At 47.0% G+C, this 144,179-nt stretch overlaps 1 long non-coding RNA gene across 1 annotated transcript; it reads right to left on the bottom strand.

Moving 5' to 3' along the window:
- Positions 1-23,258: 23,258 nt before the first annotated feature.
- Positions 23,259-143,028, bottom strand: LOC135323337 (uncharacterized). Its single transcript, XR_010384799.1, has 5 exons — positions 142,582-143,028; positions 141,963-142,047; positions 58,595-58,780; positions 29,979-30,059; positions 23,259-23,697 (listed from the first exon to the last, which is right to left on the bottom strand). It is a non-coding gene; the product is annotated as an uncharacterized LOC135323337 (long non-coding RNA).
- Between the last annotated feature and the right edge of the window lie 1,151 nt (positions 143,029-144,179).

Here is a 144,179-nt window from a genome sequence, read left to right as displayed (position 1 = left end):
CCACATCTGACTATTTATATTCAAAATTAAATGAGTTTTAAAACATAAATTGAAAAATCAGTTCATCAGCTACAAAACAGAAACAGACTCACAGACACAGGAAACAATCTTATGGTTACCGGGGAAAGGCGGTGGGAAGGGATAAATTTGGGAGTTTGAGATTTATAAATGTTAGCCACTAAATATAAAATAGATTAAAAAAAAGTTTCTGCTGTATAGCACAGGGAACTATGTTCAATATCTTGCAAAAACCTTGAATGAAAAAGAATATGAAAACAAATATATGTATGTATATGCATGACTGGGACATTGTACTGTACACGAGAGATTCACACATTGTAACAGATGGTACTTCAGTATGAAAAAAAAAAAGAACTCATGATATTATATAAATAAATAATGAATAAATCAGAAAAAAATAAATAAAATCAGTTCTTCCACTGCAATGGCCACATTCCAAACTCTGGTGTAGCTAGCGGCTACCGTAACAGGTAGCTCAGAGAAAGGATTATGGCCATCATCCCAGAAAGTTCTATTAGACAGTGCTATTCTGGAACATTCTTGTGCAACTTTTTCTTTTAGTCCTGCAATTAAAATTGTGTTTGCAGTGCTTCCACTTTATTTCCAAGTTAAAAACTGTTTGAATTGCCTAGATTCTGTTTTCTAAATACCATTTACCACTAAGAGAAATCAGGTGCTTTAGGGAAATTACTGATTCCAGGTCTAGGGCAAGAAATGTATAAGATAAGCCTGACCATCTAGTCATACGAGAAAGCAAGGAAGCTATCAGAGACTGCCGGGGTCATGTCAACAGGATTCCGGAGTCAACTTACAGACGCTCTCACTGGCCAACAATAGGGTGTCTAGAGCTTTATCAGTAAGAAGAAGCACAGAGGACTGGATCACATCGTATATGTAAAAATTCATGAGTTCATAAACAGAAAAAGAAAAACAAATGAAAACTCTCACTCCTTTTGGAAGATGATGAGGAAATAATGCATTACTCTGAAAACTGGCCAATAAAGGGGAAAAGTCAAGCATTTATCCTGTGCTTCCAGTAGAACTCTTCCTCAGGGTAATAATCATAGAGCTGAGGAGGGAACACTGCCGTCTACAGAATGATTCCAGCTAGTAAATAAAGAATAAAAGAATTCGGAGAGCACGTTTTCAAGCTCCTATTGAAATCATGGATGGAGCAAATGATATGGTCCACGTCTGCTAATGTCACAGACAGACAATCAGGCATGATGTACCCCTGCTGTAAAAATGTACACTGGTGAAGCCAAATCTAACCTGAATGAGCCATGAGACCAAGCCTCAGGATCTAGCCCCGAGTCATCAGGAAATTCAGGGACCGAGGAACATGTGAAATGATACTACTGGGATGAAGCCAGTGAATCCAGACTTTGGGAAACTTTACAGTTTAAATGGGGGAAAAAGAGACGAAGTGGGAACCTGCAGATTAAAGGAAACTTAGAGACATCTAGACATATAGCAACCAATGCAGCAAGCAGCCCTTGTTTGGGTCCCGATGCAAACAAATCAATTGTAAACAGGGACGGAGAGGGGAGGAATTAAAGTTAACCACTGATGGCATATTTGCTTATGAAGGAATTATTGATTTTAAAGTGTGATTATGTATATGGTTATGTCTTTTGTAAAAGAGTTCTTATCTTTGAGAGATATGCACTGAAATATATAGATGAAATGATACAGTGCTGGGATTTACTCAGAATTATCCAGGGCTAAGTCAGGGAGTGGGTGAGATGTGCAGGTAAGATCGGCCAGGCATTGGTGATCGCTGCAGCTTGGTCTCTTGTTTACGTGTTAAAATGTTCATAGTAAGAAAGTTCATTTCTCTGATTCAGTCTCTGTCGTCCCCAGCTCCATCCTATGATCTTTTAAAATAAATTCTCCACTTCGGCAGTTTTCTGGTCTAATTTTGACAAGTAGAGGGGCTTAGGCATGAATGTTTTGAGGGGAAAACCAGGCTTTGAAAATATCCCAGGGCTGTTTCGTTAGAAATCTTAGCAGCAAGCTTTCCCCAAATGGCAACAGTTTAATAAAGCTTTACTATCTGCTGAGGTTTTTCTCCTTCTCAGGGTATTCTAATCCACTAGCCAGATTGTCATTCAAGTAATATGCAAATTGCATTACTCCAGAAATCTGCAGATCAGCCTAGAGGGGTTTTGAAGTGCAGGCAGAAGTGTCTCCCAGTCTCCCCCTTTTCCTCCCCCATTTCCTCCCCCTGCTCCCCGCTCCCCCCACCCTGCCCCTCTTCCTTCTTTTGCAAAAAATAGACAAACTCCTCTTTCAGTGAATGAACAACTGAAGCTACCCTCTGGGACAGTTACTTCTGGCCTCCCCCTCCTTCACCTTCGATGATAAGTCAGGAGCAGGAGCTGGAAGCTCAAACCTCCAGCAGGAAAGAAGCTGCTCAAATTGGTCAAACTCCCGGGTACAAGTGAGCACTGCTTTCTAAGGACGAATCTTTCAAAGGGGTTAAAAGTTCTCCGTGGAGCGGGGCGAGTTTCTATCTCCACGTTTTCTTCCAGGGAGCCTGAGCACCTCTTTTGATTCCTACTCAGTAAATTATCCTCACATCCCACACCTGCTCTGATTGCTCCCAGTGAGCCGGCTGGGGTTTCGGACATTCTGGCCCTCTCCAATTTCACATTTGCGGCCGGTCTCGTGATCTCTCTCAAAAATGGGGTGGTAGACGGCTTGCTGTCCCCTCCTAATCTAGCCTCTCCTCCTCTCAGTGTAAAGACTGCCCAGGGAAAGGCTACCCTTCCCAGCCTCCCTTGTAATTATTCTCTGTGGCCATGAGACTATGCAATGGGCTGCAAAGTGATGCTAGTACCCATTCTGAATCTTTAGAAAACAACAGGGGTGTGTTTCCGGTCCCTTTCCCTCTTCCTACTGGTTGGGAAGATGAGAAGTAGACTCACAAGCAGAAGCCATGTGGTGGGAACAGAGTGATCCAACTGGGCCCTGAATTGCCACCTCAGGACTGTGACAGGAGAGAGCCACCACGACTTGGGATCTCTGTTCAGTCGCTTACCCTGTTTCTTAACTAATGTAGACGGCTAACTATAACCACTGGGGACAAGTTTTACTTGGGCAACTCTAAGCACAGCTTCATTTCTAAGAACCTGAGGCAGCCTCTCCCCATCACTTTCTTGTCCCTACTTGATGTCCATAAATCCATGCAATGCAGTCACTCTGAGGATGTGTCTGTCCACAGCTATAGACGCAAGAATCAGGTTGTTGGGCAGAAACGTCTCAGTTGAGAAAAATCCTTTCTTAAAAGTCAAATGACATGAAGGGTTTGGAAACACCTAAGAGCATTGGGCTCTATTCCTGTTTTCCCAGGTCCCTAGAGTTTGCATCTTTATTCTTCCTTGGAAAGAGCATTTCCCACCAAGAGCCAACAGCTCGGCCCACAGCGGCAGACGTATTCCATTACCGCTAATGACAGGACTCAAGCACTTCAGAAGCTTTTACTAATTGAGCTGCTAAATATCCCTATGAAGTAGATAACTATTATCAGCCCCAATTACTGTCAAGGATCTGAGCTGCAGAGACATTAAGCGGCTTGCCAGAACTGTGCAGTGGAGTCACAGGCAGAGTAAGTCCTCCAGCGGAGGCTGGAATTTCAGTCCCAAACGAGGAAACAAAAATTGGCCTGGAAGTCAGGAGACCTGTGTTCTGTCATTAACCACCAAGCAGAAGTCATTTCCTCTTTCTGTGCTGTGTGTGTGTGTGTGTGTGTGTGTGTGTGTGTGTGTGTGTGTGTGTGTGTGTGTGTGTGTGTGTGTGTTCTGAATAATCCGCCCACTCTCTGGGGTTTTTCCCACTGAGGGCGGAAGTGGAGTTTCCCCTGACAGAGTAAACATCCCACTGCTGATTCTCCCAGGAAGAAGTTCATCCTGAGACTAGCAATGAAGACTTAAGAGAAAATATTCTCTTTTCAGGGCCAAGACTTGTGTTAGGATAAAGTATGGTCCCCAGGGTGTCCAGGGGAATGGGAGATGGTCTGGGACACAGGTTGCGGTGGGCAGGGAATTCAGGGCTCCTCCCCCGGCCTGAAAAAGGTGACAATTGGAAGACCGCCCAGCCTGGCAGTGACTGCCTGATGCCAAGTTTATGGAGTGACAGGGCAAGGCCAGCAGCCTGGAGAGGGAAAGGTGGGGGACTGTGCCCAGGGAGGGGCAAAGCAGCGCCATGGGAAATGCTCACAGTCCACAGGAAACCGGGAGGAACAAATTTCCCTCCATGAACCCAGTGTGGGCTGTGCTGTAATAATTTGGGAACAAACAGAAGCTGCAGGCTGTGTGGCCTGGGACATACAGGTGCCTGTGAAAGGAGACAGTTTCAGGTGGCTCCCCTCTTAGATGCCTCCTCGCTGAGATGCATGAGCCAGGGTCCAGGGAATCCAGCCCCAAGAACCCTGGGCAAGTGTGACTGAGGATTTCATCCCCTACCATCCTGGGCATTGTCTACACTGGCCCCAGGTTGCAGGCGATTGACTAAGGTTGGGCTTAGGGCAGAGGGCCATCGTTGTGGAGGGTCTGGCTAATTTCCAGATAGAGAAAATGAGGTGGGGGGGGTGGTCCTGTGATCTCTCCCTTCTATTCCCCATTTCTGTTTTAAATGAATTAAAATGAATTAAATTTTAGCTAATTCATTGCAAGGTATATGTCGATGCATATTTGACAGCTATCACCGCCATGCCAGTTGAGATCTAGAACGTTGCCATTCCCCTGGAAAGTTCCCTCAAGCCCCTTTCCAGTCAATCCCCCCCACCCTCCCACAAGCAAGCAATATTCTGATTTGTATCACCTCCGTTTAGTTTTGTCTGTTGTAGAACTTGCTATAAATAGAACCATACTGTATGTACTCTGTCTAGATCCATTTCTAACACGCAAATGATGTTTTCAACTACTCGCCATGAGTAAACATGTCACACCAAGTAGATCCAGTGCATTGATCTACTGCCCATGCCTGGCCCCCAGCACAGAAAAGCGCACAGGCGTGAGTTTGCAGAGCTGAAACATGAACATCTGTCATTTGCTTAGCAGCGACCAGGCTCACCTCTCCCTTCCCCAGCTCTGAAGTCCTGAAACCTCAGGGCTTACATCCCCTTCTTTCCCCTCCACCAGCCCTAGCACAAGTGATCACTGTACCCTGAGGGTCCTGGCATCCTGAGAGGTTCTATTTTGGGCTAGAATAACAATCCCTCATGCAGGAATAGAGCTGTTACAGCTTAATAGCTAATAATATTAGCTACCATTTATTGAAGGCTCTCCAAGGCAGGCTTATGTTTGCATACATTATCTCATGTAATTTTTACAGCCCCCTCCCTACCCCAGGCATTATCTGTATTTTACAAACCAGGAAGTTGAGGCTCAGAGATCTTAGAATGGGGCTTCCAAGATGGCAATGTGCAAACAATTCACCTAGAGTTCTGAGTAAAATGCAGATCCTTATTCAGGATGTTTGGGGCTGGCCTGAGAGTCTGCATCTTATAGTAAGCTCCCAGTTGATGCTGACAGCCCTGGTTCATGGACCACATCTGGAGTAGCAAGAGGTGAGATTATCCTTCTAAGGTCAACCACCAGCAAAGGGAAAATCCAAGGTAAGAACTCAGAACACCTACTTCCAAAGCTGGTGCTCTTAACCGTTCAGCCTCTGTAGTAGGGAGAAGGGAAGAACTGGCTGAATTCCTTTTCCAGGAGACAAGTGTTTTTGTTCAGCAAAACTTCCTGATGAAACATTTAGATTGTAGAAAGCTATCCCTCTGGGCAAGGCAAGGTTGGGATAGGAATGAAACCAAGAGACCGCTAAAGAACACTGCAGGTGAATGAACAAGTGAGGCTGGAGGCTGGAAGCTGGGGAGGGGAGGGGAGGGATGGTGTAGTGAGAGGGTGGGCAGCCGGAGCCCAAATGGAGAAGAAAAACAGCGACCAGCCCCTGGAGGTAGGAATGATGTAAAGACTCTTACTAACGGTTTAAAGGTGTTTGCTCTGGCGTCCTGTAAGCCCTGATGTTGTCCTGATCCTACAGCAGAGTCTGTCCTACACAGAGCCTTAAGCCTGAGTTGGTGGAAGTTTGGGGAGAGGAGGATTGGGGTGCGGCAGAGAGGGACAGGAGACAAAGATGATGTAAATCTAAACTGAAAGTCACAGCCAGAGGTGGTTACGGGAAAGAGTCCCCACCTCCGACACTGCCCCCAAATCTCCTGAGAGAAATGCTGTCTATGGTATTTTGTTAGGACAGCCTGAACAGACTAATACACATGTGTGTACAGATGACATAAAACAATGTCCCCAGGGATTTTCTCTGTGAGGAGGGTTACGGATGACTTCAATTTCTTCATATTATTTTTCTATGCTTTCCAGACTTTGTTATAACGAAAAAGTATTATTTTTATAAGCACATGAAGTCAATGCCATTTATATATGTCAATAATGATAACTGACAGATATTATGAAACTAATACATGTTCAGTGAAAAACTTGGTGGCTTAATATTCTTTTTGCTAAACTGTACTTTCTAAAATTTCTATAATGAATATATATTAACTTCATTTTTAAAAATTTATTTTCAAAAAGATTTTTTCCCTTTCCACATTAAGTCATCCATAAGGGGTACCTGAGGCTTATTTGTGTGTGTGTGTGTGTGTGTGTGAGAGAGAGAGAGAGAGAGGAAAATCTCATATCTTAGGGTTCTTTCAACAAACTTCAGCTGACAACCCACTGCAGATCTGGTGCTGGACTGCATTTTTTTTTTCCTTTGGTGCCATAATATTTTTCTATTATTGTGCACCAATATTACCACAAATTTAGCAGCTTAAAACAACCCACATTTATTTGCTCCCAGTTATCTCGTGTCAGGAGTACTGGTGGGACTTAGCTGGGTCCTCCATCTAGGTCTCACCAGGGTGCAATCAAGATGTCAGCCAAGGCTACAGTCTCTTTAGAGGCTTGACTGGGGAAGGATCTGCTTTCAAGCTCCTTCAGGTTCTTGGCAGAAATCAGTTTCTTGTGGCTTAAGATTGAAGGTTTCAGTTTCTTGCTAACTGTTGGCCAGAGGCCACTGGCAGCCCCTAGAGGACACCACATGGGGTGTCGTGGGATGTCATTCCCACACTTGGTTCCCCAACCTGGATTCTTGCTTCCTCCAAGCCAATAAAGGATGCAGAGTCTGCAGCAACGTACATCTACATACTGGAATCATGTACCTGTCATCATGTGCATCCAGTCACCCTTCTGTGTTCTCCTGGTTCGAAGCCAGTCACAAGTTCTGCCCCCACTCAAGGGAGGGCATCACATAGGACAAAACCACAGGTGGATCACAGGGCATCTTAAGTGTCTGTCACAAATGCTGTATTTAATTTTGTCACATGTGCCATATTTAAAAAATGAAACAATGGACGATTGTTTTCATAGTCAATCCTAGAGACTCATCTCCACAGGGCTTTCATTCTCTCTCCTTTTTGTACTTTTTGAGAATCTCACGCATATCCTATTTGTCTTACTATGTAAAATTTTTAATAAAATAGAAGCATACCTACAGAAAAGGGAACAAATCATAAATGTACACTGTTTGATGACTTTTCATAGAGTGATGGTACCCACATAACCAGCACCCAGATCAAGAATCAGCAGATTCCCAGCTGGGAAGCCCCTCCTGCTTCCTGGCAGCCACTGAGCTCCCCACTCCCTGAAGGTGCCCCCTCTCCCAGGAGGGTTGCAGTCACTTCCTCCTCTAACTGTTTCATGCCTGTCGACCCCACTTATGAAGTCATCCCAGAATAGGGCTTTTCAGGCTTAGGAACAAGACCCACTCGGCCAACCAGAACTAAAAAGAACCTCTGCTACAGACCCGATGCAGACAGGAATGACGCTCTGGCTCAAGCAGGACTGAGCTGCTGGAATTGGCAGGTTGATGGCATCCTCCCCACCAGAGAAAATGGAAGGGAAAAAACCCGTGTTGAAGGGACTCAAAGGCCGAGAGAGGAAAAGCTCCTGTCAGGTGCTCCTGTGCTCCTTGAAATGAATCTCTGCTTCCGGACTCAAGTGAATTACTCCCCAGGGAAGTGAAGACAACTTGCAGATGTGATTGGGAAGCTAAGAACCCTCCAAGGCAGCACTGTCCAACAGTAATACAATGCAGGCCACATCGTGTAATTTAAAATTTTCTGGTAGCTGCCTTATCCAAAGTAGGAGGAGATAAGCTTTAATCATTTTAATAATTAAATATTAAACAATAATTTAATTTAAATAATATTCTTCTTAAATATCATTATAACCTATAATCAATATAAAATTATGAATGAGATATGAATGAGATATTTAAATACAATGAGATAGCTTACACTTTTTCTTCATGCTAAGTCTCTGAAGTCTAGTGCTTGAAGTCTAGTGTTTTACATGTCAGTTCCGAGTAGCCACAGTCCCACTGCTCAGTAGCATGTGTGGCTGGTGGCTACCACGTTGGAAAGTGCAGTTCTAAGGAATCAGAAAGAGATGCCAAACAACAAGAATGTACTGTGTGGCACAGGGAACTATTTTCAATATCTTGTCATAAACTATAATGGAAAAGAATTGAAAAAAGGAATATAGATATATATGTATATATGTATAAATGAATCACTTCGCTGTATACCTGAAATATACAATATTGTAAATCAACTATAAAAAACAAAGAAAGAGAGCAAGAAGGAAAAAGAGAAAGACAGCAAGACAGCAAGCAAGCAAGCAAGCAAGCAAGAAATGCCAGTAAATAAGAAAAAAAAAAAAAAAGCCGACTTAAAAAAATGCTCCAAGAGTGAGTTGCAGTGAGACGCAGGAAACAAACATGCATTCATTCATTAAACCTTTTTGCATGCAGAGGAAAGAAAGAAGACCTCAAAGCTTCTGCCCTCAAGGACCTCATCATCCAGCAAAGGAGACAGAGCTGAATAGACTATTATAACATCAGGTGGCAGGTGCAGTGCCAGAGACAAGCATGAGGGAGCAGAGAGACGGGCCGTCCATGGAGGAGGGTGGCTGGAGGACGGCGCCCTAATAATACCATCCATTACAACTGGTTAAGGTCCCTGAAGTCCTCTTCATTCACGAAATTCTCATCCTTTCAGGAGTTCTGCATCATGCAAACAACCTGGTCAAAATGCAAATACCTGCTCAGGCAGGGAGAACTCCTAAACTCATGCATGCCCATTTACATGCATTATTTTTTGAAACCAGATTTATTTGTGTTATTTAGCAGAAAACAAAAATGAGGGTAGGAGAGAAAGATCAAAGGCTTGACTGTGGAGCCCTCGGGCCCTAGAAGGATTCTAAGATGAAATAGCAAAAGAAGACAGGGAACAGCGCAAGTGAAGATATAGGGGTCAGGCAGAGAGGCAAGGAAACTGCCCAACTCTGCACACTGAGAAACTAGTCCAGACCAATGTCTTTATCATAACATGTGACAGCCCTCAAAGTGTGGCCCTCAAACCTCCTGCAACAGATTCACCTGCATGTACTATTAAAAATGCATAGTCCTGGGCCCCAGCCAAGACGACGTGTGGTAGAAAGTATTACTGTTCCCAGTCATTTGCTCTTCTTTCCTGTAAGATGATTATTCACCTTTGATACAAGAGTGGCATGTCCCCTCTAGAGACTGTTCCTTCAGTCTATGTCCTTAAGTGAAGAAAGTATGGCAGACTGACTGATACAATAAAAATCTTATTGTTTCACATCACAGTCAATATGTAATGTGAGTGAGAAACAAACCTTTTCTTGTTATGAGCCACTGAGATGTGGGGAGTTATTTGTTACTGCAGCATAAACAAGCAAATGCTGACTGATACACCTACTGAATCAAAATTCCCAGAGGAGAGGGTGGGAATCTCACGAATCTGCACTTTAACTCACCCCCTGGGTGACCCTCATTCTCACTAATAACACCAGAGCAAAGAATCCTCTTTGAGAAATGAGCCTCCATCAGCCAGAGAGTTGAATGTTGGCCACAAATCACAAAGACACTTAGAGCTTTAAGTGTCAGTTGTGTAGTGTATGTACGAGTCTGACTTTCTCGGTCCATTGCAGACCTAGAGATTAAGGAAAAGTAAAGCAAGGTGGGGGCAGCCTCAGAAGCTCAACAAGCATTGTTTGAGTTCCTGCCTCATGCAAGGCACCCGGCCAGGTGCTGTAGGGGAGCTCCTGGCAGCAATCCTGAGAGTCCCCGACCCTCTGAGACTTGGAATCCATGGTGCCCTGACTGTGGGAGCTCTGCCTTTCAGAGCTGGGCAGAAATGGGCTTCCGTGATCCTTTGACCAAACGAGAGGCCTTGCTAGGAGGGTGAGGGCAATTCTACTGAGAAGGTCAGCTCCTGTTCCAGAGTGGGAGGCTGGCTTTGCCTGCCCAGAGCAACCGTCTACTTATAGACATGACAGCCCCCACGCTTCTTCTGAAATGCAAACCTGACGATGAAACCCCCTCAGCTCGACACCCTCCAGACTCCTCACTAGGGCAGAGAAGGCCCTTTGTGAAGTAAGCTTGGTTGACCTTTCTGGTCTCCTCCCCTCCATAACAGTGCCCAACCCTACCAAAGGTACTCCAGCCACTCAAACATTTTCACAGTGTCTCCCAGGCAGCCCCCTCTCTTTCACACCTCTGGGATTTTGCATATTGTTTCCCTGGCCTGCAATATGCTAGACCAGGTAGCTCTAGGGCTCAGCTTATGGGTCACGTCTTTCAGGAAGACTTCTCTACGACCCCCTGCCCCCCAAATGAAAACAAAACACAAAAAACTAGGCGAGGTGACCCTCTTACAGGCTCAGCCAGCATTCTGTACTCCCTCCCCCCTCCACTCGTCACAATGGGTGGAATCTGCCCACGTAAATGCACATCTCTGCTAGTCTGGAAGCACCAAGAGGAGGGCTTCTCTCTTGTCCATGACAGCGTCCCCTTCAGTGGTCACCTGGCCTGTCACATGGCAGGTACTCAGGAAATATGTGTAGAACAAACTAACGGGGAATATGAAACACAACTTAACAGCTCCTTTTTGAAACTGCTTCGGGTTGGGATGCAGATGATCCTTAAGAAATTTCTCACCATCTTATGAATTTGTTGGTAACTTATCTCTTCTTTGCCCCACCCCTACCCCCTTTTCTCTTTCGTGGGCTCCTCAGGGTTCTGGGCCTGACCACCTGCTGAGCTCTCCCTCGGCTGAATGATGACCAGGGAAAGTCACTGGACTCATCCCCTGCTCACTGGGCACCTACTGTGTGCCAGGGCACCATACGCACATCTCAAAGAGTGCTCCCACGATCCTGGGAGGCCAATTTCATTACTTTTTAATCCTTTAATTTAATTTCTTAAGTTTTAAAAATTTTTATTTTTTCACCTTCATGGAGCCACTAGGGCTGCCATAACAAATCACTACAAACTTGGTGGCTTAAAATGACATTTATGCTCTCACGGTTTTGGAGGCTGGAAGTCTGAAATCAAGGTGTTCCCAGGGTTGGTTCCTTCTGGAGATTCTGAAGGAGAATTAGTTCCTGCTTTTCTCTCACTTTCTGGTGGCCATTGGCCATCCTGGGTGTTCTTTTAGAATGTGTTTTGGCTGCTAAACACATCTCTCCAATCCCTGCCCTGTCTTCACATGGCCTTTCCCTCTGGGTGCCAAATCTCCCTCCCCTTTCATTTATAAGGACACCAGCCATTGGACTGAGAGCCCACCCTAATCCCAGGATCATCTCATCTTTAGATCCTTAACTTAAATATGTCTGCAAAAATCATTTTTCCAAAAAAGATCCCATTTTGAGGTTCTGGGTGAGTATATATCTTTAACCCATTAAACTCTGTCTCCTTTTTCTACTTGCTTGTTTTCTTATTTCTACCCCCCTTTCCCCTCCCCCTCCTTCCTTGGCTATCCCCCTCCTCTCTCTCTCCTCTGTACTGACCATAATCTCATGTGAATTTACAGAGCTGGCACCCAGCAACAGCTAGTCTAGAATTTTTAATTAAAAATTCTGGGAAGAAAGGATTTGACAGGGTCCAATCAGCTGTGGGCTGAGGGGCAAGGTTCCTTCCCCGGTGCCTAGTTACCAACTTAGTTACCAGGTGCGGGTGGGATGGCCTGGTCCCGTGGGAGGTTGTGATGCCCTGAGCGGACCCACCTCTAAATGGATCCACTGTGTGTGTAATCAGGATTTGCTGCCCAGCGCCTGCAGGTCACGGGGAACCAGCAGAACTTCAGGGTCTCTTTCTCTTGCTTAGATTTAGTAAATCTGCTCTGCCTGGAAATCCACTCTTTCTGGGCCCGTATTCAGTGCCAGGAGGTAGTGCTTTTCTAACTTGCTTGATTGTGAGACTCATACGGGGGAGGAAGATGTTTTGCTAAAACTGTTGATTATCAGGCCCCTTCTGCAGAATCTGCATCTTAACACACACTCTAGAAGATTCTTACAGTCAGAAAAATGTGGAAAATATCACCATAGGTTACATTGTTTCTCCAACGTCAGAAATTCTATCTCTTGTTCCCGGTCTGTCCCCCAATCACAAATTTCTTTGAAGTTCAACCAACCTAGAGAGAAAACCCAGTGACATCGTGCAAAACCAGACCTAGGGGTGCAGCATCAGTGTGGCTAAGAACGTAGGCTCTCCGCACAGACCTCAGCCTTCTGGCCAGTGACCCGGGGCTCCGTGATTCTCTAAGCCTTGCAATCATCATAAAGTGGGGATGCTAATATTCTCATTGGCTTGTTGTAAAAATGAAAGACAGAGAGAGTGAACATAAGAGAGATTTTATGAGCCTTTCCTCTGTTGAATGTCCTCCCCGGGCCATCCCATGAAGCAGCCACTGAAGAAAATGAAGGGCTTCTTTCCCTCCTGGGACTGGAGCCGCTGCCACACCTGGCCAGGTAGCCCGGTGAGCTCTGCTTGCACAGAACTGAGATTCTTTGAGGAAAGAGAGAGTCACAGGGGACGAATCCTGGGTTAGAAACAACCATGTCTGCCACATCTTCTTAGGGGCATTCTCAGCAATATTTTTGTTTAATTTTTATTATGGAACTTCTTTGAGGGGAAAACACAGAGATTTCTCTATAACTCCTACTCCTGCATACACAGCCTCCCCACCATCAACATGCCCCACCAACGTGGGGTACAATCAATGTGGGTACATGTGTACAATCGATGAAGCTACCTGAACACACCTTTATGACCCAGAGGCCAAAGTTCACATTAGGGTTCACTCTTTTGGGAGGAGGTAGTAATTAGGTTTATTTATGTATTTATTTAATTTTTTTAATGGAGGTACTGGGGATTGAACCCAGGACCTCGTACATGCTAAGCACATGCCCTACCACTGAGCTATACCCTCCCTGCAGGGTTCACTCTTGGCGTTGTACACTCTGTGGGTTTGAACAAATGTCTAATGACATATAACTAGTCCCCTTTTAAATGGCACAGGGTGTATTTCTGATGGATACCACCCACCATTACATTACGAGCCTCCTGACAGGGTGCAGGGGAAAGGACTGGGCATCGCCTACAAAGGAGTGTAGCCACAGATGACGGATAGGAACTGAGTCAAGTTCTGGAGTTTACAGGAACTCCAGGGAACGGCGGGGCATGTTCAAAATCACCGCGTGGAAACAATCAGTTAAATCTGTAAGGTGGCACGTTCTACAGGCCAGATAACCCAAGTTTTCTTTTTTAAACTAATGACTAGCATAAAAAAGGGAAGAAAAACTGTTAGAGATGAAAACAGACTAAAGAGACCTATTAACTGAATGCAGCGTGGGGATCGGGAGAGAAGTTTAGTTCTCGCCTGGAACAGTCCAACCATAAAAAGAGAGGGATGGGCGTTCAATGGGAATAGAGGATTACTGTCAGTTTGGTGGGTATTATAATGGCCTTATTGTCATTTAAGTTCTCATCAGCATTTCTTCTGACATCAACACGCAAGGGGGAGACTTGGGAGTGACTGCTCCGAGACCTTGAGCCCAGTATGGGGTCCATCAGTAAATCACTGGTTGTTGGGTGACTCACTCAGCATTGCTGGGCCTCAGTGTTCTCATCTGCAGAATGTGCATGTTGGAAGGGATTTCATCTGGAGCCCCCCACCTCCCATCCCCCCCACCATGATAATTTCCATTCCAGGGACATCTCTACCCTTCTCTATGCTGACACCCTCCTCAGATCCGAGAGGTCCAGTCCGATGATCTCACTGTTTTAGACAGACCAGGCTTCTATTTGTGTATCAGACTAACTTCATTGTTTCCAGAGACAACATTATTGATTCCCATTTAGCTTGTGGGCCACTCTGAGATTCTTATCTTTCCTCGCCTTAAGAGCCTGCCTCGGCTCAGCTTTGATCCAGGGAACGACACTTCTATTAAATGCCTTTCTGGTTCCCGTCTCCTTACTTTTCTGCTTTGTCAAGGTTATTGTAACTAATAAGCCCCATTTATTATTTATTATTCAAATAGCTGTGGACACTCTAACTCGAGAAGCATAGATCCCAGACTGGCTCCGGTAACCACAGACTCACAATGATAAAAATGCCTTCCAAGTTCATAGACTGCTCAACCTTTTACAGCACATTTGGGTGGATTATGGTCTCCTATACTCACAGTCACCCTAGATTAGAGTTGACAAAAGAAGCATTCTTATTCCCATTTCACAGACTGAGTAATTGAGATTATGAGGAAGTGATATGAGAACTCAGTTAAGAGCCTGGCAACATCGCTAATTGTTAGAGAAATGCAAGTTAAAACTACAGTGAGGTATCACCTCACACCAGTCAGAACGGCCATCATCAAAAAGTCTACAAATAATAAATGCTGGAGAGGATGTGGAGAAAAGGGAGCCCTCCTACACTGTTGGTGGGAATGTAAATTGGTGCAGCCACTATGGAGAACAGCATGTTGGTTCCTTAAAAAGCTAAAATTAGAGTTACCATCTGATCCAGCAATCCCACTCCTGAGCATACATCTTGAAAAGATAAGAACTCTAATTTGAAAAGATACACACACCCCAATGTTCATAGCAGCGCTATTTACAATAGTAAAGAATGGAAGCAATCTAAATGTCCATCAGTAGGAAAAAGAATGAAATAATGCCATTTGCAGCAACATGGATGGACCTAGAGTATATCATACTAAGTGAAGTAAGTCAAAGACAAATATCATAAGATGCCACTTGTAAGTGGAATCTACAGAAATGATACAAATGAACTTATTTACAAAACAGAAATAGACTCACAGTCATAGAAAACAAACTTATGGCTACCAAAGGGGAAAAGGGGTCAGGCGGAGAGCTAAATTAGGAGTTTGGGATTAGCAGATACACATTACTATATATAAAATAGATAACCAACAAGGATCTACTGTACAGCACAGGGAAGTATATTCAATATCTTGCAATAAGCTATAATGGAAAAGAATCTGAAAAAGAATATATGTAGGTATGTATATACACGTACAAATGAATCACTTTGCTGTACACTTGGAACTAACACAACATAAATCAACTATACTTCGATTTTAAAAAAGAGTCAGGAACCCGGATTCCAAGCCCACGATCTATCACTAATCACCTATGTGACCTTGGGCAGGGCTGGGTCCCACCACGCTACAGCTAAATTGACTACACATCGGATTTCCTTAGGATAACCCAAGTTTACATCTGCTGAACCTGTGTCATTATCATCTGTGACCCTTTTCACTCTAAAATGTGTTCCAGCTTGGATGATAAATTATATAGTTCCCTGCCGAAAGCCCTAGAAGGTGAGGAGCATGGACTAAACCATTGGTTTTCAATTCTGGTTGTATAACCGAATCACTGGGGAAGATTATTTAAACTTGAAACCTCAGCTCCTGCCAGAACCAATTCAATCAGAATATTTGTGGGGAAGGGGATGGTGGGGGGACCAGACACTGTATTTGGTGGGAGCGTCTCGGTGATTCTAACATGCAGCCAGGCTGAGACCAACCATGGACGCTCTCATCTCTCCACAGCGTCAGCATCGCCTGGGAGCTCGTTCCAGCGAAGATGCTCTGGTCCCATCTGAGACCTACCGACTTAATCAGAACCTGCATTTGGCCAAGATCCCCTGCAGATCCACCTGAACATTCGAGTTTGAGAAGCTGACTGTTTCTAAATAACTTGGCCAGTGAGAGCCTCAGCAGGGCAACTGGCTCTCAGCCTTGTGTCACCTCAGTAGGTCCCCATGGTGGATGTCTTAGCTAACAGTGAGGGCTAAAGCCTGGAGATACCATAATGGGGGTTGGAAGGGGGACCCAAGTGAAAAGGCTGTTTAACTCACTCTCCAGAAGGCACATGAAAAGAAGAGCAACGATGATCAACTTAACTGGTCTGACCATCTCTGGCAGCGTAGGGTGCAAATAATGTCACATCCATTCTTAATATTCACGTCATTGGTTCCAAGCTCCAACCTCTCTAACTAGCAGCATGCCCATGGCTTCTTTATCTCTTTTGCCCTCCCTGTTCCCTGTTTTCCAAATCCCCAGGACCTTACCTCTTCAAAGAGATCAAGTCTGTGCCCAAGGATGGAGAAACTGATGGGTCTATGCAGCGTCCAGTCTGGGGTTGTTTTCTCTCGTAGGATTGATGTAGAAAGTCGGTCCTGCCCCATATGCTGCATCTCTGGCTGCTGCCATGGAGCTCTTGGCGAACCAGGTGCCCAGTCCAGCCTTCCAGACTCTTGAGCGGGATATCGCAGCCGCTAAGCAGGCACCCTTGGCCAGAGTGCCCCAAGCGGGGGTTCTGTGTTTACAGAGATGAACCTTAAACTCAGAGTGGCTGAAAAGAGAGCTCTTATCCCAAGGTGAGCTCCCCTTGAGGGTCTTTGGTGTCTGTCCTGGTAGCTGACCTCAGGTGACACTGCTGCCATCGCATAGCAATCACTACTGCTCAGCCTCCAGAGGGTTCTCTGGTTCTGCCAAGAGGCTCCGTGGTCCTCATGCAAATTTGCCTACCCTGTCCCGGAGCTGAGTACACCGGGAAGCACTGAGGGGGGACACATGGACGTACTAGCCACACAAAGGCCTGGCACCTCTGGCGCGGCCAGGGGGCCCACACCTTCCATTTCTCAGAGGGCCCTTATTGTCTCCTTCTAGAATGATGCATTGCTGGCAACTTGAAAAATCACCCCCCGCTCCAAAACTAACTACGGAGCACTGATTCCACACGCCAGCATCCTGCTGGTCCAACTGTGGGCTTTCTCTCTCTTCCCACAGCCTCCTGGACTGCTCATTTCATTCATAGGCCTATGGGTCCCCAAGCAAGCTATGGCCCCTTCCTCTCTACCTGCCTCTCCTGGGGCTCTCCCCCCAATGCCTGGCCCCACTCCACACCAGACACATGAGCTCCTCCAACACACCACACACATTCCAGTCTCAGGGTCTTTGCCCTGCCTGTTCCCCTGCCTGGGTGTTTTTCCCCCAGATACTTGCAAGGCTAACTCCCCACTGTGTAAAGGCTACCTCAAGTATCTTCTTCTCCTTAAGACCTATGGTAACAATTCTGTTTAAAATTGCAACCAGGACCCATGCTGTTATTATCCTGTTCTAATTTTTGCAACTGAATTTGCCTTCTACCACACCACGTACTTTTCCTCTTTATTCTCTCTGTTCTTTATGGTCTGTCTCCCTTTGGTAGAATGTCAGCTTCGTCATAAAACAGAGAATTTCCCCTGCATTGGCTCGCAGAGAGATCCCCAGTGCCTAGAACAACGCCTGGCCCACGGAGGCCCTCAGTAAATATGCACAAAATGAATGAATTTTCAAGATCCCTGGAGGTAGGTAGAATTATAATGCCCATTCTACCGACAAGAAAATTGATACACAGAGAGGTCAAGTGACTTGTAGGAGGTCATGGAGGAGCCAGTTACTAGCACCAGACCACACAGACTCCAGAGCCAGTCACTGGGCTTGTTCAAAGGATCCCCGTGCAAGCAAAATGTGGGTCCAGGGTAGAATAATCAAACTTTGTTTTATTTTTAGGAGAAAAAGTTGGAAGGAGTAGAGATGAAAAGGATGTAAGAGGACTTTGGTCACCTAAAAATTTGGGTACACTTTGCAATTCTGTCCTTAAACACAGATTTGGAGTCTTCACCCTAAACCATTGGAGAAGAAGGCCAGACGGACCCTCACCCTCTGGAGACTTCAAAGTATTAACCTATGTGTTGGATGGAGATAGTGTCACTTGAGGTCAGCTACCAGGAAAAATTCCAAGATGTACTGTAAGAAACCACCTTAACACATGGGGGTTTAAAACAATAAGCCTTTGTTACTGTTCTCCAGGCTGTTTGTCAAACTAGGTGTGTCCTCTGATCCGGGCCAGGCTCAGCTGATCTCCACCAGGCTCACGCAGGCGGCCACCGTTCATGGTGTTGCCGGGGGCTGACTAGTCTATGGCGGCCTCACTCACGTACCTGTGGAAGGGGCTGGGGTGTTGTCTCTCTCATCGTCCAGCAGGCTAGCTCCGGCTTGTTCACACGGCTGCAGCACAATTCCAGGAGAGGAGCCGAAGCACGCTGGGCTGCCCGAACTGATGCAAAGCCAGCCGAACTGGATCAGCTGCAGATTATCAGTCAGGAGGCCAGCACAGATTCAAGGGGTGGAGAACAAGATCCCACTCCTCGAGAGGATTTACTGCAAGGCTGTAGCATGAGGAAAGGGAGATGGTGGTCATTTTTGGGAAACAATCTACTGCAGGTGAACTTAGGGTAACAGAGGCGCATGATATAAAGCAATAGAGTCAAGTAATAGATAAATAATGAGGCTTAGGGAGAGGGATTGGCAGAAGGAAGCATTTCTATGCAAGGAAACTAATTTATTTTTTCTTTTAACACATTGTCAGTGAGCATCTACTGCAGGCCAGGCGGTGTGCTGGTCCTGGGGATGGTATAAGTGATAGACCTGGAGACGATCCCCCTGGGGCTTGCATTTTGGAGCAGGAGACAGATAAGGACGCCTGCCTTTCCATTCACCGTGGTCAGTGCTGTGTCAGGGGACCTGTGGACTGCTGTGGAAACTCACAGGAGGGGCACCTAATCAGTCTGTAGGGGAGAATGAACCTGGGATGCCTCAGGGAATAAACTTAGAGGTGAGATGCATGGTACTAACTATGCCATGGAGGGGCAGGGAAGAGAGAAGAGCACCAGAGACAGGAGAATTGTATGTGCAGAATCCCGGAGACAAGAGAGGACAAGACTTGTGGATTCAGTACAGCTGGAGGGAAGGAAGATGGGCATTGAGAGGGGCAGACGGAGATGGATGCAAGGGAAGCTGAGCAGCTGAAACTTAACGTGGAAAGATTTCTAAGTAGATTTGCAAGTAACAAGATCCAACTGGCGTTTACAAAGACCACTTGCCCTACTAGCATGAAAAGGGGACCTTTGTTTTTTGGTTGGGGGTGCAGTGAAGCAATAGGGTAAGACCAGATTCAGGAAGTCCAGTTGGGCGATTTGAGAAATCCAAGCCCAAAATAAGAGATGGACAGAGAGAGAGATTTCAAAAGGAAAAACCTTCAGGATGGGTAATTGCCACAAGGAAACAGAAAATTGGAGAATGTTGTCTAGGCTTTCTGGCTTCAGCCAGATAGATGGATGGTGGTACTATTCAACAAGATAGAAAAACTTGGCTAAAGGAAGTCCCCTTAATTGAGCACAAAATTGGATTCTAAGCTTCCCAGCAGCAAAGGCAAAGAGAAACCAAGATAAATGAGCTCATCTCACCCTCCCCTGGTAGAAGCGAACCTGTGCAGAAGACCAAACTTCTTCATGAAGTGCACAAGGGGAATCTATTGAGGGAAACTCCATGGAAAGGACCATGAACCAAATACAGACAGTAGGTTTACGAGAGAGGCAGAAATGTTCTTTGCAGGCCTGTTTTGTATCTTGACCGCTGCTAAGAGCCGGGAGTAAGCTATTAAGTCAGAGCTGCGTAGAGCCATTTGTGCGGGGAAGTCCATACGGTGGCCCCTGAGTATCTCACTTGCCGAAGAGGAAGGATTGGATACAAACTTGCACTGATGAATACATTTTATTTTATAAACTTGAAATTAAGAGTTCATGACCTTACTGTGCAAATCAGGGCCTCAGGATAATTTTATAGGAGAAATACAATTTTATAGGAGAAAATTTGCCAGTTCCGGCAAATACCGTTAACAACACAATCATGTAACTTAGAGCTTCGTTTTTCAATGTTGAAGCAATTAGACTCCTTTGTGGGGTTTCTTTTAATTACATTCTCCTCCTGATTATTAAAGTAACTCAGGTTTATAATAGAAAATTGAAAAAATTCAGAGAAGTAGGAACAAAAAACCAAAAATCAGCTCTAACCCCAGCAAAGATGACCAACCACTATTAATATTGTGGTGTATTTTTCTTTTCAGCTGTTTTTCTAGACCTACATATAAGTAAATATTTTTCTCTTAAAAAAGTTGGAATGAGGCTGAATCAATTGTTTATTATCCTGCTTTTTTTTCCACTCACATTTGCCAATGACAAATAGAAGCCTTTGTTTGAGAGGAATTTAGTGTTCCGATGCCCTGTCTTAATTTCTCAAAATGTGTATGTCTTTTGTCACTTGTGCAGACTTTGTGTAGCTGCTCTGCTTGTACTCAGTAGCTTCCTGAAAAAGAGAAGAGAGGTGGGTGAACTTGACTTTCTCTTGCCAAGGACTTAATTGTGTCATTTATAATAGACATCTTGGGGCTTGGCATTTGCGCACAGGGAGAAAGAAATATGCTTAACGCACTGTGCTTCTCAGAGAGAATAATTAGCTACCCCAAGGCCACTCCCATACAGGTAGTGGCCTTGCTGCCTCCTTTCCTGGGGAACTTTCCAAGGGGAAATTCTCCTTCGGTAACTACTCCACAGCAACGCAGCCTCCAACCTGCCTTTCTCTTTCCTGCAGTGTCACGATGGTAGATGGTAAAAATGGCCACAATACTTCATCCCTTCTCCCATCAAGAGATAAAATCAACTTTCTGACCCCTGGAATCAGGGTTTGTGATTTACTTTGATCAATGGAAGTGACAGGTGTGACACTATACCAGTTCTGAGCCTAGGACTTAAGAGGCCTTGCAGCTTCTACTCTTCTGTTCCCTTCAGTCAACATGCACGCAAGCCCGAGCGAGCCTGCTGGAAGATGAAAAACCACGTGGAGAGAGGCCCCATGCATTCCAACCAAGACCATTATAAACCAGCAGCTCCAGTAGACCGCAGTGAGCCTGGCTGAAATCAGCCCAGTCCAGCCCAGACTGGAAGAACTGAAATTGATGATGTAAAATTGAGAGCTAAATAAATAGTTTTTTCGAGTTAGAAAGCTTTGGGTTTGTTACAAAGAAAAAGCCAACTGATAAAGTCACTGAGCGTATCTGAAATAGATTTCAGCCCATGATTGTGTATAAGAATCTGAGAGTTCAGATGCCGTACTGATGAAACTGGATAAGCCCCACAACGGCAGGTACCACATCTGTTTCGATCACCATGGCAATGCCACATCTAGCACATGCTGGGCACATGAAAGGTGGTGCCTACATGATAATAATGGCATTTACTGAATGCTCACTAGGTACCCAGCACTATGCAACATGCTTTTTATGTTGATGATTTTGTGATAAAAAAAAAGATGACATCCCCTCAACACCCTCACCAAAAAGATGTCTGCATCCTAAACTTCAGAACCCATGGCTGTGTTACCTTACATGGCAAAAGGGACTTTGAAGGTATGATTGAGTTAAGGGTCTAGAGATGGAGGGATTATCCTGGATTATCTGGGTGGGTCCAGTGTAATCACAAGGACCTTAAAGTAAGAAAGCAAGTGGGTCAAAATCCAAGAAAGGAGGCATAACTATGGAACTAGAAGTTGGAGTGAAGCCCTCTGAAGATGAAGGAAGGGGTATGAACCAAGGCATGCAGGCAGCTTTTAGCAACTGGAAAAGGTGAGTAAATAGATTCTCCCCTGAAGCGTCCAGAAGGGATGGCAGCCCTGCAGAGACCTTCATCTCAGACTTCAGACCTCTAGAACTCTTAAGAGAATGTGTGTTGTTTTAAGCCACTCATTTCGTGGTCATTTGTCCCAGCAGCAATAGGGAACTCATACAGATTTAATCCTTACAATGCCTTATAAAACAAGCGCTGTTGTCATCATTTTCATTTGACATGTGACAAAACTGAGGCTCAGATAGGTTAAGTAATTTGCCCAGCTACTAAGTGGCAGAACTGGATCAAACCTGGGCTCCCAAAATTGACCCCGTAGAGCCTCCCAGTGGGTCAGGGAAAGAGCACTGGATGTGGAGTCCGGATGGGAAACAGCTCTTTAAATGATGGGGATGAGTTGGATCAGATGACTTCAAACCACCCCCCGATTTTGTATGACTTTTAAATATTAAATTGTCATATTTCAGTGCCAGGTTCACAAATCACAAGGGGACAGGGCAGGTGGAACTTGGAGGGGCTCATTTGTGCCTAGAGAAGGAATCAGAAGGAATCTCTGGAAATACGAAGACTTTTGAGTATTTCTGACATTCTCAAATATAAGGTTGTCAGAATTCTATTAGTAGACAGCGCCATATAGCTCCCTTAAGTCCACAGAATGAGCACTGTGGCCTCCTCCCTCAACCACCATCCATCCACCCAGCCATGTGTTGTGGCAGCTTATGGATGTGATTGGCCCAACCCTTCAGGGTAATCTCATCTCCCCTGCCATGGTGATTGAGTGACTAAGGTATGGAAGAAGGATAACTGAGACTTTTGTTAAGTGACTGGAGAAAGAAAATCTCTTTCTTATACTTGAGACTATAGTACACAGGCATGAGGCCTGGGACTGCTGTAGCCAATTTGCTACAATGATGAAGCCAGTCTGAGGACAAAGGCAACACCCAAAGAAAGGCAGAGCTGAGAAAAATGACAGAGAAACTGAGCAATGCCCTTGATTAAACTGTTCCTGAAGCTTAACCTACCTCTGGACTTTTAAGTTATAAAAGCCTAATAAACTCTCTTTATGGTTTAAGATAATTTTGAATGTCTTCTTTGTATTTTTGTGTGTTTTAAAGCAAAACTCTCCTAATAGATACCAATCAGTCACTTCCAAGATCACTGTGCAAAAAAGCAGTAACATCCAACTTGTATATAATTTAGCTTCCTAAGAGAATTATTTGGCTCCTGGTCATCTCTTTCCTCAAGCCTCTCACTACCCTATACTAACCAGGCCCAGCTCCCTGTGTCCTTAATACCTGCTTTGAGTCTAGTAAGTTCATTCTGGAGACAATTTTCCTACTTTATAACAGCACAAATTTCTTTGCTCTCTGATCTACCACTGATGTCCATTTTGTCTTGAATTTGTTCACCATGAATCCCAGGTGGCCTACCATGCCAATCTCAGCTCAGCCTCAAGCCTCACCTGAAACTTACATTTGTGGTCAGAACCTCCAGGTCCAACCTTTTCCTTGAAGGAGGTCTGGGAAGGCCTGAGATTCCCGCTATTTGAAACTTCTGAGAGAGGAAATGCCCCTAGAATTGAGGATACTGCTCAACTGTCCAAATTTGGATGAAGTGTCAAGCAGGCCAGCGTTGTGAGGTGAGGATTCTGCTTCCCTGGACATCACCAAGCAGAGATGAGACTGGCACAGATTCAAGATGCTTACGGGAGGCAGTCTGACCTAGGGAGGGAAGCAGGGATAGAACAGTAAAGAGATCTGGGTCTTAATCCCAGCTCTTCCGCCAAGGGCTGTGAGATCTTGGCCAGTTTGCTTAATGTCTCTGTTCCTCATTTGCCTCATCTATAAAATGGGTTTAAATTAGGTTAGGGATTTTGAAACTGGAATTCACAAAGGAATTTCAGGGGGCCAAAGTTTTCTAATGAGGATATCCATAGTTTTCATTTTTTATCAAAGGAGTATGTAACATCAAAAAATGTAAGAACTACAGGCCTAAATATCTTGAAGGTTCTTTCTAGCATTTGGCAATCTGTGATTCTAGATGAGTTAATACAGTGTAATCCCTCTTAAAATCACATTCAAATGCAAGTGCATAATATGCAAATCGAGGAAGTCAAAATCATCCCAAGCTCTTCAATAGTATGTAAAATTGAGTTGTATGTAAATTCAGATTGCATATATTACCCCATACTAACATTGAGAACCACTGAGTTAGGCTTGAAAAGAAACAAAGAGAGATTCTATATGCAGGCACTGGGGTGCTCAAACTACTCTCCTTTAAAACAACTATTACCCAGACCCCCAAATCAAAACTTACACTGTAAAATAAAGTTTACATCACTTTTGGGGTGTACATACAAGATGCTGGTGGAGCAGAGGAGAAGCCCTGGGACCGTGTAGAAGGGACTCAGGGTAGCAGGGAAGGCTCCGGAGGAGGTGATATGAGGGCAAGGAAGGGTGTTCGAGGCGGAGGGGAGAGTGAGCAGAGACATACTGACATGGACGTTTGGGGTGCTGGAGGGACTGGGGAAGTCCACGTGGGAAGAGAGGCGACATGCTGGGGGTGAGAGTGGGGCTGAATGTTCAGGCTCTGTGAGCTTTGTTAAGGGCTTTGCACCCACAATGGGAGGCGGGACACACAGTGTATCTACACAGGTGGGATGTCAATCAAAGCTCCTCTGGGCAAACAGCACAGGCCTCCTGGAGGGACCACAGCCTGGCTTGGTCTTAGGTGGGCTGGGGACAACCTGACTGCAGAGTCCCTCTGACTCTGCCCAGAGGAATGGCCGGAGGGAAATAAAGGCTTCCTCTTGGAGAAGTGAAGTTCACTCAGCCAGGAGTGGCTTACTGGCCTAATGGTGCAGCTCTGTGAGAAATCAACGGAAACGGTCTTTTTACTTACGCATTGGTTATCTATTGCTGCATAACAAATAACCCCTCAATTTAGAAGTTTCCAACAACAAATACTTGTTATCTCACAGTTTCTGTGGGTCAGGAACTTGGGAGCTGCTTAGCAGAGAGCTTCTGGTTCGGGTCTCTCAGGAGGTGGCAGTCAAGATGCTAACTGGGGTTGCATCCTCTGAAGGCTGGACGGGAGCCCCCTGATGGCTCAGTCATGTGGCTGTTGACAGGAGGCCTCAGTTCCTCACCCCATGGGCCTCTCCATGTAGGGCCACTTGAGTGACCTCACAACACTGCTGGCTCCTCTCAGAGCAGAGAACCATGGCTCCTAAATCCTAATCTTGTATGTCACATACTTTCACATCTGCCACATTCTGTCCACTGTAAGTGAGTCTCTATATTCAGCTCACACTTAGGGGCGGGGAATTAGGCTCCATCTTTTGAAGGGAGGGATATTAAAGCTTATTAGACATACTTTAAAACCACCATAATCAGATCTAGAATAGTGATTTTAGGGATTTTTTAGGTGGGACAGTCTAGGTAGGAACTATATCTCTAGGTTAATGATTCTCAGGTTTTGCTGTGAATATCATCTGGGGATTCCTTGTTAAGAGTAAAGATCCCTGTGTCCACCTCCACGAGAGTCCACATTGGGAGCTGGGGACCAGAAATTGGCGTTTTTGAATAAGTCCCTCAGGATATTCTAATGCAGGTTATTGGGGTCCAGGAATCTGCATTTGACAAGTCCCCGAAGTTATTCTGATGCTGGTAATCTGTAAAAATAATGCCACTGGAATTGGCATAAATGCTAACTGGAACGGCAGTGTTGGAAATTTCAGGAACTGAGAGTAAACATGTGGACAGATGGGTCAGAGGCTGGAGGGGCACCTGGGCCCAACTCACCATGCATACACTCCCAACAGAGTGTCACAATCTGTTTCCCACTCTCCCAGACAGAGTCCCAGGAAGCTTCCCAACCCAGCACTCCAGACGGCCACCTCCAGTCATACAGAGTTGGCCTGAGACTTGAAATCTACTTGCCATCCCTGATTCAAAGCCACAGGTCCAGGAATCTGCCTTGTTGAGAAAATCCTGACAAGAAAGCGATTTGTCTAGCATGCCCAGAGAGGAGCAGAGCAGAGCTGTCACGTGTTGTGCAAATGAATGGGGACGATGGGTGGGAGGGGGATGGGACCTCCGTGGGCACTCAGCCCTGGGAACCTGTGGTCTGAGTCACACACTGGGCCACTCGGCACAGAGGCGATGCTCCCCTGATGAGGAGCAGGGTTCACGGGGTGGCCCAGGAGGTGGCCCTTTGTCTAACGCTGTCTGGTTCTTCATCCGTGCTGTCAGGAAACTTGCCGGGAGCCCCTGTGAGTTTCCAGCCATTGTCTGGGCCCCTCTTGCCCTCTTTTTATGGGATGGTTTATGTCTGCTCCTCGGCCCTGGGAGTTGCTAAGCAGCGGCTGGAGCTTTTCTGTTTTAAGCAGGGACACTATTGTCTCTCTCTTTCTCTCCCATAAGGAGCCATGACCCAGGTGGTTACAAAACTGCTGCCTGAGTCTGTAGCGTTATTGGTCCATAAAAGGGCAAAGAACACACAGAGCCACCATACAGCATGAGGGGCAGGTGAGGGTGTCAGAGCCCCATCATTTACACAGAGGCAAAGCCTCCTGCAAGTTCACCTCCGCCCCTCTGGGATCTGACCGCCCTCGGGGTGGGCGTGGCTTCCCGGGCAAGAAGCCTGGCCTCAGACACATTTGCCCACAGGGTTTTGTGGTTTTCACGTGCTGGGTTTTTACCCAAGCTTCAGAAGCAGGGAAACTGTTCCCAAAGAGGCCCAGCTTGACATGGCATTGGCTTGAACCCCTGGAAGGTCTTCTCTCCAAAACCTTCTTCCCTTCTGCCACTTTCCTTCAACCAAACAAACCATTTCTAAGACAACTGTAACTGTAATTTCCTCCACCTCTCACCCCACACTTAATCATGCTCTTTGTTTAAAAAAAAAAAGGTTAGAAAACAGAAGTATGGAGAAAAATTCACCCAAAGATAATGAATGTTACCATCTTGAAATATTCCTTCTCAACGCTTGCGTTCTCTGTGTGTGTGTGTGCGTGTGTGTGTGTACAGTTGACCCTTGAACAACACAGGGGTTAGGGACGCTGACCTCCTATGCAGGTGAAAATCCTCATACTGGTATCTCTGTCTCAGAAACAAAGGAATTGATAAATGACTCACCCAAGGGCAGACAGTTGAAACAGTTTGGACAGAATCAGAACTCAAACCCCAGTTCCTTTGATTCCACATATGGTGACCTCTAATCGAACATAAACTTTTCTCCACACTCAGTTCATTTAAAGATCTGAAAATGAAAGTACAGGTACTGTACTTATGACCCAAAAAATCCATGTATAGATGAACCCTCGTGTAAGTGGATTTTCGAAGTTCAAACATGTTATTCAAGGGTGAACTGCATATATTAAACTGTTGATACTTTGGGTAGGATGATTCTTTGTTGTGGGGCTGTCTTGTGCATTGTAAGATGTTTAGCAGCGTCCCTGGCCTCTACATTTGTGACAACCAAATATGTTTGTTGGCTTTGCCAAATGTCCCCTGAGGGGCAAAATCACCCTTAGTTTAAAATCACCCATTATACATACATGCACAAACACAACATTTACAAAATGGAATCCTATTGCAAATACAGTCTTATCTTTTTCTTTTTTTTTTAATTTACTGTGGCATGAACTCGTCCCACGTCAGCTGTTAGAAATCTACTGTATTATCTGCAATGGCCACAGAGCTGTCCATCATCTGGACTCACATGTGAAGTAACCTAAAGCACCAATCTGTCACTACTGGACCTTGTGTGTAAAACTGAAATTATGCTGCACACACTGCATTATAAGCTGCTTTTAAAATTTCAGATGTCATGAACGTCCTTCCACGTCCATGTCTCTAAACCTCGCTTCCTCATCTGTACAATGGGGGTGCACTGTGAGTGAACGAATGACCAGAATGGGGGCCCATGCCCAGCACAGAGAACGCCCTCAACAGAGGACGAGGGCTGTATAGCTCAGGTCCTCGCTGTGATCACCACGTCCTGGCTGTTCACTGGCTCTTAGTGGCCATCTCTCCCACGGAGGCACCATGCATTCATAAATTGCCCACAATGACGGACTTTTGGGTGGTTTCCGAATTTTCATGCTCATAAATGACCCTACCGTTAATATAATCATAGACAGTTTCTTCTGATGTTTTGAGAAACCGGTGAAAGAGAAGCAGCTAACCCACATGGGCTAACTCAGAACCAGTGAAGCAAAAGACTGATGGTTTATTTCACGGCCCAGTTCTAGAAGTGTCAGTCAATGTTAGGCCCCACCCACCCTGCCCCCTCAGGCCCTGCTAGTTCGTCTGGTCCTGAGTCAAGATGCTGACCCTGGGGCTCGGCTCCTGGGCTAAACGCTGGATTTTTTTTCTGCTTTAATGTCAAGCCCAAGCCCTCTTCGTCCTGCCTTGAGACCACCCCAGGGTGGTATTCAAACACTGCCAGATTCCCCCTCTATTCTTTTCTATTTGTTTTTAAGTTACAGGTGCGCAATATTTGATGTACACAAAGCTTGTGTGTGCGTGTGTGCGCGTGTGCGCGCGCGCGCGCAAGTGTACATGTGGGGGAAGTGAATTTGTACAGTTTAAAGAGCGATAACAAGATAAATATCCCTGTACCTACCACCCAGATCAAGAAACACAGACCCAGCCTCTCCTGCAGGGAGCTTGCCTAGGGGGTGTGGAGTGGATGGACAGGAGCCTCTGGGAACAGTGGAGTCAGCAAAACAGACCCCACCCGGGTTCTGGCCACTTGTCCCTGCGGCTCTGTGGCCCTGGGGGTTAGTTAACTCTGAGAGCTTCAGTCCCTCAACTTTGAAATGGAAGATTGTTTCATTGAATAAATGAGCTGCTCTTTCTGATAAACCCTGAGTCGTGTCTGGTGTCTGAGGAGGTGCCCAAGCACAGAAGCTGTTGTATTTACCATGGTGGAGCGTTTCTGGATGGGGAATTCAGAAATGCAGTGCTGGCCTGGCCCCGCCAGTCCTGACTGTGTGACTCCAGGCACGCCAAGTCCTGCACATCGGTTTCCCCAGGTCGGGGAGTCAGGGGAAAGAGGGCAGCCTCTCCAGGAAGTGTCAAACCTCCTTTCTCTCCAGCCCTGGCCCTTTTGGAATTATGCTAATTATTAAGCCAAGGGAAATGGGTTAGAATGAAGCAAGAACTTCCTACGAGGGTCAGTAGGCAGTGCCCTTAGCTACATCCTAGAAAAAGAGAATGCGACTGGCCCAAGGTTACTGATGATGGCATTTTCAGCCCTTATGCTGGGGGCTCTGTGCTTGAGAAGCACGCTGACCCTGATGAATGGGGCGAGGACACTTGTGGGAGTCCTCGAGCTAAAGCCTGGGCATTGGGTAACTTTGAGTGACATCCCTGCCTCCTGCTCTTCTGCCCCCTTCCCTTCTGCTCACACCCTGGTCCTTGGTACCCCCGGGTCTTCCCAGGGCTGTCTGGTCTCTCAGAGTCGGAATTCGATGGTGAGTGTGACTCTCCTTCCTTAGGAGGGACTAGCTTCCTGCCGGGGCTCTGAGCTTGTCAAGCCTCTCGTGTGGTCACCGTGCGCTCACTCACTCGTCAGCTCTGAACGTATCTGCTTCCTCGCTCCTCTGGGCCTAACTACCCACCTTTCCTACAGTGCACTGGCTTTCAGAGGCAAACAACTCCGCCAGTGGCCAGAAAACAACACTGGTAAGACAGAGGCTCCAAAGGAAAAGACTCTGGGCCTGATAAGGTCTTTCTGTGGATCCAGTGATAACATCTGTTTATCCCCAGGCCTCTTCTGCAAACCCCTGAAGGCCTCCTCTTCTCTGTTCCAGACACAAATTCCTTCCAGTCTTGGGGAGAAGGACAACACATCAAAAATCTCCTGGCAAGAGGCAACAACCACAACACATCCCTGCAAAATCCCAGCTTGGCCCTGATTGCTGCTCTGAATAGTGGTGCTAATGCAGAGAGGAGGAGTGATTTTACACCCGAAGAAGGGCTATTTTTATTACCTCCCATGAAAAGAAGAACGAGGGCTCCACTCGCTGCTTCTGACAGTGTCTGGATCCGACAGACCAAAAAGGAAATGTTTCCTGTTGACAAGAATTTTCGAGTTACTCCCATTGGCCATGTTTACTTTTTTCTGACTTTTGTTGAAATCTCTGCTCTGGATCTCTCCCTGAGGAGAACAGGAGCTACGTGAACTCATGGTTACACCTCCGTGAGGCCACCAACCCTCCACAGGTTTGCTGTCAGACTCCGATTTGGCCATCATGTTTATTTTGGCTACCACCAAGGGTCTCTGCTTCATCCTCTTAGTTACACCCATAAGCCTGGGGTAGGGGTGGGGTTAATAAAGGCTGTAACAAGAAAGGAAGTCTTACTTAGCTGTGTCCATGTAGAGTCAGAGGAAGAGCAAAATGTTATTTATTTTTCCCAGCAAGTCATCCTTTGGCACTGGGAACCTCCTAGTGCTCTGGTCTCCCTGGCTCCCCACCTCCCACCGCCCTCCGTTCCCAGTCCTGCCAAGGTCTCCACACCACCCCCCGCCCTGCTCTGCTCTTCTGGGAACTGTATCCGTGTGGAGAAGAAGAGAGTGGGGTGGGGGCAGAGAACCTTGTCTTCCCCCAATACTGCAGGTGCTGCTTCTGCGATGTTCCATGCAGCGTGCAGCTGAGAGTGGGGCATCACGGCAGGGGACAGGATGCAGCTTGCCCTGAAGACTGGGGAAGAGGAATGGTCTTACACCAAACCAGCACTAACAGCAGAGGCGGGTGACAATATCTAGGAGAGTTTTTGTCTGATAGGTATGAAAACGAGCAAGGTTAACGGTGGGAAATACGTGTCAGGCCTGTGTGTGCCATGAGGCGGCAGAGGGAGTGTGTGACAACGGCTGATGCTTTTATGAGAACTGTGGATGCTACGGGGACAGTCATGGCCGCCCAGCTGGGCGCTGAATTAAGCCATTTGGGTTTAATTCCACAAGATGTTCAAGCCTTTGGTCAATATTCACTACTTTTGGTGTAAACCTTCAAGCTCAAGAGTGCCTGCGCTTGGTTTAATGCTCTGTTGTTGCTGTCTGACATGCACAGTGATTTTTGAACAAGGGGCCTACATTTTCATTTTGTACTGGGCCCCGCAACTTCTGCAGCTGGTCCTGGACACCAGGGATAGTCACTGGATTTCCCAGACCTGGATTTGGGGTTACACTTTCTTTTCCTTCCAATTAAGACAAAACTTAAGAACTAGACTGACAGGGGCACACTTGGTGGACCCAGAGGGAGGAGTCCACCCTCCTGCTCCACTGCAGGGCTCTCAGGGAAAGGGGTCTGAAGGATAGGGGGCGCGGGGGGGGGGGCAGCTGTGCACCTTCAGCTGTTTTACCCGGGAGCCCTCCAGCGCCCCGTACTCTGGTCACAATACTTATCCCTCTGCTAGAAGCACATGATGGAAACTTCCTCACCTCCTAGTCCTAAGGAGTCTATTCCATTGTGTTCATTCGGCATGAATTTAATGGCTATTCACTGTGTCCACAGGGCACTGTGGGCAGGGACCAGCAGGAGGGTGCAAAGACACACTGTCCTACACCTATAGAGGACATTACTGGGGCAACTGGGGAAATGTGAGTCTAGACTGTAGAGTAGATAGCATTGTATCAGTGTTACTTCCCGGAGTGTGATCATGGAATTGCTGGTTACGTAGGAGAGGATCCCTTATTCTGGCAGACACGTGCTGAAGGATGTGAGGTGACATTTCATCAAGTCTGCAACTTACTTTCAGATGCGTCAGTAAAAAAATACATATGTAAATACATATTCACATAAAATGTATCAGAGCTTTCTAAGAGAAATGCATGTTTGCCTTATAAATGTCTCCTACTGAAGGGTCTAAATATACACCTATTTGTCCTGAATAGATTATAAAATATAATAAAGCAAAAAATATAGTTAAGTAATATACATTAGATTATATATATATTTTATAATTATAATATAAATAAAAATGCAAATGTATATATATTAAGAGAGATTTGAGAGAGAGGGAGAAGAAGAGATAAAGCAATTGTGGGAAAATGATATAGATTGGTGAAACTGGCTGAAAGGGTATATATTCTTTCAATGTCTCTTTGGTTTGAAATTTTTCTAAATAATACGTTGCAAGGGGAAGTACACTCTCTCTCCCAGTGAGGTTATCATCACGGGGAGGCAAGATATCCATCTGTCATAGTTTGGGTTTCCCCAGAAACAGACCCTGAGATAAAGATCAAGTGTAATCGTTTATTTGGGGTGTGATCCTGGGAAACACCACTGGGGAAGTGAGACCAGGGGACGATGCCAATACAGAGAACACTTCCTGGCCAGCTTAAAGGGAGCTTCATCCCACCAGGGAACTCTGGAGTCGTGTAGAACATCCCGGAAGAGAGCTGGGGGATTTCTACACCAGTGCAGTCACAGGCTGGGAGCTACTCCCATGGGTGTTGGCGGGGAGAGCTGGGGCCGCCCGAGAAAGGCTCCCAGAGGCTCGGCAGTGGACTGGGCTCGGCCATGGTCAGCCTGGCTCCCCCTCCTCCGTCATCCATCCATTCACTCATCCACCCAATTCCTACCTAGTGTCCACCAGGGGCCAGGTCCTGCGTTAGGCTCTGGGGAATTATTCACATGTATTAAGACACATACAACCCCTGCAACCACAAGGGAATGAAAACAAGTGGGGGAAACAGAAAGCCAGGATATAGGAATTGACAAGAGTAGGGGAATTACAACCATCCATTCAGCTACTCCTCAAATGTTTACTAAGCACCTACCACGTGTTGGTCACAATTCTCGACATGGGGCACCCGTAGAGGAAACAAGAATTGTAGGTTCTCCAGCAATTGATTTTTTTTTAAAGAAAAATCTAATCAAAATCCTACTGCTGCAGATGAGTGATGAAGCACTGAAGTCCAATGGCAGAGACGTGGAATGGCCCCATCACTCGCATGTAGTTAGAGAAGGCTCCCTTCTCCCCTCCCACTACCCCACTGTGCCCAGAGCACTAACCCTGCCTGTGAAATGACCCAGAGGAATGTCCTTCCAAGAACTGAATTTGCTCCTGAAGCAGCTGCTGCAGAAGGGAGCATTCTGCCTTGGTTCTCAGGACCCGGCTCTTCTGAGTGGTGTGACACCTGTAAGGGCCCTGATGCACCCCAGGGGGAGGACAGGGGCCCGGGGTCCACCTCTAGACATCACACCACCTCCTTGCCTGCCCGGCAACCTCTGGTACTCCCAAATGTTGCCCCCAATCACATGGAAATAGAGACAAAACCAAAGCTGGTTCCATTCCCTTCTAAACGCCAGTTGAAATATTAGTACAAGATTCGTCATTTAACTGATGTCAGCAGAATGTTGTGTGATTTCAGCATCAAACACATCGCTCTTTGGTCACAGTGTCCCTCCGTCCATCAGAAAACAAAGACAGAGATAAGTGTATGGCACGAGCTGCAGACATCAAACCTGAGGATTTGGGGATTTGGGAGTTGCAGCTGTTGTTACGGGGAAAAGAAAGAGACAGGAGATGCAGCTTTGAGGATTGCAAACCTATTGTTCTGAGTTGTTTTTTCCCAACGTGGTGTGGAATGAATCCTTTTCTTTCTGTCAAGCTTTTATTGCTTTGCTATAATTTGGATGAGGGGGGAAACCAGCACTTTTTAATAAGAAGCCTGAAAAAGCCATCCGTGTGGGCTCCATGCTGGTTTCTGAATGGTGCCTGGTGGGCTGGTGGTGGTGGGAAAGGCAGCAGTGGGAGGTGGGCTCCACCCCGCCCTTCACTGGCCCGGCTCTGGGCAGCCCAGCCCAACGGCTGTTCCAGGCTCAAAGGCCACCTCAAAGCTTCTCCTCTGTCTCATCTGCAAACATTCTGTCTCCGGGTCCTGTGGGCCTTGCATCTGTCTACCTAGGCCAGCACAGCCCCTAGCTGACCTTTGGCCTCAGGCCATCCCCCACCTCCAGCCTCTCCGCACAGCAGGCTCGGGGAGCCTCCAACAGCGCACATCTGTTCCTGGAGGCATCCCAGCCCAGACCTCCTGTGCCCCTCAGGATGAAGCCCTCACTACTTGGCACGGCCCCGAAGCCCCCACGATGCTCCACCTCCCAGCCTCGTCTCTCCCTTCCTCCTTGACACCCAGGCACACCTGCTGCCTGCTCTGTTGGGAAGACACCAAGCCATGTACAGATGCTGTTCCCTCTACCTGGAAAGGACTTCTTCCTTCCAGTCCCTCTCATGGTCTCAGACCCTCTTTTCACTGAACCAATTTTTCCTCCTCTTTCTAGACTTGGCCTAGATGCCACTTCCTCCAGCTGGGCATCTCTGAGCCTTTACACTTGGGTGAGCTGCTCCTCCCATGTGCCTCTGCTGCCCCTGTCACAACCTCGCCTCACCAGCAGGGCTTGCCTTCTCCCACGTCCACTCTGCAAATGAGTCGGCATTTGCAGGGAACACTTTTCCATTGGATGTCGTCAAAAAACTCTCAGAATCAAACAGTCCAGGCAATAAACAGCTCACCGAACAGTCTCCTGAACCCTGAGCCCCAAAAGGGAGAATAAATTGGAGTTATTAAGATCATCCTGTTCGCCTAACTGACCCAGACAGCCCCGTGTCACGGGGCCTACACCGTCACAAGAGGTGTCCCTCTTCCCCATGCTGGAGACATGATTTTTAAATTTGTTTCCTCACTTTCCCCAAATCTGGCTTCCATTAGAGAACTATTTCCCAAATTAACCTCTGTGCCCTCTCAAGTAAAGAATGCGAGAGATTTCCACCGACTATTTTCTCCTGTTTCCAACATGCCACATGTGTTTAAAAGGAGGCAGTGATTTCCAGGCGAGAAGTGGTTTGGGAAGGGATCTTCTCAGCAACTGGTCTTTGAAAATCTGCACAGAATTTTTTTTTTAACAAGAGACACCCCTTTGCTCCCCAAATGGTCTCTCATGTTGCCATCCTGAGGCCAATGCTTAATTGATGCTGAGGAATTTCACATTAAATTACCTTCCAGGTGCTGAGCAAGTGGAAAAATGATGTCCTCGGAGCCAAGAGGCTAGGTGGTGGGGGACCAGGGTAACGGTTGAACTTTATCTGTGTTCGTGAGGAGAGATCAAATAAGTCACTGGTGGCCCCAGCAATGGTGAGTTATCATTCTCCACACTTGTTAAGAAAAAGGTCAGAACACAGGGTGGTGATCATGCATTCAAAGCCCACATTCATTCTCCCCAGAAATGATTTTCTTAGCCGTGGCCTCTGGAATCAGACCTACCGGGTTATTTTTTTGAAGGCAGCACTAAGCACATGTTCGTGGAAAAGTTTCAAGTCCAAAGTGTCACTTCAGAAACCATGAACTCAGTTTCTAACCCAGGCATCTAGATAAATGGACACAGACTACGAGCTTAGAATCAGAAGCACATCTCTTCTGGAAAGGAAGTGCCGCCAAATTCCCACTCCTCTAGCCACACTCCTCTGTACTAACTCGGGACTTGGCCGTGAGATTCAATTTGAAAAGTGCTTGTGCCCTGGCACTTTGCCTCTCCTGCTGCTCTTTGAAACCCTGAGTCTTCCATCGGAACAAGCTGGGGCTCATCTATGGGAGGAGGAGAGGCCACACGGAGCAGAGAAGAACCAGTCCAGGTAAGTCCCTTCAGGACCAACTAGCCTGCTTACTGCTGGGTATGTGAGTGAGGCCATGCTAGATCAGGAAGCCCCCAATGAGCCCCCAGCTGATCACAGAGGTAAGCCAGCAAGATGATGCACCACCCAACTGACCCACAGAATTATAAAAAATGAGTTTGTTGTTTTAAGCCAGTAAGGTGGTTTGCAAAACACATTCATTCATCCCTTTGTTCATTTCACAAGTATCTGCTGAGTACTCCTACCGGGTGGCTGTGACAGGCATAAAGGCAAGTGAGACTTACCCATGAGGCCCATGAAGCCAAAGATGCAGCTTATAAGTCTCTGTGTCCCAGGCCTAATACAGCCTGGCAAATAGGAGATACTCAAAAACTTTGTCTTGTAAACACATGATTTGGGATAAATCCCAAGGGAAGAATTATAGACCTCAAGCTTTGAATGCACATATTGCTTGACTCAGCAATTCTACTTGAAGGAAATATTTTCAGGATGTGTGCAAAAATTTAATTACAAGAATGTCCTATCATAGCCTTGTTTACAGTGGCTTCATGTGCTTTGGTTGAAAATCCATTGGTTGCAATGGTGGTTTGGTCTCTATGAGAGTGTGGTTGCAAAAAATAGTACCAGCTGTGGGTATGGTTAATTGTGGTCCATGGTGGGGTAGCTTTATGTCCTTTTTGTATCTTTAGACACAAAACATTTAAATATCTTTCAGAAATTTGTATTTTTTTTCTACTTTTGAAATTTCAGATTCCCTTTGAGTCCATTAAGTATGCTCTGGGCTGCTAAAAAGAAGTAGCAGCAGCAGAAAATGTTTTTTATGTCTATCAACAGGGAGTTGGTTGAGCGGCAACAGAAGCATAAAATGATGCTCAGCATTATATGGAATATGGTCAAGATAAGGTAGGTGTATATGTCTCTGTTTAAATCAAAAGATGGTCAGGATTGTCCAGAGAAACAGAAGACACAGAAGACAGAAGAGAAGGAGAGACAGAGAGAGAGATTTTTAAGAAATTGGCTCACATGATTTGTGGGGACTGCCAAATCTTCATTTGTAGGATCGGCTGGCAGGCTAGAAACTCAGATAGAAGTTGCTATTATAGTCTTGAATCTGAAATATGTAGGGCAGGCTGGAAACTGAGGCAAGATTTCTATGCTACAGCCTCAAGGCTGAATTCCTTCTTCTGTAGACATTTCAGCTTTTGATCTTAAGGCCCACCCAAATTATTAAGGGAAATTGCCTTTACTTAAAATCAAAGCCTAGAAGATGTGAGCCACAGCTACGAAATAACTTCCCAGCAGTGTCTAGATCAGTGTGTGGCCAAACCCCCGGGCACCGCAGTGTAGCCAAGTCAACATATAAAATGTAACAGCATTGTTGAGGTGTAAGTTTTTTTTTAAAAACCCAGTCACAAAACAGAATAGTCCTATTTGTAAAGATAAAAAGTAATAACATATATGTACAGAAATGAGAAAAGGTATACACCAATATGTTAATAATGGTTGTCTTTGGGAGGGTCGGACAATTGTGGGTCTCACTCCTCTGTTTGTCTGGTTTTTCTGTTTTGCCTGCAAAGAGAAGGCTTTGCTACTGAAAGAAAACAAATAAATAAAAGGGAACATTGAATTAAGGAAAAGAATCTTGCCAGCACCTTTCAGCCAAAGACCACCAGGAACAGGCTTGCCATCTAACAAGTGGGGTTTATTACTGTTGTAATGAGGGAGAAGGCACACCATGGATGTTAGAAACAATCCACTGACAAATCTGGGCTTCAGCTGGGGAGTCTGGGGGAAGGTCTAAGGAAGAAGGCTCACTCCACACTGGGTGCTGTCAGAAAGCTGCAATTCTATGATTAGGTAGCACAGTGAGTATGACCTACATGGAAAGTAGACTAAAGCTATAAAACAGCAACCATCTCTTCTGTTAGCTGAGAGGCGGAGAGGTTTGGTCTTCCGTGGGATGCACCGTGACCTTGACTGCAGAATGACCTTGTCTGATACTGATGTTCTGTGAGATTGTGTCTGAACAACAGGACACCAACACGGCTGTGAGTGTCAGACCATTTCCTGGATGTCAGAGGTTGCTTTTTTTCCCTTCTCACTCTGGATAGGGATAAAAGTAGGAACTTTATTTGCACTTAAAAAAGAAAAATCAGTTTTATTTTTGGTGACTGATTCTTTTCCCATTTACTTAACCATGTACTCCTGAAAGTTTTTATTTAGCAAACTGAACGAAGATTAATTTTTCAGTCACTGGCGCACACATCATAAATTTTGAGTGCTCTGTATAAGGCAGGAAATGATCAACACTCAGGCTGTCTCCATCTTTTTAGGTGACGGTTGAATAGGCTGTTTCCTTCTTAATCCAATCACAAACAGAGCGTTGTTGATGGGAAATATGAAGACACTTAAAAGTAGAAAAGTAAAAAACAAAAGCTTTACATTAAAAAAAATAGATGATATTGCTGAAAGATGCATAAAAAGTTGCAAAATCATTTTAGGCAAAATTTCCCTTTTGCACACAAAAATCTCCTCTTTGAAAAAACATAGGGACTAAAAAATTTTCATTATCAATAAACTCAACATTGTAACCACACTGACAGGTTAATCAATTTGCTTTTGGCCAGACTGCTATTGACCAAATTGTCTGCTCTGATGTGTAACAGTAAAACATTGGAAATAACCTAAACGTCCGACAAGAAGGTTAATAAAGCATGCTAAATAAATCACGGCTTGTCAATACAATGAAAGCCATGCATTCATTTAAAGCAATGTAAATACGCATTTATTGCAAAGGGAGTAAATGAATTCTTCTGAACATTTAAGAAAAGAGTTACAATTGGGCATAAATAAGCCCAATTTAGTTGACCATGTGGCAAATTCTAGGAATTTAACCAACAGGGATGGACCCTCTTCTCTCTTTAAAAATCACCAGCGTTTCCACTGTTTATACAGTTTGTTAAACCTGGTATTTCCTAAATATTCTTTCCTTGCTATTTCATAACATAAGTACCAAGTGGTAAGCAAACCTACTCAGTTCCAAAATGGTAGGGGCGATTCCAAGGCTAAATCTCCCGGTCAAGACTCCAGGAAGAAGAGTCTGACGCGTCAGCTTGTGTCAATCCAGAAACAAAGTGCATTTCCCCTGAAAGAGATTTCAGTCTTTAACCAAGCCACGATGCCCTCCTTCTCCTTCACTTTGGCTTAAAAATTTTTTTCATTTGTAGGATGGGCTGGCAGGCTAGAAACTCAGAAGTTGCTAGAGGAGTGAGACCTACAATTATCCAACCCTCCCAAAGACAACCATTATTAACATACTGGTGTATACCTTTTCTCGTTTCTGTACATATATGATTGAGCTGTAACTGCACGTTGATGAGGTGGGATATATCTACACACCCATGGGACTAAAACCACAGTCAGGATAAGGAACACATCCATTCCCTCCAAAGCCTTCCTCCGGCCTCCCTCTTCCCAGCCTGTCCCAACCACCCCTTCAAACACCCACTGATCTGCTTTCTGTCACTGTAGATCTGTTGGCATTTTCTGGAGCTTTATATAGCTGCCATTGTTAGGAATCTATCCCTTTTGATTGTTGAATATTCTTCCATTGTATGGATGCAGTACATTTTTTTTTTTTACATATTCACCGGAGGATGGACACTTGGACTGTTTCCCATTTGGGTTTGTTAGAAATAACGCTGCTATGAACATCTGTGCACTGGTCTTTGTAGGGATGTAGGCTTTTGTTTTTCATGGATGGATATGGTCAGCCCTCCGTACCTGTGGGCTCCACACCCCTGGATTCAACCAACCACAGATCGAAAATATTCAGGAAAAAAATCCCAGAGAGTTCTAGAAATCAGCACTTGAATTTGCTACAAGGTGGCAACTATTTATACAGCATTTACTTCGTATATACAACTATTTACAAAGCATTCACGTTGTATATACAACTATTTACAGAGCATTTACACTGTATTAGGTATTGTAAGTAAGCTGGAGATGACTTAAAGTATATGGGAAGATGTGCATAGGTTATATGCAAATACTTTGCCATTTTATATAAGGGACTTGAGCATCCATGGATTTTAGATCTGCAGGGAGTCCTGGAATAAGTGCCCTTCGGATACGGAGGGATGACTGTACCTAGGAGTGGAACAGCCAGATCATATGGTACGTTTAACTTTTTAAGAAGCTGCCAAACTTCTTTTTAAAGTGGTTGTACCATTTTGCATTCCCACGAGCACTGTGTGATGGTCTTAGCTTTGTTTTAAACCCAGATAGAAGCCTGTAGAAGGATTGCCCTCTACACGAGCATGTTTAAGAGGAGACGTGGGTGGAAACTGGGGCAGAACGACAATGCGGGAACCAGCAGTGGCGCACGAGGAAGTGGGGAGGGCCAGTCCGACGGGAGGCTGGTGGGCTCTGCGTCTATTCCCTGCTCTCTTTGTCCCTGCCTGGGAGTGGGTGTGGGAGAGGAGGGGGAAAGAATTCCAGTGAGCTGCTGTGACCTGACACAGTTTTGTTGGTGTCAATAAATATTTGTTAAATTAATAAATGGGTGTCAAGGGAGGCCAAAAGGAAGAGGCGTAGGGCTCGGTTCTGAAAGGGAGACGAAAGAGCTTGCTGAAGGGGAGGACAGTGGGAGAGCGTTGGCTGGGCTGATGTAAGACTTTCATTTTACAAAATGCCTAGAACTGGGATTACAGAGCCTTTTCAGGCTTTAAGGCTTGCGTTCTCAGTCCTGCAAAAACGAATCACTGTTTTTAAATCTCATAGTTATTCGATGTCTCTCGAGCATGTGGCCAGGGGTTTTCTGATGAGAACCCCTGATGGCATAAAACACAAGATAAACCAAAGAAAGAGGCCACGTGACAGGCTAGCTTCCCACGGCCCACCTTCTTTCCTGGCCTACCTTCTAGACCCTTCTATGTCTGCAGTTTTATTTCACTCCATCCTCAGTTTCTCAGCCTCTCCCATTCACTGGAATCACTGGGATCACTCTGGGATCCCCACTGGCTTCCTAGCTGCCAAGTCCTTTCTCAGATTCATGCTCCTGGTCTCACGGCAGCATTTGGTGCTGCCGCCCACCTCCTCCTTCTGGATCTTTCCCAGGTCTGCAGGATACAATTCTCTTGCCTCGTTCTCCCCCTGCTGCAAGCTGACTTCCCTGCGAGGCTGACCCTGGGATGCAGACGACTGGGGATGCCCTCAACATCAACGCCCATGGAAGGCAGGGGAGCAGGAGGAGGACGAGGGAGAAGCTGGGCTGCGATTCAGTCTCCGCCAAGTCCTCAGCCAGCCCCATGGGGAGCTGCGGAGCCGGCCCAGCCATTCAGAGCCCTGAGTTGGAGCAGAAGGGCCAGATCCTTATGGCCCCTGCAGTTCAACCACAGAGGGCTGCCCCTGGGATGGGGTGAGGGTTGGGTGAAGCAGTATTCTTCAGCCAAAGGCCATCCCCCCGGCACTCCCAGCAGTTGGGGGCATCAATCCTTCCCTAAAAGGGGATGTTGGCAGCACATGACAGCAGGCACTCTACCTGCCTTCTCTCCAGCTGCTCCTTCCCATCACGGTTGGCCCCTTAGCCATGGCCTCAGGCTATGGCCTTCTGTTCTGATCTATTTACAACCTCCTTTTTGTAAAACCCTAGTAAAACAAAAAACCAAAAAGAGTAGCTAGCAGTCACTGGGTGCTTATTAAGACCATATGGTAGGCCCTGAGCTAAGCACTGCCAATGTATTATCTCACTTAATTTCACAGACTGCTATAAGTGGTATTAAAACTCCATTTTACAGCCAAGGAAAGTGCCAGAAGAATCTTCCTAAACAAAACAAAACAGATCAGGACAAAAAACTGTTTCTGCTGTGTCACCTCCTAGCTCAAATGCCTCCGAGGGCTCCCAGTTAGTCAGGATAAAAGCCCAGTCTCCTCAGTCAGCATCCAAAGCCTCCACAGTCTGCCCTGAGCCTGTTTTTATGGTTTTGCAGTATTTCCTTTCCATCCTGCCAAACTGGTCCCTGTGCCAGGGCCTTAGACTGGTCTGCTCCAACCTGCTTCCAGACTAGCTGGGGTTGGCCGACTGCATTTGTCCCTTCAGTCATCACTCATTCATGTCTTCGCTGGCATGCAAGGCCGTGCACCAGGCCTTGGGGACGTGGTGCTGACCAGACATGGCCTGTCCACTCCTTTGGAGTCTTATACTCTGACAAGAGATGTGAATGTTACTCAAATACTTGCCAAAACTTTGAGTAGTGCTAAGAGAGAGCCTCCAGGTGTGCTGAGACCTTGAGAGACATCTTATAAAGAAGTACTGGGGACCCACCACGAGCCAGCCACTCTATGACAGCCATGGATGTGGCCACATACTAATTGCCTCCTTCCTCCCATCTTCATATCCCACTTTCTTCCTGGGGCCCCATCTAAGCATTCCTGCCTTTGGGGCCCCCTACTTCCTCCTCTGAGCATCTAAACCACCCAGTCATATGCAGCCTTGCTTTCTTATTGTAAAGCACCATCTCTCTCAGAGATATTTTAAGAGTCTTCTTGATACTAGTTATCATTTATCTGAGGGCTCATCCTGTGCCAGGCATTCCACATGCACTGGCATGGCTCAGTCGTTACAGTAACCCCACGATAACCCTGCTTCTTCCCATCACTCCCATTGCTTTAGTTCCCCCAGAAGTCGACCCGGAGCAGGGACTCCAGTACAAGTAGTTCGTTCGGGAATTGAAAGTAATATGGGCAGGGTAGTGGGGAATGCAGTTAGTAAAAGGCATGGTGTCGACTGAGTTAGCCTCGTAGGGAACTGGAGCTTAATCCCGCTGGGGAAATTCTGGGAAATGATGTAGAAGGCACACACCTCAGTCACTGTACCCCATGAGGAGGGAGCTGGGGTATTTATTCACCAGTTCCATCAGACATGGGTGGAGAGCTGGGGTGGGGGCATTAATTCCTGGGCACTTCTGGCCCCTTCAAGGGCAGAGAAAATGGTCATGAGTAGCCAAAGTCTCTGGGTGAAGAAACACAGGGATTGGGGTGCACTGAAACGTTAAGGGCACAGAGCCCATTGCTCCCATATTACAGATAAGGAAACCAAGGCTTGGAGAAGCTGGCCTAAAGTCACAGGACCAGGAACTATCAGCACCAAGGGTATTCCTGGCTCTGAAACAACATAAAATGCGCCTGGAGAGGCATTATCTTGTATTACCCTTCAGTGACCCTTACAGATTTCTGCACAAGCTGAGAACCCAGTGGAGATTCTACAATGGCTTCCTGATTGACGAGCCTTAACAAGGAGTTTATTAGAACCACAGAATAACACACTCTTAAATGTTCCTCCTTCCTTCCTGAGAGCAGGTTTTATGTCCTGGTGTCCGAATAAGCTCCTGAGCAGCTCAGATCCCCTGTCACTACGTCACTTCTGGGACCGTGCCGTGTGATAACAGGGAAACTGAGGCAGCCAGTCCTGGATGACTTCCTCTCCTGAGACGGAGGCCAGAGCTGGAGTGGCTACTCCCAGGCCTCCAACGAAATCCAAATACCCAACCAATCCTTTTTTTCCCTTCCATGAAATTCCCCTAACTCAATTAAAGAAAAAATCAATCAATTTACATGGTAACAGGAAAAGACAGGGTCATGTATAAAATATTTCCCCATCTGGACTGGAGGGCATGGCCTACAGGCTTCAAGAGCAGAGCCAAAGGCCCTGGGGATTTGTTTTTCTTTCCCTGACCGGAGGACTCTGATCTCTCACTTAACCTCTGACCTCTTCAATTCAGATAACCAGGGAACTGGCAGCTGGGGCTGGATAGGGGGGCCCAGAATGCCACCCTGCTCTGCCTCAGGCTCCTTCTGGCCATGGAGACCGAACAAAAGGAGGCAGAGGCCCCCCACAAAACACTTCAGAGCCTGAGAAGCCAGCTCCCAGGACTGCGGCCAGTCCTGCAGGGACCCCTGCTCTGTGATCACTTCCCCACCAGGCCCCCCCAACCCCGGGCAGCACAGGGGGCTGTCTCATTACAGCTAATGCCATTTAGAGCCTGCTTTGTGCAGGGGAAAAAATAATCAAACAACACGAAGCCCTTGCTTTGACTCCATTTTAAAAAACTCAGACTGAAACAGGCTTCACCCGAGATCCATGACCTGCCCCCCACCCCCAATCCCAATAGGCCTTTTTTCCTTACCTCAGGCTTCATTTAAAACAGGGCCAGAGCCTGGATTTTTAACAGCAGCTACTTAGAGGTGGGTATGAGCCACTTGTTTGAAATTGAATCAGCCATTTTTATTAAACCATATATTTTCATTCTTGCCAGCAAAGCTGGGAGAGGGTTTTCGCCCTCTCTGGTGTCCTCCCCAGCACAGTTTCATAAGGAGAGTTGCAAATCCAGCCCTACAACCGCCAGCTGCCCCACTCCCATCCCACAGGGCGGGCGGGGCCTGCTGCATCTAACTCCTTGTTGAAACCCCAGAAACAATGCATCAATGCATTTCAAAGACCCCACCCACTAAAACTCATTTCTAAATGAGAGGCCCTTTGGCCCTTCTCCCCCACCCCCCACCTCACATCTAGTGCCCCCCCACCCCGGTTCCTAGCTCTGTGGCTGCTCCCTGAGGCGACTTGCTGGTGACTTGGCAGCTCAGCAGTGACCACTGAGGCTGGTCACCCCCCAGGGCTGGATGACGACTTAATCTCTGCTCTGGCAAGAGGCTGGGTGCCACCCAGCTAGACAGTTAGATGTCAGTGACAGACATTTCTTTGGAGCTTCCACTTCCCAGGTGCATGTGGGCAGGCCTTTCATTCATTCACTTGCACATTCTTACTCATTTATCCGTTTGTCCTCTTAGAACAGGGTCTGGCACCTAAGGACAGCCTGTCTGTAATTGTCATTCGTATTCACAGCCAACATTTACCAGGGGCCTCCAAGTATGTGCCAGGGACTGGAGACGAAATAAATAAGACACAGGCCCTACCTTCATGGAGATCACACCATCAGAACGTGGTTTTCCACCCAGCTGGCTGGCACACTGGCATCACCTAGCGAGCTTTTAAGACACACTGATGCTGGGCACCAGCCCAAGAGATTCTACTTTAATTGGTTGTGGCGGGCCCCAGGTCTGCATTGCAAAGGCCCCTCTTTGGTTCTAACGCACAGTTACAGCTGTGAACACCACTCTCAAGGACAGGGCAGGCAGCAAGCCGCTAAGGCCCAGGGTGAAGAGGGCGAGAGCACAGCTGGGCCAGAGTACTGGGAGAGGAGAAAGGGGAGAAGATTCTCGGAGTTGGGAACAGATTGAAGACAGGGACAGGCAGGGGCTGTCATCCACATAAGGGGTTTGAACTTTGCCCAAGAGCAATGGGGAGCAGAGGAAGGAAATAATTAAGTTTGCATTTTAGAGAGCTTTTTAGCTCTAGAGTGGATGAAGGGCATCCGGAAGGAACCCAGGTGAGAAATAACGGCGGCTAGAACCGGGGAGGTACCAGCTGACTTAGGTAACCACCCCCAGGAGCAGACCTTGAGAGAAAGCATAGGACAGACACCAGAGCTGTCCCACCTAAAGAAGTTGGGGGACACAGAGAACTGTATTCAATACCTTGTAATAGCCTATAATGCAAAAGAATATGAAAAGGAATGTGTATGTGTGTAACTGAACCATTGCTGTACACCAGAAATTAACACACTGTAAACTGCCTATACTTCAATTAAAAAAAAAAAAAGACAGGCATTGTGTTAACGACAAAATGACAAAGAAGTCGGGGTATTTGCCCACCAACTCCTGTCTGGTATTGGTCCAGGGTTGCTCCTGGGAGGGTTTAACCTCCCAGCATTCTGAAGCGCCTGCCCCCTGCCCCCAAGAATGCTCCTGGCCAAAGAAAGCTCCCAGGCACTAGTCTCAGGCCCAGGCAGTAGGAAGCCAGCCCTGTATGGGCGGGCAGTGAGTGCCAAGGCTGTGACTAGGTCTTTACCTGGTGATTGAGGGAATGAAGGATTGAGGCCAATTACTCCTGGGAGAGGCTGGTAAGTGTGGTGTGACTGATGGCTGGGGATGGGAATGAGGAGGCAAGGAGAGATGCCAGTGGGGAGAGGGCAACCTCGAGGATGCTACCTAGGGCACAGCCAATCAGAAGCAAAGATGGACACCCCAGGGTGAGATGAGCACAAACACAGGCAGGTGCCAACCAACAACACTGTGAGTGCCCACACAGGGCAGGACTGTGGGATTCTGGTTGTTTGGGCTTCTTGGGCTTTTGCTTTCAGGAGGGAGGAATCTACATTATTTGCAGCAGGTCAGGCAACAAGCTCAAGAGGAGGCTTAGCTGGCTATATGGAACCCAGCTTTAATTCTGGTTCACAATGGGGCCTCTTAGTTTAAGCCAATGTAAGTGAACTTCAGTTTTTTGTGTGTCTCAGTTGCTAATTCTCAGAGGAGAGTAAGCTGGCTGGTAAGTAACAGAAGACCCAACTCAAACTGGCTTCAGGAAAAAAGCAAGTCTATTGGCTCAAGTAACTTAAAGGTAAAGTAGGCTGCAGGCATAGCTGGATCCAGGTGATCAAGCTCTTTTATTGGGAACTCCAGCTCTCAGCACTGTTTTGCTCTGTGTTGGTTTCATTCTCAGGCAAGTTCCTTCTAGGTTTAGATCCTGCAGTTTAGTAGTCTCAGTAGAAAAAGGGCTTGTTTCTGCAGAAATTCCAATTGAATTCCTAGGGTTGACTCTCATTGAGCCAACCAGAATCACCACCTCATTACTGAACCAATCATTCTGTCCAGTGGCTGGAAATGCTGATTGGCCAAACCTGAGTAATATGCACACCCTGGCACCAAATGGACTAAGAATGGGAGGAGGATGTCTCCCCACGGGGAAATGAGAGGTGCTGGTATCAGGAGGAGGCGTGGGTATCAGCAGGCAGAAGTGTACCACTAACAGGGCCATGGAGTAACACCGCCCCTTCTGACTTCCCCTGAGGGCTCTGAACCAGGCAGTTTCCTTATGATGATGTGGGAACCAAAGCTCTCACCAAACCCTACTGCCACTTTACCTGAGCAATCTTTCTGAAATCTGTCTCAGTCTCTCCAAGGCCTAGGCACCTGCCAGGGCTGACCTGGTTGTACGTGCTCCTACAGCCATTAGCATTGTGAAAATATTGCAGAATTGCTGTATCTGCTGGTAAGTATCCACTAGCCTGAGTCTTCAGCTCCCCACACTCCACCCAACACAGGCTACCCAGAGCCCTCTCCTGGAACCCCCAGATTGCGAGTCTAGCAACTAAAGGGTTAACGCTGAGCACAGTAGGAGCACCAAGATCCTGCTCCAACATCTTCTGATTGGTTGATCTCAGGACCTACCAGGAATCCCATTGCACTGGAGCCAGGAGTTAAATATTTCAAATATCACCTGGTTCTACCAACAGCTTTCTGCCCGTTCTCTATCTCTCCATTCTGTCCCTCAACCCCGCAGTCCACCCTTCACACAGCCACCAAAGAGCTTCCTACACCCTGATCTAAGCGCCCCACTGGCCTCCTTAGCATTCTCCAGTGTGTCCAGTCCTAACCCCTTGGCAGGCCTCGGCCTGCCCCTGGGGTTCTGGTCCCAAAGCTTTCTTGAGCCTCATCTTCCCATCCATCCCCACTCAACTGCTGGCCTTTCCATACATGCATGCTTCCTCATGCCTCGCTCTCCTCACCTGAGCAGCTTCCTCCATCTGATAGTCTTTACTCAACTATTTATTGAGGGCCCAGACAGGTCAGGCACAAGGGGTGGGAGACAGCAGCAAGAAGCAAAGAGAAACAGGACAGAGAGATGCTGTGAAATATAGGTAGAGCAGCTCAGCCCTGGGAGCAGCCTGAGGAGCTACCCAGAGGAAGAATCTTGGAGGATGAGTAGGAGGCTCGAAGGTCTGGGGCACGGGGATGACCTCAAGGAAGCCACCCTGCCATACTGTGATTCCGTGGATTCCAGGGCTCCGGAAATCAGCCCGGAGCACACCTCCCATTTACCAAGTGCTTTCCCCGAGCCTGCGGCATGGCCTGCGCTGACCCCTTCCTTGCATGATCTCACTCAGGCCTCCCCTCCGCCCTGAGAAGTGAGGCTGTGCAGAAACCGAAGCTCAGAGAGAAGACTCACCCAGCTTGTGAGCAGCAAAACAGGCTCCCCTAGTGCTGCTCAGCACCCCGATCCCCTGCCCGCTGTTTTGAAAAGAGCACCTGCTCCACACCCATTGTTAGAAGAAAGAAGGATCTAAGAGGACGAAGAAGAGTAATCTGACTTCCCCATAAACCTGCAGGGCCAGCAGCATGGCCCATCCTAGGGAGCCAGTGGCCACGGGGTGGCTGCAGCTTATACACAGATAAATACGGTAATTCTTTTCCTCCACCTCCCAGCAGTAGCAGCAGCAGCAGGAGCAGGGATATGAATTGATTGTCAGAAGCTGTTTAAGGGCCTGTGATTGAGATGATCTGAGATAAGCTGCTCCAGTGAAATAAAGGCCAACAGCTGCCTGCTCCCACGTCAGCCGCTGCACTTTTCTAAACGCACCACCCACCCCCATCCTCACACAACCCAGCCCCCAGGAGGCAGGGAGCTCTCTCCACACTTTTGGGGAAGGGAAATCCTATTTAGTGACAGATGAGATGTCGAGGGCTAAACCTGAGGGTGTCAGAAAGTTCAATAACTGGGGATAAATATGTCAGCTTCCTGTTCTTTGTGGGCAGAGTCTCAATTATGAATAAGAATTTCATGGAAATCTTGAGACTGGAAGGAAGAAGGGATTGGGGGAGGCTCAGCCCCACCCCAAGTCAAAGCATGCGAATTTCTTAGCTTCATATGAAGCCCTCTGCACAGAATCAGTTCTTTCCTCTCAAATGCCCATTCATCCACTACCCATCCACCCACTGACTCACTCATTCAACAAATACAAAATGCAGAAGAGCTTGGGTTTTGGCAGTTGACAGGTGGGTTCATTGGGTTTGGCCACTTACTAGCTATGACCTCAGGCAATTTACCTCATCTTTCTGAGCTTCTGGGTGCTAAGCCCTACCTCACAAGACTAGTTGAGGATTATTGAGATAACACCCACGGGGGCCTGAGCCCAGGGCCTAGCACGTACAAGTAGACAATGGCTGCAGTGTGCCAGGGGGGCCCAAGAGGTGCTCCAAGGATTTCAAGACGAAATCACAGAGTGCCTTAAGGAGCCCACAGTCTAGGACACAAATAACTATGCTGTAAAGGAGAGGGCGTTAATGTCATTAGGGCACAGATAAACTGGCATGGCAAGAGATTTCTTCCCACTGAAAGAATGAGAAAGACTCAAGGGGATTGGGAGTGACATTTGAGCTGAAAACTTTAAAGGCTGGGTTAGAGGAAAGGGTCTTCTCGGAAGAGGGGACAGTGAAAACAAAGGTACATTCTTAGGACCTTGATAGGCTAAGTATGGCTCATGGGCGAGCAGCACCTGAGAGCTTGTTTGAGGTGCGGACTCTCAGGTCTATCCCAGACCCACCGGATCAGAATCAGCACTTGAACAGCCAGGAGGTTTGTGCAGATCCAAGTTTGAGGTGTTCAGGGCAGACATCTCTGACCTCTGTGAAATGCCCTTCTGGCAAAGAAAGAGAGGAAGGAGACGACCCCCTGTATGTTTGGGCTGATGACAAGGGTATACAAATGTACCCACCCTGGGCCCTTGGTTGAGGTGTGTTTCCCAGAACCCGGGGTCCCCAGGTGTGTGGGGAGCAGAGCCCCCAGGCAGGAACCTGGCAGGTAGATGCTTTAGGCCAGAATGTTCTCTGGAGCTGCATTTGAGCCTGTTGCCTCGGGGACAAGGGGCAGTCCTGGCTACTCACTCATTCATTTCTTTCACAAGCATTTTGGGAGCATTTTATGGGCAGGACGCTGTGCCAGGTTCTGCCCTAGCGAAGGTGTCCACCCTCCGTCCCTTGCCCTCTTGCTCCTCAGTTTCTCCACTTGTCAAGTCTGGTGTGATGGACACGGTGAACACTTGCGTGGCCCTCCCTGTCTTCCCCAGCGCTTCCTTCTCTCCTCTGTGCTCCTCCCTGACCCTTCTTCACACTGGGGCCCATCCCCATAGCCTGGAAACTTCCCAGGGCTCTGTCTTAGACTGGCTTCCCAGTCTTAAGATCTCCCTAAATGAGGGTTCAGGTGAAAATGACTTAGGAAGTGGGGGAGAGGGAAACGAGACTGGGATAAAAGGGCTCCATCCTGCAGGGGAATTTGGAGACAGTGTGGATGGCACCTCAGAGGTGTCCCCGACCAGGACCACCAGGGCGAGGGAGCCAGGGGGGCCACAGATTCCCGAGGACTTCCAGCTCTGCGCTGGCACAGGCTAAGCTGACTCCAGCAGCCTGAGGACAGCCCGTGAGTGAGTCAGTGAGGGTTCAGGTGTGGGCTGCGGGGTTGAGAGCACGTCGGGAGATGGTGTGCAGGAGGACTGCAGAGAGATTCAGGGGATGAGAGTGGAGCGCTGACGGCGTCCACTATGCTTTCTAAATAACTATAAACCAGGGTGAACTGAGGCTCTTCAGATGACATCATCATCACCATCATCACCATCATCACCATCACCATCATCATCACCATCATGTTAGACTAAACTCCTCCTTTATCTAGCACTTACTTTGTGCCAAGCACTGCCCTCCACATTGACTGCACAGCATCTCATTTCACCTAGGAAATGACTCTCTACAGGCTTTTCAACTTTCCTAAAGCCCACCCCACCCCCAGCCCACGCAAAGCCAGTACTGCTTTGATCTTTCCTATTATAAACAAAACGATTAACATGTATGGAGACTGGAGACGCAAACCACGAAACCGAATGGAGAAAAGTCTCATGCAAGCCAGAGCACTTGAGGAATCTTCACTCTCACCCCGCCTCCAGACCTCCACTCACTGCCAGGGTTTTGATAATTATCTGGAAGGCAGAATGATTTCACTTCCCAAACACTTGTACTCGGACTTTCCATTGGTCCTTTTGTGTGCCTGGAAAATTCTGTGCGGTGCTGTAGATACACAAAGGCGCACAGACTGAATTTTATGGTGATTTAAAGCATTTTTCAAGGGTATTTTGGACTATACATGACTTCCAGCTGACTTTAGAACCTAACCCTGTGTTAAAATGTAAGTTCCTGGTGCAGTCAGCATTTCATCACACAGATACGAGAACAGAGGCACAGAGAGGGGATATAACCTGCTCAGGGTCACACAGCTAATTGGGGAGGTGGTAGGATCATAAAGGGAGGCCATATAGGTACCAAGTGTGTGTTCCTGATCGCGGGGCCACATGGTGCCTGATGTGGAAGAAAGAGGAGCATGCAGTGCTTTCTGGAAACCATAAGGGGCCTGGTCACTGTGGACAGTGCTCTGAGCAGCCCTTGGCTCTGCCCCTCCTTGGCTCCGTAGAGAGGAGATAATCCCTCATCCATCTTTCACCCAGCCTCCTGTGGTCCCTATTGGCAGCAGCTGCCTGACACCACCTCTGAAAGATGCTTAAGACTCTGCCAACCCAGTATTTAATGCATGCAAAGCCTTTTCCAAAGAAGTCACTTAAAAAGATTACAGAGGACAGGATCACCCCTCCCGCCTCCAGCTTAGGGAGTCTTTGCAGCTGGCCTGGAGCTAAGCTAAGGAAGCAGAGTCTTTAGCAGCCTGAAAATAAAATGAGCCTTCATTTGAGAAATCACTCAGAGTACCAGCTGCAAGGGCTCCATTCATTGATTCATTCAGTAACTATTTGCTGCGCGTGTACGAAGTGTGGGCACTGCTCCGGGCACTGGGGATAGACTGGGGACACAGTCCCTGCCCTGCTGGAGTGTATGTTCTAAGAGAGAGTCCCCACTGGTAGAAAGCCCACCTTCCCCTATGCTTCCCCTTGGGGTGGGGGTTCTCTCTTCTGCTGTCCCCTGAGAACAGCTCAGATATCTCTTCTCTCCCACACCACTTGGGGGGAGCAGGTTAGGTTGAGTCAGACCCCAGGGAAGGAGCCATCTTGACTTCATTTTTTTTTCTCTTCAGCTTCTGCACCCTCCTCTTTCCTATCTGGATGGAGGAAGAGGGAAGAAGGGGAGAAGGAATAAACTGTTAGTGAGTAAACAGAAGAACGGAGGAAGAAAAACTGTTGAGGGGGGGAGGGGGGGAAGGGAACCGAGGAAGGTTCAAGGTGATGGCACTGTGGCCAACTCAGCGGTGGAGGGTGGGATGAATGTGGAGCCTCAAAGTGCCTGGCTGTCCCCTCCCTTCTGCCAAAGCACTTCAGGCACTGGAAGGACCAGGAAAGGAGGAGAGGACTGATGCACAGGAGGAGGCTGAGGAGAAACATGACCTCACCTTTCCAGCTGCATTCCCCCAAGGTCACCAGTCTGCTCAGATATTTTAAAAATATGAAACAATTAATCATCTTTCCACATTCGCCAGTGCCCTAAGGCAAGAGGCAGCAAACTCCAGCCTGTGGGACACATCTCACCTGCTGACTGATTTTGTAAATAAAGTTTTATTGGGACCCAGCCTTGCTCATCTGTGTTATCATCTCTGACGGCTTTCACGCTGCAACGGCAGGGCTGATTGGTCGTATTGGAGACTGAATGGTCCACAAAGCCTAAAATATTTACTAGCTGGCTGTTTGCAGAAAAAGTTTGCCAACCCCTGGGTGTTATTTCTAGGATCTCCAGCCTTCAGAGTTCTAAAATTGCTTATCAATTCTTCAGCACTTCCTTTAAATTCACTCATCAAGTATTTATTACAGACTACTGTATTAGAATATTCTCTTTTGGTGGCAAGCGATGGAAAATTCAGCTCAGGAGGGCTTCAGCTATAATAGGGAGAGAGGATTGTCTCTTGTAACTGAAAAGCCCAGGGATTGGGGCATGTCAAGTGTGGCTGAGCCCAGAAGCTCAAACTACATTGTGCCAGTGGCTAGAAACAACTTGCTTCTAATCAACGGAACATGCAAAGGTGATAGGATGCCACCTCCACAATTAGGTTACAAGAGTCTGTACCCTCTGTCTTGCTAGCAGACTCTCTCTGTTGCCTTCTCTGCTTGCACACCTTGACAATGCAGGTGCCATACTGAAGAGCATATTTCTTTTTTTTCACATCACAAGAAAGTGAGGGCAGCCTCCAGCCAAGAGTCAGCAAGAAACTGAGACCCTCAACTAAACAGTACTTCAAGAAACTGAATTCTGCCAACAGAATTGTGAGCGTGGAAGTATATCCTTCCCCAGTCAAACCTTCAGTTGAGACCCCAGCCTTGGCTGACACCTTGGTGGCAGTCTGGTTCCCTAGGCTGACCCTGTGGCAAAGGACCCGGCTAGCCTTTCTCCTTACAGAGCTTTCCTGCCCTGTGGACAGCAAGGCCAGCCAGGCTTTCTCTCTAGAGAAAAGCTCTTAGAGGAGGAAGCCATCAAGTTTATGGTAATTTGTTATGCAGCAGTCGATGGCTAATACACTCCCTAATCCCTGAGGGAGGCTGAGAAGGTAGTTTTTAGCTTGACATGTTGCCATCACCAGCTAGACTGGGGTTCTCTTTTTTAAAAAGAGGAGAATGTATATTATTGAGAAAATAGCAGTTAGCCATAGGAGCCACTGAGGTATTCCTGGGAGGGGAGGCTGGGGTCCTAGATTAGGGCCGTGGCAGCAGGAATGAGGGGAGTGACTGGATTCCCAGTTCCTTACTTCTTTTAGAACTGACTTCCTTTCACTCAGTAACAATCACCTATTACCAATTTGTAAGGTCCCCTTTGCCCCTATTATATAGGATCTGGTTCCCACACAAAGTTCCTGAACCAGAGCTCAGATCAGAAACACAGATGTAAACACAAGACTGGACACAAAACACAAGCCATTGGCTAATTCAAAAATCACACATTTCCTCTCCTTGCACGCGACTGATCTCGTTTCTTGTGGGATCTGGTGGCAAAGGAAAACCTATTTCCTGGGGAGTGTAGGATGTCTGTGATTCCAGATGCAGACATAAAACTCACCCTTGAAAGTGTCTGCAGAAATGAAAACAAACCCTGGGTCCTTTATAAGCGTCCTAAACATTAACAGTACAGATTTGGGGGTCTAGACATGAACTTCACGGTTAAAAATCCAGCTAGCCCAATCCTCCTAAGTCTTCACTTGGGGAGTTTGGAAAACGCATAATTTTAAGTGAGGCTGAATTTATGAGCATTGTAGTTATAGCAACAGACACTTCAGCTTCTGGGAGGCAGGTCTAGGAGGCTGTTACGTAACAGTCAACTTCGTGGTGAAAAAACGCAGGAACACCAAGGCTGCTAAAAATATGTATATAATAGGACCCGGAGAAAAGGGAGATGGCGGGCAAGAGGGAGAAGCGGGAAAGCTGGAAAGGCTTTTTCAAAGAAGAGCAAGATGAATCTTTTCCTGAAGGGGCAGGAGCTTCATTCTGCAGGCTCGCTGCTGCCAGCTCAGGCATGGAGGAAGAAACTCATCAGACAAAGGAGCAGACGAAAATATAGATGCAGCACTCGGGGACCTGCCAAGTGGAGGATTAGGAAATGACAGAAAACACATGGATTGTGGAGGGAAGATCTCCAGATCTAGAGAAGGCTGAGAGGAAGGCACGGGTCATCGTCAGGGTGCTTTCAACCCCATTTTCTTCTCTGATTTCCCTGATTCCGAGGCATTCCCCACAAGCCTGGTGAGCCTTTTCCTTGAAAGGAAAGAAAGGCAGGATTCAGAAATCACACTCCCTGCCATATGAGCCTGGTCTCCAAAATGGCATGAGATTGGAATTCCAGTGTTGTTAGCACAGACAGAACAGCCTTGAGAATCAAGTAAGAGAGTCTTGCCCCAACCGCTTACTTTAAAGAGCCCCTCTGGCTCTCCTGTGGCCTCGTGCCTCCCCACACAGAGACTAGGGGACCAAGGGGATGTGCCCATGTGGACTCCAGGCCCTGCTCCTCCTAGACTCCATGATTTCCTACCAAATGGCGTGATTCCGTCTCTGGGATGTGAGAGCACCCCTTCCCTTCTTTCTTCCCTGGGAGACCAAACCTCCCCACCAGTGTGCACACCCCAAACCTGAGAGGTGACTGTTTGCATGGAGGTGGGGACAGAGCATGGATATACAGCTGGGAGTGTCCACAGGCAAGAGAGCGAGCGAGGCCCCTTCACCACGCAGGATGGGGCCAGGCATGGAGTAGGAGACAAGTGGGCAGGGGGCTGGGGGCTGGCTCCTGCCAAATTCCATGTTCTGGCATGAAACACCGAGGCTCCTGAGAAATCTAAATTCAGTCCTGGCACTGTGGGGCATTAGGAAGGTATATTTGTCAAGGATGGAGGGAAGAATGTATTTTACATAACACTCTGCTAGTGAAATTTATCATTTTGAAATACTTAGACTCAATGTACACGGGCCCGCATCTGTACTGTTGGTCCAGGCTCTATAGTATTAGGGTTAGGGCAGGAGAAAGAAGAGAAATTGGGAGTGTCAAACCCTGTCCTACCATGAGGCTGGACACTAGAGGAGATTTCTGCAATATATAAAAACAAAAACAAAACAAAACTCCCACTGGACCCTTTGCTGGAGTAACCTCCAGTTCTCCAGCCAGCAGCCTTCATTGCACAAGAGACACGACGGCTGCAGAGTCATTATCCTGCTTCTGGCATGGCCCTCTGCCCCGTCGCCTTCAGTCAGGGGCCCCCCACACCCCCCTGCCCCTGGCCTTCCTCTGAGCTGGCTCACACAGCAGAGGCAGAAAGCAGTCTCTAGTCTCAGGGTCAGACCCTAGCAAGAAAATTCAATAGCAGTTTGGCCCCTGGCCAGCCTCACGTCACTCGGAAGAAGCCAGTCTTGTGTACGCCACCTACCAGATGAAGCCAGAGCCCTGGAGGCTTCGGAGGAAGCCCAAATCCTCTTCTTGAGGGATCCCGGCAGGGCCTGATTTCCCACCTCAGGGACCTGCTTTGGCCCTAGGTGCCCCAGCCAGGCTGAGTCTCCAGCCTGAAGTATGGACAACCCAGCCCTGCCTTCAGGTGTCAGTGGGTGTGGCTGTGACCCTGGCTTGAGCCCCAGGCTGGTCTGGGCATGCTTGGTAAATCAAGGGGAGGGGCCTCTGGAAGTCTGTTTGCACGTGGGCTCTGAGAGCCTCTGAGAGAGGACCCAACCTCAGGGACAACAGAGCTGGACCCCTAAGTTTGGCTCCTTAACAAAGCTTCGATTGTTCAGGAGAGCACATAGACCATGGGGTCTTTTCTTAAGTTTTATATTCCAGCCTGGCGTCCCATGGACTTGTGTTAGCACAAGGTTAGGAGGGAGGAGGGGGTGAAGACTGCAGAGAGAGAAACAAGGTTTTATGAAACCGCCTAAGGCCTTTCTGCGGGGGGATTATTTTTAAGCCTCCTTTCTCATACCTACTTCCCTCAGGAAGACAAATGAATAACCACTTTCAGTCAGGGTTTATGTTGCATCAGACTCTGAGCTAAGAATTTAGTTCCATTTTCCCATTTGCCTTTTATTACTACAACCTTATGAAATAGTACCTTTTCATCAACTACATTTTGTGGAGGAAGAAACCGAGGCACAGAGAGTGTCACCCAGAGAGGAGGTAAGGAGGCCAGACCAGGGCTGAAGCTGGACAGTCTGACCACAGCATCTAGCTCTTAATCTCTGAGCCATCCCACTCTGGTCTGTTCCAGAATCGGCTTGGATCAGGTCTGCAGTAGAGTGGGGCTAGGACGCATCAGAAGATCAGGACATGACTATAATTCCTATCTTCCTTTCCTTCCATGTAGCCAGGGTGCAAAAAATAGCAGACTTGGGTACCAGCAAGTTGTGAGGAAATTCTAGGGAGCAGAGCTCACCAGTTGTTCTGGTCGAAGACCTTAACATTTGAAACCTAAATAGTATCGCCTGCAAAGTCCACCTAGAACCTAAGAATGTGAACTTATTTGGAAGTAGGGTCTTGGCAGATGTAATGAGTTAACGTGAGATCACAGTGGATTAGGGTGGGCCCTAAACACCGTGAGGGCTGTCCTTATGAGAGGAAAGGACATTCAGAGGAACAGACAGGGGAGAAGCCCTCGAGAAGACAGGGGCAGGGGTTGAAGTGACGCAGCCTCAGGCCAAGGAACACTAAGGACTGCCAGCAACTTCAGAGACTGGGAGCGAGCAGAAAGGCAAGGAAGGACCCTGCCCTGGAGCCCGCAGAGGTAGCGTGCCCTGCCAGTGCTGTGATTTCAGCCTTCTGCCTTTAGAACTATGAGGGGACAACTTCTGCTGTTTTAAGCCACCTGGTTTGTGGCCACTTTTAAAATGGAAGCTCTAGGGACTAATATACCATTCTAGGGAAAAGAAGGTATTCTACATGGTCCAGTTGAGCTCCTAGAGTTGTCTGTGTTGCAGTTTGGCACCCAGCTAACCAAAAAGTGTGACTTTGCTTCTGATTAGCCATCATTCCATGTGCACAGATCTCTGTTAGACTGGCGAACAGTCATCATTTTTTTACTGTCCAGGATCCATCTTCCATTCCAGACACATCCAGATTTCTTCGGGGGGAATTATGTTTTTCCTTGATCCAGGGAAATTCCTGGTGACCACCTCCTACTACACAACTCAAAGGAACAGGCACCCCCTCTCCCTCCCCTAAGGTGGCCAGAGAACAGGCCCACCCACTGTGTAAGCTCAGTCAACTGGATTTCCTTTCCTGGACCACTGTGTAGTGAAGGACCAAGAGCGAGGCCGTTTGACACAGAGTGGCGTGCTAACACAATTCCTGCTTGGAGACTGCTTCTGTCATTCATGCTGCCAGCCTCTTAAGTTGCCTTGGTTCCTGCCCATGTCCAAGTCTTATCCTTTGGCCCAGAATCCACTTTCTATTCTAACAACATCCAGATTTCCTTTTGGAGAATTAACTCCATCATTCTGTGAGCATCTCCTATACGTTAGCTAGAGTTGACTTTTAGTGCTTGCAACCAAAAACTCTTAACTGATATAAGCAAGAGGCTGGTGGAGAGGGGTAGCTTAGTCTAAGGCAGAATTTAGATATTTGGGGGTCCCCGGACAGAAACAAAAAAATGCCCTAATACTGTACACATTCTTCCAAATTCCTACACCACTGAGGGGAGCAAAAAATTGGTATAATCACTTTGCAAGCCTTGTTAAACTTAGTAGTTACTTAGTAGATACTAAGTTTAGATACTGGCGCTGAATATATGCAAAGTCTATGAGCCAGAAATTCCACTCATTCACACACACACACACACACACACACAAGAAATGCATATGTTTGCATATATATGTTCACCAGAAAACATGAATATCACAGCAAACCCGTTCACAATGGTCCAAAGTTGGAAGCTGTCCAAATATCCATCGTCAGTAGAATGGATAACTAAATTGAGTTAATCATATAACAGCATACTACACACAAATGAGAATGATACACTATACCTACACTCATTAATATAAATATCTCACAAATACAATATCGAGCAAAAGAAAGCAGAGCTTCAAAAGTCTATATTCTATGGCTCCTATTTATATCAAGTTCAAAAATCAGGCAACAACATGAATCTATAGCATTAGAAGTCAGGATAGTGGTTACCCTTAGAGGGAGGGTACCTTTATTAGCTACTGGAAGGGGACACAAGGAAGATTCTACGGTGCTGGGGAGGTTCTGTTTCTTGATCTCATTGCTGGTTATATGGTGGGTTCATTTTATGAAAAATTCATGGAGACGAACACTTACGATGTGTGTACATTTCTGTGCGCACGCTATGCTTTAGTAAAGTTCCCCTTCCATTTGGCCCTTTGAGGACTCCCGAAAACACAGCAGGTTCAGAGACCATCAGCAAATCAGGTACAGGAAATGAGAGGGGGCTCCGTCTGTCACAACTCACCCAGAGGAAGTAGTAATGGTACCTTGTAGGCTGAGCATGTCCAGGAAAGGGGACCAGAGCAGAAGAGGGGACATAAAATGGCTTATGCCCTGAGTTACTCACTGGTTATATTCATGAGCACATGGTGACTTCTGTGAATGCTTGTTAGCAGAGGATTCTGTGAGAAGTCAGGGTCTTGACATATAAGTGAGGTCCAGAGCTGGTAACACTCGGGTACATGGCACTGGTGCTGGTCTGGCAGCTCAAGGCAGACAAGAGCATCGGAGGTCTCTGGCGATGTCATCCCACCTAAGTTAAAGATGATGACAATAAAGAAAAAGAGTTCAGTGCAAATAAAACCCATAGCTTCCAGTGGGCCCATCCCTGCATGCAGGGCAGTGTCTAAGGTCTTCATGCATTCTCCCAACATCCCTATGAGACAGCTATATACTAGGCTGAGACAAGATCGCATCATTAAGTGGCAGGGTATCACATTAATTTTAGGAAAACATATACTGAAATTATACAGCACTGAGTTCAAATTCTGACTCTGTTACTTACCAGTCACATGGTCTTGAATTTGCCCCTTAATTTCATTGAGCTTCAATTTCCTCATCTTTAACATGGAACAATAATATTACTTACCTTGTTGGATTGATTGTGAACATTATACAAGATAACGCATATAAAATACTTAGGAGAGTGCCTGACACACTGAAAATGACAGCTTCATTTTCTTATTATTATTACTGATAACTTTATTATTTCCTCTAAAGAGAAACTGCATAACATTAAGAATGGTACTGTTTGCCTTCTGTACACTTTAAAATACAGTCTGCTAAGTATGATTCTCTGTGGTGAATTTTCTGAACATGCTTCTGCTCTCAGGTAACTCGTCAGAGTCAACGGAGATGCAATTTCACACATGCCTAGGACATGGTGTTTTTAAAGTCTGGCCACCTAGCCCCACTGGCTCACAGCCGCTAGATCCAAATCACTTCTTTCTGTTAGACTCCCAGCTGGGCATTAACCCCCAGAGCAAGGCGGGAGGGGAAGGAAGTAGCTCTTTTCCCATAGGTGTCATTGGTGACAAAGAATGAAGACCCCTAAAAGATTCCTATCTGGGAGGTCACAGGAGCACTGGGGATGCAATGGAAAAGTGATTAAAGACACTGTGGGGAAATGGGTGAGATCTCATTCGTTTTTCTCTTAAAAATACGTAAAATCTAGCAAATTCTGCATTTGTTTTGAAATAAAACCGCTAAGAGAATAGAATATATCAAGAAAGGGCAACTGGATGGTTCGATCAACCATGTGACCCCATTTAATTAGGGTTTTTTTTCCCTTTGCTAACATCCCTAACTCTGATGACCCATTTCTAAAGAATAAACAGAAGGTGCAATTACACAGGTATGATACACTTCTTAATATTTCTAAGATGCAGTGGTTCTCACTACCTGCCCTGCAGAAGTGACTCAGCAAAATGCTTTCTGAAAACAGGCTTCTAGGATGAAATAAGTGTGAGGGCACTGAATACTATTATCGGGGACTTTTTCTGTTGTCTCCCCAGCAACAGTTCCCGACCTGCCCCCTGCTCCCCACCCCCTTCTGATTGGGAACCATCCTCCCCTACTCTCCCACCATGGAGTTTGGCTATGGTGTCATCTCTTCTCCTGGAGTGGAACTTGTGGTCCAGGCCTCAGTCAATCAGCAAGCCATATTTCCCTTATTACAGTGATTGAGTCAGAGGTGAGCATGTGACACAATTTGAACCAATGAGATATAACGAGGTTTTTGCTAGGCAGATGCTCTTTCCCATTGATTTATGCAATGAGATGTGATAAGGGAGCAGCAGCAGCCATCTTTCTACCACTAGGGGAATGTCTGCCTGAGCACAGAACCAGCACAGAAACAGCAAAATGAAAAAACAAACAAACAAAAGACAGAGGGAAAGCCTGTGGCAGCTATGAAAGTGCTCCACTCAGATCTCCTGCTATGAGGAGAGCAATTGACTGATGAATCTGCCACCATTTTGTGACCAAGACCACTCTTCCCGTGGCTGCTCCCAGCCAGTGGCCAGCGTGGTTGGGAGACTAGTGTGGGCGCATTTCTGTGGGAGACCAGCCCGTTGCCACACTAAACTGCAAGGGAGCTGTGCCCAGCTTAAGATTTTGAGCTTTTATACACTAAGGAAGGAGCAAAAGGATGCTATGGACAACTAGGAATCTCTGCCACTGTTATCTGGTGCTTCCAAATTTTTGGAGCGTTTTCCAGGAAATGATGTAGAAGGCTCCTCCGGCTGCTTCTCACTCTACCTACATCTAATCACTCCTGGGCACTTTTCAATGTCCCTTACTACCCCCCTCTATGCTACCACCCAAGTTCAAACTGAGTTATCCTTCTCCAACTGTTGTAAAAATAGCCTCTTGCCCCATCCTTCTCTGTGGTGAATTCATCCTGGTTTAGCCAGAAGAAACTTCTTAAACATCACTTTGTACACATTTATTCCCATTTAAGCCATGTCTGTGGGGAAAAGGAAAACCTTTTTGGTCTTGCTTGCCCTGTGGGCTCCCCATGATCCAGAATTTTCCAAACCATCTGAAGCTCATTCTCACTGTGACCTGGCAAATGGGCCACTTCTCTTCGTCAGTACACAACTCCTGAGGGCTCCTCTTTTCAGGTCTACCACACGTTGTTTGCCCGCACATCCTCTCTCCTTGACCCTCTCCTGGACTGTTGGTCTTTTGAAGACAAAGAACTTGACTATGTCATGTCATGGGAGGTGAGGAGTGAATTGCAAAGACATATATAGCACCTTGGCAGACAGGGATCTTAAGAGAACCCAAGAAAGGTGAACTGTTCGGCCTCACGGAGATTGGAATGAACTTTGGGATTTGGCAAAAACAAGACGGCTTCTTGGTAAATTGTGGAATTTGAAGTCCAACAGGTTCAGTCTGAGACCTGATTCTTCCCCTTACTAGTTGTGCAAGCTTGAGCAAATGAATTCAGTTTCCTTTCCACATGTTGGAAATAGGATAAACATAAAACCAATGCTGTAAGTCTGTCGGGAGGCTGAATGAGATGATGTATATAAGCCACTTAGTCCCGTACCTAGAAAATAGAAGGCACTCAGGAAATGAGAGTCTAGGATTTGACGTTCTTCCAAGAACCAGATCCTTCGGCCCCGCCCACAGTGAGAGTTGGGGGATCCTCAGTCCATTTCATCGTTCCCACAACTCTGTTATTCTGTCTCCATCTCTCTGTGTCTTCTTTGATTTCTTCTCTTACTATCTACTGATTTCTTGTATTTTTCCTTCAAGTCCTTTGGATTGGCCACTGCTCACGGTAGCACCTCGTGGACAGCACTTCCTGCCCCTAGCAGCTCCTATTGGCTGTCCCTGGTCAAGGATGCAGTCTGGTCCAATCAGCTGTGGCACACAGGACAGAAGTGCTGTGGTATGTGGCACTGCCATGCCCTTCCAGCAGGGTGGGGAGGGTACAGGCGCCTGTGGGCATGAAAAGATTGAGGTGCTGGGTACGTGTCGTGTCATAAATGCCTGCCCTGCACTTCTTCCTAAAGCACAGATGGAAGGAAATGAACCCTGTCTAAGTTCTACGCTCTACCAGATTCTGGGCATTCACATCACCCTTATCCACTCAGGGCTGCACCAGAACTCTCGTGAGTCATTCCTCCATTTAAAAAAAAATGCTAAAAATTATACTTTATGACTACATTGGTAGCAGGATGAATATAATTGAGGCTGGATTCATTATTAGGTATTTACTATTATTTAGTTTTTTCTTCTGTTTTAAAAAGCCATTAAAGTCATGACATTATCATGAGCCCCTAGGCGCCGTCTCTATTGGGTCTAATGGAGAGGTCGGTCCTGCACCCATTTAATAACTCTTTACTGAGCATCTATTGTGGGCCAGATGCTGCTCTAAGCTCAGATTACACAATGGTCAGGAAAACAGGGTCTCTGTCCTATTGGACTTATTTTCCAGTGTGAGCCCCGGATCATTCTTCAAAACCTCCGAACAAGGAATGGAGTTTTCTGAGGGTTTGTCCTCCTAGTGATTATGGGGAATTGGGATTAAAATCATCCTCCCTTCATTTCTTTAACAATTGGATTTAGGAGGAAGAGCAAAACCAGTTGATCTCTGTCTCAGAGAGCCGTGAGGCACTTCTGTCCTGCACCGGGACGGACTCTTTGGGGGAGGCGTGCGGGGCACTGGTTAGCCAGCAGGTGCTGGAGCCTTCAGATTCCAGCCGGGGCCCTTCCTGGCTGCATAGCTTCAGGCAAGTTACTGTCCCTGCAAATGTAAAGTGTTCCCAGTGTGCAGGATTTTTATGAGCATTAAAGGAAGAACTCATTTGTAGCACAGTGAGATCTCAAGTAATGTTAGCTGTTAATTAATATTCGAGGCTGCCAGAGACTGAGGGGCTATCTGCATACTGAGGCAGAGAGGGACTCAGTCCATTAATGATGTTGGCCACGGACAGCTCATCTGTTCTGTACCTGCCACCCCAAGAGCGGACTCGGGGTAAGACCAGGGCACCGAGGCGAGGGTGAGACTGAAGATAACCTGCACTGGCTGAGTGTGCCCTGCGGGTAGGTTCCGGGCTGCTTACTTGACTCAGTACTTCACTTAATTCTCTCAGGTCAGTGGTGAGGTTATTGTTCCCATTCTGCTGTGGAGCAGTTGGAGGCTTGAGTAGGTAGGTAGATGGGGTGGTACAGGGGAAGCCGCAGCTGTGTGGGGACAGTCCTCATCCTCTTTTGGCAGATTTGGAGGTAGAAGTGGACAGAAGTGAGAGACATCCCCAGACTTCTGGGAAAACCTGGTGTGGTGTAAGGCTAAATTAAATTACACATTTTTCAACTTTGGTGGACAGGTAGGTACTTTATGGCTACATCACCAGTTTCAGGGCAGTGTCTTCTGGCTGCTGCCGAAATGGAATCTAGGAATTCTCCTGCCCGTAGCATTTCTTAGACTTGGGAAGAGCAGTTGAAGAGCTCTGAACAGTGCTTAACCCTTTCCCCTCTTCCTTTCAGCCAACAAGGCCATTGAGCCCTTGCTCTTACCAAGCCTTTGGAGTGGTCCTTGTCGCAGCTGCCAAGGACAATAACAGCACCAGCCGTGGAGAGATTTCTGGAGGGGATGTTCACGTCTCTACCTCTCAAAATTGTAAATGAAACACAGCTCCCACAAGCCATACGGCGTGTCATGTAGAACCCTTTGCACTGAATCTCTGACTCCAGCCCCCGCCCACCTCGCCGGGCTCCTCTCCCACATCTCCCTGCCTGGCCTTTTGCTCTCTCTGAATATTTAACTGCTCCTAATTCCTCAACAGCTCATTCTGTTTTTTTCCTTCTTAAATGGTTTTTCAAGATGCCCCTCTCCAGGGATGCCATCCCCGTCTTGCAACCTGCTCTCCAGTTCCCTGCTCAGGGTTCCTTTCTCCAAGATCCTCTTCTCTTTCGCTAGCCTACCGTTGTGTAATAAGCCACCCCAAACTTCACAGCTTAGAGCCACGATTTATTATTATTGCTCATAGTTACTCAAGGTGCTGTGGGCTGCCTGAGCTCAGCTGAGTGGTTCTCGCTTGGGGTCTCTTACACAGTTGCAGTGCGATGACTGGGGCCAGGGTCATCTGAAGGTTCCACTGGTCTGAGAACCCGAGATGGCTCCTTCACCCCCTCTCCATTGCTTGGCTGAGATGGATGGGATGACTGGCTGCTGGGCGGGTATCTTTCTGTCCGTCTGCTTGTGCTGCCTTCACAAGGTTATGCTGGGCTTCCTCACGGCATGGTGGCTCAACATAGACTTTCTTTTCTACATAGCACCTGGTTTCTCCCAGAGCATGTGTCTCAAGAGATCAAGGCAGAAGCTACAAGGTTTTTTGGTTTTTTTTTACAGACCAGCCTCAGAAGTTACAAGGGCCACTTCCACTCACGTCTGTTGGTTACATAGGCCAGCCAGATTCAGTATGGAGAGAGTCATCCACAAGGGCGTGGATGCCAGGAAGTGCAGCTCATTGGGAGGTCAACTCGGAAGGCTGGCTACCACATTTTCCTGTCTTTCCCCTTCTCTGTGCTCAGGATCCACGTCCACCCCCACCTCAGCACATCTCTCAGAGCACTACACTCGCTTCTTTTCCTATCTCCCTGCCCCACTGTGGGCGCCTTTGTGTGGCTGGTTATTTTGGAGCCTTCTGTGCCTGGTCTAGTGCTTGGCCCTCACGAAACACAACTTCCCTTCCTGGAACTGAGCTAAGCTGTGACTCAGAGCTCCCTTCACCCCGCCTGCCACCCACCTCAGATCTACTCAAGGCGCTAGTCGAATGGTTCCCTCACCTCCAAACTAAGGAGGGTCACCCAGAAACCCAGACACAGGCCAGGCCAGTTACCTTCCAGACAACATGGAACCAAGCATTTCTCTTTTTTTCCCTCTTTGATGACAAGTTAATTCGGTTCTTGAAAAAGACACCAACTGACAGCCCTGCAGCTTAAGGAACATATGTTTTCCTCCAGAGCAGCCCCTGTGCAGAGAGCAGCATGGGTAGATTCTGAAGAGGGCAGCTGAGGGTGGGCACACGCGGAGACCCAGCCTCAGACCTGGACTCCCAGGGACCAAGCCCACCCCTAGAGAAAGAGCCAAGTAGGGAGGATGTTTCTTTAACAAAGACATCACCTCCGGGCACAGTCTGACAACCTGACAACCTGCCTGGCTTCAGGCTTCAGTTCTGCCTGAGTTCTTTCGTCTTTACTAGATTTAGGGTGGATTGGAGTGGGAAGAAAAGTGAAGAGAAAATCTATCCTGATAGTGGAGACCGAGGGGAGGATTATGAGATGAAGCGGGAGAGAAGTAAAGGGAGAGGAAACGTCTTCCTTCAACAGGCTTTACGGGAAATAAATGAATGCGAGTTCCTGCCCGTACAAACCACACTCACTACCTTCCTCCAAATCATGACCCAAAGCTTCTTCATTAAAAATAATAAATAAAACAAGAACTACCATTTAACGGGCACTCGCTACAGGCCAGAAAATGTGTCAAGCACTTTAGATATGTGACCTGGTTGAACTGCACCATTCTGGGCAGTGCTTGCCCTTCCCCCTGCCCCCAGTTTATGGAAGACAATAAGAGATCTTCAGAGAGATGGAGGAATTTGGCAAAGATCACAGAGCTCGTAAGTGGCAGGACCAAGATTCTCACCCTGGACTGCCTGCCTCGAAAGCCTTGATGCTCAAAATCGGTCTGGTAGCATCAGCATCAACTGGGAATTAACTGGAAATGCAGATGCTCAGGCCCCACATAAGACTTATCAGGTCAGAATTTGCGTTTGAACCTGGCCAGGTGATTCTTTCACAGAGTGGAGTTCGAGGGCTCTCCGCCTCTCTCCTCTAGGTGGAAGCAGTCCTGAGGCCACTGGCTCGACTCACCAGCGTTGACTGAGCCTGGGTGACGAGTGACCGTTACCCATCACATGTGAGCAGGAGCTGTCTCCAAATGGGCTGAGAACACCACGCTGCTACTATCAAGCTGTTCTTACCAGGCATGGGCCTTGGGATGGCTCATTCTGCAGTCCCTCAAAACAGCCCTGCCCGTGGAAAGGAGCTCGCCTTTTTCTTTTTAAGCAGTTTTCTATTAATGTGTAATTTACACACAGCTAAGCACCCAAGTCTTACTTGTGTAACTACCACCTGGATAAAGATATCAAACATTTCCAGGACCCTCAATGGCTCCTTCACACCCTCTCCCAGTCAACACCTTCTTAATACTCACTACTCTGCACTTTACCATCATAGGTTCACTTAACCTGTCTTTAAACTTCAAATAAATAGAATGACACAGGACATTTTCTCTTGTGTCCATGTGGCCATGAGTTTCAGCCATGTTGTTGTGTATTGCGGTATCTGAGTCTTTTTCATCGCCCAGTAGAACTCCACGAGTGACTACACCACAGTTTATTGATCCATTCTAGTGCTGATGGACATTTGGGTTGTTTCCTTTTTCTAGCTTTTATTATGTAAGCTGCTGTGAATACTTGTGTACATGTGTTGAGGTGGACAAGTGTACTCATTTCTCTTAGATAAACGCACAAGCATCAGATTGCTTTTATTCAGCATGAAGGAGTCTTTGTTAGCTACTGCTGGTTTCCCAAAGTGGTAGTACCAATTTAAACTTTCGCCAAAAGCATGTGAATGTGAGGGTTCCTCTTAAATTCTGCTCCTATAGATAGCCGGGATTCCATTAACTCTGCACTGAGTCATTCTCCTCTGAAAATGGGAAAGAAAGATTTGCTCCTAATTTCCTATCTAGGAGATGATGGTGCTACACGTCATCCAAAATCAACAGATTGTTGGTGCACCTTCGTTTGACATCAGATATCACAGGCAGAGCGCTCCCCTGGCGCACTAGACAAGACACTTAATCCCAATGAGCTGTGACAACTGAAACTTTACAGCATCAGCTCACATTAGAAAAAGGTCCCAAAGATGTAATCAACCTTTACAAACATATGGGGCAAATCTGAGGGCAGTGCATGGGGAATTCAGGGCACAGATCACAGTAATGATAACCTGTAATAATAGGAGTTCCGTGGGTAACTCCTGGGCGGCAAGCAGAAATTACACCCCTGAGGTCTTCTCCACAGCAGAGGCCAGATGTTAACACACACTACCCTCTTGGGACCCTCCAGTTCACTAGAAAGAACCATGACTTGGGTCTCAGAAGTAAGGGTTAGGGGCTCAAAGTTCATGCTAATTGCTCACTGACCCTCGACCAACCATTTAGCCTTTTCACGCCTCAACGCCCCTTTCAATAAACCAGCAGCTGAACATCCCGACTTCTCTCTCCCCTCCCTGACTCTTAGCCTACACTTTCTTTTTCTCCACTTGTTTAAAAATAAAATCTTTCTATTTCAAAATCATTTGAATATTACAGAAGAATCACAAAAACAAAGAAGAAACTCCCTTAAAACCTCTTTTAAGTAAATAGAAATTTTCTAAAAATAAATAGAAATTTTCGGCTAAATAGAAATTTTCCCTGAAACATTTGAGGGTTCATTGTAGACACCACACCCTTTTACCCCTAATATGTCAGCCTAAATTTCCTAAAAACAAGGACAACTTCTTATATAAGAGAAATTAGGATTTTATTTAATATCAGTACAAGACTGTTACTTAATATGCAGCCCCTGCTGGAAGTCAGCAGTTGTCTGAGGAATGCTTTCACAGGCTCCTGCTTCCCTGCAGTCGGCACCAGGTCAGGATGTGCAGAGCGTTTAGTTGTCATGCCTGTTACAGTCTCTTTTAATCAGAGACAGTATTTGAGCCTTTCTTTCTCTCTTTCATAATATTGACATTCTGAGGAGTGCAGACCAGTAGTTTTATAGAATGCCCCTGAACTTGTCACTCTACACTCTCAGCACATGCAGATCTACAAATCCACAGAAATGAAGTGTTTTCTCTCCACCAGGCTTTTGTTTGAGCCAGCCCCTCCACCTGGAACTCCCTTCTCTGTCTCTTTCCCCTGGGGCATCCTCATTCAACCTTCTCTGAATGACCCCCCTAAAGCTTGGATAAAAGCCTTTCCCATTGCACCCCTGTCTTAGCCCCTCTGAGCATCTTCCAAGCTGCACTGTGTCGTCTGTGTGGTGAGGCATCGATGACCGCCACTCCACTCAGGGCTCTCACATCCGCCCTGTTCAGGCTCCCCCAAAAAGTACAGGTATGAAGGCTTTGCACATGAGCCCTCTTCCTCCACATCGCCCTCTGTGTGCCCAGGGCCCCCTCTTTGGCTCACGAGTAACGGGGACATTGTAGGGTAGAGATCTCCTGGTTCTGTCAGAGGTGGCCCCGCCAGTATGACCAGCTAATTGGGGGGAAGCCCTCTGTGGATGGAGCAGAGAGCTGCAGGTCAGCTGGGTGCTGGGCTAACAATAACAACAACAGCAGCAATTTTAACAGCAAACACAGAGCACTTAGTCTGTGCTATGTCTAAATTATTTACGGATATTAAATCATTTACTGCCATGACGTAGACATTTTGGTAGTGTGTTGGAGGTGGCCTGTACTGGCTCATGAGAGCCAATTGTTAAATATTTAGGAATTTCACCATCTGGTTTTTAAACCATTGATTGCTTAAAATTGACCACTGTGGGAGAATTTATAGCACAGAAATCAGCAAATGCTAAAAATCATGGCTTTTTTGGGGGGTGGGGGTGGGGAGCTGATTTACCATCTCACTGGAAATTGTTATCAGCCCAATTTTATAAATGAGGAAACAAAGCAAAGAGAAGTTATGTAACTTGCTTGAGGTCATGTAGCTAGGACATTAGCTATCTACTGCTGCATAACAAATTGCCCCCAGACTTGCTAAAACAACAATAATAATTTATTATCTCTCATGGTTTCTGTTGGTCAGAAGATCAGACAAGGCCCAGTAGGGATGGCTGATCTCTGCTCCATGCAGTCTGGGCCTCAGAAGCCTAGAAAGCTGGGACCTGGAATAATCTGAAGGCTTGTTCACTCATGTGCCTGGAGGTTGATGCTGGCTGTTGCCTGGGGACCTAGCAAGGGCTGTCAGCTGAAATGCCCGCCCGGATAGAGCATCCTGGTGTGGCCTCAGCTTCCTGACATCATGGTCGCTGGGTTCCAAGAGAGACTGCCAGAGGGGAACAAGATCCTTTTTATGACTTAGCCCTGGAAGTCATACAGTGTTCCTTCTGCCCATTCCTGGGTCAGTGCAGTCACAGCCCTGTTTGTATTCAAGGTGAGGGAGCACGTACCCTTCTCGGCAGGAGGAGTGCCGGTCACGTTGTGGAAGATAGAATTAGTAAGTGGTGCCATGGAGATCTGAGCCCACAGTCAGGCTCTGGAGTCCATGCTCTTAACCAGGCAGCCTGTTTGCTCCACAGAAACTGGGCAGTTGGCTGGTGAGGGCTGCAGGCTGACAAAGCACTGAGCATGGGACCAGCACCCCTCACAGGGCTTCATCTCATGTCCACCCAGCACAGTCTGGGCCCCTTTCTTCAGGGACATCCATCCCATGGCCCCAGGCCCTACTCCAGTCCATTTCAGCCCCTCTCTTTTATACATATCCTCATCCTTTTCTCTTCCCTCCCAATAGACCTTGGGAGTCATTAAACCTAGTGCCCAAATCATTAGTTATCAAAAACCCGCCTCTGCTTTCCTTCTTTTATCCACTCTTATATTAAGATGACATATCTGCCTGGGCTTAATCATGAGTGGCTTCCTGGAGGAGGACTCACTTTCCTACCTAAAATAGACCGAATTATTTTAATTTAGGGAAGAGAAGGAAAACATAAAATTGTGGTTTCCTGGAGGCAGCTTGAAAAACCGTATCCTAAATTATCTCCCTCACTGGACACTTTGGGGCTTACTTAGTCACCCTGTTGCCTCAGAACTTATCATGAGGTAGATGCTTTACTGATTTTATGAATCAATTGATGATAAAACCAAATACATTTTGAAGGGTTACTCTGTGCCAGGTACCACCCTAAGTGCTTCACAGGTATTAGCTCATTTTCTCCTCGCAAAAACTCCATGAGGCAGGATAATAATAATCCTATCATTACCTCCATGGTACAGGTGGGAAAACAGACACGGACAGAATAAGTAATTTGTCCAAGATCGTCAAGCCAGCAACTGGTAGAGTCAACTATACTACCCTCCTTGACAAGAGGGAAGGAAGGAAGGGAGGGAGGGAGCTGGGGGTGGGGGTGGGGTGGGGTGGGGGAGGAAAGCACTGTAATCCTTCATCCCAGGCCAAGGCATCCCCCTGCCAAAATGTGACTGTTGCTATTTGGAGAGTCACTAAAAACTTTTCCTGCCACGGTGCCTGAGATCCCCACATTTACATTCATGTCTTCAGATTAAGGTCCCCAGATTACAAATGTCGTTCGACAAGAACTCTTCTTCAAGACCCTGGCAAGCACTCATGTATTAGCTCAAATCAACGTTCGTGTTAAAGGACTTTGGCAGGGTTCTGAGACTTTGGACCTTCAAAATGGCACATTTGGGGAGGCAGAAAGGCAAGTTAGAGAATATGGACCGTGTTTTGCCCTACTGGGCCTCGTCTGATCTCCTGACCAACAGAAACCATTGTTTCCCCCCAGATCTCTCTGCTTGGATGAGATACCACCTCAGAGGGCAGTCTAATAACAAAACTCTCTTTCCAGGGAGGATGACAAGAAAAAGCTGGGCTTTCAAAGCAGGGTCAAGAGAACCCCCAAACAAACCTTTCACCCACATCACAGGGCGGCCTGGGGCCTCCTGCTTCCAGCCTGAGGCCGAGTAAAGATATCTTGATGAGGAAAGCCCCGAGAGGAGACAGCAGAACTGTGAGAGAGGGTTAACTCAGGGACCAAGTGACAAGAGGAAGAACCAGGATTAGCCACTGGTGACAAGCCGACCTTAGCTTGTCTAGCAGAAATCTGGCAGCAAAAGGATGACAAACCTGGAGGCCAAAGGTTGAGTTGCCAAACCCAGGAGGCACAGCCAAACAGGCCTAAGTGAATCCGCAGAGCCTTGACCTCTGAGCACCCGACGTCAGGCAAGAGACTAGGTTCCCGAAGAGAGGTGGTAAGTCAATCTCCGGGAAAGGGAGGCATGTTCTAACCCAAAGCTGGTGGTCGGTGGGTTGGTGCGGGTCTCTGAGGAGCAGCCCCCAGGACGAGGATTCAAGCACAGGTGGCTTTTTGGGAGGCAAAGGAGAAACGGGTAGGGAAGCGGAGGAATGAAACAGTCGAGGGCAGGCAGTTAATAAAGGGCGAGGGACCCGTCAGCAAACACTGCAGGCCACTGAAGCTGAGTCCCAGAGGGCTTTATGCAGGTGCTGGATGCCTGGAAAAACCCTCCTCAATGTCCAACAATTGGGGCTTATGCCAATAAATCATAGGCTATGCTCTCAACAGAAAGTTACAGAGACAGAGAGGAAGGAGAGGATTTAACAGGAATTACTTACAAGTAATCGTTCACGGCAACCCAAACATTCACTTATCTGTTCTTCCTCAGATTTTTCCATAATGAACAGATAACTTGTTATAAAAAAAATGACAGACATTCCGAAAGAAAGAAAAAGTACAAGTCTTAAATATGATAGGAAATTTGGCAGGTCAAAAAATTCGAAAGCAAATCCTTCTGAAAAACAAAGGCCCCCTGCCTCCAGTAAGGTCAGCATGGTTCCCTAGTTTATCTCTGGGACAAAACTACAGTTTTAAAGGGAAGAGGGGTATTTTCATACAGACAGTGGGCTCACAGGCAGATCCACCTCCACCTATTCCCTGAAACAGTCTGAGATTTGCTGGATTCTACAGGACACACATCTCTGGTCCAAGTGGCTCTCCAGGCCACTTCTTGTCATCCCACGACGATATAACACCAGTGTACCCTAGCCTATGCATTGCAGGTATCTGAAGAGTCAGGCTGGGGCCATCTTGCCCTAACTTTCCCATCAGGCCCACAGTCCAGGGCCCAGCCTGGCAAGTCTGAGCCTGTATGCCAAGGCCTGTTCACCAAAGCCTGTTTGAGTGGAAGCCCCAAGGCTGAGTGATGGTGGCAGAGCCTGTTGGGCAGGACCAACAGAACGGGCAACCTGCTCAGTGTAATGCAGGCGCACAGTCTCCTCCCTGAGAAACTGAAGCTCTACTCCCAGGGAAGTGTAAGAACATCCCAGCTCCTCCATCACCCAGGGCATAGAGTTCCTTCCTGCTGGATGGTGGCCACAGGGGCTTTGAATATTTTTGGACAGCCAGGAGTGGAGGTAGCAGGGGCTCGAATCATTTGAGGATCACAATTGGGTAAGCAAGAGGATGTATTATGATGCACATAGAAACATGTCCCAGGTACAAAGACCCTTGGCTCCACAAACAGCAGGAAAGCAGGTCCAGTGCCTCTTGGCTCTTCTCCCACCAGCCTAAAGGGTCTCTTACTTCATCCAGACACTAAACTTCTTGCTCCCTGTTCCCCTTCCCTCCCTCTCCCCCAATCAGTGGCCAGCCCAAGCCTATCCCTGCTTTCCTCTTCACATAATATACATGATCACTCCTTCCTCTTCAAAACTTTCCATCTAACTTCACGTTTTCTCAGTGCTTAAGATATTCATGGAAGAAGCATCTATTCAACCAGTTCATACAAAGTATTAATGAATAAGAACATTTTAATGTATTCAGCCAAAGGAATGAATCTCTAACAGCTGAATTCTACCATTTGGTGGCAGACCATTAGGCAGAGGTTTGTTTTGTTTTGATTACCTTCCTAGAAAAAATTCCTAGACCAGATCACCTTGCAACTGGGTCTTCAATAAAAGTATTAAAATGGCACTGCCTGCTTGAATCTCACAGATGTATAATCTATTCAAACTTTAAGGGAACTTGGAAACTACATAATAATAATAGTAAACATATGTTGAGTAATTTTTATGCTACATAAATTGTGTTATTCAACCCACACATCAACTTTATGAAGTAGGTACTGCTATTTTCATTCCCATTTTACGGATGAAGAGATTGTGCTTGGAGAGGATAAGTAGTTTTCCTAAGGCTATGCTGCAGCTAAGGAAGCTGGGGTTTGAACACTGAAAGTCTGGCTTCACGGTCAGGACTCTTCCACTTCTTGACTGTCTTCCATCAACGTTGCATGCACTAGGAAAATAAGATTGCAGGGAAACTGGGCGTGGCAAGAATAATGAGTGAATGGCCAAGGTCAAAGTCTTCCTTCTTCTTGGCACTAGTTCTGCTTCATCCAAAAGAAGGAAGTGCAATTCTATGAGTCACAGAGGGCAGGAGGCAGCGGAGATCCTGACAATTACTTCCAACAAACTGGTATTCAAACGTCTTTTCACCATGACAACTTTTGTTCTAATGAGTTGCTATTTGGAAGTCCAGTATATCTTGCAGATAAAAATGAGTTATGCTGGTTGAAGGTGGGAGGGGACAACCCAAACTCAAACCTTGACCCGATGGGGTCCCCTGAGGCTCTCCCACGAAGGCACTAGGCTTGCAGAGCACATTTGGAAAATCATTCCCTGTTGTAGATTACAAAAAATGGCCAAAATTCTTTGTAGCCCTTCCCATCAAGAGGTGGGGTCCCTTTCTCTATTCCTAGCATTTGACCTAGACTCCTGACTTGCTTTGGTCCCTAGAATGGAGTGGAGGTGTTGTGCCTGCTTTGAGCCTAGGCCTCAAGAGGTTTCTGTGCTTGCTCTTGGAATCCTTCTGCTACCAAGGCAAGCAAGTTCAGGCTAGCCTGCTGGGTGATGTGAGCCCACATGGCCCCAGCCATCCCAGCCGAGATCGTCATAATTGAACTCACCAGCTGATGATGCCCATCTAAGATCAGCCAATTCCAGCCCAGACCAGAAGCTGACTGCAAAATTATGCTGATGTGCAAAATTATGAGCTAAGAAAATGATGTTGCTTTAAGCCACTAAGTTTTGGAGTGGCTGGTTTTGCAGCAATAACTAAATGATACAGTTCCCTGATAGAAGAATCTCAAAGGGATGGCACGGCCTTCCCTCCAGGTCTCAAACTGTGGGGGAATGGCACAGCAAGAAGTCTGTGCCTAGAGTAGACCCTATCCCCAGTCCTAACCACAGCCCTCCCTATCCACCTGTGCCTCCGGATGTGATTGGCAGAGGAGAGACATGTCCCCTTCTGCCCTAACTTCAAACAGAATCACAATCACAGAGGAGAAAAAAGACTCTTTATCGCTTGGCCTCAACAGAGCCAAACATCCACCTAGAGAATTTCATTCAGAATCCACGTGTGCAGAGAAAGGGCACATCCCAGGTTCTCCACAGATGCCTCCAGGCTCATGGCATTCTTGAAGACTGGGGCGGGGGAAGAAGCCGCAGAGAGAAGGAGAGAAGGTCTTGAAGCTTAAACCTAGCATGTTACCGCTGCTCAGAAAATGCCACAAAATGTAAATGAAAATTTTCAGCCGCACTGGGAGAAATCAAGGCCCAAGGCCCCGGGTTAATCTTTCAGACTGTCGGACACACTGCGAAGCTGTCTCCATTTATTTACTTCTAATTGAAAGCTGGCGTGCTGAGGGTTACTCCACCCAGGCGTGAAGCACAGCCATCCGTGAAAGATTTCCCAAGACCTCTCTCTTTGCAGAAGCATCCTTCATGTGCTTGAAAGGGAAAATGTCACGGGGACACTAAATTAAAACTCAGTTTTGTCTTTGAAAAATAGATTCAATCCTCAATAGGATGTGGTTGGAGAGATACCAGCATTAGCATAATTCCTTAGTACACTTTATAGGCCAATCGGAAAAAAAAAAAAGGATGTTCAGAAATCCACTAGAATAAAAGGTCTCATGGGTGCCACACATGCTAATTTTCACAGACAGAGACTCCTGGGACCCACAGTTGACAATGGATGGTTTTCTCAGGGCGACTTTACCTCTTACAGGGGTGGTGTCAACACAGTTGGTTAGCTGATGGGAAACCATCCAGGAAAAAGAAGTTGACTTGTTTTCAAGATTGTTAGCTATGTACAAATTCCTTAGTTCACTCACTCACTCCTTCATTGATTCAACAGATGCTTACTGAGTCCCAACAGTGGGCGAGCCACTATGTTGGTTACTGGGCAGACAACTGGGCAGGCCCTCTAAAAGCTCACAGTCTATCAGGAAAGAGAGACAGGCAAACAAGTTAAGACAGTCCTCCATTTACATAAAGGCTCCCTTTGGAAAACTTTCTGTGAATCAGTTTCGGACATAAACCAGAATCACTGAAAACTCTGGACCCATTAGTCAGGTATCCACACAATAGTGGAGACATCTGAGCATGCACAGGGCTGCCTGGGTAGGCGCCTGACTTTTTTCTTAGATAAACTCTGTCATTAGTGTAAAGAAGTAAAAAATATGGGCACTGGAGTTGGCTCCTGCAAGTGTTGGCTCTGTCTTACCATCAGTGAAGTCTTTGGCAAGATCCCTGTTTCTCAGAGTCTCAGTTTCCTTGTTAGCAAAATGAGGATAATGTCATTGAGGGCTGCAGTGAGCACAGGTAAAAGACTACCCTGACCAGCCTCCCTTGCAGCTGTGTGTGTCCATGGCAGAAATCTCGTGCCCATGAGATGTAAGTGGAAGTTGCTGGGTAGGATTTCTGGGAAAGTGAGCTCATAAAACAAGCTGGCACTTTAAAAAGTATCTTTTGGCTTTCCTCTTTTTCCTCATTGTCAAGGATGTAAATGTAAAGGCAGAAGCTACAGCAGCCATATTGGACTATGAGGTAACCTTGAAGATGGAACTCCTGAACTAAGAAAGATAGAAGGAGCCTGAGATTCTGATGATCATGGAGCTACTATTAAGCCCATGGCTGCCAAGTTTCAGGCTTATTTTATGTGTGAGAAAAATTAAGCATCTCTTAAAATCACTTTTATTTTTGGTCTTTTTCTAGATACTGAGGACAACTCCTAATACAAATAGCCATGAAAATTGAATGAGGCCTTTCATGTTGAGTGTTTGATCCAGTGTCTGGCCCACAGTGAACTCTCAGGGCAGAAGAGTTCACAATGACATGATTCATATGAAATATTTACATTGTCTTAGCTCAGATCGCTAGAACAAAATACTATACACTGGGAGGCTTATATAAATGAAATTTATTTCTCAGTTTTGGAGGCTGGAAGTCCAAGATCAAGGTGCTGGCCAATTTGATTCTTGGTAGGGGTCCTCTTCCTGGCTTACAGATGACTGCTTTCTCACCGCATCTTCATGTGGCAGAAAGAGAGGAAAAGCTCTGATCCTTCTCCTCTTATAAGGACACTAATCTCCTCATGGGGGCCCCACCCTCATGACCTCATCTTAAACTACTTCCCAAAGGCGTTCCTTCCAAATACCATCACACTGGGGGCTAGGGCTTCAATATATGAATTTGTGGGGCATCAGTCTACAACAAGTTTTAAATACAGTTAGTTGGCTTAAGTTAGATGGGCATAAGCAGGAAGCTGCCTGGATAATACCAGAAAGCCCTGAGGCTATGATAAAGGGATGCCAGGAAACTGGAGGACTGGAAGGCCGATGTGATCACCGGGGATGGGAGACTGTGTCTCTATACCGTTCTTCCTGGCAGTCCGAAGATGGGAGGGCCAGTCATTCTTCAAGGCCACTCCTAACTCCTGAGAGTAAAACCACATCATCTGATTAAGAAAACCTCAAACAATGAAGTCCATGGTCAAACCACACATCCATCTTATGTTTCGTTCTTGGCTTCGTGGATGACACAACAACATCCTCAGTAGACTCCGGGGAGGATCTGCTGTGTGCCGGGCTCTGGCCTCGCGCTTGCCTCCGGGCAAATCAGTCCGAGCCAGCAGAAGCAGAGGGTGCCCTCCAGTGAGGGATGCTGAGGAGAGTTTAATAGAAAGATCTTTTGCAAAGATGTGGGCAGGATGTAGAGAAACCTCAGGGAGAGTGCAGCAGTGGGGATGAGGGTGGGCGTTCCCCACCTCTCCCGGCCCCTGGGCCTGAAGCCCTGAGGGGAACAGACAGCTAGCAGAGCCTGCAGAGAGGGCTGCCCAGTGGGAGGCAGGGCTGTGATGGCAGGACCCAGCCAGCTCACAGACCGCACAGCAGTGAGCCTGGCCTCACCGCCCTCCCACTCTACCCTCACGTTTCCCATGAACTGAACCTTCCAGAAACCAGAGAGCAGTGGGGCCTGGGACCACAGCCCATTCAGTTCAGCCTCCTAGACACAAAGCAGGGTGGACAGTGAATGTGGAAGGGCCGTGGGCCTCATTCTTTCCGTCTTCAACAACTATCCCTGGAGGCAGAGATGATTATTCCCTTCATTAGACAGATGAGGAAACGGAGGCCCAAAGAGAAACCACTGACACATTTAAAACATAATTTTGTAAAGATGGACAACTAGGATTCTCTAGAATGAGATGGTGAACTCCCGCTCCTTAAGCAATTTAAAACAAGGTAGGATTTCTATTAAAATGGATTCAGGTCTTTGTCAGAACTTAACAGACGTGACAGTTCATGCCCCTATGGGACGCACACTCTGATCTCTGTTTTACTGTTGAAGAAACAGAGGCTTAGTGAGGTTGAACCAGGTGACCTCTAGGATCCTTTAAAATCAAAATAGTCTCTCATTCCATGACTACTTAAACCATCACTTGTAATCTGTACAAACAAAACCACAAAAAGTCCCCACCACCACCAACAAAAATTCGTGCTGAAATGATAAAACTCTTTCCATTGAAATACGCCACGTCAGTAAATCCTTCCATTCAGGGACACAAAAGTGGTTGACATTAGTGAGAATAGCACAGATAACTTAAAATCAGGGACAAACATGTTCTGCCCCTCCTAATTGCATTCCCGGCCAGGATGCCCCAAATTCTTTCTAGTATCCCTCCTTTGTATCCCAAGGCCAAAGTTCCTTGGGAAAAAAGAAAAGGGTTTGCTGGAGCCATTACATTTCATAGTGAGTGTTACTGGACATAGTATTAGCTGGGATTCTGTTGGTACAAGCTACAGGAAATCCAGCTCAAACTGGCTAATGTTAAAAAGAAAAGCTATTGGCTCATGACCTAGAATAATGCCGGCTTCAGGTGTTGATTGATTCAGGGTGCAAAGGATGTCACCAGGAGCTAGCTCCCTTCTCTGTGTCTTGACTCTGCTCCTTGGTGCTGGCTTCATGTAGCTGCAAAGTGGCTACCAACAGTTCCTCAGACCACTCCCCTTCCAGCATCAAATCCAGCAGGAAAGCAGAATTCCATTTCTTCAATAATTCAAATGAAAAGAGTAGACCTGAACCTCTCCAGCCCTGATTGGCATGGCATAGATCATATGGTCACCATGGCCAAGGAAATGTTGCATCCCAATTGGCCAGGGTGGGGTGGACCCCTTCTATGACATGTGGCCTGAGGCTGGACAAAGGATGATCCCAGAGAAGCATCAGGGCTGCCGATCAAAGAATAGGGCAAGGATGGGGGTGGGGATGGTGGTAACAGCCCCTGTCTATCACAGTCAGCAGTACCATTGCCAGAAAGATGGACCAGGGAACTTCTAGGGAGCCAGCACAGTGAACCCCGTTGCAAACACTCCTCTGGTCCACTGGGTTCCTGAGTTTGGAAGGGGAGGAGGACCCAAAACCCTGGTCAGCATAGCTTCCTTGTTTTCTTTCCCCACCTTGGCTCCTCCAACTTCCTCTCCACTCAGCACCCAGAGTGATGGTGCAAACATGGCATCAGGTCCCAGCCTGTCCTGCCTGAACTCCAGAGCTTCTCCCGCGGCCCAAGAAGCCCTGGGTGCCTGACTCACCTTCCTCCCCGGCCACTCACCATTTCTTCCAGCCTGCCACTCCAGAGTGTGGGCCATCTCTCTGCTCCCAGATGTGCAAAGGTGTTCCCATTCTGGGACCTTGCCCCATCCTTCCTTCCACAGGGCATCCCTGTTCCCAGATCTTTGCAGCTGAATCCTTGCCATCCCTCTGATCTCTGCTCAGGCCTTCCCTGACCACCCCTGCAAGTCCAACAGGACTAGAGTCCTTTGGCCACCTATATTTGCTTTTCTTCGTCACCTGGATTACTACTTGAAACCATCTTATTAGCTCGCTTAATTGCATCCCAACTGAAGTGTGTGCTCCACAAACACAGGGATGTGGTTGGTCTCATTTGCCCCAGGGTCTCCAGACCCTAGAAGAGTACCTGACCCATAATAAATGCTCAGAAAATACTGGATGGATGAAAGAATGAGTGAAAGGAAGAAGGAAAGAAGGGAAGGAGGTAGGAAGCACATCCCTCAAAGGAAGATTCTAGAAACTCAACTAGAGAAATTCTCCTAAACCACTTAGCACAGCACCTAGCACTCAGGAACGACTCAATACATCAGAACTACTATTTCGTTACTAGGACAGAGTAGTGGGCAACACACATACACACGAGTAAGAAAAGCAAGAGCAAGAAGAGTTCCCCCACTTTGCCTGGCTTCACCTGGCTTCTGAAGAGAGTATCTAAGGCCCCTGACTAAGCAACGTCCCCCTGGGCTCCCCCGGAATGAGTGCTTGAACCGAGTTCAGATCCCAAGAGTTTGGAGTTCATTTTCTTTTGGCAAACTGTCGGCCCTTCTCTTCTAAGGGAAAAAGTAAAATAAAAAAAGACACTCGCATAACATCTTGGAGATCAAATGGCTCTTGGAAAACTACATTTTGATGAGTGAAGGAATCAAAACCATATGAATGAAATTCTCCCCAGATCTCCTGGGGGGAGATGGGAGCGGGAGCAGGGGAAGGGCAGGGACGGCGGGGAAATTCAGCATTGATTTTTCTGAACACGAAGACATCCATGAAGGATGGTCTGAAATGTCTCTGGTCCTTGAAAACAGTTTGTTGACTATATGCCAGCCGACTCAAAAGAGAAGGAAACGTCAAAGTGTTTTTTTTTTTTTAAATCACCCCGGTTTCTTTTCTTCTGATTTCCCCTCCTCCACGGAGCTGACTTTGAGGTCTTGCTAGCGACTGGATAAGGTAGTGGGTGGACATTGAGTGTGGATAATTTATCCCAGAAAGCAACTTCCAAGTCTCTCCCTGAGGAAAAGGCCTGAGATATATGCTGAAGCCAAATATTTTAATCAGGTACTTAGATGAGCATCTTTTTTTTTTTTTTTTTAATGGTTGTGTTTCTATCTGCATTTTGCTGATGCGGGCGAGTTGCAGAAGGCAGACTTGAAAGAGACTTCACGTAGAGTGTGACTCACGCTGTCACTTGCTGCAAGAGGAACGATCGCTTCCACTTTTTTTTTACCTCAAGCACAGAGAAGCTGTTTCCTCTGCTCTTATCCTAACCTCTTGAGAGCCAGTGACCCTGCTGACCACCATCCTGGGTGGGGGACTGAACCCAGTAACAGTGACTGGCCATTTACACCGTACAAAGCCCTGAGCATCATCTTGTTTCAGCCTCCCAAACTACTCCGAGGAAGCTCCACTTACTGTTCTCATTTTACAGATGAGGAGACTGATGCACAGAGAAGTTAAGCAACTTAACCAAGGTCACACAGTGAGTAAATAGCAGAGCTGGGGTCTAAACCAAGGTTTTGCCCTTGCTAGAGTCTATCCTCCCAAATGTTATTTCCCTCCAAATATTCTGAGTTTCTGGAATTTGTCTTTGCTTTTGCTGTTCCATCCACCCAAAAAGCCTTTCTCACTGTTCCTCCCTTTTCTCCCAGCCACCTGACAAGAATCTTCCCCATCCTCCAATCTGTGTCTCATGTATCCATGAAAGCTTTTGGGAAGCCCCCAGATTGGTTGGGACTCCTCCCACCTCTGAAGTCCAGGACACTTGGTGCCTCTCTGGTGCTGTCCAGCCCATTCCATGTCATAAAACCAGCCTAACATGCTGGTTAGGCGACTCGGCTTTAAATGAGACACGCCTGCATTTAATCCCCGGTTGGGACACTGTGAATTTACAAACCACTGCAAGACTCAGATTCCTTATCTAGAAAAGGGGGGAAATGAGCTGAGGGGTGTAAGCAAGCAGCCAGCTCATACATGCAAGGCACAGAGCAAGTTTGCCATCCACCTCAGCTACTGGCTTTCAGTTCCTTGGCCGCTTGTTTGCGCTCTCCCACCTGACTGTAAATGCGCTGAGCAAATGTAATATTCACTGATTTAGGCAGTGATTGGAAGAGGCATTTCACTAACTGAGTTTCAAGAAGGAGGCAGGAGCGGGGGCTGGTGGGGGCAGCAGATGGAAATGCAGCTCAGAGGCAGTTAAGAGCAGCCTGGTGGATGGAGTGCCTGCTGTGTGACAGGGTGTCCAGGATGAATTCATTTAATCCTCACAACAGCCTTGGCAGGTAAGGGCTGTTATTATCCCCACTTCACAGATGAGGAAACTGAGGCCCAAGGAGGTTGAATGTCTTGCCCTAAGGCATGCATGTATTTGCTAAGTGCAGAGTCAGGATTCAGACCCCGACATTCTGGGTCCAGAGTTCAGCTCTAAACATCCACTACCCCACAAACCAAGCAATCTCACAACATAGGACATACTCAAGAGAAATAAATGTACGTGTCCACCAAAAGACAACTCCAAACATGCTTATCGAAGTTTTACTGATTAGCCCCAAACAGGTAGTAACCCAAATACCCATCAAGTCTAGAAAAGCAAAATAATGTGTGGGGAGCCTCATACAATGGAATAGTACATCTTTATGGAAAGGGACACATCGCTGCTACATGCCACCACATGGATGATAACCCAGACTTCATGATGAGGAAAAGAAGCCTACAGAGAAGAGTGGACGTTTGTCTGGGTCCAAAAGGAGATGCCAAGATTAAGTGTCCAAGAGATGATTAAGGGAAACACCACTGGAAAAATGGGAGGGAGCCTGGAGAGGCTGGGAACCATCAAACTATGATGCAGGTCTGCTCCTTGTGGAGAAAGTAGAGGAAGGGAGGGAGGGAGGGAAGGAAGGAAGGAAGGAAGGAAAGAAAGGAGGGACACAGGGAGGGAAGAAAGAAGTTTGGTTAGATGGGAACGTCTCAGATCACTTTGCAGTTCTAAGAAAACTCAGCAAAACCAATGAGCCAAAATTGCCAGTCAAAGGAGTTCCCCATCCCCCACGAATAGCCTGCATTAATGCCCCTGCCACACCCAGTCAAAGGCAGGAGCAGCCTATGGGAAGTTTGTCCATCCACAAACATGGTGATAGATTTCAGAGCCCAGCAGAACTGGTTGTAGGGGCATCCCAACAGACAGAGATCTGAGAGATGCATTTTCATGGCCACAACATTGAACAATTCCATAGATGAAGGTCAAGAGCAGGCAAAAATCAATGTTCAGTGATACAAGTCAGAATAGTGGTTTACTTCTGGAGTGAGTAGGGCTGTGGGTGTGGCTGAGAGAGGGCATCAGGGAACTGGGAATGAAAGTTCATTATCCTGATGGCAGGTGGGGATTGCATGGGTAAAAATCCTTTGAAATATCACTTAGGATTTGTGCATTTTGTAGAAAAAATGAAGTTCTTCATGAGAGACTGCGTTCTGTAAAATGCTCAGCCCTGGGCACAGAGGGGCGACTAAAGCAGACAGGGGTGCTGGCCCCGAGGCATGTAGTGAGGAGCGTGGTCTGGAACACAAGACTGGGGCAGGGAGGCCCGTTAGGAAGCCTTGCAGGATGGTCATGGCAGTGAGCCCTGGGCATTCGAGACTGTCTACAAAGAGTCAAACCCAAGAAGCATTTTATCAAAGACTCTTGAAAAGAGAGAGTAAAGCAAAATGACTGACTTGCAAGAAACGGGAACTAGAGATAATAAAGCAGGTCAGGAATCATCGTAACTGCTTACGGAGGAAAATGCTTCCAGAGAGATCAATGACAGGAAAATTCGATGTGACTTCACTGCTGGGACCTCACGAGGTAGAGCCCTGGGACTTGCATCTTTCCTGGAGTCAGGCTCATCTCCCTGTGCCCAGCCATCAGGTTCATTCGGTTTACAGGGATCCACTGGGAAATTACGTCTGATATTTCTCAACTCCAGCGAATGATTTCACACCTTTGTGAGGACTGCTGGGAGGCAGGTAAAAGAATGTGGCCTCTGGGGGAAAGAGGTGCCAATTAGGGCCAATTAGAACTAAATTGACCTGTCATTTGGCGGAGATGCCTCATGGACCTCACCCTGTTCTGGAAAACTGAGGATTTTGCCTGTGGGATCATTTGCTCAGAAAGTTTTCTATGGAATTGTGCCTGTATCAATCATTCCTTAATATTTTTTATCTGCAGTACATTGTATATATGTATTTACATGCAATATAATGTATACGTGCAGTCAAAGTGTAATAATTCTACCTAATAAAACTGAAAAAGAAAAAAATTATCATCATCATAAAAACAAATGCCCAAGTATAATTGGTTACCCAATTAAAAAATAGAATATTACCTTTAAGGCCCACTCAAATGCCTTTTCATCACCTCTAAGGTATATTTCTGCTTTGCATTATTTTCTGATTATATATTTTGTTTAAGTTTATTAAAAGGAATTTTTAAAATACTGCATAATATAAAGAATAAAATGAGCAACTTTGTAATTCCAACACCTAGTAAGGCGCGCCCTTAACCTCTCATGCACTTCCAATGTTTAGTATATGTGCATATGATTATGTGTTTACAAAATATAATCATACTCTTTTCACTTGAGATAAAAAAATTGGTAAATGTAAAAAAAAAAAGGAAGCATTTTTAAAAAAGCAAACTCATCCCAATGACTCTTGTATTTTCCATCACTTCTATTAACAGTTCTTAATGTCCAACCATTTTCAGCTTGAGATGGTGATGCTGCCTGTCAGGCTCTGAAACCAAACACGTAAATGTCTATATTATATTTCAAACTAGCACGCCCTCACAATCTGAACTCGCCACAGTTTTCCAGAAGGAAGAACTATAAATAGAATATGTTACACTTGTCTAACTTTTCCTAGGCTTTTTTTTAACTGTCCTATCTTTCTGGTCTGTGATAAATGCAAAAAAAAAAATGAGAGAGAGAGTATTTATCCAATAATTTACTCTGTGGAGACAGGAGCATAATTGAGTCACCCAAGTCAAGCACTTTAGGAAAATTTCTATCAGGTGCCAGCCATCCTGTTCTCAGCCTAAGCTTTATTTAAACTTGCTGGATCAATTTGAATCAATTTGACATGTACACACTTCAGGGCATGGTTAATTTCAAATCAATTAAGCTCCTTATGACTTTATGATTAAGAACTCAAGGTTATAAAACATTAATATAAAAAATGACAAATTATAAAGTGAAAAGTAAAATCTCCACCTACGGTTTCATAAAAATCACCAGGATCATTATGTAAGCGTCATTAAAACAAACAAGGTAAGAGTAATTAGGTGGTAAATTGAGCACAGTGGTTTCAAAAGGCTTTAACTGGGACGGACCAAACAGTTTAATGAAAATTAGGAAGTCAGAGTCCAGGGCAGCCTTTGGCAGGTTCAGATCTGAAAGGACCTCCACAGAGGTCTGGTGGCCCTTGCAGCAGCTCAAGCTTCCTGTGAAAAGCAGAGTGGGCTCTAGACCGTCCCTGAACTTGACCAGCCTGCCCTTCATCCCGGACACAAGATTACGACCTACTCTTGGCTGGAGCCAGCAAGCAACCACGTGAAAGCATTTTAGGGATCACAATGAAATGTGATTCCCACTTTCTAGAGTTACATGGAATTTTTCTCTCCCAATTTTTGGAGCTCAGGAAAAGGAAGTAAGGAGGAGAGAGCCAATTCGAGTTTACATTAGAATAATAAGGAAGGCTTCCCAAGTTGCCAGGCCCCTCGATAAGCTGGATCATTGTCATTTGTCTTTACAACTCCCCATGGGGCTGATGTGGGTTCTCTTAATTCTCATCCTCTTTTAGAGACTGAAGCACAGAGAAGGTAGGTAACCTCCCCATGGCCACACAGCAAGGAAGGGGCAAAACCCAGGCCTGTGTGATTCCAAAGGATGGGCTCTTCACCTCCACAGAACGGAGAGGCCGCTTCTATTCATTTATTCAACAGGTACTGACTCGGGGCTTTTGCCTCCTCTGTGTTCTAGGAGCTAAAGATACAGTGTGACTCAATCAGCCAGGACCCTGCCCTCATGGGACTTCCACTGCAGTGCAAAGAGACAAGTGAAAAGTAAATCATTAAACAAATAACAAAGTCAGAGAGTGATAATTCTCTGCAAAGAATGTTCAAAGGGTAATGTGACAGTGACTGGTGGCTTCTTTTATTGGATGGTCACCTCTCAAGAGATGGCATGAGAGCTGATGGACAAGAAGGTGCCAGCTGTCTCGAGATCAGGGAGAAGGACAGGCCACACAGAGGGGAGGGCAGGAGCAGAGGCCCCAAAGGATGAATGAGCTGGCCATGTGCAGATGCCAGGAAGAAGGTCAGGGCTATGGATTAAGGATGGCTACAAATTCTTTGTCTATTTTCCTCCCTTTGAATCTGGGTGCAGCTTGTGATTTGCTTTGACTAGCAGAATATGAATGAAGTGGCAGTGTTTTGGTTCTGGGCTTAGTATTCTGACAATTTCTTATTTCACTCTCTTGGAGCCCTGAGCCAACAGGCATAGGGATCCAGCTACATTGCTGGAGAGAAATACATGCTTAGCTGGCCCCCAGCGGAGGATCCTGTCATGTGAGAGGAGTTTCAGCCCCAGCCAAAGCCCCAGCCAAATGCAGCCACATGAGGAAGCCCGACTGACACCATAGTGGAAGCGAGACGAGCCTCCCAGCTGAGCCCAGCTAATCCACAGAATTGCGAGAATAACCCAAGATTGCTGTTTCAAGCCACTAAGCTTCAGGGTGGTTTGTTTCGCAGCAATAGATGATTATAGCAGCCCAAGTGACTGCAGTTCAGTGGAGCAAAGGGGATGGTAGAGAAGAAAGCTGGAGGTCAGTCTCCAGCAAGGGCTAGATCCGGGCAGGGCCTGTAAACTAGGATAAGCAGTCAGGATTTCATTCAAAGTGTGATCGGGAACCAGCTGAAGAGGCATGACATAATCTGATGACATATATATATATATTATATATATATATATATATATTATGCTTATTCTGGCTGTTGTATGATGAATGCATTGTGGGGTGGGGAGAGCAAGAGAAAAAGCAAGGAGCTATCAGTTATGTGGCTACTGTGGGAATACCAGCAAGAGACGATGGCAAACTGGACCAAGGTAGGGGCGGTGGAAGTTCAGTGAGTTTATTTATGTTGTGTTTTGGAGACAAAGATGTTGCTAGATGAAGTGTACTGGGACTGTTGAGGAAAACTGCTTGATCTTTGGCTTGAAGAATTTAGTTGATGGGTGCACTATGCTCTAGGATGGAGAAGACTTGGGAATAGGAGCAGGTTTGGAGAAAAGAGAACAAGAGTTGCCTTAACCATGCTAAATTTGCGGCATCAATACGATACCCAAGTGGAAATGTCAAGTGGACAGTTGACTACAAGGCCGTGGCGTTCTAAGGCAAGGTGGCTCCTGGAAGGCTTTGGAAGTCCTGGGAAAAGCATGGTATCTGAGAATGTGTATATAGATAAGAAAAGGGGGCTCTGGACTGAGCCCCAGGGTGCTCTGACATTTGGAGATGAGAGGAGGAGGGGGATTTAGCCACAGAGGCAAGGAAGGAACAGCTAGTGAGGTGGGAGGAAAACCCAGAATCTATGAGATCACAGAAGTCAGGAGAATAAAGTTGTTAAAGGAAGGAACAATCAAATAAAGTCAAATAAGATAAAAACAGACATGACCACTGGTTCATGGAACCAATGGAAGTCACTGGTGATCCATGAAGTCATTGGTGATTCATAAAGAACCACCCAGAAGGACTGTACATTTCAGAGGGTAATGGCATAGAACAGAAATTGGTTCCCACTTCTCCTTAATCAATGTCATGATAGTCTTTAAATCTCTAAATCTTTGGTCAAAATAGAGGAGGAAACAGAATAAAACAATCCTGAAATGACTGAGTTTAAATTTTTAAAGAATTTTCCCACAGATGTCATTAGGAAGGATGAAGGCTCAAGGGAGAAGGTATAGAAATGAGTTCCAGGAACACGGAATAGAAATATAAAGTGAGTTAAACTTGAACACATTGCTCAAAATCCTTGTGCCTGCTCTGTCAGTACCCAGCCCCTCCCAGGAGAAGGATCAGCCTTGGCTTTGGTCTACAGTAGCGGTGCTTAGCTGGGGGTGATCCCCTTAAGGGACATTCGGTGATGTCTAGAGACATGTGGGGCTGTCAAAACTGGGGATGCTACTGGCATCTGGTAAGCAGAGGCCAGGGAAGCTGCTCACCATCTCACAAGGCACAGGAAGGCCCCACAACAGAATCATCAGGCCCCACCTGTCAATCATGCTGAAGTTGAGAAACTGATGCATAGGAAGTCCCGGTTATATAGAAAGAAAAGTAACCTATCATAAGCCACCAGTGAAGAAAATCAGGAAGTTGAATTCCCTCCTCATCTAGCTAACTACCTCCCACCTGCTTCACCCTGTTGACCAGAGTGTGGAGTTAAGGAGGCCAGGGATCTTGGTTCAGTCTCTTTTTGATCATTTACCTGTGCTCTCTCTGGGACCATAGCCTGTACCCCAAGCTTAACTGACCTCTCACCTAGCATAAGAAGAGATTATGACCCTATTTCTAGTACCTCTTTTAAAATGATTGTGAAAGGATTATTTTCATTGGTAGCACTATGCCTAACATAGCAAGATCATGTTAATGGTTGGTGGAATTTTTTCTGCTGTTATGAAATTTCTTCTTAGTCCCAAAGCTAAGGACAAAAGATATTAATGTCTATCTTCCAAGTTCAGAGGTCTGACCTTTGAGAGCCAAAAGGACCAGCCACCTCCTCTAGGACTTTCTTTGGGGCAACTCTTCAGGAAAATCATCATCTCCATTATTTCCACCAATAACCTTCACCATCATCATCTCTACTACCTCCTCCACCACCACATCCTCTACCAACACCACTGTCATCACCATCACCACATCATCACCACCTCTACCATCACTTCCATCCCTGCCACCACCATCACTCCCATCACCATCACCACTACCACCACTGTGGAGAGGGGAAGGCACCTTCTGGGGCAGTGAAGTATTTGTGAAAACAGGCCCTTTCCTTTTCTTTTGTTCCCTTTGTGAGGAAGTGTGTTCCCACGTCTAAAAGCCAGGAAAGGGAGTTGGAGAGAGACTACCTCCAGGTGACTGGGAGTACTTGCAGGCAAAAGAGACTGCAATTCCAGTTTCTAATTGGAGGACATGCTGACGTCCCTTTGTGTGACCAGGAGGAGGAGGACAGAACGGGAGTAGGAAGGTCTGGTGGAGTCCACGAGGAAGAGAGCGGCCAGAGCACCCCATTCTAAGTCTCTAGTTCTTGAGAGGTACAGGAGCTGAACCTCATATGTGCCCAGGGGCCCTAAAGTTGGCCACAGAAGGCAGATGAGCAAGGACCTACACTGTGGGGACCAAGAGGTCCCCATGCAGAGGATTACAGTGGGGTCAGCTAGGAAGTGTGGCCAGATCCAGGAAGGGAGCAACAGCACCCAGGGAGGTGCTAGGAAACAAGCCCCTCGCAAAGCCAACACTGGCAGCCTATAGAACCCTGGGGCAACGACAGCGCTGGCCCTTGGAGCGAAGTCAGCGAGCTCACCAGTAAAGGCAAGAGGCACTGCCATGCTTTCTCTTCTCCCGGCCACCCCTCCCCTGCTGCAAGAGCCAATGCAAGGAGGGGTGGGGAGGGCAGAGGGCAGAGGGGATGAGTCTCCCTCCCCCTCCAGACCCTTCAGGCCTGACCCAGGGCAAGAGCCGGAAAAGGGCTTTCCATCCAAAAATGAGATCCAAGTTTTAAAATGAATAGGACAGGGCCTAAAGACGCAAAAGTGGTCCTTGAAAGAAAAAAGCCATTTCTTATTTATCTTGCCAGTGAGTGGAGACACCTGACAAAAATAGCTTAGGACAGACGAAAGAGCAGCCCTGTGCCGGGCCCTTCGTGGGGCAGTCTGCAGGTTTTGTGTGTGTCATCCTTACACACCCCACGCAGTGGGCGTGGTTAGTAGGGGCAGCATGCTCAGTGCTGCTGCCTTGGTTAGAACGTTAGTATTCTCATGTCTGTTTTGCTGATAAGAAATCGAGATTCACACCAACGACACATAGCAACTACATGACAGGGTTAAGGTTCAAGCCCAGGGTAGTGTGCCCTGAAAACCTAATATTTTAACTGGGACCCTGATTCCTTCAGAATGCCTTATTTAATCACAACAGCAGAAACCAGACCACACTGGTTCTATGTATGTACAATCATAGGCGGCACTCTCAAACTCGGAGGAATATTTCTCTTTTTTTTTTTTTTTTTTTTGGACAACCAAAGTTAATTTCTTTGTCAGGTCTTCAATCCTGGAAGTGGCAGAAACAAAATCACTGTCATTTAGGAATTTCTCTTAATCTCCACCAGGCTGAGTCTGAGCTCTGGGGCCCTCAAAAGGGCCAAGACGTAGGAGGTGGGGGTGGGGACAGCCTCCTGGAGGCTGTCCATGGCCTGTTCATGCTCTCCCTGTCACACTGAGACTTTCTCAGGCCCTTTCTATGTAAACTCCCTGATCAACCATCGCCAGCCAACTGATCCCATGCTAAGCTGGACATGGGAACCCTGGGGTCTCCCCTCATCCATCCAGGGAATAGCTAGGGACCCAGGCTCTGGAGTCAGATTAGTTGTGTGACTCTGGGCAAGTTACTTAACTGGTTTGTGCTTCAGTTTCCCTTTCTGTAAAATCAATCGTCTCACAGGGTTGTTACAGGATTAAAAAAAGAATACTTAGGAACAGTGCTTGGCACATCATAAATGATCAACTAAAGTTACTGTCCCTATTTGGGGGTGGGAAGAGGGAAAACAATGACTCTCACTAATCAAGTTGTTTTTTCATTCTTGGACAGTAGCTTGGGAAATTATTCCCTGATTCTGTAGCATCCCCTTTCCCCAGGCAATATAGGCAAATTGTATGGCTTCCTCCAAATTTGAGAGTTTGGGGGTTGGATGTGGTCAATATCTCAAAATTCCACCCTGCCTAGTCACAGGTAGACAGTTCTGTTTGAAACCCTATGAGCCGCCCCGCAATAACCCTGCAATTCCCACCCACCCTCCCAGGGCACCATCACCTCCCCCAACACGGCTCTCTACAGGAGAGAATTCTCTGGCATCTAACTCTCCTACGACAACTCGTAGTTTATCCTGCAGCCCCTTCCATTCTCTGGAGCCTTATCATGACCTTTAAAAATAAGGAAAAGCAGATTCCATTCTCAGCTACAATCCTTTAAAAAAAAACTTTTTTTTTTTTTGTGTTGTGGACAATTTCAAACATACACAAAAGTGGATGAACAGGACTTTCTCTGAACACCCAGGCATACATATACATCGTCCTCAACTCATGGCCGGTCTGGCCTTGTCCATCCCAACCCATAGTTTGAAGCAAATCTCAGAGATCGTATCATTTCACCTATAAATTTCAGTATGTGTTTCTAAAGGTTCGGAACGGTTTTTTAAAAACACAGTACCATTATCACAACTTAAAAAAAAAAAAAAAAACAACTAATGGTGATTTTTTTAATCATCAAAAAGCCAGCTAGTGTTCAAATTTTTCGCAGCATCCAACATGGTACATCAGGATTGGGGTTTGCACCTCGCAAGTTGTTTTAGGAAACAGCCTGAGGCCATCCGGAAGAATAATTCCATCCCTCTGTTTCCTCCACAGACAGAAATGTCATAGCCAAACCCAGCGCTGGTTGTGCCAAGAACTCCAAAAGACAACCACGTGTCAAATAACCATGGAGACACGGGTGACAGAAGGAATGAATTCCTAGCTCCCTTGTTTAGAAAGAGCAATCGAAGAGCTGCTGAGTGCTGAGGGGGCAGGCAAGCGCCGCTTGCGGCTGCACACACCTGATGACTCGCACAGGGCTCTCCCGCCGCGGCAGAAGGGCCAGCATGGGCTGGTCCAGCAGCTGTCTGCACCCGGGATCGGCACGTGCCTGCGGGAGCCGGGCGGACTTAAGCGCTGGAAGAATTGGCATCACCAGGCTGCCTCTGTTACTTTCTTCTAATGGTTCAGCAGCAGTTTTGAGCTGAATCCAGCGAAGAACTCATCTGAGGTGTTTTATTTGTTATTTATTATTATTTCATCTGGCTCTAATGCTGGTCATTTACATGACAAGCCTTGTGATATCATTTACTGATGGGTAGTTCCAACCCTGATCCCTTGAACCGACTGCAGTATTAAATGTGCAGCCTTCTAATGGTTTTCCTTTTAGAAATCAAGATGCTGGTTAATCAAGAAGGGAGTGACCCTATTTTTATGTTTAGAAAATACCTGCACAGCAGTATTCCCATGGCTACTGCTCTGATTCTCTGCCTCTGCTCCCCGGCCTTGCTGCTCCTGTGTCTCTCTGCCCAGGCTTTTCCTGGGCTGCAGGAGGTGGTCAGGCCTGGAGTCAAGAGAGCTGACACCTTCAGTGTCCACGAGTAACGGACCCATGTTGGTGGATAAAGGTTGGGCAGGTGGGTTGAATCTGAGGGGTGTTGTGCAGTTCTCTCCAGAGGTCCCGAACACGCCCAAGTCCAGCTGTCCCCAGGGCTAACCTCCCTTCCTGTCATGTCCCCACTCCTCTATCAGTGCTTCCTGGCATCCCTCCATTACGGGGTGACCATTCTAGAGAAACCCCCAGTCCCAGACAAAGCTGGACAGTTAGTCACCTTACCTCCCAAATAAATCACTTACACTCAAATCCTAGTCTCAGGCATGGTTTCTGTGGTCCTCAACCCAAGGCAATGCATGTGCAGAGAAGAGTCTGGAATGAGTCATGCATCTTAACTGGGTGTCTTTTGTGCACAGAGCCCTCTGGAGTTGGGCAGGGGGCCAGTGCTGGGCTCCTTGGGTGACGGGATGGGTGTGAATGAGGATGGGTTTTTTGCCAAATCTGTATTTGATTTTTTTTTTTACAAAGAACATATAACATGTGTGTTTTTAAAAATATATAATAAAAACTCAGGTTTTTAAAAACAAGTAGCAAATATTTGCTTTATCATTTTTAAAGGGTCATTTTCATTTAAATTTTTTTAAAAAGAAGGCAAGGAACTAGGGTTTAAAAAAATTTTATGATGAGCAGCACTATTTACAATAGCCAAAACATGGAAACAGCCTAAATGTCCATCAACAGGTGACTTGATAAAGAAGATGTGGTATATTTATACAATGGAATACTACTCAGCCATAAAAACCGACAACATAATGCCATTTGCAGCAACATGGATGCTCCTGGAGAATGTCATTCTAAGTGAAGTAAGCCAGAAAGAGAAAGAAAAATACCATATGAGATCGCTCATATGTGGAATCTAAAAAACAAAGACAAAAACAAACAAACAAACAAAAACAAAGCGTAAATAAAGGACAGAAATAGACTCACAGACAGAGAATACAGACTTGTGGTTACCAGGGGGGTGGAGGGTGGGAAGGGATAGACTGGGATTTCAAAATTGTAGACTAGATTACACTGTATAGCACAGGGAACTATACACAAAATGTTATGATAACTCACAGAGAAAAAAATGTGACAATGAGTGTGTATATGTCCATGAATAACTGAAAAATTGTGCTGAACACTGGAATTTGACACAACATTGTAAAATGATTATAAATCAATAAAAAAAATGTTAAAAAAAAATTTATGATGACTTAGGGCAGTAGTTTTCAATTTTTTTTTAAGCCCCCAGATCTGTTTGTGATGGAATCCCAACCAGGTACAAGTGGAGCTGCTGTGACTAAAACAGGGTTCTGGGGCCCCCCCACCAGCCCCCGCACCTCTTCCCCCATCAGATAATCACTAGGCATTTCCTAAGAAACCTGAGATTTTTTTGCTGGACCCTGTGTGAAAACCACAGCTGTAGAAGGTTATTTAAGGGCATGAAAAAATATTAACTTTTTTTTTTAAATGGAGATACTGGGGATTGAATCAGGGACCTCACGCATGCTCTACCACTGAGCTATTACCTTCCCCTGAAAATTATCAGTAACTTTTTACTTTAAAACATGTTCTGAAGTGAAAAGAAAACAAACTCATACAGTGCTATCTTGATTTTGTGCAAATAAAACAAAAAAACAAAAACAAAAAAAAACCCAAGCCACCTGTATTCACGTACATTGGGAAAAGAGCAGAAGGAAATACACTGGGAATATTCATGGTGGTCATCTCAGGGAGGTCAGCTCCCCAGTATCTTTTTACTCTCGTTTCTGTGTCAATGTTATATTACCTCCCTTTTCTACAGTGAATATGAATACTTTCTTAGGCAAATAAAAGCACAGCACACGATTTTACGGAGATGGGAGAGTAGGGAAAATGGTCCCAAAGTCACACGCAGACAGTAGCAACATCCGGACTAGATTTTCATTGTTTTCAGACACTGATCTGAAGAGCAGGGCCATGGGCTGAGAGCATTTAGGCACTGAAGGCTGCGTACATCAAGTTACAGCCTGTCGATCCCATGCTCAGCCAAGTCTTTGAAGTTTCTGATAATGGTATACGAGCACTGTCTGTAAAACAAGCAAGACAAGGGGTAACTCTCCTGCCCCCATTGCTGGGGAGAGGCTCAGGCAGTGAAGTCGGCAGTGCCTCCCACAAATGTGGGTGCGGTCCGGTCAGACTCATGGCCAGGGAGCCTTGGAAGGGAGACGGAAGCTTTGCCAAAACTGAAGCTAAGGTGGAGAGTTAGGGCGTTTCCGTCAGTCCCCCAGCCTGGCAGCCCTGGTTCCCAGCCCCACCCACTGACCCTCTGCTTCAGGAGGGCTGGACTGCACTTCTCATCCTCACCTGCATTTTTAACAGTCATGCTGGGGCGGTGGGGGGGGTTCCCCTGAGACGACTTCCTGACGTTCAGCATCACTGCTGGGCTGTGGCTGTTTGTGGCCGTAACCTGGATACCGTCAGCACAGACCCTGCCGCTCTGTAAATACTCAGGGAGGCAACTCTTTAATGAAGGCCCACTCTGTGACCCGCCCGTACCTTGCCAAGTGTTTCAAGTCGCTCTGCTTTAATTATCACTCAGGAGAAAGTATTCTTGTATCCATTTTGTAGATGATGAAGCAGATTCAGATTGGTTAAGAAACTCACCCAGAAATCACTTAGAAAGAGAGATGGCATTCGAATCCCAGTCTGAGGTCCAGACTCTAGCTCATCCCATTCAGCTGCGTCACTATAGAAGGTTCCATGATGTTTCCTTTCTTTGCCTGGGAGAAAAATGGTACCAGAGTTCTCCACTCACTTTCCTCATCTCCTGTCTTCTACCTGCTCCTCTGCTCATTTACACACTCACACACACACAAACACCTTCTAAGTTTGCCCTGCATCTAAAACAGCACCAGAATTCCACCCCAGGACATGCTATACAGAGCTTTAGTCTCACGATTTTCTGACTTCTTGTCATAACACGTCTTTCCTAAGTTAGAGGAAACCAGTTATTCCTTGATTCCACTGTAATTCTCTTACTTATTTGAAAGCAATTATTGCAAAGTACTCGAAGCAATTGGATTATTTAGATTATAAACTGTTTGATGATACCTTCCCCATCCCCCCAAAGTTAGAAATCCGTGAAGGCTACAGGTTTCCTCCCTGGACCCCCTAACCAGATGGTATGATACAGAGAGAGCCCACCACACACCGAATTCCGCCACCAAGAAAACGGTTACTAGCAAGCAGATACATACACGTCCACTCAACCCGTTCTGTGAGCCTGGGGACACATCAGCGATCTGTCCTTTCAGACACTTGGACAGCCTCTTTCATGAAGTTCATTCGAGGCAGATGTGACAATGCTGTCAGTGCAGTACTTAGCTAACCCACTCAGACAGGTGATAAAAATCAACCCTTTCATCTCTAGACCCAGGACTGACTGGACTTCCGAGCTCAAAGCCATTCCAAGAGAATAAGCAAGTGGTCTCGCTCAATTCATTTGCAAAGTTCAGAGACAAGACAGGCGCACCATGAAATGTTTCTAGCCATCTACCTTTCTCAAACACCATTATTTTCATCAATGGAAAACCATTTTAGAAATCCATTATGCTAATTAACACATCCGTGGGTGCTGAGCTAAGACAGATAATTGAAGCACTTAGGATAACTTCCTCTGGAGTGTGGGGCTGTGATCTTTCAAATGTTAGATAGCTGCCCCTACCGTGTAGATGCAAGCGCGCGCACGCGCACACGTACACACACAGGCACACGCGGCATATTATCTATGCTTTAGCTGTAGAAGTAAATTACAGACAACATAGCATAACAGCCACCATTTAATGAGAACGTACTGGATGCCAGGGACTGTGCTAAATATTTGAGAAGAAACTTGATCTCATTTAATCCTCACTAGGAAACTGTGGCCCCAGGAAACCCAGCTAGGAGGGACGAGCTGGACTCACACTCTGGCTGACTTGAAAGCTCTAAATCTTAACCAGTTGAGGAGACTGGTTGCCCATGAGTTTTTCTGGGCCTCTTGGGAACTCCCCAGTCATCATCAACAATAATTTTTCATACTTGGCTCCAAACTTTGAACAATAAATAAAACCCCAGTCCCTGGAAACTATTCCATAGCATGACTTCTGAGCACATTTGGTCCTGAAGCCAGCTTGGGAACTCCTCTGGGATGACAACTGTGTTCTACCTGGAAACAGAGCAGCCGGCTCTGACAGCTCCCAAGGCCAGGGTGGCCAGAGTTTGAATGTCCCCAGCTCCCTGTTAGGGCCCTGCATGGATGGCCCTCTTCTACCATCCTCTGCTTTGTTTCTGTGTTTGAATATATCAGCCTGCCTGGTACATACAGAAGCCAAAGAGGAGGACGGCCAATCACAGCCCAGGGGCACCCTCCCCTCCTGCCCGCCTCCCCTATAATAGACTACAAAGGCATCAGGGAGTTTACGAAAGGAGAAGGGACAGGATAGTGTGGAGGGGGAAACGTGGCCAAAGTCTGGCTACACTAAGAAGGGAGAGCAGAAAGAATTTGCTGATGGATTGATGTAGGGTCTACAAGAAAAAGAGGAGTCAAGGCTGACTGTAAGATTTTGGGCCTGAGCCAAGAAGAAGTGAGTCGTCATGAACCAGATGGGGTAGACTAAGAGGAGGAGTTTGGGGGGATAGCTGAACATGCTAGGTTTGAGACCCCTATCAGGTGTCCACAGTGTACTCGTGTTCCAATGCCATGGAACAAATTACCACACATTTAGCAGCTTGAAGCAACACCCATCAGCCCAGTCCTACAGGTCGCAGGCCAGGTGGATTCAGCGGGCTGCTCTGCTCAGGTATCAGAAAGCTGAGGTCCAGGTGCTTGCTGGGCTGGGTTCTCACCTGCGGCTTTAAGGAAGAATTTAATTCCAAGGCCCTTTTCCTTGTTGGGAGGATTCAGTTCTGTGTAGTTGCAGACCAGAGGTCCCTGCCTCCTTGCTGGCTGCCAGCTCAGGGCCACTCTTAGCTTCTAGAAGCTGCTGGCATTCCTTGCCAAAGGGCTTCCTTCACCTTTATGCCACAAAGGCCGGGTCACGCCCACTGCTCACTTGCTCTTCCGCCACCAGCCAGAGAACACTCTGCCTTTAAAACCTAATCACAAGATTAGGTCAGGCCTGCATGGACAATCGCCCTTTCTTACGGTCAGTGGGCATCGTGTATCATAAACTAATCATGGGGGTAAAAGCCATCGTATTCTCAGCCCCAGTGAGTGTGCTGGGAGTGCACACTGGGGTGGGGATGGGGGCAGAAAATCTTGGGGGCTTGCTTAGCATCCTGCCTACCACCCACGTGGAAATGTGAAGGAGGTAGTCTCCTTTAGAAAATTCCAGGGCTGCAGGATGAAGCAGGAGGGGCAGGGGACAGCCCCATCTGGATCTCTTTAGCCTCTGGACCCTGAAGCACTCAGGGAAGAAGCCTGGCCCTTTGAAGCCGTCCCATGGAGCCATGTCTCCGGACCCCACCACGGGCCCGCCTGCCAATCCTCCCGCACAGGCCCTGAGGCGTCTTGGCTGCAGCATCCCTGTGTCTGGCAGGTGAGTCAACATTTGGCTTCTCTCCTGAGCTTTCTTGGAAAGGGCTACGTTCCAGGTTGGCAGCTGTGCTGGCTGGGAAGGAGGAAAGGGAAGAGCCAAGTTCTGGGGGCCTTGCTGCCAGGCAGGACACCTGGGCCTTCTCCCTGCTCAGCCCCTGAAAATGATGAGAGGAAATTTTACTATCCCTCCGTGGAAGCTGCAGTGACAGTAAAGTGGGGTGGTGAACCCCAGGGCAACTGAGTCAGATAGGTAACCTCACCTCTCAATTTTCCCCATCCCCAAAATGGGAAGAGTCATTAGTAGCTACTCCACTGGGGCTGCGACAATGAACAGCATGGCATCTGTAAATCATTTAGCACAGAGGCTGGCATATAGAACATACCGAGAAAGCCCACACAGTGAATGCTATTAACTGAAGGAGAAAGAACTGGCAAATAGAGGTTGTTCAACCAGATGGGATAGATGGGATTAAAAAGGAGGAAGGGATCAGGTAAAGACGTCAAGGGGATGGCCAACTCCCTCTACAAGAAACTCTCATAATATTGGAATGCAAGTTGGTTGTTTCTATAAAGAGCTTTGAATACACAAAGGACAATTGCTAGACTTTAAGGCATGATGGATTTTGGTTGGGCAATGCAGTAAATCTGGATATGATGTTTCCAAGACTCCTGGGTAGCCAGCTAGGGTTTCTACTTCCTGTAGAAATTCAGGAGGGAAGGGAGGGACAAGCCAGGGGCCGATTATTGTGTCAGTATGTTGATGCTACATTTCGTTGCAAGGAGTAGAAATCCACCCAAGCTAGCGGGATGGAGTAACATGTGAGGCATTAACAGTGGGTTCACCCACTCCTTCTGTATTCACCAGATTTCTCTGCTGCATCCTAAAGATTTCAGTCCCCATCTCCACCCCCAATCTCAACTCAGTAAGAAGTGAGTCAGTTACTCCATGGGGAAACAAAGCAAAGACCGCTTATACTCAGGGCAGCACACTGAGAAGATAAAGAGCATCGCCTTTCCCAGCGACGCTGGGCGGTCCTTGAGTTCACATCAAGGCTTCTCTTACTTGGCAAGGCCCACCAAACCCCATCAGTTGTCCAGTTTGCAGTGATGTGTGCCATGGATAACCTCCTTCCCTCATCCAATGGCCAAGACAAAAGCCTCAGGACAGGGGCCCATGGAGACCACTGGAATCACTGAGAGCAGGCAGTGTCATAAAAGTAAGATCTTACTCTAGACCACACTGGATAAGCTGGGACCAGTTTGGAATCCTCACTGAGTGGAAACTTGGAACAAGCTTATTCTAAGGATGCACTAGGCAATCGCGTGGACACCCAGCAATAGGAAATCAAGGAAGCCAGGCCCTGCCACTGCTTGACTGTCAGCTCATTCCCCATTTTTCTTTACAGACTGGCATGCTCTCTCTCTCTGTCTCTCTCTCTCTCTCTGCCTTTTAAAGAGAGTGTGCATGACAATAGTCACTGCTGCAACCTGGCTCTGCAGAATCTCTCAGTGCAAGTGCAGAGCGCTGCCTGACTGGAGTTGGTCTCTTAGTTCACGTTGGAGAGGCAGAAGCTGGCAGAAGCTACAGATTGATACCTGGGTCAGGAGTTTACCTTTGATCCAGTGGTGAGGGCTGGGATGTGGGGGTCCCCTGGCAGAGGCATGGCTGCTCAGACCCACCTCTTTCTTCCAGCAGGGCTGTGGGGGACTAGATTCTCAGAGGAGAGACAGGGCTTGGCAGGCACCTCAAACATATCCACCACAAACCACCCCCAACCCAATTCAGATTTCACAAGTTCTCTCTGACACATCATTACAGAGTTCTTGGGATCGAATCTATTCCAGAACATTCCCAGATGGACCAGGAGGGAGCTGACGCATCTTTGTATGCCCCTTTTCTTCCAGAATCAAATTTCCAGTGTTATTTTGAAGCCAGCTATCCAGAATTACAATTTTGCAAAACAAAGTCTCTTGTGGTTAAATCATTATCTCCCATTTATCTTTTCCACAAGTCTCGGTTTTCATAGAGTGGGCTTATTTAATGTGGGGTCCACCCATATGGGCATTTCTGGGGCAACAGTGTATCACAGATCAAGTCAGTTAATGACAGGGGCGTTAATGGCCTTGTCCAGGTTGACAGTAAGGCCAAGTGCCACTTGCTGAGTCTCCAGCTCTTCATTAACTCAAATCCCAGCTGTAACTTTCCACTAGGCCTGGGAGTTCTGACTTTCCTTAATCCACCAGATAGAAGCAGAGCCTTAGCAGAGGCTGTAAATACCCTGTCAGGGCATGAAGAATAGCAACAATAAGGCATTCATATTAGGAGAGGAGATTCATTCATCACGGTTTGTTTACCTTCTCAACAACCCAGCAGATTTGACGTCGCTGTCTCTGGGGAAGCAGCTGGCGTGAGGAAATCAGATTGCAGTGAAAAGAGTGTGAGCTTTGCAGTCACAGGGGCCTCATTTCAAATCCTGGCAAAGGCCCTTCATGTCTCTGATGGGACCAACCTGTATGGCAGCTCTGATTGGTCAGTGCCCAAACCCTAACCCTATTAGATAGCTTGACTGTCCACATGTTTCTCTGGTCCTCAGTGTTTCTTCTGGAAAATGGAGGACATAATAATAATAATACTCCATGGGATAATTGTCACGACGATACGAGATCACATACCCGAAAGTACCTCGTGTCTAGTTGGTGTTCGTTCCATTTACTTCTTTCCCGTTGTAACTGACTTTTTCCAGGCTAATCTGAGACGGCTTTTGAAAGCTTTTTCCTATTAAAGCTTCAGGACTGAACAATGTAAAACAAAGAGACCTAATGAGACGTTTTTTCATTCTCATGAGAAAAAAAATCTTTCTCAGGTAGGTCCTTCTCTTTTCCAGACCCTTCCTTCACTGTGGCAATGGCTTATCACTGTCCCCTAATATCAGCCCTTCCCTAATTCTATAATAATAGAATTTCTAGACACACACACCACATTTAAGCTGAAAGTATGGCCAATGAGAGAGAAAGAAAGAGAGACTACATTTCCCAGCGTCCCTTGAAGCTAGACATAAACCATGTGACTAAATTCTCACCAATGGGATGTGAGAGCAAGTGAACTGTGCAATTACCAGTTACTGGGACTGATGGAGCTCTTCTTTACCTTTTCCTACTAACTGTAATGTGGACAAGGGACTAGTGAGCCAGCCTTGACCACATGGATGAAGACAACACTCTGAGCAACAAGACAGATGGAACCTGGGCCCCTGGGCAACCTCAGGCAGCAGAGCTGTCCTGAACCATCCACCTACCTCCAGCCTTTATATGAGAAAGAAACACATTTCTGTCTGGTTACCGACACTGTACTAGGGGCTGGTTGGGGGAGGGTGTCTCTTTATTACCCCAATTCAGTCTACTCCCTAACTAATACATCCACCTTCCCTCATCAGAATTCATCTTTGGAGCTTGCCAAGAATGGTCTGGAGCCAAGACCAGCCGTCGGGATGGATCAGATTTCATAATCTGGCTGCTTGTAAACCAGATCCTGCCCACAGATGCTTTATGAGCTTCGACAGTGTATTTTTTTAGATTTTAAACTTGTCAACATTTACAAATTGAGAAATTTCACATAAAAATCTAAATGTCCAGCTTTTTCTTGGGAAATCAGAAGGCCTGGCAACCCTGGCCCCTATTCTTGCTCGGCAAAATTCAGCAGCAAGCATGCTTCTGTTCACTGTGGCCAATGTCTGTAGTAGATGCTGTGGCACCTTCGGGTCTTCCTAGTTTGGGGTCCAGTGGCCTGACTTCCAACCCTCAGAACCTGTGTTCCTTTGCCTTAGGGCTTTCTCTGGCCCCCTGGAGCTTGCTCAGCTAGAAGGGCCAGAGAATTAAAGCTCTACCAGCTCCCAAAGCCCCTCACCAACGACTGATGGCAGTCGAGGTATAAATACCCCAGCTCCCCAGTTCTTGGATGGGGTAGCTGAACGGCATCTTTTACACTTGCTTCCAGAGCTTGAGTCCCAGCTGCCCACAGTGGTAACTCACTCCACAGTGCACCCTGTATCTACAGGCTGCCTTCCCTTCCCTTCCCTGTCCTGATTCCCAGTTCCCGTTCAGCGTTTCCCAGGATCACCTTCCAAATAAACTAACAGCATCAAATCCTCTGAGTCTGTTTCTGGGGCAGCCTAAGTCACCCGTCGCCTTAATTTTCCGTTTATCACCATGCCGCGCTATGGTTTTTCTCCTAGTAGAGAAATATTTATCTGTATTTGATCTTTATTAAAAGTGAAAAGAAAAGAGGAAAGAAAGTTCCAGAAGACGATGTGATTTAGAAAAAAAAAATAGGTGAGAGTATCTCTTTGTGGGAGTAAAGAATATCCCTGCATGTTTAATGTGCAAATACTGGCTTTCTTAGCTCACTGACGTTATCTGCCTGACCCTCAGCTGTTCATGCTTGTGATCCCTGGCTTACAGCACCGAAAACTCTTGTTAAAATTCAGGAGTCATTAACCCCCGACTTTGAATGAGGCTCTGAGATTAGCTAGGCAGCCATCCGGGAGCGCACAGACAGATGAGGGAGGAAGACATGGAAGTTTCAATGGGAGGAAGAACCAAAGGAAATCTTAGCACTTGGGCCAAGCAGGGGAGCTCAAGGTGGCCTCAGGGTAAGGGGCCGGAAGAGAGGTGAGGGAGGTCTTCTCCTGATCCTGTGAAAATCTCTTCCCCCACAGCATCCAGGGGTCTGTGTCCACACCCGCCAGTGGAACTTAACTCTCTGTGTACCAACACAACTTCTGGGTTTGCCTCTCCTGGCTGGACAGGAATTCCTACAGGGTAGAAGCTACCTATTCTCCTCACATCCCCGGGACCTGACACAGGGCTTGACATGTAGTGAGTGCCTAATAAAGGTTTGTGTTAAAATTCTGCAGGCCAACTAGACCTTAGAGTGATGGGCCAGAATTGCTATGTAAGCCAGGGGGCGCTGTGGTTCAATGTTCATTTCTCAGCTGGGGCGATGGCAAGTGTATTTAGCTGTACACAGCAATGATTAAGAAGGCACCAGCTGGTCTCATGCCATTAAAAGCCAGGAGCATGGGCTTTTTGGAAAACTAGCCGTCTCTTACCTGGCTTACAATCAACAGGTTTAAGAATATGTGCTCTGGAGTCAGACTACCCAGGTTCAAATCCCATCCCCCAAGCTCCCCCACTTCCTAGCTGTGTGACCTTGGGAAAGTCACTTAACCTCTCTGTGCTGCCATAAAAAAATTAAATGAGCAAATGCATGTAGAATCCTTTGCGCTGTGCCATGTCAGCTATTATTGGCCCTGAATGGGGACAACAGGATCCTGATGAAAAAGAAGGCCAGAGTAGAAAATTATCTAGAGGGATATGCTAGTCCTAGCCTCAAAGCCCCAAAACTAGACATGAGACACAAAGACCCTACATGTTCCAGAGCAGGGCTTCTAACCTGTCCTGTGTTGGCATCTAGTGAAGTGATGGATCCCTTTTCAGCACACTGATTTCAAATGCATAAAATAAAATATTATTTCTTTCACTTAGAGATTGACAAATACAAAAATAGTTCTCCTACCCAAGCCAGAAACCTCTTTCCTAAGGGAGCCACAAAGAGGCCACAAAGGTATTCAGTCAGATTAAGAGATCCCCAAATTGACCCAACCACCATTCCTTTCTTCCTTCCTTCTTTTCCTCCCTCCCTCCAACCTGTACAGACACTGGGGATCTGAGCAGGGCTGTGACTTCTCGGGGAGAAGATGAGTCTCCTTCATTGAGACAAGGGAGGCATGCTCCAGGAGAGTCGCTTAGACACTGACGGGCTCACACGGGGAGCAAAGCATCTTGTTTCCTGGTTGGACTCCCATGAACAGGCATTTCACACCTATTCTAGAAGGGTCAGGAGAGACTTGGAGAAAGGCTACAGTCAATCCTCCCACCACTAAAAGGGGTGAGGCAGGGAGTCTCTCTCAGGCAGAAAGGACCCCTTAGGCTTCAGTCTCAACCAGGAATGTGGCCCCCAGGTGAGAAGGCCCCAGTAGTCAGTGGCTGGGGGGATTCTGCTGAGGGGGCATCCAAAGAGGTCAAGCAGGAATGGTTCTCCCACATCAGAGACCTGTGCATCGAGGGAAAGTTCCTCACATCCCACTCTGCCCACACACACCCAAACACACTCAGAAAAAGTCACAAACAGACCCATTTGGAGCTCATCACACAGAGGGATATGCAGACGAGCCAGTGTTGGCTGAGTGAGGACCCCTGCAGTTCCCGCTGAGTCAGAACAAACATGTTCCCTTTCTCCAGTCCCCTCTCCGTGTCCCAGCACCGGCAAACTCCAGGGAACGGCTGTTTACTTTGTTTTGTTGTTGTCTGTGAGAAGGCTGTCCTAGGGCTGTGCCTCAACGTCATTGGTGCTCCTGGGGTCCCTGAGGAGAGGGGAGGAAGGAGGGGGAGGGGGAAGGGAGGGATTTTTCCAGCAGACAGAGTTCCCTCCTCACCCAATCCCTCAGGCTGAGTCAAACCTGAGCAGGGCAGAGGGAGGAGACGGGACTAGAATTTTAAAGTGGACCTTTGTACATCTGAAGTGAACAGAAACCTCTGGGCTCCATCCAGGGTGTCATTAAGGGACAAGAAAAGGAGACAGACCAACTGGAGAAAGATGATCTAATTGGTGTTTGCATCTCATCATCTTCAGTCAGTACATGAAATGTTCCTTGTATTCTTTTGCAATGAGGACCTCTCCCTCCCAAGATGAGGCCATGGGCTTCTGAAGTCACTGGGAGTCATGGGGAGTCACAGGGAGTCACATTCCCTCGTCTTATTTGGGAACATCCACACCTTCCTCTCGATAGACCAATCCTCAGAAAAAGCAACATAGAACTACCTGGCTGAATGTCTCTTTTTCTCTGGGGACCCAGAAGCCCTCTGGTAGAGGCATGAACTGGCTGGAGCCGGCCCCAAAGGCAGTAGCCAAATGCCTTTATAATCAGAGGCTTAAAAAGAAGACAAAGAAATGAAGGAGTTCACAGCCCAAGAGACAGTCTCAACTCCAGGGAGTCACGGATGTGTAACTGGCCGTAGCTAATGTCTGTTTGCACAAGTCACATGAGCGCTGATGGAACTTTCCACGGATATTTCCCAAATCCCACCTCTAGCACTAGTTATGTTTTCTCCAGATCCAGGAGCGGCTGCTTGGTTGCAGAGGCACAGGTAGAAGGGCAGGAAAGTTCATTTTCCCAGGGACACCCTCCCAACCCTGGGGGTGGCAGCCAGTGGATAAATGCCAAGCCTCCCCACTCTCCAGTGGGACAAGGCAAGGGCCCATTCCATTTCTCTGGTTCCCTGCCTGTTACCCAGTGGTTACCCAGAAAATAAGGCACTGGGCTGGGCCCTTCTCCCTTCCCTTCCTCACTCTCCATCACTCCTGCTCCCTGGACCACTTCCCAGATCAACTACTGCACCCATGCCCTTCTCTCAGGACATGCTTTTGGAGGAACTCAAATTAGGACAGTGATTGTCCCCATAGCTGAATAAATCGGGCTTCCTTAGAGGGTCCCTCACACCTGCGTGGCCGCAGTGCCCTGCGAAGGAAGCCGGAGAGTGGTGGTGGAGAAGAATCATGGCAGGCAATGAAAATCATTGGGAAATTATAAAATTAAGTAGCTTTTAAAAAGCTGAAACCTGGTTGGGAAATCACGGGAAGAGCACAAATTGAAAAATGTGCCCGTGACAGATGAGAATCCATCAACTGACAGGAGAGGGCTTTGCGGAGAAAACGAAACAGAGCCCAGTGTCAGGCGGACAGATTGGCCCAATTAAGGCCGCGGGAGGCTGGGGAAGAGGAGTGAGTTATCTGGTGGCGGGATGGACAGGTCCGGACGGGAGGTGGGCGAGCATCTCTGGGGTGTGTGTGTGCTCCGGCCCCAACGTCCATCCAGTGACCCTAAAGGAGAAGGGATGAGAAGCCGAATCTCAAAGGATGAAGAGAAGGGGAAAGGACCCTGCAGGTGGCTGTGTGTATAACCACCCCCTCCCTGTGAAGGCAGCACTTCACGGAGGGGAGACTGGCCCTTTCTAAACGTGCGCTCTGTGGACCACTCTGAGAGTCTCTGGGAAAAAGTAGGTAGGGTGAGTGTTCTGTGGGAAGCCCCTCTTGGAGATCCTTTCCCTCAACAAGTGTTCATCCAGCCTGTTCTGGGCATGGCGCTGGGTACCCGCATCACAGCAGTGATGTCCCTGCCCCAGGACATCCTTTCGGGGAAAGGAGCATTACGGTACATCAGCTATCACCCAGTGCATGGCGAGCACTAGCCTAGATGCTCTGCACATACTGCCTCGTCCAGTCCCCACAACAACCCATGAGGTCAGAACTACAAGATCATTATTTCAGAGATGAGGAAACAGAGGCACAGAAAGGGTAGTTAACTGAACCAAGGTGACAACACTGGTGAGGTGTGACCCAAACACAGGAAGTCCAGCTCTGACCCAATACAGCTTAGCATCTTTTTTGTTAAAGGCTCTGACAAGCTCCATAAGCAGGACCCAGTGCAGAGGGAGAAAGCACTGCCCTGGCTGGTGATGGGGAAGCTGGCCCCCAGTTCCCACAGATGCTCCAACTCACAGCAGATGGGTGACCCCCCAAGGGATTACAGCCTCCTTGGCACCTGGGTCAGAGACAGGCAAGAGGCCCCCACCAAACTGCCTCCCAGATGTGCCATGGTGCTGCCAGTCCAGTGCTGGGATAGTGCCACCTTGTCTTGCTCTGCGACATTGTGGGATAGGCACTGGACCCCAGCCCTCCCCTCACAAGCACCCAGCCCCATGCAGGTGGCAGAGGGTGACAGCAGTCTCCCCCTGCCCCTCAACGTGAACCAGTCTCTGTCCTGAGCTCTGTGATCTGGGGTCCCTGGGCAGGACAAGGAAGGGGGAGCCGGTGGGTGCTAGGAGAGAAATGAAGGCAGTCACAAGCCCACCTTAAGGAGATGGTGAGGAGGGGACTCCTGAGAGTCAGGACACCAGGTGCCCAGCACATGTTCAATCGTCCATCAAACGTTACTTACAAAATACAACTTCAAAGATAAAATTACTAAGAATTTCAAGACAGTAACAGCAAGGCAGGACATGAGACCCAAGAGCAGGGCCCTGCTGAGCACGGGCCCTGTGGGGTTGCCCTGGCAACACGTCCATGAAGCTGGCCCTGCCTGCACTCAGGGAAGGTGAGAAATGGTTGGAATTTGCTTAACACAGGAATCTGCCCTCACTTCAGCACAGAGCACCTTTTGGGGTTAACAGTCCATGGTGCTAGCGTCCTATGGACCCCCTCTTAGAAATGCTACACCAGCTCATTCCAACCTAATAACTCCCCTGTGAGTCAGGGAAGACCAGGGTTATCACCACTTTTCCCAGAGGGAGGAACTGAGGCACAGAGAGGAAAGTGCTCCCCTCAAAATGCGATGGTGGGTAAGAGGCAGGGCCAGATCTCAAATCCAAACAACCACCTCCAGGGCCAGCACTCTGCCCTGCGAGGTACCAACCTTCCCAGGCCTCTGAGATGCTTCACACATCCCTGTTTGTCACTCAGGAGAGAGCCGTAATGCTGGCAGGTTGCCAGCCTGAAGCTAGTATTTATTAGGAAATCTCCAGACATGCCAGGAAATTACAGACCAGCAAATTAGTTTAGTCATTTCACTAGTTTATTTAAGGAGCTCCTTGCAAGCTCAAAAAAAAAAAAAAGAAACTCTTTCAAGCACAAGTTGTTGGAAGGGCTATTTTTCGGTGCCTCAAAGATGCCATGCTATCCTGAGCATCCAAAGGCCTCCCTGGCAAAGAAAATTCCCATCAGACTAAGAAGAAACTTTGGTGAAACTCAAGAATACCACTGTTCCCCTTACAAGTGTGGCAGCCAACCTCTAAGATGGCTCTGATGACCCCTGACTCCTGGTACTCACACCCTTGTGTATCCCCCTCCTGAATAGGGCTGAAGTGTACAGTCAGTAGAATACTGCAGAAATGATGTCTGTGACTTCCAAAATTAGGTCATAAAAGATATTGCAGCTTCCATCGTCCTGTTCCTTGGATCACTCACTGGGGGAAGCCAGCTGCCATGTCCTGAGGATACACAAGCTGCTCTGTGGACAGGTTTATGTGGCCAGGACCTAAAGTCTTCTTCCAACAGCCCTATGAATGTACCATTTTGGAAGTGGATCCTCCAGCCCCAGTCAAGCCTTCAGATGACAGTAGTCCTGACCAATGTCTTCACTTCAGCCCCTTGAGAGATCTTGAGCTAAAACTATGCAGCAAAGCTGTTGCTGCATCCCTGACCCATAGAAGACATGTGATAATAAATCTCTGGTTGTTTTAAGCTACTAAGTTTTGGGCTTATTTGTTATACAGCAATAGCTAACTAATGCACTCTGTAAAAAAAGATACTTGGAACTCAGCTGCTGTGGAGTACGAGGGAGCTAAAATTGGATCTAAACACAAGGTCACTGTGTTCTGTTTCTGCCACTGTCACTTCAGGAGAGCACCAGGGAACACAGGAGTCACATATTTTGGAGGGAGATGCGGAGGTAGGGAAGGGGAACTTGAGTCCTTATCTGAGGCTTTTACACACGATTGATAAGAGGGTGTAGAGCCACTTGTGGGGTAATATGAGACCACACAGCAGAGGTGAGAAGCAGCACACACTCCAGTTACGTACTCTACAGCTGTGAATTTTCACCTAAACAATACCCCTGGCTGGTGATTACTGAGCACTCTATATGCTGAGCACTTTGCATTTGCTTTTGGTCCTTTACCCAAATTAGCCCTCACAATAACCCAATGACATGGTTCATTGGTCAGAACACATCCATTGTGAGTGACAAAACCCAACTCAAATTGGCTTAAGTCTGAATGGGCACTGACGGGATCATTAGCTGAGAAGTGCAAGGGGTGCTCTGGGCTTCAGGATCTGTTGCATCCAGGATCTCAAAGTTCTCTCTCTCCCTCTCTTTTTCTTTCTTCCTCTCTATTCTTTCTTTCTTTCTTCCTTCTTTCCCTCCCCTACTCATCTCCCTGATTTTTTTTCCAAGAAAATTGTACACCAGTAGGTCAAGTCTATGGTCATATAGCTCATAATCTAAAACCAAGATAGACCCTTTCTTCCCACAGTCCCACACCAGATCCCACAGAGGTACTCTGATTGGCCTTGCTGGGGCCCCTCCCTTAGACCAACTCTGGGAACAGGGAGATGGGGCACAGTAGTTGACTGGGACTGGCTGATGTGTCGGCAGGCCGGTGGGGCCGAGTGATCACCAGTCCTATCAGGACAATGTGCAGTGGTAATTTCCTAATTGGGAAGGGGATGATAGGCAGACAAAAAGAACACATTTACTACTATTATTATTTTCATGTTATGGATCAGGAAACAGGCTCAGAGAAGCTGCAGACCTGCCTGGGGTCTCCTGGATGGTAAAGAGCAAAGCCAGATCTCTCTGACTCTAGGATCTATCCATAGTCAGTGATGATCCTTCCACCTTCCTGACTTGTAGGATCCTCTGACCCACACAGGAGGTCTACAGGTAGGATGATCTCCCTTTCAAAAAGCCAGAACAGTCACTTGACCTCAATCCAGACCCTCGGACCAGTGCTGTATCCAACCTAGACCCAATCTGCTCCTTCCCAGCCTACCCAGTTCACCTGAGGCTAGAAAGGCTCTCCTAAAAGAACCTCCCATCCTGCCCGACTGCACCAACAGCCAAACCATCACACGCAGCTCCACCTCCAGGTGAAACTCTTCCATGGCATCCTCTTGTTTTTGGAGTGAAGACTCGAACTCTTAGCTCAAGTACGAGCCCTGAACATCTGACCCCTGCCAACCTCTGCCTGATTTTTTTCCACTCTCTGTCCCAGCCACACTGTCCTGTGAAAGTGCCGTGTTTCCTCTCTCCCCAGGACATTTGCACATTCTGTTCCCTCTGCTTTGAGTGCTCGTTCCTCTTCTCTCTCACTTAGAAAACTCATCCTTCCTCAAGGAAGCCTCCACACTCCACAATCACGGTTAGTTCCTCTGTTCAGATCCTCATGGAAATTCAGAGCTTTCACGGAGGTCATGGGAATACATTAATGTGTGATTTATGGTGAAAATCTCTCTCTCCCACTAGACTATGAGCTCATCAGAGTGGGGATCGTGTCCATGTTTCCATTCACTATGCCTAGCACTTAGCCCAGGGCCTGGCCCAGAATAGACCCTCAAAGAAGGAGTGAATGAAGGGAGGGAGGGAGGGGAGAGTGAGGGAGGGATGGACAGAGGGGGGGGGACGGAGGGGATGGAGAGGGGGGGAAGGAGGGATGGAGAGGAGAAGGAGGGAGGGAGGAAATGGGGGGAGAGAGGGAGGGAGGGACTTTCTGTGCCTTGAATTAAGGCTCCGTGGAATAAATCACAAGTATTTCGAAGATGTTGATTAAACTCTTAGACTAAGATGAACACGGAGAAAATGAAACTATTACAAGCATTAGAGGATTTGTTGGCTGAGCCTGGCTGCTTTGCAGTATTATTCCCTTCGTTCTCAGTTCACTGGAACCACAGGGTGAAAGTCCTGGGAGCAGGGACAGTGGAGGAAAAGAAAAAGAAACAAAGACGGAAAGACAGACAGGTATGAAGGGTAAAGGGAGGGAGGGAGAGGGGATGAGGGGGGAGAAAGAGAGGTAGAGATGAGGGCCCAAGAGAAGAAGAGGGAGGAAGGGAAAGGGAGGAGGGAGGAGATGGAGGGAGGCAGGGGGAAGGAAAGGAGAGAGGGAGGGAGGGAGGAAGAAAGGGAGGGAGACAAAAAAGGAGGAGGGGGAGGAGGACCCCACCTAAGCTTGCTAGTTCTAAATGGAGAGGGATAGGAGATAACAGAGGATGCTGCTGACAAGCCCAGCTCAGAAATACGTGAGCCCCATCATACTCAGGAGATGCAGGGCTATGGGTCCCTGTCCGTAACAGGCCATCAGACAGGAAGATGGACAGAAAATAGGATCCATGGAATTGAAGCTTGAGGGAGGAGGCATGCATGCTCCGAAGCAAAAAGAAGAAAACTGAGATCAGAGCTGAAATGGGGAAGAAGGTGGAATGAAAAAGGAACGTGTCACTCCTTTCCTCTGCCGGGGGTGACCCACAGTCCCCTCAGCACGTCAGAGGCTTCTGGACCTCTCTTTTCCCCTCCGGTTGTGTTGACAGGATGAAGGGATGTTTACTGCTAGCACAGCAAAATGTGGTCCAGCAGTGGGAGTCTCCCTGGGATGATTAATTCATATACTGAACAAACGAACAAGTCTCTGCCCTGTGGGAGGGGTTGCTGTACACATGGGGAGGTGGGGCCAGAGGGTGGGGGATCTGGAATCCGGCACTGGCTGTCAGCCAGTCACTGGAGGCACAGGCACCGCACACTGGTTGGGTCCCTGCAACGTCCCACCTCCGAGCCTGGGTTCCGGGAGCCTTTACCGTTAAAAATAATAAGCATGGGCATTACCTCTGGGAGTGAGAGAGGGCCTCCAGCACAGCATCATGCATCTCGGGTAACGTTTTTGAGCAAGGACAGGTTCCAAAAAAAGGTAGGAACACAAGAGGAAACAATAAAAGGGATGCCTACAAAAAGGAGGAGGAAATTCCTAAAGCAGAAGCACCTTGGCAAGTGACTGTCCAGTGAAATGAACCTCCTCCACCAACCCCACCCCTGGGCCCCCACGTCTTGGCAGTTTGCTCCTGTTGGGACCAGTCATTCAGCACTAGAACTCACACAGCCTGACAGGCAAAAATGGGGAATTTATTGGTTTACGTAACTGAAAAATCCAGGGATTAAGTACCTTCAGGCACGGCTGGATCCAGGAGTTCAAAAACTGTCATCAAGACTGTTTTTCTCTTTCTCTCTCTGGATCTGCTTTCCTCTGTGCTGGCAGCCCGTCTCCATGTGTCAGCCACACCTGCCTAAAGAACACTTCTCTTTCCCAATAGTTTCCAAAAATCTCAGGCCTGAGTCTTATTGGCCAGGCTTGGGACATGTGCCACCCTTGGAACCAGGAGTAAGGGAACAGTCCCACCCAAATCAGGATGCTTTTAGCCAAATCATGATGAATGGCCATTGTGCAGACAAAAACAACAGATGTGGCCACAGAGCTGTGTTGATAGCCACAAGATGACAGCATCCCTTCCCCTTGAATTTCAATACAAATGCTGGTTGCTAGGGAGGGGTGCTGAGGGCAGCCCACACATCGGTCATTTTCTGGGACAGAGAGCTGGGTGAAAAAGATCCCTCCTAACTGGTTTTCTGTGGGACTTTACTTGGCAAATATATCCTAGTGTCTCCATAATTACCAGACCTGGAAGGACGCATGTACAGACTTTACTGGGATGCTGTTCAATCAATCATTCATTCATTCATTCATCCATTCGTCACTCACCTCCCCTTTATCCCTCAGCTTTCTGCCATCTGGCTTCTTCCTGTGCCTCTCTGGGGAGCTTGTCCTTGTGAAAGTTGCCAATGATTTCTTTTGTTCAGTCCTGTGGACAATGTCGCTCCTTGCCTCAATTGCCCAGACGATCGGGTACTCCTGACTGCCTCTCTTGAAACCTGCCTGCTTTCTCTGTGGCGCTGGCCCCATGGTGCTCATCCTCCAGCTGTGAGCACGCCCACACCTGTGGCTTCAGTTTCCATCTCTTTAACGGTCCCTAGTCCAGATTCACAGCCCAGACCACTCTGCTAAGTTTCCATTTTATGAATCCAAGTGCCTCCTAGAACCTCTGCTTCAGCATCCCCTTGGCATCTCAGATTCAACATGTCCCCAAAACTGAACTCCTCACAGCCCCACTCCAAGCTTACTCCTTCCCTAGCGTTCCCTGGCTCGGGGACTGGGGCCACCATCCACCCACTTGCCAAAAGCAGAGACCAAGTACTGGCCCAGACTCCCTCTCACCCCCACATCCATTCAACCATCGGCCTCCTTGGAAATATCCACCTCCTTCTTGTCATCCCCACTGCCTTCTACTGCAGCTCTGTCCCCCATCGTCTCACAACACGATTTCTGCCACCAATGTCCCAACTGGCCTCCCACCTTGTCCCGCTCCAATCCATCACCTACCCTGAAGTCAGGTTCTTCTAAACACGTATCAGATTGGGTGGCTTCCTTAGGGGCCTCTCAGGGCCCTTAGGAATAAGCTGGATTTCTTGAGGTGGCATTGAAGGCCCAGCTGCAATCCAGGCCCTGCTTGCCCTTCCAGCCTCACTTATCTTTTGTCACTTTTCTCTTAAACTCTATGCATCTGCCACACTAAACTTCCTATCTCAGTCTTTGCCTAGGCTGTTCCCTCTGCCTGGAATGCCCTTCCTTCTGCCTCTTCAGTTAAGCTTCCTCCTGCCCATCCTCCAGGTCTCCTCTTGTATCTATCACTCACCCCGGGGCAACTTCTCTGACCACCCAAGACTAAGTTAACTACCCCTTCCACGTGCCCCAAAATGTGAATGGATGAATGAATGAATCAATGAATCAATCAACTCTCTAGGGAAGATGGTGGTGATGTTCAAGTTCTTGGTGAAAAGGAAAGGTCACAAGAGGAGAAGGGAAATCTATGAGTCTATATGAGTCTATTTTTGGCCAATGAAGACTTTCTTTTTGACACTCATTTTCCAAACAATAATGTATTTAGTTCTTACCCTGAGTCAGTTGCAGCTCTGCTGGACAGAGATATACCAGCAAACAAGCCAGATACATATCTTACCCTTTAGGAAATGATAATCTAGCACAAAAGACAGATATTAAATAAACAATTCAGCAACATTTAATGTGTACTAGCCCCAACCCTCTGGTAGTAGAGTATATTTTCCAAAGACGGCTGCACCAATATAATTCCCATTCGACATGCTCTCTCACAATGTGACACTCCTCCGTTGAGATGTGGAGTCTGTGTTCCCTCCTCTGGAAACCAAGTGGATTTTGTAACTGCTTTGACCAAAAGAATGTTGTAGAAGCAACACTGTGTGGCTTTCAGGTTCATAAAGGTAATGTGGTTTCCACCAATCTCTCTCCCCTTTTCTTTCTCTCTCCTTCTCCCTCTCTCAACTCTTCCCTTTGGAACCCAGCCCACCCTGTTTGTGAGGAAGCCACACGAGACCACACGAGAGGACCCACGTGGATATTCCAGCCAGCAACTCTGGCTAGTGTCTCAGAAGACAGACAGCATCAACCCCTACTCACGGGAATGAACAGGGTTTCAAATGAACCCAGCTCAGAGTCTGGCTCTTCCAGCTGAGTCCCTAGACATCATGGAGCAGGAATACGTCATTGTCACTGTTCTCTGTCAAACTCCCAGTCCACAGAATCCATGAGCATCGTAAGTGGTTGTTCTATGCCACTAGGTTTCAGAGCAATTTGTTCTGCAGCCATGGCAACCATATGCTTACTTGGAGAAAAGAACACTGGCCTTGAAAGAAAGAGTGTGAATATACTGCCGTCTCTGACTTTTAATAGCTGTTGGTACTCACGGGCTGTGTGAACTTGGGCACATCATTTCCCATCTCTGGGTTCTGAGTTTTCCCACGTATAAAATAAGGGGATGGGGCTGGATGGTTTCTAGGAAGCCTGAAAATTCTACCAATGGAGACTCATTCATGGGATAACCCAATCAAAACCATGTCAATTGATACGGCAAGAGGTGAAATTTTGAATTGAAATTCCTGATTATTTTTTAAAATCTTTCTAGGAGATGAACTCAACTAAAGCCATTAGGAAAACAAAAGGATTCCTCTAATGCATAATTCATGAAAGGAGAGTGGGTTTGACCCAGCAGGTCATTTGGAATAAAAATGCCATAAAAATAAAATACGTTTCTCTCCCCTTCTGCCTCCCCCACCCCTTACACTAGCTAATGGAGGGGGAAGAGTGAATTAAACCGGAGTTCAGGTCAAAGGTTTAGCTGATTCATTCCAGAATGGTCATTCCCTCCAGCCACTGTTCCAGCAACGACAGACACTACAGATGTTCAGGCTGGTTTTGTCCCCACCCCAGGGCCCCTCGTCCTTCCCTGGGGAGATGACCTCACCCCCTAATGGCCCGCCCAATTAGGAGGCACAGGAGCCTGGTGAGAAGGCACCCTGTCCGCCTCAAAAGCTTTGGGGAAATTCCCCCAGGGGCCAACCTGTTTCACCGAGGCAGAGGGGAAAAGCAGACAGCCTGTAATTAGTATAATAACCTGTTCAGACTCCACCTGCCTGTGATTTCCCCAGCTTGTTCATCCATTCATGTATTCATTCACTCAGGCAACAAATGTTTACAGAGCAGCTGTGATGTGCAAGCCCTGGTGACGCGACAGGTCCCCCAGAAGGAGCTAACGATTTGTGTGCAAGCGATTGATTAAGGAAGTGCTCCCAGGGGCGTCTGGTGGGGAGCTGGGGGAGGTGGAGCAGGGCAGGGAAGGAGAAGACACCAGGCAAAGGTTGATTTTAAGCAAGTCCAAGCATCAGCTTGATACTGCAAGGAGCTCGGAATTTGTCCCAATTCAAAGCAAAGGAGCTGAGCTTTCACACCTCTGCACCAGTCACTAGCAAGTGCCGCTCAGTGGAAGGGTAAATCCCAGGCACTCTTGCGCCCTGCACATGCAGACAAAGTGGCTTCAGCGGCCACTCTGTAGAAGTGAAACAGCACCAAGGCCAGGGGCAGACATTTTTCCACTCTGCCATCCCCAGTGTATCAGCTCTGTCTCATCTCACGGTTGCAAGATGACTGCAGCATCTCCAAACATCCTACCCTCTCACAAAAATATCCAAAGGAAAAAAAGGCCAGGAAGGGAGCTAGTACCTCCTACAGATCTGATTTGTCAGGGAGGAAAATTTCTCCCAGAAACCTCCAGCACACTTTGCTTCATGTCCTATTTGCCAGAAGTGGGCCAGTGCGCACTTTTAAACCAATCCTCACCAAAAGGTGATAGGATGACCATGAATGGCTTCCTGGATTGAGGAGGGTTCACCTTCCTTGAGCATCCTGCCCACCAGCTTGACCCCTCAGATGATGGATTCTTGTTGGCAAAGAATAAGAAGAAATGGCTTTTGAGGGGCAATGGTCTGTGTGTGCTACACTGGCAAAACAGAAAGCACCAAGCTCTCTGGGCTACAGTGATTGGTTCAGGGGTGGGCACATTACTCAAGCTAAACCAATCAGAGTTAATCCTGAGAATTTTGCTTTAATCACCAGAAAGAGGCACCTACTCCTTCCTGAAAGCATCTTAGGTGAGAGTTGTGGCAGCCATCTTAGCATTATGAGGAGCCTGAAAATAAAGCCAACACCAGGAAGAAAATGAAGTGGAACCAAGAGTGGTAGAGAGATCAAATCTGGATGACTTATTCAGAACCCCTGAATCCAGGCCTGTCCAAAGCCAATTCAACACTTGGGCAGAAAAAAGTCCCTTTTTACCTAATCCAGCTTAGGTTGGGTTTTCTGCTCCTTGCAACCAAAAGATTCCCAAGTGATACAAGTGGTGAACAAGGCAGGCTCAGCCTCTGCTTTTATAGAGTTCACAGTCAAATGGGAGAGGCAGGTGGTGAGCAAAGAATTACGAGCAGAATCTGGGTTACAAAGATCAAGTGCAAGGACTCACGGACAACTCACAGACCACAGAGGGGCCAGCCTGGTCTACGGTCTAAGAAGGCTCCTTGGGGAGGAGTGGTCTAAGCTGAGATGGGAAGGGAAATGGTTATTTTCCAACATTAGACTCCAGCATGACCCCTTGACTTCCCAGACACAGTAAGCACTCACTTGGGGACCCCACGAATTCCATCTCTCTCTCTCTGATAGACCCTTCACTCTTTTATCCATTCTTCCAACACTCCAATTTGTTCAAAAGCTGCCAAGAAGAATCAGATTTTTTTTCCCTATGCTCCTGTGAAAGCCTTTTGCTCTGGAGAAAGACTGTGATGTCTTTCATGGTCAAGAGTTTTCGTCTTCATTCCTTCATTCCCTGCATAAATCAGAGCCAGCAAATCAGGCCTTGGGGTAGCAGAGGCATACAAAGAACTCCCAGCCGAGTGCAGGTCATCACTGCAGCTGAGAGGAGCTGGAAGTTGGGAAGCCCTCCAGGAAATGCAGAAGTTACGCCTCCCCAGATAGAAGAACCACTCACCACTCTCTCCTATTCTGGCCCAGGGATGTTTTTTCCTCTGGCATCATGCACTGACTCAGAAGAGAGAAAAACTCTAGGTTTAAATGTCCTGGTGCCACTGTCTCTCCCTAGCGATGTGGTCTCACACTGCACAGCTATGAGCCCCCACTCAGAGTTTCAGGGGGCACCAAAGCTGATCTTAGTGGTGAACATGTATGCTCCACCGTTGTCACCTTCTCTGGTCCCCAAGCAGAGGACACAAGCCTCCCAGTTCTCCTCTTCTGCTGACCACACCACCAGGGGCCCGATCTTGTGTCCAGCACTGCAGCTTCCATGGTAGGCCCTGGATGAACATAACTAATTAGAAGTGTCATTTTGTGGTTTGCCACCTTGGTAGGAAGACGTGTGTTTAAGGGCCATCGTGTCCACTGCTTGAGGCTGTCCAATCGGGGTCTAATTTGGCGACCAGGACCTTCACCTTGATTCCAGAATGGAAGAGCTGGGGCAGGTCCTTGGCACTTCAGCATCCACTTTGTAATGTACACGAGTCACCCCCGAAGCCTAGTTCTGTTCGTGTTATGTGGACAGGGCCCCTGGAATTGTGCCACTCAGTTTGGGGTTGATACTTGGACACAGCAACACTGCCCGGCTTTGTAATCACCACTGGGGCCAGTGGGCATCTTAACGCATCGGGACAACCTTAGAAGCAGCACCAGGCTAGTTTTCCAAGGTAGGAGTCAGGAGACAGTCTGGGTGCCCGAGGACAATCTTGCTTCTGCTCCTCAACCATCCCAGGCTTTCCAAATGGTATTTCCAAGGTTGTTTCAGCATCCCCAGAAGAAGGGGGCTTTCTGGGGGCCTCTGCACCCTGCATACACAGCACCCCCATTTCCCACCTTCAGAGAGAACAGCCCAAGTCATGAACATTTTAGAAGTGGGTTTCTGAATAAGAATGTGTTTGAGAGAAGGGAAAGAAGGAAGGAAGAGGGGCTGACAATTAGGTTGGTGCTTGTCAAAGCCCATCTACTCTTCACGTTTGATGACTCGCCTACAGCCAGGAATCTCTGATCGACATTTTTGTTCTAATGACTTCAAGGAGACCAGTCCTTTCACAGCTGATGTGGAATAAACGGATCAGCTGTTTCTTAATCGAAAACAATGCGAGCGGCTCTGAGATAAAAGATTCTTTACAGCGGCAGGACTTATCTCAATGTACTCCTGGACCCCCGGGAGCTTGTTAAAGATCCAGATCCCCACGTCCCCACACTTTGAGGGGAGTGACTGCAAGTTTGGGCTTGGAGCCAAGACCGGGGGACTGGCATTCCCTCCACCACCCAGCAGCTCTGTCACTTGGAGCGCGCTGGCGAATCTCGGGCTTTCTCATCTGGGAAGTGGATGTGATCATGCACACGCCCTAGGGTGTGAGCTCTCCTAAGGTCAGGATGCAGCCCCGGAGGCTGCAGTTTCACAAGCAGCCCCAGGTGATTCAGCTGCGGAAGATCCCTGGACCCCTCTTCGGGGACCTCGGCTCTACAGGTACACAGACCAGCCTTCAGCACCTGCGGGCGACTCCTTTCCCTTTTGTGAAAAACAAGGAGTCAGGTGCTTTGGGACCACCAAGCCATCTGTGTGTCTGGAGAGGCAGCAGTGATTTTCCCCTCAAAGGGAAATAGCTTCTTATTCCAATTAGACATGTAATACATGCTAATTTCCATCCCCAAATCAGAAAGGTCAGAGAGATGGAAAGAAAAAAAAACTATCTATAAATAATCCCCAAACCTGGAGAAAACAACTAATAATTTATTGTTTCTATACCTATACACACACACACACACACACACACACACACACACACACACACACACACACGGAGTTTTTTTTCTTTTACCATAATCACTCTTTTCCCTTTCATAATGCGATGGGAACATCTTGCTATGTCAGTATGCATAGTCCTGTAACATTCATTTCAATGCTACTCAGTATTCCTAACTATGGACATCACATTGTTTAGCCAAACCCTAATTGTCAGATATTTCCTTCTGGCCGGGCTGATCACCAGCTACTGCAGGAATATCTGAGGTGCAGGTTCCCGGGGCGCCCTGCCCTTTTCTTTTAGTAACAATGAACATGTATAGATTTTGCTCACTGTCGGGCTCACCTGAGATGCTGAAAGCTCTAAAAATAAACAGTTACAAGTTTACGTTCTTCTGTCAAACCCTGCTCCACTGACAATTAGTTCTGGACTCTGGGCAGCCAATTAACCTCCAAAATCAGGCTTCGGTTTCTTGTCTATGAAATGGGGACAGGGTTGAGGGCGTCCCAGGGGCTCGCCCTGAGCAGTTCTATGGGATAATGCATTCAAGGTCTTAGCAGGGCCCTGGCACCTGTTAAATCTCAGTCATTTACCAGGCTCTTCCCAAACACTTAGTGAACTGAAATATCACTGAAGAGTTTGCACTTTAGTCAAAACTAAGGTCAGAAGGGCTACATTTTTTTAAAGACAATTCACACTATCAAATTGCCCTCCACAAACACTGCACCACCCACAAAACATAAGAATTCTGGCTTCTCCTCAATCCTCACAAATGCAGCTAGGCATGTTCTGTGTTAATGTGTCTTCCTCTTGTGTTGGGAGGGATGGCCTGGAGCTGGCAGGGAAGTTTCTCAAGGCCAGAGAGGTGAGGCCTCCTGAGTCCAGTCCCTCTAAGGAAGAGTGAGATGACCAGTGTCCTCGGGGGCAGGGAAGCAACCACCCCCCTCACTGTGACTAAATCACATTAGACTTGCATGGACCTTGGAGTCACATCTGCCAATGTGTATCAGCTCAACACTTAGCACCTCTATCCTGGACCCTGCCCCCCCGCTTGGCCTGTGTCTAGTGGGCAAGAAAAACGCCTGGAACCAGCTCCAGCCCTTCACAGCCAGGACTGAGGACCAGCATGGATGATTCTCTGGGTCTCCCAGCCACCCGGAGTCCAGGCCTTCCTCTTCTCCCAGCTGTGACCAGCTGGGTCTGTTTCCAGCCGCCAATGGCTAATTCCAGGATTACACGTTGTAAGTTGATGAAATGTAATATCCAGAGTGTAAAAGCAGTAGACTTGATCCCAGCAATGAAGCCTGGGGCATTTCTCGAGGGGCTGAAGATCGCATTTAGACCCCGGTGGAGCATGGGCACCCCCACCCCCCGCTACTAAACCCTTTCATGACGCACGGTCCCAAGATGCTGAGGGAAATTGCAGGCCGGGAGGTATCAACTTGATCACAACATGTTTTCAATTCCTGAGGAATTGAAAAATCAGCTCTCAGTCACGTTTGTGAAATGTGTGGAGAAAGGACGGGGGGAAATTTCTTCTAGGTGGTGCGACATTCTCTCTCCCAAGTTTCACACTCAGAGTGCATTTAGGAAAGGGATTTTGAGGATTATAGAAAGAACAGGAGTATTTTCCAAACAGCAGACTATTTTTCATTTTTTGCGGTGATTAGACACCTATCACAAAATAACTTCAAGCCACAGAAAAGCCTTTTTTTAGGGCTGATTTGTTTTAAAATTTTTTTCTCACCTGAAGAATAATTATATTTTCCCCAGATTTTTTTGTAATTAGGCGTTCAGAGAAATTTAACTCTAAGAAAAAGAAAGTATTGGTAACAAAAGTGCACGAGAATCGTAGCAGCCACCATTTATGAAGAACCTAACATGTTTCAGGTATTTCACTAGAATGTTCACATGCATTAAATCTCCATATAACAACAGCCTTGAAGACGAAGAAATATCCATTTTTTTTTTATAAATAAGGAAATCAAACTTAAAGAAGCAAAAGCAATGTGATCAAGGCTGGCTAACGTGTTTCTAACCTTTTATTAAAGTACACATCCGAAAAATATACACATTATAAGTAACCAGCTGGACAGATTCCACCAAGTGAACACCTCCATGTAACCAGCATCTCAATCAAAATACAGAACACCTTAACCAGCCCCCCAGGACTCCCCTCCTATTCCTCTCACTCACTATTCCCCAAAGGCAACCACCACTCCAATTGACACCAAAAACTAATTTTGCCTGTTCTAAAATGCGCATTCATAGAATTGTGCAGTTGTCCCTCCTGTCCACAACTTCCTGCGACATCCCGGCAGTGAGAGTCACCCGTGTGCATTCTCCCTGCAGGGTGACACTCCATGGTGTGTATTTCCTTTCCATAATTGACAAGTTTTTGGGTTGTTGCCTGTGGGTGGCTCTTACAAATTCTGCAGCTATGCACACTCCAGAAGGTGTCTTCTGGTGTCATAGGTATGCTTCTGTCAGCCTGCACTTCAGAGTGAAAGGTCCAGCTTTGGTAGAGTCAGCTTTCCAAAATGTTTGGACCCATCCACCAGCAGTGTAGAATTCCAGTTGCTTTATTGTTTCATTAAGGTTTGGGGTTGCCTCTAATTTTGTTCGAGCAGTTCTGCTGGGTGTCAGATAACTTTGGGTGGGTGAGTTGAGCATCGGACACAAAGGTTTCTAGGACAGTGTCTTGCCTGGTGCCTGGTACTTGGGGTGCTCTTGGGGTATTTGTTGAATGAATGAATGAATGAATGGCCCCAATGCTCACAGTGTTTTTCTACAGTGTTCTACATTATTGCCATACCTCATTCCCAGAATCCTGCATATCACAGGTCCCAACTTGTCCTCTGAAACCACACGGTTTCACACATCAGGCAAAACAGCCTGGTGTCACACTGTTGGTCTCTGAGACTTAGAGTCACTAGTGAAAGGAAGACAGGGAAAGCCATGAGTTGATGCAGAAGCCACGGCTATGAGAAGCAGGCATGGTCTTGGGTGGTGAGGTCCTGGGCTACAGACGAAGGCCAACATCCCAGGTGCCCACCTGGAGCCAGAAGGTCAGTAAAGACTGTTACCCTCAAAGAAAAGTTGCTGCAGCAAAGGCAGGAAGAAAAACAAGAAGATGGCTGTGCCGACAGCGCCAGGCATGAGCACTAACTCATCACGCAGGAGACAGGAGGTGGGGCTTTATGTGACCTCAGGACAGGGAAGAGCGTCTTAATTCCTTTGCAAGCTACACGGCTTCATTAGGGCAGCTCTTTCAGAGAAATCAAATAAATGGTGGTTCCAATTTTAAACACCCTCCTGAGAACAGGATTAAGTATGATTAAGACAATTCTATTCATTGGGAAAAGCACGCTGCCCTCAAAGGCACATGGTCTGAGAGCTTTCTTCCTTTCGCTCCTTCTTCGTCATCCTGCCAGCAAAACTGGGGAAAGGAATAATAACAGGAATAGCATTTTGGAGAGCTTCCTACGTACTAGGCACTGCCCCAAGCACTTGGCTGGAGTCACCTCATTTAATCTTCACTGAGACCCTGCCAGGCAGGGACTGTTCCCATCCCCATGTAAAGGTAGGAGACCGAAGTGATCAAGGAGGGCCTCGAACCCTGGTGCTCCACTCATGTACTGCTGTGCAGTAAATTACACCAATACTTAACAGCTTAAAACGACAGCCATTCAGGCAGGGAGCCACTCCATGTGGAGTTGGCTAGGGTCACTCTGTGGTATTCAGCCAGCGGACGGGCTCGTCTGGAGGAGATGAGACAGATTCTTTCATGTGACTGGTGCCTTGGCAGGGAGGCTGGATGGCTCAGTTGGGGCCATCACCTGGAGGGAACAGGCGTGACCCCTCCAGCACAGCTCTCTCAGGGTTACTGCATGTAGACATGGCAGCTCGGGGCTTGCAGAGGGAGTTCTGAGGGAGCCAACAGAAGCTACCTGAGGCCTGGGACAGCCTTGCTCCAAGGCTGTCGGAGAGCCCAGCCAGATTCAGGGGAGGGGACACTGACTCTCAGGGGCAGGCTACCACACTTCGTCCTTGCTGAATTCGAGCCCTCAGCCACACCGTGGACTTAAACTGCCTCACTATTGTGGACTTTCTCTTCTGCGCCAGGCATTTTACACATATCCTGTTTTACTTACTCATAAAAGAACAAAGAAGATGAGGGGTGGATAAGAAGGAGGAGGAGAAGGGGAAGAAGTGGGGAAGGGGGAGGGGAGAGGGAGGGAGAGGGGCAGACAGGAAACGTAGGAGCCCAACATTTCTCTCATTTGATAGATGAGGAAACTGCAGTTCGGAGAAGTGAAGCTCCTTGTCCAAGGTCATGTGCCTAGTAAGTCAGGACAGGAAACCCCTGTTTTTCCATCCCTCACGTTTCCTTCCTTCTGGGTCCATGAGCCCTTCACCCTAGTAAGTCTGCAGCCATACTTTTGCCTGTTCCCAAATACCAACCTATTTGTAAGAGTTAAGGGTATCCTTTGCCCCTCACCCTTGCTTAAAGAACCCCCAGTTTCCCAAACAGGCTCCCCCGAGAGTTTCCTTCCCTGAGCAGCAGCTTTGGTTTGTTCAAAGGGAGGAGAGTGGTTACAGGGATCAGCTCCAACGGTAGAGATTTTCCTCCAACTGTCCACCCTTCAGGCCCAATTTCCTCAAAAACGCTCTGTGGGGATAGATAATGAAACTAGAGATGTCATTCGGGGACAAAATAATATATTTATCCCAGTGGATCTCCAGTGCGGTGGCAGTGTTGGGGGCTGTGTAAGGAGTACCCAGAAAACGGCCAATGAAACCAAGGAGGTTTCTGCACGAGATCTCCCCCTTCGCGCCCCGACAAAACACAGGAGCCGCTGCCTTTCCTGCGCTGTTTATTGCTGCGATGTCAGTGTGGGTAACAGAAAGCAGGCGAGGAAGGCTTAATTATAAAAAGGAATCTTTTCAAGACACTTTAATTCCCTCATTTTTTTTTCCCTGACAAGAACTCACACATATATACAAAAACGTGAACCTAGCTTAATTTGGGGCTCTCGAAATTATGGCTAATGTGATATCTTAATACCCCTCGGTTCAGTCTTAGAATTTCAAAAATTTCTGGCTAATCCTTTCTGTTGCTGGAGGCAACGGAGCAAGGGGATTGAAAGTGTGGGTTCTAGAGACAGTCTCTGAGTTCTGCCCTCATCCCCCAGCAGCTGAGGGGTTTTTGACAATTCAGGCCGAAGCCTCCGTCTCCTCATGTCTGAAATGGGACAGAGCAGCAGCCTTGCTGTAAGGTTAAAGGAGGCAACTCTGAAAAGAGCTTAACACAGTCCCTGGCACTTATCTACTAAGTGTTTATGTTTATTAAATGTCAACTATTTCATATCATTATTATTAAGTAGCCCAAAGAGGTCAAATATCTAAAAAGTCACATACATCATGTGGATACATGTGTGTTTTGATGTGAAATGCCCAAGTATACTCTGTCGCTCTCTCCCAAACATTCGCATTATTATCAAAGTAATTTGTTTACTGTGGAAAATGTTTTGAATACAGAAAAATAGAAAGAAAAAATAATCATCACCTATTATCCAACTACCTACAGGGAAACATTTTTTAACATTTTGGCCCTTGTATTTCTAGTTCTTTTTAGTATGCATAAATACATTTAAAATTTTCTCATAAGCTACTTGCTTTTTTATAACTTGCTCTATTCACTACTCATCTATCAAAAATATAGTCACGTCATTAAATATTCCTAGAGAGCATCATGTTAAACAGCTGTATAGTCTTCCATCTCCTGAATATACCACTATTCATTTAACTGATCCCCTGTGGCTGGACATTTAGGTTGCTTCCAACATTTTTACAATATTAGAAACAACACTGAAATGAAGTCTTAGAAATAAACTATGGTGCACTTCCATGGTCTATCCCCTTAAGATAAAGTCCTAGAAATAGAACTTTCAGGTCAAAAGTTCTGCACATCTTTAAGGTTGTATATATAGGGCCATAGCATCAGGAAGGGTGCATCACTCCCCCCAGTGGTAAATGAACATTTCTTTCCCTTATATTTACTGCCCCTGAGCATTGCTTGCTCAATTCTTTCAACAATTTCTTATTGAGCTCCCACTGTTTTCCAGCACTGCTGGAGATGTCTAGAATAGGATCTCATTCTGGCAACTTCATCTCTCAACTTTTCCGTCGGAGAAGTAGGACTGTCTGATAAGTGCAGTAGGGTTGGAAACGGGGCTTCAGTCTCTGAGACTATAAAGGGTTCATTCTTTCTGTCCCTTGGCCAGGAATGTATCAGTCCTAATGCCCCTTCATTATTGCTTTTGTGTCCTTTTGTGTGGGCCTTGATCTGCTTTTTTGGTCCAAGTTTTCTCCCTAAATGTGTGGCAAGAGCTTATAACACAGCCAGGAAGAGGGTGTCAGTGCAAACATCAACTCTAGTGGGTTATAACCTGGATCTCTGATTGAAAAGGATTCTGAGGCCATATCTGAACTCAATTGGAAGAGTGCTGTGATTGATTAGTGATTTCTGCCACAAACATAGGAATGGGAAATAGTTGTATGTTTACTTATAGACTCTATTATTTGCTCAGTTTCCAGGCTCTGTAGGACAGAAACTTGTAGATTCATGTGCCGTTTTCCTGTCCTGATTTCTTTCGCTCCTGTCTTCTTTATACTCTCCCCAGCTCACTTTCACCTTCTTTTTTCCGTTTGTTTGTTTCTGTACTTCATACACATTTCTAATTGCTATAAGTCTTGTGTTTCCTATAGATGACACCCTCATTGAGTTAAGCTTGCCAGGAAAGTTTATGGTTGCACTCTCTCTCGCCCCCTTGATCTCTCTTTCTCTGCCTCTCTGCTTTTACAGACCATTCACTCAATTTCTCCTCTCTGTGTTACCAGAAGCTGTCAATGGCAAATGCTAGTCCAGCAATTCATTCTTGCTGGATGGACCACAGGAGGGTTTCAGGAAGCCCCACTGTTCAGTCAGGAGAGGCCCGACGCCCCGATAGAGTCACCAGGAATCCACCCCCACAGGAAACAAAGCACATCATTTACGGTGCCTCGTTCAAGTTACAGCATCCGCTGACTGCTTCACGAGCTCCTGGAGACTGGTAAAATGTCACTTGTAGAACAACTCCATGCTGGCCCAGGCTGGCGGATAGCATGGAAACAGCTAGCTACGGGGTTAACGGTCTTTGGGTTTAGTATCACATTTCCCATAAACAGCCTCTCCTTGCTGAGCTCTGACGATAGATCAGACGTCGTGCAAAGGGTTTGCACGCCTTATCTCACTGAATCTTCCCACTCATCTGGAAGTCAGTTATCATCATTGGACCATTTTATAGGTAAGAAAACTGAGGCTTAGGGAGTCTAAGTAACTTTACCACAATTACTCTGCTAGGGAGTTGAGGGGCCTCCAACTGGTCTGTGCAGCTCTACACCATACATTCGTCAATATGATACACTGCTCCTTGTGTGGGAGCATGAGGCCCCACCTACCCATCCTGTACAAAAGAGCTTGGAAATAAGAAAGACAGAATTGCTATCTTGGCGTTAAACCACATAGTCAGCCCACAATGGATCAGGTCAGCAAACTGCAAGGTGGTTTTTAAGAGATAGGCTGGCTCCCAGGTCTGTAAGAATGAAGATATTAGCATATTTAAAGAAAACACTTGTATCCCTTTGAAGGAGGTTTGGATACTACCAGTAGTCACCCTCAAAAAGGGGATTTAAAGGATGCCCATCAAGCATAACCCAGGAGAGAGTGGGTACACCAAGTCTGCTCTGTTAGGCTATTCATTCATTAAACTGTCATGTATAGAGCACCTGCTGTGTGCTGGCCACTGCCCTGGGCAATGCCCTGGCACTCAGGGCACCTAAGTCTTTGTCAGAAGGCCGACTGATCGTGAAATCTGAGCACTGGGGCCCTCATCTGCCTGGTCCCCTTTCGAGAGCCCTAACAGTGTGCTCATGTGGTCACATGTTATTGCAAAATTTGCCAGCGTAAGATCCTTCAGTGGCCATCAGTTAAGGCCATTGTCTCCACTTTTATTTCTTCTCTGTGTTTATAATAAATATTCACTTTTATGCTGACTTAATTTGGTTCCCGTGGAAGCAGCCCCTGGGACAAGGATGGGAATACAGTTGGTTTATTTGAGAGGCGTATTGGCAGGCATGTGGGGAAATGAGATCGGGAAGGGCGGTCAGCCAACAAAGGCTGCATTATCAAGCCAGCTCCCACTGTGGGTGTCTGGAGCTTAATCTCATGTGGGTCTTTGGGGAACAGAATGTTTTAAAATATGGGTTTTATTATTATTTAGCAAAGGCAAGGCCAACGGATCAGGAGGAGACTGCCATTGAAAAGATAGCTTTTTGCTCACTGTTCCCAAGAGGAGGGGACACGGCACAGGGGAGCCACATGGAGAAGCACCAGGGCCAGTCAGCAGGTGAGGGGGACAGAGGGGCCCAACTATGAAGAGCCTTTACTGTGGTTTCTGCAGGAAAGAATGGGCGAGGCAGAGAAAGTATGCTAATGGTTGGCTATCTTGGCTAAGCTCCATGGGCTCTGGGCACAGCACTATTCCTAGCTGGCTGGCATCTGGCCCTGGGGTGGTTAGCAACAGGGGATACTGGCCTTGAGTGTGACAGCCCAATAGATAAAGAAGGTGCTTGGGGGTGTGGGCTCCAGACTGGTTGGTCTGCATTTGAAAGATACACTCAAGGGTGCATTTTTCACTCTCTCTAGTAATTAGCTAACCCTGGGAGAGAGCAGTCCCCCCAGGGTCAGCAAGACCCCAGATGTCAAAACAATAGCGATACAGAAAATGAAGATATGGTTAATGCCCAGGGTAGAACACACACCTCAGAGCAGTCCCACCCCAGGGGCGAGGGAGTCACTGGCTGGGGGCTTCTGTGTTGCTGAAACATGGCCTCCATACCCCACTTACCAAACTGAGACTTGATAGAGTTTTGGATGAAGTATAACAGGCAGTTTAATTTCTTTGCTAGGCAAAGGAGGTCACAGTGGGCTAATGTCTCTAAGACTGTGACTCTTCTGGGGGTATGCAGGGAGTTTTATAGTAAAAGTTCAAGAGTTCAAAGGGCAGGGCTAGTTTCCAAAGAGATTATTTACAGGATTACAAATTATTACAAAGTTATTCTTGTTTTTGCAGATGTAGTGGTCCCCTTCCCTCTGCTGGGTTCACCTCTGGCTTTGGGACTCTTTTAATATTCTTGCTCCTAGAACAAAGGATGCATAGGAAAGGGCTCTGTGGAAAAGAGCTCTAGAGAAAAACTTGTGCAGTTTAAAGTCAGGTTGACAAATACTTTTAGCCTTTTAAGCAGGCTGAGGCCTGGGACCTCCTGCTGCAGGCTGAGGTCTGCAGCTCGAACAACAGGATACAGGGAAACCACAAGGGGTCAAAAACAACTGCAGACACGCACAGTTGGGACAAGTTATGAACAACAAGATGCACAAAACATCCAACTGCTGTTTCTGAAGTGTCAGAGTCAAGAGCAGGGCACAGGGGTCAAGAGGAGGGCACTGAGCATGATCCCTGCACACAGCACCATGAGGGGGTTGGGCAGACACCCAAGCCTCCCTCCTCTCCAGCCTAACCCTGGTCAGGTAGAGCATGAGAAGAGCCCCTTAATCCACTGTACAGGCAGTTACAAACACCACTGCTGATATCAGATAGTCACTGATGACAATAAGGTCCTGCTCAGTTATAGTGGTAAGAGTTAATTCCCCAGCACTCCCAGAGGGCAAAGGCCTTTGGAGAATACTGGGGTGCTGACAGCTGAAGTGGCATGAGCACAGTGCAGGGCCAGAGCCTGTGGGACATGGCCAGGGCACCAACAGCTCTGCTCCTGGCACTGAATTCTACCTTACTATTGTAGATTCTTTTTTTTTTTTTTTTTTAATCAAGAAGGCTTCCAACATTGTATAAGCTTCAGACTCTACAAAAGTGGGTCTACCCCTATGCAGAGACAATCAATACCTGATTGTTATGGGCTGAATTGTGTCCCCTCCCAAATTTGCATACTGAAGTCCTAACCTCCAGTACCTCAGAAAGTGACTGTATTCTGAGAGAGGGTCTTTAAAGAGGTCATCAAATTAAAATGAGGGCATTAGGGTGAGTCCTAATCCAATATGACTGGTGTCTTCATAAGAGGTTAGAACACAGACTCAGAGTGAAGACACAGGGAGAAGGCAGCCATCTGTACACCGAGCAGAGGCCTCAGAAGAGACCAACCCTGCTGATATCTTGACCTTGGACTTTTAGCCTCCAGAACTGTGAGAAAGTAAATTTCTGTTGTTTGAACAACCCAGTGTGTGGTACTGTGTTACGGCAGCTTTAGCAAACTAACACACAGAGGAAGTTCTAACAGGCTGGTCCCTTAACCCACTGGTGCCCAAAAGCTTCCTTGGCCGGGCCCAGCCTCCCCCCGCAGCACTGGGACCTTCTAATTTCCCATGGAGCAGCCCCCAGGCCTAGTGGGGGCTACTCCAGGGGCTCCTGTTCTTTCTAGAGATGGCAGTCGTCCTCAGCTCCAACCGACTATTCCCAGATCTTCTGGTTTCCCAAGAGGAGCCAGAAATCTGCGTTCTATATGAAAACTCCCGATTTTTAAGAGGTGGTAATAAATTCAAACATTGAAAAAGCAAGAATACTCTTCAGACCAAACTAAACAACGTTGGGAGAAAGATTAGACTATAGCTCACAGTTTGCAACTTCCAGCTGTATCTCTTCCTTACAGGAAGCTACAAAGTTCCCATCCACCAGACACTCCTATTTCTTGTTGTCAATGAATCACTTGGCATTGACTTGGGACCCTGAGCAAGCTGGGTTAAAAATCCCAGCTCCACTGCTTACTCCTGCCGGAGCTTCACCAGCTCACTTAACTTCTTGTGCCTCGGTTTCCTCATCTGGAAAATGGGCATCAGGAGGACTGATGATCTGTGTAGGTAAGAGGCAGGGCCTGCAAAGGGCTGAAGGCACAGCAGTCATCCAGAAAAATGACAGCTCTTTACAAACCCTCATCTGTTCACTTTACTGGCTGATGTTGGCCTCCCAGGAACGTTGCAACAGGCAGTTTCTCAGCCCATGTAGGGCCTGTGATAACTGAATCACAAGGTAAATATCACCTGGTCATGACCTTGTCAGGCTGCTGTCCTCTCCTGGGGATAGCCTGACCTTGAGACACTCTCCTTTCCAATGACTACACGCTGGAATGAATCACTGTTGGTTTGTCTTTAGAGGGTCCACAAGGCTGAGGGTTAAAAGCTGGAGATTTTTCCCTGAGAAAAATCACTCTTCAAAATGCACACCCTGACATTCGCCTCCCAGGCACCAGATCACAATGTCAAGGAGCCCCAGAAGGAGGTCAGCTCCAAAGGTATCCCAGGTTCTGCCGCTGGATTCACTGCATCACACACATTCGTTTTTAATTCCCATTCAGCCGCATAAAGACAGGAAGACACTGCCAAATATCGATCCCGGGAAATGAGACATAAATCAAGCTAATTCCATCCACCCAGGCCCCATTCCCACAGGCAGGCTGGAAAGGCTGACATAGCCTGCATCTTTCTCTTTTTTGTATTTTTCATAAATTAAACCCGACTCTCGGCCCATGGATCAATCAGAGAACATAGAAAACAGCACAGATACAATGGGCAAGTTTTTCTACGGATCTGGGAAATATTTTTATGCATGTTTTGTTTGCTAGAAGAGAGACCACAGAGCCAGGTTGTGGAAACAAGTGTCTTAACCCTAGCTTGATTATTTCCTCCCTTCCTTGGGAGGACTTTGAGCAGGCTACTTACTTCTCTGAGCCTCAGTTTTCTTATCTGTGAAATGGGTAAACAGTAATGCCTACCTCACTGAGAAGGTAAGAGGAATAAACGGTGAAATGCTTAGCCCAAGGCTGCCCTTAGTTGCTAAAACGTGCCCTCCCAGAGCTCAACACTTCACACGGGTTAACTAATTTAATCCTCCCAACACCTTATGCCTCATTTTACCACTGAGGAAATAAAGGCACAGACAGGTGATGAAGGTCACACAGCAGCCAGGATTTGCACCCCAGGGTCTGGCCTTAGCTTGTACTCTCAACCATGCAGGAAGGTTTTGTTTTCATACATTTCCACAGACTGTTTATTTGTTCAGCAGATATTAAAATAAATAATTAGAAGTGTGGTGAAATTTTTTTTTTTAATGTTTAAGTACTAGACGTGCTGAGTCGGTAGAACAAAGAGACCGGAATAAGGCCTGGGGGTAGACAGCGGGTGGTGGGGAGGGTAGTGGTGCAGGAAAGACCTTTCTGATCATGTGACAGCCAAGCTGAGATGAGAATCCGAGAGAGGCTGAGCTAGGACCCTGCTTCCACTCTCTCATGCACCAGAATCCACCCGAGGGCTTGTTAAACCCCCGGCTGGGCCCCAGCCCCAGAGACTGGGACTCAACAGAGCTGGGCTGGGGTCTGTGCACCTGCCTCTCTCCCTCTGCCCCCAACAAGCTGCTGCTGCCCGTGGTCTGGGGAGCAAGCTCTGCGCACAGGGAGCGAAGACGTGGAATTAAGCGGTTGAGGCTCAGGAGAGGAAGCTGTGAGGCCAGAGGCCTCCTTTCATAGTCACCCTGACGCCTGAAGTCGGTGACCGTGTGACACATGAGAAGACAGGCTCAGAGCAATGAGTTAACCTGTCACAAAACCTTGCAGTGGCTGAGGCAGGAGGCAAAGCCGGGTTCCAGACTAACACAGAATGGCCCCCATCAGTCCCCAGGAGATCAGTCATGGTGAAGGAGGGCTGTGTGCTCTGGGCCCCTGGGACTCCACAGGACAAACAGCTTCACCCACTTCACACGTCCCCAGGGGAGGCGGGGCCAGTGGGCGGGCTGACAGGAACCGCTCTGTCCAGGCAGCCATCCCTCTGCTCCTCCGCCTCCGGGAGCAGCAGCAGCCCTGCTCTTTCTGGGGGTTCTCCCTGGAGGTGGTGTTGGGAAGGAGGCTGCTCTGCCTCTCTGGGACTGTTTTTCTCCCTCTCTCTGGCTGACGAGGTGCTGTGGAGGAAGCCAGGCATCTCTGTGCTTTTGCTCTAGAATTGCTGCTTCAGTTTCATCAGGAATTTTTTTTAGAGCAGGACAGATCCACGGGGCAGTGTTTCAGGAGAAACTAAAATTTGGGAGGACAGTCGGGGCAACGGACAATATCACCCTTTGATCCTTGCAGCCTAATTCTAAGCTTCCACAGAGAAGCCTGGTCTTTCTACAATCATTACAACAATTCAAAGATTTCAAGCCCCTTCAATTAAAAAATGATATAAACAAGATAAAACATTACAGCACAGACACTAATGGCTCGTTTGGGGGTTCACAGTCAATAGTGGGGATTCAGTCAGTAATATCAGTTACTGGTTCCAGGCGTTTCCTAGATGCTGTACTCAGTATTTTTTCTTCATCATGTTTCTTAAACCTCCTGACAGTTCTCAGGTGTGGACACTTTGTTATCGCCATTTCACAGACGGAGAAATTGAGACTCCATGAGACTGGGTAATTTGTCACAGACACAACTCACAGTGGCAGAGCCAGGCTTCAGAGACCTGTGGACCTGATGTCAAGTCCTTGTTCTAATTACCCGAAGCTGCAGAATCTTCCAAAGTTGCTATTGTTTTATATCACATTCCTCTTGTTTCTCGTCTTCTCTAGGACTAAATGGCTAAAAGAGTGGGTAAAGTAGAATTGGACTTGGGTTTGAACCCCAGCTCCTTGGGCACATATTAGCTGTGTGAGCTTAAATACATATTTCTGGATTGAACAGAAAAGGGAATTTACTGGTAGTATAACTGGAGAATCTAGGGATAAACTAGCTTCAGGTCTGGGTTGATCCAGGGGCTTAAATCTATTTTCTCTTTCTCCATCTCTTACAGCTCTACTTCCAGACTGTTGGGTCCATTCTAGATGGGTTTTCCCCTCGTGGAGGCAACATGGCTGCCACACCTCCTGCCCATTCTCCCAGATTCCTGTCCATTAGGAGAGAACTTTAGTTCTAAGATTCCCAGTAGAAACTGTGTTATGTTTTAGTGGCTCTAATGGGGTTGTAACACAGCCCTAAGCCAATCCTTGGGGTCAGAGGATCATGATGAGCTGACTGGGCCAAGTCATGAGCTTTAAGTCAGAGCTGGTGATAAAACCACCTCCTAAGCACACTGGCTGACAGCAGAGAGGGTGGTGGTTTCTCAGGGAAATTAAAAAATAGTTATCAGAAGTTTGAATAGATCCTAGTCATGCTTAAGAAAAAGAGCAATTCCTTCATGCCTCCATGCCCCCTTCTGGAAGGGGGGATCACAGTAGTGTCTTAATCATCTCAGGCCGCCATAATAAAATACCACTGACTGGGTGGCTTAAACCACTGAAATGTATTTTCATACAGGTCTGAACGCTGGGTGTCCAAGATCAGGGTGTCCGTATGGCTGGGTTCTGGTGACAGCTCTCTTCCTGGCTTGCAGAAGACCACCTTCTCACTCTATCCTCACATGGCCTCTCCTCTGTACAGGCACATGGAGAAAAAAAAACTCATTTTTCTTCTTTTTCTTGGAAGGCCACTAATCTCATCAGGAAGGCCTCACTCTCATGACCTAATTGAACCCTAATTACACCCCACAGGCCCCCATCTCCAAATGCCATCACATTGGGGATTAGGGCTTAAACATATGAATTTGGGGGGGGGGGGACACAGTTCAGTCCATAGCCACTAGCATCGACCATATTCAGTTAATGTGAGAATTAAAAGAGATAATACTATAAAATTCTGGTAGTATTTGATCCTTACTAAGTACCAGTTAATAAATAGCAGCTTATAGATGATACATTTTGATTTTTTGTTGTTTTTTTTTTTAACTGAAGTCCAATAAAATTCACCTATTTCAGCACAGAGTTTGATGAATTTTGGTAATCCTGTACATTGGTGTAGTCACCACCACCACCAAGACAGAGCAACACCTTCCCCACAGAAGTTCCTGTAAGTCTCTGTGGTTGAGCTCCTCCCATGACCTCCAGCCCCAGGCAACTGCTAATCTGCTTTGTGTCACTATGTTTTTGCCTTTTTTTAGAATTGCATATACATGGAGTTATATAGCATCTTTTGCCTTTTGTGTTTGACTTCCTGCACTGAGCATAATGATTTTGAAATCCATCTATGTTGTTATTGTGTATTAATATTTTTGTTCCTTTACATTGCTGAGCAATATTCCATTGCATGGACATACCACAGTCTGCTTAACCATTCACAGTTGATGAGATATTTCTAGTTTTGGGTTATTATGAATAAGCAGCTATGAACAATTGTGTGCAATTTCTTATGTGAACATATATTTTCCAGACAGTAGGATTTTTATGGCAAGTTCTCTGGTTTATCTTATAGAGTTCAGCAGATGTTTAAAAATTGGAAAAAAAATGTTGTTGTGGCAACACATGCTACTACATGGACAAGCCTTGAAAATATGCTAAGTGAAAGAAGGCAGTCACAAGAAAACACATATTGCATGATACTATGTAAATGAAATGTCCAGAACAGGCAAATCCATAGAGACAGAAAGTAGACCAATGATTGCCTAGGGCTGGGAGGTTTTGGGGGAAAAGGAAAATGACTGGTAATGGATATGGTGTTTCTTTTCAGGGCAATGAAATGTTCTAAAATTGATTATGGTGATGGTTTCAGAACTCTATGAACATGCTAAAAAATCACTGCATTGTACACATTAAATGAATGAACTGTATGTGATGTGAATTATTTTTCAATAAAACTGTTACAAATTATTTGTTAAATGAATGAATGATTTAATAATTGGATGATTCCATGTATAAATAAATTTTCTTGTTTCCTGGCTATTTAATCATTTCAGTACACTTTGGTATTTATCTGTAATTAAACACACTTACTGGGCTTCAGTTAAGTGCCAGATACGGTGCTAGGGGTTGGGGATTCAAAGACAGAGGAGACACAGGATCCATCTTCCCAAAGACACACTTGAGAAAGGGAAACAGACTGTAACTGCAGCTGTAATACATAACACTGACAAATCACTTACAAAGAGCCAGGCATTCATACCTATCTATATTCTAATCATAAATATAAAATATATATGTGTTTTCATTTAATCTCCATAGCAACCCTTGAGGAAGGTACCAGCAAACTTGCAGTCTTTAGATAAGAACACTGATGCACAGAGAGGGTCAATAACTTGCCTAAGGTCACCCAGCTAGTAAATGGTCAGCTGGGACTTGAAGCCCAGAAAGCTGGCTCTGTGCCCATGGCCTTAACCCCTGTGCTCCAAGGCCCATCCACAGTGACACTGCTCCAACAGTGAGGAGAGGGGCCTAGCTATGGCGGGGGTGTGAGCCAAGGGCACTGTCACGCTTCCCGTTGGGCTTAGGCTCTCAGCCCTGCACAATCTGTCTGTACACTTCCCCTTGCCCACTCTTCTCTCCACCTGGCTGGTCCCTGGCCCTGGCCACACTCTGGAGACCACAGAAAAGGACCCCCAGCACCACCTTGTCACCTCTCTTTTTTTCTTCCTCTCCTGCAGCTGAGCAGAAACACCACACTGCTTGTTATGGACTGAATAGTGTGCCCCTCAAATCGATCTGTGGATGCCCTAAACTCCACTGTGACTGTGTTTGGACATGGAGCCTTTATGGAGGTAATTAAGGCTCAATGAGGCCACAGGGATGGGGACAGCCACCAGGAGTGTGGTGCACAGAGAAAAGGCCAAGTGAGGACACAGCGACAAGGTGGCCATTGGCAAGCCAGGAGGAGAGGCCTCACCAGAACAATGCTGCCGGCACCATAATCTTGGACTTCGGGCCTCCAGAACTGTGAGAAAATGAATGTCTGCTGGTTAAGCCACCCATCCTCAGGTATTCGTGACGACAGACTGAGCAGACTAATGCATCACTCTACACCTGCTCCTCTCAGAGCAGAAGCAGGCCTGGCCCTAGCTGGGAGGGACAGTGACTCGAGAGAGGGAGGGTCTGAAACACTGGTCCTTCTTGGAAATGTCGCCTAGCCAGGGACACTAGGCTAGACTCATCAAACCACTGTCTTGCTGCAACCGGCTCCTGCCCTCCCGAGAGCTGACTCTAAAATTTTCAAGAATTTTCCAAGCTGTTTATCAAACACAGCCATAATTAAAAACTAAATTATATGAACTTTTATTAAATAAATTGCATTAAAAATAAAGGCCATAAATACTCAAAACCACCTCTTCTTAAGTATTTTACTACATTTTACTATTTTGTGTACTTTTGGGGTCATATATATATCTACTGAATCTGTATAGTGAGTACATCATATGATGGCACACAAGCACACATCTCCTCCCAAATCCAGTCAGTGACATCATACATCATACGGATAGCTTAATGAAGGTCAAGGTGAGCGTCTTTACACCACAGACATTGGCCAATGCTACGCATCAGAGCTTGATCTATTGTTTTGTTCATTTCTAAGAAATCAACTTAAGAAAGTAGTGGCAAAAAGGTCAATAACTAAGTGCATCATATATATAGTTGTTATACTGTGAATAGTGCAAAAATCAAGGAAATATTCTTCCAGTATTCAAACAGCATTATCCAATTCAGCTAAGTCACTCATGACGCTGATGAACGTCTAATGTTCTGATATAATGTCTCTGTTGTTTCACTTTCATCTCCTCTTTAACTTAAACAAAAATATCAACCAATTTTCGTGTCAGAACCACATTCGTCAGTTGCAGTTGTTGGTTGGATACGGACAGCAGAGTTGGGCAAAAATCAACAAAAGCATTTTGTGAAACTCAGTTGGCTCTGTGGGATGTATAATAGGGTCGTCCATGTTTTGTTATTTTAAATTGTATACAACACTAATGTTAGTAAGCTTTATAATAAGTATATGTACACATGCAAATATGTATACATGTACATATATACACACGTATACACATACATGTACTTCTTTTGGAGAAGTATTTATTAAGCAAAGCATTAAACATTCACCGACACATTGCTGCATCAAATCATCCGCATGTGAGGAGACGAGTCCAGGGAGCAGGGCACACCTGCTCCAAGTAACACAGGCAGTCTGCTGACCAGCACCCCCATCCACGTCACAGCCGCTCCTACACAGGGTTGTTGAAGGACAACCCAGTAAGACAGGAAAAGTCCCCAGGACTCCATCATTGATATTTGTTCTTGAATTCCTCTCAGTGCCATGCAAATAGCTAAGCCATAAATCCTAAGGGGTGCATAATTTCATTATTCTTATTATGCTTAATTAAAATAACACTGAGCCTGGGTTAGTGATTAACTCTCTCTCCACCTCCCTCAGTCTCCCATTAGGGTAATTTGTTTCCCAACCCTCCTAACTAACGTGGGCCAGGATGGTGTTTTTCCTCCGGGTATTTTGGTTATTTTTCATGATTATTTTCTTACCCCTGGAGGGTAGTATTCCTCAAGATGGACCTTACTTGGGAAAATGGAAAGGAATGAAGCGCAGGGAGATCCTGGTTCAGAATGGCTCTGAGACACTGTTAAGGAAATGAAAAGATGGGCCACACACTAGGGGAACAAAATCACATTACATAATGTAAATGTGTAAAGGTGTACACAACCTGTAAATGTACAAATGTGTAAAAAACAGTGTACATAAAGAATTCTTTAATCTCGGTAATAATAGGACAAACAACCCAATTAAAAATGGGCAAAAGATGTGAATAAACATTTCACCAAGAGGATAAACTACTGGCCAACAAGCACAGGAAAAGCCACCAACATCATTAGTCCTTTGGGAAATGAAAAGTGAAGTCTCACCGATGCTGAAAGTTAAAAAGACTGACCACACTTCATGTTGATGAGGATGTGGAACAGCTGGCACTCTCATAGGCTGTTGGTGGGAATACAAAGTGGTACAAACACTTTGGGAAAGTGGCCACTTCTTTTAAAGTTACAATAGAGTGGCCATACAATGCAGAAGTCCACCCCTAGGCATCTACCCAAGAGAAATGACAAAAGCTGTCCACGCAAAACTTGTACATGAATGTTCACAGTGGCTTATCTTGAATAGACACAAACCAGAAACAATCCAAATGTCCATCAGCAAGCAAACAGATATAGAAATTGTGGTCTACCCATACAACAGAACCCTACCCAGCACTGAAAAAGGAACGAACCGCTGATTCACAGAGCACCATGGATGAGTCGCCAGTAGCTACCCTGAGCCAAAGAGCCAGGCGTAAATGAGTACTCACTATATGATGTCCTGGTCATGTTCTAGAGAAGGCCAATGTATAAGGACAGAAAGCAAAGTAGGGTGACCAGGGGCTGAAGGATACGGACTGCAAAGTAGCACATCGGAGTTGTTGTGGCAACAGAAAGGCTCCACATCTCACTCGGGTGACAGTCACATGGGCGTATCCACTTGTCAAGTGTACACTGCACGTGGATGCTGTGTGTGATATGAAATCTGCACCTCAACAAGACTGATTTTTAAAGTAGCTTTTAAAAGTGTAACCTTGGGCATGCTATTCTTCTTTTCTGGGCCTTAGTTTCCTCATCTGTAAAATGGTGATAATAACAGTTGCTATGTTATGAGAATTGAACGAGAGACTATTGCAAACACTTAGAATCTGGGTGTGCACAGTAAGATTGGTTAGTCTGCCTCGTTGCTTTTCATTAAACTATAAAAAGTCACAGAACAGGTATCCATTCACTCATTCATGCAACAAATTTTTATCAAACACCTATGACATTCCAGGTGTCATTCAAAGCACATGAAATACACCAGCAAACAACATAGACAGAGATTCTGGCCTGCTGTCCCAGCACTGTCCCCCTGGCTCGCCAATCAGCATGTGCAATTTCAACATCTCTCCGACTAGATGATGTTAAATTCATATTCAATAATTAATGGAAATGGATGCCCTTTTTTTTCCCCCAAAGCACCTTAAAGAGATCGCCCAATCTTCTGACACTTGACACAGTCAATGAGCAATCTGGCCAGTGGCTGAGTGTTTCCACTTTTGTGGGAGCCAGGCCTCCTGGGGAGACCCAGGAGAAAAGAGAGCTTTCTAAAACATCTTAATTGTAAGTGGAGTTCATTAGTTTAGATCCCATTACAATAAATTATTATCCACGGCTTTAGATCTTAACAAAATGGACACTGCAATGATTAGAGTCTCCTGTGTTTGTGGAAAGACCCTATAATAAACCTACACTTGATGATAACAACAGTAGATTAGTCCTCAACCAAACCAGTTATTTGTCCCAAGAGGGAAAGCCCCCCCCTCCATTTGATGGTCAAAATAGAAGCCTGGCTCTCTTATTCTCAGAAGAACATTAACATTGCATCCACAGACAAATTTGATCATGGCGGTGTCTGCTTAAAACCCTCCACAGTTTCTCATCATGCTTAGGAGAAAGTTCTGTCAAAAAATAATGTTCAGAAGATAAAAAGCCAACTCTTTTCTCTCCCTGGTATTACTGAGACATAACAGACATACAACATTGTATTAGTTTAAGGTATACAATATAGTGATTTGACATTTGTATATATTGCAAAATGATCACCACAGTGAGTCTAGCTAACATCTATCACCTCATATCGCTACAGTTTGTGTGTGTGTGTGTGTGTGTGTGTGTATGTGTGATGAGAACATTTAAGATCTACTCTTAGGAATTTTCAAACATACAACAATATCATCAACTACAGTTGCTGTGCTGTATGTTACATCCCTGGGACTTATTTATTTTATAACTGGAAGTTTGTACCCTTTGACCCCCTATATCCATTCTGCCCACACTCGACACACCGTCTCTGGCAACCACCAATCTATTTCCTGAATCTTTATGAGTTCAGTTTATTATTTTTTTTAAGTTCCACATATAAATGGGATGACACGGTGTTTGTCTTTCTCTGTCTGACCTCTTTTACCTAGCAGAACGCCCTTAACTTCATCCATGTTGTCACAAATGGCAGTATTTCCTTCTTCTTTATGACTAAATAATATTCCATTTTTATATACACCCTGTTTTCTTGATCCATTCATCTGTCATTAGACACTTCAGTTGTTTCCATGTCTTGGCTGTGGTGAATAATGCTTTAGTGAACAAGAGGGTGCAGATAGCTCTCTGACAGTCATTTCTGAAAACCCAGCTCTTATACTGATACAGAATAAAAATGTGTCAGATGTTTATTTAACTCCTTAATGAGACAACCAGTAGTATGGAAGAGCCGGTTCAAAAAGCATTTGATGACAGGGGTTTAATCAACCCCTCAGGAAAGATGTAAGGCAGCAAGTTTTCATTTCTTTGTTCATTTTTTAATTAGAAACAAAACTGACTAAAGTCCTTCAGGGCGATAAAGGGATAATCTCTGGGGTTATCTTCCCTACCAGATAGAAAGCACTGACTCCTCCTACAGAAGGACAGCTGTCTACAAATGTACACGTCACTCCAGAGAGCTCAAGTCCAATCAGTAAACAGCAAACTCAAACAAAGCTACACTCTCACGGAGAATTAGGTCATCCCTGGGTGGATTTGGTAGAGAATGCTCTAGTTCGACATCGAAAGACTCTGTAGTCTTCCTTTCTGCCCTCTTTCTAGGTTTTGGATCGCTTTTCTTAAGAATGCTACATCTTCAACAAGACCGACACCACCAGCTCCTCCCTCTGCCCCAGCCCCATCCAGTAACGCTGCCCTCCCATGACAAGTCCCTTCCCATCGCTGGGCCACCACCGCAGCTTCCTTTGCCCTTCCCCTTCCCTACTCCTATTCTCTTTAAGATCTCAGCTGAAGTCGTGTTCTCAAGGGAACTTTCCTGACCCCCCGGACTAAGTCACATCCCCTGTGAGCCCCCTGAGGCAGCAGCCTTCCGTCCGCCTCCATCTTGGCACCTCTCACAACTCTGGCTCACTACCCCACTGTGTGGTCAGCTGTTGAAAGTCTGGCTCCCGACTGGAACATAAGCCCTCAGAAAGCAGGGTGGGTCTGTTTCACTCATCACTGGACACCCGGGGCCTAGTGCAGAGCCTGAAACAGGGAGAGTGAGGGAGGGTGGCGGCTCCCCACAGGACCCAGAGTCTGCGCACCCAGGGGTCTCGCTGTGCCCAGTTCTGGCCCAGAGCCTGACTGAGCCATCTGTGTTTTTGGAGGTTCACGTGAGGGCGAGTTAACAGGTCACAGGGACACAGAGGCTGCACACGCCTGACTGCGGCCACATTCACCCTCAGCCCCATTTTGCTCGGCACTTGGAAAGTTTTCAGATTTAAATTAGTTGTCAACATTCAAGTTTTAACAAGCTGGAATTTCCAGCTCCTCCTGGAAAATCATTAGGCCCAAGAGGCCACACTTGGCCAGAGCTGAGGAGCAGAGATTTCCTGTGGTCTCTTGCTGACTGAGCTGGATTGCCACTGACTGTGATGCGGGCACCCAGCCCACATCCCACGCATCTCCCTGGTCTGTAGGCTTTAGAGTTTTCAACCCCTGTGCTGAAGTCTCCAAGAACCAGTGAGGTCATCAGTAAGAAACACAATGGGATATATCGCTTTGGCTCCCCCTGAACGTATCCTGCCCGCCCCACTGCTGAGATTCCGTGATGTCCCCTCTACTTACTTAAAACTCACCAGGAGGGAAGCTCTACACACTCTGAAAAACTAATCATCTGAGAAATTTAAATTAAATATTTGCTGATGGACCTTCCATTGTATTTCTCTGTCCCCCTTCCACAGAGAACCTTCCATATAAAACCAAGAATGTCCTCTTAGCTTTAGTGGAAGAAACCCTTTTCTCTCCTCATGATCTGCTCCATCTTGTTTTATGAGCAGATGAGAACTTGGAAGCCCATTCGTGTTTCTTTTTTAGCTTTGGCTACCAGGAAGCTCAGAGTTCAATTCTGAGCCTGCTTCCAGCTACATTCTTTAGTTTCTGGTTTTCTGGCAACTGGGACACTGCTTACTCTGCCCCACACTCTCACTTCCCTTTTGGAGAATTATTCCCCCTGCCCCGACCCCCATCCTTACTCAGAAGCAAACAGAATGTCAAGTGTGACTCTGCCCCACTCTGGCCATGGCTGATTGGTCCAGGAATGGGACTCTTGGCTCAAGCCAGCCCCTACATGTTCTTAGCTGAGGCATTCTGAAACTGAGAGACACGCTGCCCTTGAGATGCTGGGTGGTGGAAGTCAAGTTCATATACCAGAGGAGCCATTGGCAGCCATGTTCTCCTATGTAGATCGGAGTCCAGAAAGTACAGAGAAAACCCACCAGTGGGGTGGAGAACTCACCCTCCAGTGTTCAAGGTCAGCCCACAGTCTTTTAATAAATTCTTCCTTTTGTTAAAGCTACCTTGAATTGGGTTTCTAAAATGGTAAAGGAGACTATGCCATTTGTCTGCTTCAAGCTTCCAAAGTCCTTAAAATAAAAGTTGAATACTTTATTACATCTGACAAGGCCCCACACGATCTGGCCTCATTTGACCTCTACAAACTGGTCTACTTCCTTCATTTGGCTCCAGCCACAACAGCCTTCTTGCCATTCTCCCAACTCTCCAAGTTCCCATGTACCTCAGGGCCTTTGCACCTGTTGATCCCCCTCTGTGGAACATTCTCCCTCCAGAGCTTCATGTGGCTGGTTCTTGTCACATCACCTTCTTGGGAAGGCCTTTCCTGACCACCCAACTTAAATTTGCCCTCTGCCCTACTCTGCCCTTTCATTCCACCCTGTTTACTTTCTTCATTGTCTTTATCACTCTGCAATTATCTTATTTATTTGCTTGTTTACTTCAGCTTGGTACAAGTAACACTCAAATGTAAGCTCCACAATGTCACTGCTACAAGCCTGGTGATGAGCATGCTGCCTGGTAGGCAGTGGGTGCTCAGCCAATGGTTTCTGGGTGAGTAAGTGTTCCTCGCAGCCCAAAGATCCTACTTAATCCATCAGACGACCTCCCTCTCTCCTTACCCCTTTCCTTGCGTGCTTCTTGAGTTCCTCAGTCTTCATTTTGCTGGTCTTTGTGTGTCTTCCTGGTGCATCCCTCAGAACCTTTCTGGAGTGGATAGAAAAAAATAAGAGAACTTACTTATCTGGCAAATACTATGTGCCAGGTATGTTGCTAAGCACTTTACAAATATTAACTCATTTAACCCTCCAACCAACCATATGAGGGTTGTACCATTATTATCATCCCATGTTACAGATGAACAAACTGAGGCACCAAGGGAGGAGTCATTTTTCCAAGGAAACCAGCCTAGAAGGGGCAAAGCGTGGACTTATGCCCAAGGAGTCTGAGCCCTCAGCCAGTCTGCCTCCCAGGGGAAGGGGAGGAAGGCGTCCTCACTCCTGAGAGGCAGTCCTGTCCTACCTCCTTGGGCCCACCTCTCATTCTCACATCTGGGCTCTTGAGCAGAATCCAGGAAAGCGTGTATTCATCCCAGCACAAAGCCAGGGTGAAGCTTGTCCGATTAGGACTATGACAGATTGCAACGAGACACAGCGGGATGATTGAGGGCTTCCTCTAATCACACCAATTGATATAAATTACTCTGTCGGCCGCCCCGAGCGGCATCTGTGGGATTTACACCTCATTAGATCGGCGGTGCCAAATGAAGCAACAGGGTCCAGCAGTCCCCTCCTCTGGAGCGCTTTCTGGGCTAGGCAAAGATCGTGAAGGGCAACCGGAAAGTAGGATCAGAACCCTCCAGGGAAAAACGGCACCCAAGCTGGAGGAAACAGAAACTGAAACAGTCACAATTTTGTGTTTGGGGGTTTCTGATTTGAATCAACTCTTCACACTTCTGCCAAACTCCCACTTCAGATCTTCCTGAAGTTGGCAATTTAGCCTGAGAACAAACAAAACCGCAGAACCAGGTGGTCCGGGGAGAGTGTTGGGAGGGGCAGAGGGTTCTGAGGTCTGGGGATTCAGCAAAGGCAAGAACTCAGCTTTGCTGGGGGTGATGCCAAGGGTTCATGGAGCCTCCTTGAAGTTTCCACTGGCCGCCACCCTCATTAAATAAACAGTGTAAGAGAAAGCAACACACATAGCTTCAAGACGAGGCCCCCTCGCAAGCCCCACCCCTGAGCCTTGTGCAGTCTCTCCGGGCAGCCACCTCCCGTTCCTGCCAACCCCCGCCGGAGGTCCACAGGATGAAAACAGGAAGGCGGGAAGCCAGGAAGCCTGGATTTCCTTATTGGCTTCCGAAGGTCGAGGGGAGGAAGGGAAAGAGGCAGAAAATGAAGAAAGGGCACATCAGAGCCAAGAACAGATACCAGACTTGATTACAAAGCTGGGAGGCTTTATATCATGATGATGTTTTAGCAGCCATGGGCTTTTTTTTTTTCCAGAAACAATCCCCATTGAGACCGTGGGAGGACAACGTCACAGATGCTACATGTGCCTGTATTCATACCGCAGTTGACAAATGGGGTTAGGGGAACAGAGACAATCACCTGAGCCCATGTGCTCCGGCAGAACAGAAGTCCTGGACATGGCGCCAGGCTCACCTAGAGGATGCCCAGGAGGATGCCAGCCCCACCCTGCCCACATGGCCTCCACACACACCCGCGACTAGGACAGCTTATCAGGAACCACCGTGACCCAGCCAGAGGGCTTTCTGCCACCCCGGGAGCACAGCTTGTGTGCAGGGCAAGCGGAGGAGCCGCAGGAAGCAGCCCTCAGAGATTGCTGATGGGGCACTGGGATGACTTCAGGGGCAATGGTTTCCTAGGACCATTCCTAGGAACACAGGGCACGAGCAGGTGAAGAAACAGAGCGGGGTTTGAGTGTGACTGCTCTGAATTTGAATCCTACCTCTGCCACTTGCTAGCTGTGTCACTTTGGGTAGATCATCTTAACTGTTGCTCCCACTGCCTCAGCGGAGACAGGACCCACAATTGCTTGAGGCATAAAGTTAGGAAGAAAATCATGGGTGCAGGGCCTGGCAGTTAGAAGGTGCCCCCTTTAGTGCTTGTCCCTCTGCAATCCTCCTGCACCCCTGTCCCCACATAGCCAGCAGGGCTCACTGAGTGGTCAGCGCCAGACTGGGACCCATGCGCATGTGTCTCCAAGGCCCCCAGACAATCAGAACCGGGTCAACGCCATGCTGTGTTGAATGCTTGCTGCTGTCAATGCCAGGATATAAAATGCTAATGAAAAGAGGCCACAGATCAGGTGATGGTGAC

The sequence above is a fragment of the Camelus dromedarius genome, chromosome 17 (genome assembly GCF_036321535.1).
Source record: "Camelus dromedarius isolate mCamDro1 chromosome 17, mCamDro1.pat, whole genome shotgun sequence".
NCBI lineage: Eukaryota > Metazoa > Chordata > Mammalia > Artiodactyla > Camelidae > Camelus > Camelus dromedarius.
Note: the sequence above shows the minus strand (reverse complement) of the source record. Positions and strands in the feature narration are given on the sequence as shown.